General features: G+C 40.5%; 4 protein-coding genes and 1 pseudogene across 5 annotated transcripts; all 5 read left to right on the plus strand.

Moving 5' to 3' along the window:
• LOC139461724 (fibropellin-1-like) overlaps positions 1 to 5543 on the plus strand; it is an 11821-nt pseudogene extending 6278 nt beyond the window's left edge.
• Positions 5544 to 25291: 19748 nt separating this feature from the next.
• On the plus strand, positions 25292 to 42837 carry LOC139461725 (adhesive plaque matrix protein 2-like). The gene is made up of 15 exons (XM_071243180.1): positions 25292 to 25346; positions 28897 to 29046; positions 29982 to 30098; positions 30629 to 30745; positions 31817 to 31933; positions 32679 to 32795; positions 33381 to 33497; positions 34779 to 34895; positions 35710 to 35826; positions 36332 to 36448; positions 36730 to 36846; positions 37713 to 37829; positions 39076 to 39192; positions 41121 to 41231; positions 42462 to 42837. Exons 1-15 carry the CDS (start codon positions 25316 to 25318, stop codon positions 42539 to 42541), a joined length of 1659 nt encoding a protein of 552 aa, XP_071099281.1. The 5' UTR covers positions 25292 to 25315; the 3' UTR covers positions 42542 to 42837.
• A 7222-nt stretch (positions 42838 to 50059) lies between these two features.
• Positions 50060 to 67185, plus strand: LOC139462178 (uncharacterized). Of its 2 annotated transcripts, none has more exons than XM_071243724.1 (4): positions 50060 to 50556; positions 60537 to 60653; positions 62042 to 62183; positions 63908 to 67185. In XM_071243724.1, the coding sequence occupies exons 1-4, from the start codon at positions 50489 to 50491 to the stop codon at positions 64130 to 64132; spliced, it is 552 nt and encodes a 183-aa protein (XP_071099825.1). In that variant the 5' UTR covers positions 50060 to 50488; the 3' UTR covers positions 64133 to 67185. The 2 variants fall into 2 exon arrangements, with proteins under 2 accessions (XP_071099825.1, XP_071099826.1); XM_071243725.1 differs by lacking the exon at positions 50060 to 50556 and adding an exon at positions 51594 to 51863.
• On the plus strand, positions 54638 to 60416 carry LOC139462583 (uncharacterized; the record flags this gene model as incomplete). The annotated part of the gene is made up of 3 exons (XM_071244422.1): positions 54638 to 54689; positions 55119 to 55180; positions 60402 to 60416. Coding segments are annotated over 3 exons (129 nt in total), but the record flags the coding sequence as incomplete, so codon positions are not given.
• Positions 67186 to 83320: 16135 nt separating the features above from the next.
• On the plus strand, positions 83321 to 107153 carry LOC139461726 (excitatory amino acid transporter-like). The gene is made up of 11 exons (XM_071243181.1): positions 83321 to 83537; positions 91982 to 92056; positions 93776 to 93898; positions 94394 to 94487; positions 96721 to 96763; positions 97243 to 97366; positions 98346 to 98472; positions 101243 to 101476; positions 101831 to 102022; positions 102551 to 102685; positions 106506 to 107153. Exons 1-11 carry the CDS (start codon positions 83330 to 83332, stop codon positions 106624 to 106626), a joined length of 1476 nt encoding a protein of 491 aa, XP_071099282.1. The 5' UTR covers positions 83321 to 83329; the 3' UTR covers positions 106627 to 107153.
• Positions 107154 to 116200: the final 9047 nt, after the last annotated feature.

Here is a 116200-nt window from a genome sequence, read left to right on the forward strand (position 1 = left end):
CTTTTTTAATTCACACAGCATCGTTAAAGCCAACATTGCCCTTAATAATATCATTGCAGCACCCATTTGCACAGCTGCGGGAACTCAGTGCGGCACCAACGGCGATTGCACAACAACAGCATCTCCCTATGTCTGCACCTGCAAGAACGGATACACTGGCACACTGTGCACCGTAGGTTAGTGAAATACTTCACTTCTATAAACCGTCTCTAGATTCAGTCGTTACTTCCACGGCAAACCCGATAAGCATAACTGTGTTGCTGATACTGGCGTTTGTTCAGGAGAAATTGCGCCCTGGGTTACTAAAGACTAAAACTAAAGTGTACACATCTGAGATCAGGGTCACTTTGGGCATCTCTCCTACATATACCTGGTATTTCCCCAAATGTTTCAAACAACTTAGTCATTGAACATGGTTAAAGCCAAAATGACCCATAATAACAATATCATTGCAGCTCCCATCTGCACAGCTACAGGAAGCCAGTGTGGCACCAACGGCGACTGCACAACAACGGCTACTCCTTACACCTGCACCTGCAAGAACGGATACTCTGGCACATTGTGCACCGTCGGTTAGTTCAATGTAAAACTTGTATGACACTCATCTAGTTGTTTTATCCAACACTCTTATGAATGTTTCTTCCACGGCAAACATTAACAGTGCAACTGTTTTTCTCATACTGGTATATTTGTTTCACAAACAAATACAATTAGGTTACTGCACAACAGCCACCCCTGTGTCTGCACCTACAAACACAGACACTCTGGAACAAAGTGCAACATACGTTAGTTCAGTTAGTCGCGAAATTCAGTTTCACAATCCGAGGCTGTCGGGAACGGCTGAAATGGAGAGCATTGCTGTGCTTGTTCTTCTGGTCAGGGTTAGGGTTAGTGTTAGGGTTAGTGTTAGGGTTAGGGTTAGGGTTAGGGTCAAGGTGAGGTTGAGGTTGAGGTTGAGGGTTAGGGTTAGGGTCAGGGTCAGGGTGAGGGTGAGGGTGAAGGTGAGGGTTAGGATTAGGGTTAGGGTCAGGGTTAGGGTTAGGGTTAGGGTTAGGGTTCATGTTCTGTTGCAATATGCTTTTACAATACGCGGCTTGCTTGGGACACAGAACACCAACAGTGGTTTCAGTGACGAAATTGAATACATGACGCTTGTTTATAGACAGCAACTTCTTTTATTCTTTGTACGAAATTTCAGAGCTACTACTTACTCCTTCATCTGGTGAATGACAACCTGATGACCTCATTCACAAAACATTGTAAACACCATGTCACCCTTAATGATAATAATATCATTGCAGCCCCCATCTGCACAGCTGCAGGAACTGAGTGTGGCACCAACGGCGATTGCACAACAACAGCATCTCCCTATGTCTGCACCTGCAAGAACGGATACTCTGGAACAATGTGCACCACCCGTTAGTTATTTTATATGCTTCTATGGACGGTCTCATAATTCGGTTTCGTAATCCGGTACTTGACCGCGTTTCGCCACCGTGTCATACATATTGACATTTATATTGACCTTTGATATTTATTCCGATAGCAGGAATATGTCGTTATTTAAGTCAATTATGACTTGCGAAGGCATGCCAGAATCCTTTGCTTGTTTGTTTTAATCTCAGATTCGCAAGGGTTAGGATTCTGGGTTGGTAAGCTCCCTGTCCCCACCATTATAAAACCTGCATCAGTTTCGCTGAACTGACAATGTATAAAGCAGCGATTAAGAGAACTATCACAACATGATTAAAATTAAAATTATCCTTAATAACATCATTGCAGCCCCCATCTGCACAGCTGCAGGAAGAGAGTTCGGCACCAATGGCGGCTGCACAACAACCGGCACTCCTTATGTCTGCACCTGCAATAACAGATACACATTATACGACTTGATTCAAACAGTACACTTAAACGCAAAACTCACACAGCATCGTTAAACCCGTTTATAACCCTTGATACTCATATCATTGCAGCCCCCATCTGCACAGCTGCAGGAACAGAGTGTGGCACCAACGGCGATTGCACAACAACAGCATCTCCCTATGTCTGCACCTGCAAGAACGGATACTCTGGAACAATGTGCACCACCCGTTAGTTATTTTTTAAGCTCAATATCCCCACCAATATAAAACCTGCATCAGTTTCACTGAACGGACAATGTATAAAGCAATCGATTAAGACAACTATCACAACATAATTCAAACTAAAATGACCCTTAATAACATCACTGCAGCCTCCATCTGCACAAAGTGAGTGCGGCACCAATGGCGACTGCACAACAACCGGCACTCCTTACGTCTGCACCTACAAGAACGGATACTCATTATACGACTTGATTCAAACAGAACACTTAAAGCCAAAACTCACACAGCATAGTTCAAACCGTTAATTACCCTTGATACTCATTCATTGCAGCCCCCATCTGCACAGCTGCAGGAACTGAGTGTGGCACCAACGGCGATTGCACAACAACAGCATCTCCCTATGTCTGCACCTGCAAGAACGGATACACTGGCACAACATGCACCACAGGTAAGTGACGTTGACAGCACATTTACACGCTGTGAAGTAAAACACACGCACTTCTTTCATAAACAATAGACTTGCCTGGAACACATATGAGCTCTGAAATAAAACACATGAACGTTATACTACTTGATTCAAACAGCACACTTAAAGCAAAATTTCACACAGCATTGTTCAAACCATTAATTACCCTTGATACTTATATCATTGCAGCCCCCATCTGCACAGCAGCAGGAACTCAATGCGGCACCAACGGCGATTGCACAACAACAGCATCTCCATATGTCTGCACCTGCAAGAACGGATACAGTGGGACACTGTGCACCACCCGTTAGTTCAACTTTATGCTTTTATGGAAGTCTCCAAATTCAGATTCATAATCCAACACCATGCCGAGTATCATCTCCGCGGCAAAATGAACAGTTAGATTAATTTGTTATATACCAACAATTCCTCCAGAGACAAGCGCTATTACTAAGGGTGTGGCAGTATATCACTCCACCTTGTCCTAACCCTGGTTTGCTCTGTGGGTATAGCTCAAACAGGGATATCAGTGTGTTTTAGATTTGGATACGATTATAATTTGTTTGAAAATAGCACCTTCTATATTGCAATGTCGATAAATCTTATGGGTTTAAGATTTGTTTTTGACTATTCCAGAGATAGATAGGAGATAGGAAAACCAATAATGTTTATCTCCCAATTGAAAATAACTGGAAGTGTAGTGAACGCCATACATGATAGGTTGTGGCTCCGTGATGACTTCTGACACATAAAACATGACATTAACAATATTATGGATAGTCTGTCAAGAAAGCTGTCCTTACTAATTCAACGATGACGCTGGTCGTGTCAAATAAGTTACTTTCTTAATTATGTAAGGAATTGTTTTAAGAGTAATCTCCCCTTGCTGCCAGAGGGCGTATATGGTCATGCTCACGTGAGCATGACCCTCATGTCAAGTTAAGCAAACATAGGTATGTATGTATTCACATTACTTGTGCCACTATATGTGCATATGAGTGCATATATAACCGGTTCAACGAGTAAACAAGTATGCTTCCCTTGCCTTGAACTATATTGATAAATTACATGATAACCGAGGTCAACTTTAAGTGAGTGAGTGAGTATGGTTTTACGCCGCTTTTAGCTTCGGCGTGACGAGCGAACGCTTTAACCACAAGGCTACCCGACCGCCCTCAACTTTAAGTGAATATATTAGAAGGCGAAGGCAAATCATTAAAATGTCTCGAATGACCAGCACTTGCAATTGAAGCACATCCATGAAGCTCGTGACGCACGCATTGTTTTTCATAATTATAATCTGCACTCTATGAATAATTTGTTATATTTTATTTTAGCACCCACATGCACCGCAGCCGGAACTCAATGTGGGAACAATGGTGGTTGTAACACCTGCGGCACCGTCCCCTTCTGTCAGTGCAACGGCGGCTACGGCGACAATACCTGCTCTTCAGGTAATGCAAAACTCAAACGATAACTGACTCTCTGTTTGAATGGTGCTCTCTATTATTTCAAGAGCGCTTGTTTGGGGAGAAAGGATATGCAGTTTATATTCACAGTTTATATAAAAATCCATAACTGTTTTACAGATCATATCCAAGTCATCCCGCAGCGCTTCAATAAACTTATGAAAGGGATTTAAATATCACTGCATTGCATACCAAATAAGGCAGCATCAGCTGGTCGATATAAAAACATATGACCCACATGAATACTGACCCCTTTCTTTATCATTGACCAATGATACTCCTAGTACGAAGGCCCTTGGTTATGTATCACACGCTAGGTGTAAACTCAATTTGCTGGTCAAATGTATGGAATAATGTTGGGACACTGTCAAGATCGCGAGAATGCTACAAACGTCGATGCTGCCAATGTCCCTTACAGTATTCCATACGTGTGTATGAGCTTCAACAAATTCGTGATTTGTTAAAACGTCTTCCTCCTTTTTCTCTAAGCCCCGGCCTGCAGTTATACTGGGAATGAGTGCCAGAACAAAGGTTCCTGCAACACCACAGTGTCTCCCTACACATGCGACTGTGCAGCCCTCTTCACCGGTAACACCTGCAGTGAGTACTTCAGGAAGTCTGTTTCCAATCCGCTCCGATGTCAGGGACTATTTCTGAAGTAGCTATCAAAGCAGTATTGTCCTATCTCCTTCATCTTGAAGCATTAGATAAAAAGTGGATTAAAACATTTATTTAGATCTATACTACATTACTGTATACTTACAATGATGACACCAGAAACCGTCCATGTTGAAGGTCGAGGGTGAAGGTCAAGGGCACCTCTGTGACCCATTTGACGTTAATATGTCATACATCAAGTGGAAAGTTTCCTCAATAAATGTGTTCCTGTCCTTTGACCTTAGGTGATATAACCGTCTTCCTAATGTTTCATATCTGACATGGCCATCAGTGAAGTAGCTTCACAATTGACCCTTAAAACATTACCTGGTCTTGTTAAACTCCTAATTGTTGGCTCCGGTATTAAAATAACAAATATTGTCCGTCTCCAGTAAGAAAATCAAAAGTAAATAAGTGAAATGTTTGATGTTGCTCTTGTAATGACATCCTAAAAATGAAATGAACATGATATATTACGGGAATAAGTGGATACTTTTCCTAAGGATGAACAGTGTCTTTTTCACATTAAGATGGAACTGAAGAGCTGACTTATATTGTTTTTCAGGTGTCTACAACTCAGGTCATCACGTGACGTACTTCTTGGCGTCCATCATCTTCTGTGTGTTTGGAAGTGTTCTGTTTATGTAACAGTCGAGTTGTATCCTTCCCAGGATCTCTCACCCACTAGAACACCATACATGAATTTACACCACAGAAGTTGTAAAAATATCGACTCGGGAAGAAACTACTTCTTTAGACCATTTTTTAAAGTAAAACCTAGAGCTTGGTCTTTAGGTGTTATAACTGTTTTGATTTGTGTGTATCTCTGAGAACAACATAAAAAGTTCCTGTGAAACATGAAACAGTTTGTTCTGTACCCTGATGACGTGTCGAGTCACAGACTACTGTCAGTTGTTCCACTGATATAAAGGGTATCGTTCAACAATGAATGTGTTTGTGTTGTATTTCTTTGCCAAATCGTGGTTAAACTCCCTGTCAGGGATATGAGCGAGTGAATTAGGATTTAAAGTCACAATATTTCAGCCATATCGTGACTAAGTCAGGGATATGAAGGTATGATAGCTTCTAACAAATCCCATAAACCTGACGCACCAGAGTCTACGCCTTTCTCAACATTCCCACTATATCAAAGCGGGTGGTCACCAGCAATTGCGACGTTACGATTCAGCGTTAACATACGGCGTTAAATACGACTTCCTTGCAGTACACGTCAACATTAGAGGTGGGGATACGCGAACACAGACACACACACACACACACGTGTACAGATTCACAATAACACAATCAACCACGAACGATATCTGTTAGTGATTTATAAACACATGCTTATGCTGTAGTCGGATTTAGCAGATATGTGTTATGGTTATGGAAATGTCTTTGGTTGTTGGATTCTCTGGGACTTATTCTAACCCGATGCCCTTCTACGTGTGAGTGAGTGAGTGTGGAGTATGGTTTTACGCAGCTTTTAGCAATACTAGTATTCCAGTAATATCACGGCGGGGGACACCAGAAATGGGCTTCACACATTGTACCCATGTCGGGAATCGAACACGGGTCTCCGGCGTGACGAGCGAACGCTTTAACCACTAGGCTACCCGACCGCCCTTTTCTACGTGTGGGGTTAGGGTGTGACGATGAGGCTTTAGGGAAAGACTAACTTCCAGAGTAGTTTGTGTATAGACCTCGAACTTTACCTGGTGGAGAAGAGTAACGGGTGTGACAGTTTCTACCATAATAGAGTAATAGTCGTTGTACTGTTGATTGTAATGTTCGCTGGATACCTTGTGGAAAGACAAAACACATCTGCTCATAGCATAGGCAACTTTCCCTGTCTGTATGCAATATTTACGTCTATCAAATAGTAGAAAAGTATTACTGTAGTTGTGTTTTATAGGTGTAATGTAACCCCTAACACAAATACAATTTTTTTACGATTTTCACTAGACAGTGTAAGTAAACGGAATTTTGTAACGTTTTGGTACCGTTTTGAAGCATCCTGTTCACAGATATACTTTAGGCGTGATCTGAATTCTGATGAAAAATGGCAAGTACGCAGTCTCAAACAATACATTAAATAGAACTGTAAGGTTTGGGACAAGGATATCACTGGTATAGTTAAAGAAATAAGCAATAACTAAATCTTTGCCAGGTGATTTACCACGTTTCGAGGTATTAATATCACTGATTACTTCGTCTCGTGATATTAAGGAGTCCAAAATAATATGAGACAGTTATATTGTATCCTATTCTAAAGCGGAACCCTCAGGGTAAGACAAACATAGGCTGCTGGGGACCTATTCTTATCCGGAACATCCACGGTAAGACAAACATAGGCTGCTGGGGACCTATTCTTACCCGGAACCCCCACGGTAAGACAAACATAGGTTGCTAGAGACCTATTCCTACCCGTAACCCCCACGGTAAGACAAACATAGGCTGCTTGGGACCTATTCTTACCCGTAACCCCCACGGTAAGACAAACATAGGTTGCTAGAGACCTATTCTTACCCGTAACCCCCACGGTAAGACAAACATAGGTTGCTAGAGACCTATTCCTACCCGTAACCCCCACGGTAAGACAAACATAGGCTGCTTGGGACCTATTCTTACCCGGAACCCCCACGGTAAGACAAACATAGGTTGCTGGGGACCTACTCTTACTCGGAATCTCAGAGGTAAATGTGAGGGAGCTGCCAAGTTCCATAAACCATCCAATATAAGGAATGTCATGTATAATTTCAATGCAAGCGAGTCAGAACATTTGCGTAACGGAGCTAAGTGTTTGTGATGAAACTTTAGACTTCAACAAGCCATTATCACACGTTCCCCTGGCCATAAAAGCTATCTCAATAGAAAACCAGGGAGTGATATATCCTGTGGAGGTGAAAGTAGGTCAATTGTTGGCGGCTGCATCAAAGTGAGATCTGTTTGTGCTGAAACATAATCAGCCCTTGGCCACCTTAAACATGCTGGGTTGCCATGGCATTTAGCCACCGGCATAATGACAATATACTTAACAGCACGATATAGGATAGGATTGCACAACAATAACATCAATAAACAAGGGCATGGTTTTACCTCGTGTTAACTTAAATATCACAGGTGAAATACGTGGTTATGAAGCGCGGTACAAGATTTGTTATGTGTTGTGTGGCCTAATAATATACTCTTCCAAAAAAGAAACGCAGAGGTGATATGTGGTTCATTGAACCTGACTACACAACAAATCAGGTTTATAAATTGGATTTATGTTATTGGAAAATGTTGGTGGCCTGATTTTCGACAAACGGTGCGTCAAAATGTCGATTAACAATGGCTTAAACGGCATTGTTTTCACACTTGTCGTGGAGGAAAACAATAACGCAAAATGCACGTGCACGTTATGGCATTAGTAACTCGTGGTAGTGGCTATAAAAAGGCAAGCATAAACCAAATATTTGTCATTCAATTGTCAACATTTTTCAAGTTCGAAAATGCCGAGCCTCAGCGCTGTCGATCCTAACATCGCCATAGGACGTATCCAAAGAGGGGAATCGCAGTCTTCTGTTGCACGCCACTTCAACATCAACCACAGCGCCATTTGCCGCCGTTGGGACTGATACACACAGTTCAATTCCACTGCAGACCGTCCGAGAACTGACCGACCAAGAGTTACCACTCCTGCACAGGATCGCTACATTCGACTGTTCCACCTACGTCATCGCAATGCCACAGCTACGGAGACTGCAGGGCGCATCCCTGGGTTGAGGAGGATATCGGACCAGATTGTCAGGAACAGTCTTCATACCTTGGTGCCATACCTTACAGCCTTGGAATTTGAGAAATTGGAGACGAGTTTGGTTTAGCGATGAATCACGGTGAGATGGAAGACAATGTGTCGTCGTCGAAATGAGCGTTTTGCCCCATATTGTGTATGTGAATTCGACAATTTCGGTGATGGTAGTGTGATGGTGTGGGTGGTCATATCCTACACCACGAGATCTGACTTGGTTGTGGTTCAGGGACATTTGACAGCAAATCGCTACATGAATCAAATTCTTCAACCTCACCTTCTTCAAATCATTGACTGCCTCAGGGAGCTGTTTCAACAGGACAACGCTCCACCGCACACAGCTCGTGTCACGGTAGACTACCTTTAAAATGCCAACATCAACGTCCTGCCCTGGACGTCGAGATCTCCTGGGCCCGGGATCATGAAACTAACTTAAGATAATATTTTGTCTTAACTCTTAAGATTTAGACTTAAGACCAAATTTTGTCTTAAATTGGGGATCACGAAGCTCAATCACTGAGAATATCTTAAGTCTAAGACAAAATTTGATCTTAAATCCTAAGACTGCCCCTGAGTAGACTTAAGACAAAATTTGTAGCAAGAAAGATGGCGGAGGTTGTTCGCCTCAAGCGTTGCCTAGGGGCTAAAAAGGACAAAATAGCAAATCATCGGACATTTCGAGACCGATTCAACCCTCTTGATCTGTACAACGACGAAGAGCTCTTTGAGAGATATAGATTTCGTCGTCCTACCATTTTTTTCATCGTTGGACTAACCGGTGATGAACTGGCATAGATTGTACCCAACTCAGCGTTCCCACAGTCTCCCACCTATTATTCAAGTTTTGATATTCCTTCAGTTTTTTGCTACTGTGGCTTTTCACCTTCAGTTGCTCAGTCGCTTTGTGTCAGCCATATTGTATAGAATTGTGTCATTTTCTTAGTAATTAATTACATTTGATGATACTGCTAGTGATCCATTTAGATAGGTGCAACATTAGTCAAATTACACTTGCACAATCAGGAGAATGTTGGAATTTAAGGACTAATTTATGGTTTACATAGGGCCATCCATTTCGCTATCACTCATTTTTTATGAAGTATAATTTCATAATTTCTGATGGGTTTTTTATGCCTAAACGTATACAGTTTCAATATCAATATTTGTGTTGGAATATTTTGGTTCCTCGTGAACAAAACACCACGAAAATACACTGTCCTTACCCACAGCTAATTCTCACCAAGTGACCCTAGTTACAATAAACTAGTGCTAAGCATAGCGGAGTAATGCCCCCTTTCCTTTGAACGCGTGTAACCTCTCTGTCGCCTTTTGACGTCATAGCGGTAAATCAGTTTTCGTCATTTACGGCTGGCTATTTTTTGCATTGAATTTATGTCGTTATACATACTCATATAACTCTATTTGATATATATTTATGTCGTTCAAATATTAGGCAGTATTTTGTTCGCTCACAGTTTCGATAAAGCTGCTAAATATTTTTTTTTGTCGCACAGTACGTTTATTGGTGTACGCTAAAAAGCAGAGAAATTTCCTGTTTTTCGACGCAGAATAAATTCTCGGACAAAACTTAGCAGCGTCTTTTTTTCAAACCGGTTTAATATTTACAGTTAAATTTACACCATCAGATAGGAAATTTAATATTCTACCTCACTGCGTAATTTTATAGCCAGAGGTAGATCCAGTGCCGAGTGAGCGCAATTCTCGCACAACTTTCTCTTTTCCGATCTTAGGAAAATGTGCGTCAGAAAAATAACCTCGGCATCCAATGATTACAGTAGTGCGATATAACGTGCGCGTGTCCCTATGACGACGGTCTTAGACTTAGACTTAGCTAAGATTTTGCTGAGACCGTTTCAAGATCCAGTCTTAGAGCGAATCTTAGCTAAGCAAAATCTTAAAAACTTAAGACAAAATTCGTGCTTAGCAAAATTTGAGCTAAGACCACTTTCATGATCCCGGGCCCTGATCCCAACCCAATCGAACACCTCTGGGATTAACTCGATCGACGTGTACGTCAACGTCAAAACACGGCGCAGACACAACTGGCCAACGCGTTACAAGCAGAATGGCGCAGAATTCCGGCGCAGATATTAAATACACCGACTTTATTAGGTAAAATAAATTTACTAAACTCTACCTGTGCGTTTCTTTTTTTGAAGAGTATATGTGAATACATTGAAGGTTTCAGGAAGCTCTATGTTTTATGTAGCAGGATTTCACAGGGTTTATAATTCCGTAAGGAATTGGGAATAGGTATCCGGCAACGTTGTATGCTTGTTGTACTGATGTGCGATTTAATGGGTCGGGTAGTCGGGTTCATTGTGTGTCATTGAACCCGGAAAATGTGGATCGTTGCGTATCATTGTGTCCGTAGCCGGTTTGCCTGGGCCAGGCTCTGCACTTTTACAAAGCAAATGTAGGCCAAAATGAACACTTAGTTCCAACAAAATCTATAAATGGGTTATCGATTCACTGGATTATCTGGCCCATCCATGTGAACGATTGTTTAATTGTTTACAGGCCGAAGTCGTGTAGCCGGCAACAAACAAACAGTTAATGTAAACCTATACCTAAATCTAAGCCTGAACATTAATCAAAATCTAGACCTCAATCTAAACCAAAGTCTAAATCTAAACCTATTCTGAACCAAAATCTAGACCTTAATCTGAACCTGAACTTATTGTAAACCTATACTTAAATCTAAGCCTGAACATAAATAAAAATCTAGTCCTCAGTCTAAACCGAAGTCCTAAACCTATTCTGAACCAAAATCTAGACCTTAATCTGGACCTAAACTTAATGTAAACTTAATCTAAACCTAAAACTAACATTAACTTAATCTCGATCTGAACCTATATCCCGACCTAAAGATCTTTGCGATGTGACGAGATTAAGGTCCCCTTAGTGAAGCTGATTCTCCTAAAGTCTGAGCAGTGTCAAGAATACAGACGCTTTCCTTCAAGTTTTTGTGCGACTGGAAATGATATTACCTTGCGTTGGATCACATGTCTTTAGGAATGTCATTGTGTTGTCATCGTGACATGTTCCACGTTGACATGCCACTATCACGTCAGTGCCGCCTCCGTGGTCTAGTGGTAGAGCGTCCGCCCGGAGAGCGGAAGGTCCGGGGTTCGATTCCCGGCCGCGTCATACCAAAAGACGTTAAAAGATGGTACTTGTTGTTACCCTGTCTGGCGCTCGACATTAAGGGGCTAAAACAAGGACTGGTCGGCTCGGAGTCAGTATACTTTGTCTGAGTGGGGTATTCATGTTAAACTGCGGCATGGTATCTCAGTGAGCTAGCACTATAAATCGGCATCAAATCTAGTACAAGCAGACACACACACGTGCATGCACGTCGCAATATAAGTGCAATAATCTTGGACGCGACGTTAAACCCAATTTCACCTCACCTATCACGTCAGCCCTGCAATGACGACATATTTGTATTGAGTAAGTACGGTTTAACCAGGTGTCTCAGCAATATCCCTGTAGCATCACGACGGAAGACACCATAAATGTGTGGGAGCCAAACGGTATTTTCGGACCCTCACTCAATACATTGATTTCTGGGTATCCAGTGACAATATATTTCCACTCTCCTCCCTTTGGTGTTAATCTGTAGATATAACTCTCTACCGTGATTCGTAAATATGAACCGTGTCATTGGGAACGTATGTTGTATGGTCGTGGCTAAGCTGTTATGAATGTGATCACGTCGGGCACTGTTTTCAGAATAACACCGTGTCACCCTATATGTTTTAATTGTCCTTAAGTAGGGTATTATGGGACGGTGGTAGAGTTTTATGACATGTTAGGTATGTGTGCAATGCACTGAAAGTTTGTTTATCCTCAAAATCGTAAATTTCATTGGCACAAGATATGTTTAATTTAACATCTAGAAAATCATTTTGCTTTTGAATCCATTCAGAACTAATGTTATGTGTGCTATGAAACAAATGTGTATGCATCCTTTTCATCAAGTAACACAATTTATTGATAACACAATATCTAAAAAATAGATTATATGTTTATCCTTTCACTTCGATCCCCACTTTACTCACCGGCCCGTTTGGCACCAGGTCAACATTCACTAATCTGTGTTAAGCAGAGAAAGATTAACACGATAAAATCTATTCATACACTATTTGTGAAATAGCAGTGGACTTTACGATAATGTTGGGAGTGGCAACCCCATACCCTTTTACTGTTAGGATGTTTACACAGTGGCTGAGGGGTCTGTGTGGGTCAGACGTGGACGTGTGGTGTTCTCGTGGCCAGACATTGTGTTATCTGTTCCCATAGAACCACGCGGAGAAGTATTGTCCATAACAATGACCCTGGTCACATTTCTAATTCATGTTGTAAAATGATGTTAAAACTCGCCTTGCATTGAACATGTACGCGCTTTTGCTATTGTGTTTACTCGGATTTTCTGCCAGCGTCAAAAACAGTTTTGTTAAAGATTTGTTCATATGTCAGAAACGTATGTTCACGTAGCATACAGTTCATAACATTGCAACAAGCTTGACATCGAAAGGACAGATGGTTATGTTTTCGCTTCCGCGCCTGAATTAGTTTTGAATGGTGAATAAGGAATAATTTTCTAGGGACATACTTTCTCATCAGCTGGGCGAACTCTGAAGACGAAACTGAAATGGCATCGTTGTCTTACACTGGCGTCTCTGTTAATTGATCTGTTATGATTTTACCGATTATTACAGAAGCTAGAAAGGTGTGCGACAAGGAGAAACCCTTTCATTCTTTCTCATTTCTTGTTAATGATCAAAACATATTTTCCGTTTATACACTAACGATCTAGAAACATTTGTACATTATCTGTGCTCTGAATTCGACTTTCGACACATCTAAAATGCTTCTAGCGGTCCTTTTTCTTTGTTAATGGTCAGCGACATGACTTGAATACATACGTGAATAATTGTGTATATACTGTAACACGTGAAAACCTAAAATATCTTTGGCAAAATACTACTTATGTTCGGCGTACCATAGTGATGTTAGTGTGTATTATATCAATGACAAAGTCCGTGACAATGTTGATAAGTACAAACACGTAGGTATCATATTTTCGACACGCGCAGCAACTTCACGAAAAAAGGAATCCTTCTGTGATAATTCACCTAAAGCATTGACGTCTTTGATAGGCATTTAGAAGAATACCTGACACTTTTTATTGATTGCAACATCTTTTATTTTTTGTCAAATACATGTGACCTCTGAGGCGAAAAGGCTGGTGCAATAATATCCCACTTATTCAAAGGGTTTGTTCACATCCCCGAGGGTGAGTATTCATTATATAGAAGATATTATATAGAGAATGTCTTCTGATATCAAATATATCACCACGAGTTGATAAAAGTGGAAAAGTTTTTCCACTTTTATCAGCGAGTGTCATCTGATTGTGACGTCATGGAAACCAAAGACGTCACAATGGTTTGCAAAGCATTGTGCTGCATTTCCATGCAGCGATATCTACAGTGTCGAATAACGAATTTCTGTACCAAAATTATTATTTAACAAATGTTATACTTTGGATAACACTTTCTTAGTAAAGTACAGATTGTCTTCCTTTTTTGGGGTTGAGTCCTATCCTATCCTAACCCACGCAACCACCGAGGCTTCCACACAAATGAAAGTCCGACAACTGGTAGTCCACATCACGTACTCTGTGTACCCCTCTGACAAGTGTAAATTGGCACGGCTCCCATTTCTGATGTCCCCCGCCGTGATATTGCTAGAATATTGCTAAAAGCGGCGTAAAACCATACTCACTCACTCACTCACTCGTAGGAACAGAACAGAACAGAACACAATTTATTTCGTATAGTCTGGCCATAAAGCTAGCTGAAATAAAATGCTGTCGTCATTTGTTGTGAGTAACACTACAAACTTGTGCAGGGTAGGATATTGATATTTATCATATAATGGGTAGGTTTCTCTGCAGGATAAAGCCAACGGATAAAATTGATATCTGTTGTGGTCATATGCGGATAGAGATGCAAATATCAAAGGTCAAGTAGGGACTACTTTCACTGTTTACAAACAAACATGGTGTCGCTCTTGTCCTTCGGCGATCGAGTCAGAATTAACCATCGGGAATCTGGATAAACTACAGGGATAATTGCTATCATTATCAAAAGAACAGTCTAATATACTGAAAATCAGTGTCTAACTGTGTCGTAGCTAAGGCATTTTACAAGTTCGGGCAATTTTGGAGACATAAATTGCGAAAATATTTTGCGAGGGCACTAGTCCTAGCCAAGCGGGATCAGAAGCCATATCTGTGCTCGTAGACCTCTGCGGCTTGGAACCTTTTCCACATATTAAAAAAGTTGGATTTGGTGGAAATATGTTTGAATTGTTACCTTGTTTCGTTTTGTCACTGTGTGTACATCTGACAGCACTTTGTATCGTTATGACAGGACAGACTGTCAACAACGTCTGACCGAGCCGTAAAAACAATTCGTGTAGGCAATTGTTGTTTTCCATATATGTTGTTTCGCCACTTTATAAGAAGCATGTTTCAGATGGAACTATATTGGCTACTGTCATTGTCCGACTGACACATCACTTACTCTGTGACGTAATATCTATTAATCCGCACATTCCAGGAAAACTTGCAATGTTTCGGTAATGTTTGTGAGAGAGGGAAAGCGATTTTCAAGCACAGAATTGAAGAATGACATTATGTGATAAAGAGGTTATCACGCTTGTGTGTTTGGGGAAGGTAAATATCCTGTATTAGGAATAAACATTGTATTTAGCGAGCCTTGGCGACCTAAATACATATTGTTTATTCCTAATACAGGATATTTACCATCCCCAAACACTCTCGCATGATAACCTCTATTAATACGATGGCAAATACCTTAACCTTAAGTTAGTATAAGCTGGACATATAAATAGTGCATGGTATTTATCATCTAAGTTTTCTTTACAGAAATTGCATAGACTGTCAGCAAAGTCATGGTCACTAGACATTCTCTATTTATGTAATTTAAAATCATTTGAACAACATCTAAATTTTGTTAAAAGATCTTCTTAAATTTACAGTCTTAATCGATGATAGATGTTTTTCAGGTTGTAGTAAGGATTTGTAAGTGAAATAGAAATCTAGCCTTGGTGAATTAGATATACATTCTGACCATTCTTGCATAAATATTCCCCGGTTCTTTCCTTAAATGGATAAATAAAAACATCACTTAATTATTCTCACAACACCATGTTCGTTCTTCCAAGTTCACCTGATACAGCAGTGTTTGAAGATTTGTATCCTATTTTTAAAGTATATTTACAATATTTAGTACGTATAATTTCAATGCTCCCTGTTACTTCTGTACACCATATTTCCGCACCATAAAGCAAAATGGGTAAAATTTCACAATCAAAGATTTTAAAGTATGTATCAACGTTTACGTCGTGATATTTGACCATCATTATTTAAATAGGTACTAGAGCCTTGTTTGTCTGTTAAGCTACAGTAACACATGTTTGAGTGAAGATATTTCTGCATGACATTAGAATACCAAGATATTAATGGTATGACACCACCTCAAACTATTCAAGATTGTTACACCATTTGTCATGTTGTGATAGAGGCCCTCCATTTTTAAATACCATAACTTTACTCTTATGAATATTTACTGTTAGTCTCCATTTATAGCAGTATGTTTCTAAACTAGTTATTTTGTTTTGCAGATTTATGATAGAATCAGAAAGTATGGACACATCATCTGCAAATAAGAGAATAAGAGCAAAATTATTTCATCAATATCACAATCAATGAAGATACCACGAGTGTCATCACTCTTCATAACATTTACTAGTTCGTCTATGTACATCAAAAACAGTAGCGGTGAGAGCATACATCCTTGTCTAACACAGCATGAAGTGTCAAATAAATCTGTAAAATGCGAAGAACTAAGCTTGACAGAAGCTTTAACGTTTCTATACATACATTTAAGTAAATTAAAACAATTTTCCATGGATGCATTGTGAGAAGGCTCGTAGGAAAAGATATTTATCATCCAAAACTGACTCCCACAGGAGATAACGCTTAGGTGATTTGTGTAAAAATATATTTGATATAAAAAAACACTTGGGTGAGATTCTCCATATATCATATATTACGCTTTTCAAATATGCGATACATTCCACAGGCAAATGTTTAATGTTTAAACTGGTACAATTATTTTGTATGCAGATTGTGTGAGTGGCCGATGTTAACGGTAGAACGGGAAATGTTTACCCTTTTCTCGAACACCTGGTGTCATGGCCTAATTTCAGTGTTCCAGTCATTCCAGTGTCTCCACTTTCGAGACTGTTTATACTACGGTTGCCGTTATAATAGCCTTGAGTGTAAATAAAAGCGACAAAACCCTTTCCATATTCATAAGAAATCGCTGCCAAAAACAGTCGATTGTACGATTACGACTATATCATGAGCATAGTAATGATGCCAGGTGTTCGTGAAAGCTTTGCTTGGGCCTTGAATGTTGCAACCTTGATAAAACAACTTCTTCACGGCTTTCAACCAAACTCACTCATTATGAATTGCGGCCCGTGAAGATCCGGGGTAGAACAAGTCTTCAGCAACCCATGCCTGCCGTAAAAGACGACTTTGCTTGTCGTAAAAGGCGACTTACGGGATCGGGATATCAGGCTCGCTGACTTGGCTGATGCATGTCATCGATCCCAATTGCGTGGATCGATGCTCATGATATCAGTCACTGGAACGTCTGGTCCAGACTCGATTATTTACAGACCGCCATCATATAGCTGAAATATTGCTGAGTGCGGCGTAAAACAACCAACCAACCAACATTATGAATTGAAGTCATGCTTTTGCAGTTTTCCTGGTTGTTTCCAGTGCTAATATGTGCCTAATCTGCACAGCATGGATTTCCTTTCCATGTGTTATCGCAATATAATCAACACCGTTGAAACCCAAACTACACATTATTACAATATCATTGCAGCCCCTCTTTGCAGACCCGAATGTGGCGCCAAGGGCGTCTGTACAACGACAGCCTCCCCTTACGTCTGCAGCAGTATGAACGGATATACAAGGTGCACCACAGGTTAGGGACTTCAACAGAACAAAGACAAGCACTGACAATATATATATACGTATTCTTACTTGACAAGTTCTTCTTCCACACATTCCAAAGATGCATTCAATCACGTCAGTAATTGCTTCTGATAAATCTACAGTTGATATTTATGCAGAAAACCTTACTGAGGGGTAGTTTGGTACCTCGGGGCATTGGGCGCTGTACTGCGTCGCATGATTGGCGTGCCAGAATACTGTGTTTATGTGCCTGAATATCAGGATCGTAGATTTCACCAAAGTGGTAAATGTGACCTGCATAATTTCGGGTTTTCCTCCCACATTAAACTGACATGCTGTGATATTACTGCGACTGTCGCTCCTTGATTCAGTAAATAGTTAACATACTCAGATAACGGCCGTTTAAATCTTTTTGGTTGTATGTTACGCTCTGCAGCCCCCATCTGTACAGCACCAGGATCTCTCTCTCTCTCTCTCTCTCTCTCTCTCTCTCTCTCTCTCTCTCTCTCTCTCTCTCTCTCTGCTGAACAGATATGCATTTCAGACAGTTGGACTAACATGTACTTCAGACAGTTGAACACACGTTAGCCTGGTCAATAAATATTTCTCCATATATGTTTCCCCATAGGATATTGCCCCTTCGACGAAGTTGTGACTTAAACTGCATGAAGTGTCATATAATCTCCCAAATTTACAGGGAGGGTGTAGAACAAGATGGGGGACTTCGATAAAGGTACCAACTGCGCACCTTTAACGCTTGTGCTGCAGAAAGGTCAGTTCACACTTATCCACCACAGTTTAACACTCAAATTGTGCCGACCGTTTAACTCACATACTTTTCAACAAATAAACACACATGTACTCCCCTACGCGCTCACATCGACAATGCACAGCAGAAAAGGATATTAAACTTAATGTATTCCCTTTCTTTAAAATGAGTACTGTTAATGCCATGCAACGAAAAGCTAAAGAAAACGTTTTCATTCAAAAGCTTCGTCCATCTGTTTATGATACTGATTTACAGAAAATATTCAAATCTATGATATGAAAAGACAGGTATGATTGTTAATATTAAGGTGATATAGTGTGTACTTATGATCATGCCGTAAACATTGAATGGCAAAGCCCGAAGTGATCGATAAGGCACGTTCGCATCATAGCTGTGCCGTGATTTCTTGTCTACCAGTTGTCCTACATACTTCGACAAATAACTGCTGCTTTTTTCAAATGAAATTACTCAAGAGTCATGTGTAATTGCTCAAACTACCTGACCGTGTGAATGACTTTCCCTAACCGTGTCACATTTTGTCGCAAAGGGAGATTTCACTGACGTGAGTCAATGCCATATTGTAAACATATTGTGTCAAGGTCGGTTTCACATGTGGTAGCTCGGCCCCCGTTTCTGTCGATGGTACACGCGATACAAACATAATACAACTATTAAAAACATCAACATAACTTCTGAAATGATGACATCAATACCTTTTTGCATTTGGGTTAACCGCTTATGGATACGATGTGCTGTAAAGTTCGATTTCGATTTGTTTTTCCTTTCATTGAAACTGTGATAATGGCGATATGATTGGTTTGTTGAAATAATATTTTCCGTGAGGCTAATGTACATTGCAAATGCTGTGATTGTTCAAGATAATTGATAACCAATTGTGTATGTATATATATCATGAAATACACATTATAAATCAACTCAGAAAATATACGAAAATATCGTAACACGACAGCTCGTGTTTCCAACATTCTGCCATGGATATTAGATCTATTTAATATTAGATTTACATTTTTTTTATGTAGACTGTACTCTCGGTTAACGTATGCTAATCTATTGCAAGTCTTCAACTATTTGATATGTTATGTGAAATGTCAGCAATGAGTAAACGCTTTATTTTTTTTCGTTCAATAACGTTACAATTTTAGTATTCAGCAACCCATGCTTGCCGTGAAAGGCGACTGTGCTTGTCGTAAGAGGCGACTAACGGGATCGGGTGGTCAGGCTCGCTGACTTGGTTGATGCATGTCATCGTATCCCAATTGCATGGGTCGATGCTCATTATATCAGTCCCTGGATTGTCTGGTCCAGAATCGATTACTTACAGACCGCCGTCATATAGCTGGAATATTGCTGAGTGCGGCGTTAAACAACGGACAAATAAACCAACAAAAAATACAACCTGTGTACGTTAATAGACGGTCGGTGATTTCCCGCCGCTGTGAATTTGTCGTCTGGACAGATGCGCGTGATTTGACCTCGCGTGTTGTGAATTGGATGACGTCACGTCAAACAGCTGATCAAATGTTGTGGTAGTATAATGGGATACACGTGGTTTCAGTTTCGAAATATCAATATTCTCTTTGGCTGAACTAGAAAGTAGATCTCGTACATCACGATTGGGAAGATTTCCACGGAAGCCGACGAGTGAATTATCGAGACCGTTTATCACTTGACTGACTGTTAGAATAATTGGCGCAGTTTTCTAATTTTGGTATGTTGATATATGTGCTTTTCATATCTGTTTGAAATATCAGAACGTAAAAGTAACATATTCCCTTCTCAAACAACAACTTACATGTCATTATTATTATGTACATAAATATAGCTGTTATTTTAATTGTTGTTTTGATAACTTTTTTCCCAGGCTAATTTGCATAATGCCTATAGCCTGTTTCTGCCAAGTCAATTTGGACTTAGTTTTATTTTTGAATGTTGAAAGTGCCTACAAATTACCTCCTGTAAAGTACATTTTGTATTGAGCACTGAGATAAAACTAGCAAATCCAGACTAGTACTTTTCCAGTTGTTTTGTTATTTCGTATTTACATCTACGTAATGCTTTGTGTCGATTATTAAATCCAGCAAAACAGGTTTTTTTCATTTCCATGAGTACTTTAACCCTTTACATATTCACAAAACAGTATCTGCTGCAGGCAGCACGATTCTGACCATATCATGAGCATGTGTCCACGAATCACCATCAAACATTGATGACACCAGGTGATCACGAAAAGGTGAGCGTATCCTGCCCCACCGGTGACACTCGTCACAAACACGTGCAAAGGCAAGCCAGCTGCCAAACCGAAAAACCCTGGAATATATGATACAAATGAAATAAGAGAATTTTATCGGACATATTTTTGTCATTGACGCGTTAAATTTGGAAATGTCCTCCACATGTCTACCATAAAACGTTTTGAAAGCTTTACCGATTCATTAACTGTTGTAACCTTGATCAAACAACTTTCGACCACGGCAATTTGTGTATCACCTACTTGCATTCACCAACCCTTGTTTATTATGGAAAGGTTGATGATGTTTGAAAATTCACTCGGCTTCATACCTTCCACGAGCGATTTTATATTGTTTACCGAACCAGAGTTTCAGCTGACAGTTGCATGAGGTTTGATAGCCGACAAATAATAAGCTTTAGTTTTTTCAGTGCTTTATGTGCTGTCAATATCGTGTTCAACTTCCTTGTACAGAAGATTAACTTGGATTAGGAAATTATATCCGTCTACCCACTCATCCTGCCCAAGGTTTAGCTTGGTTGAACCGTGCACTGTTTGCACAGTATTGTCGACCAACTGAAATTCCGAACTGAATTCGAAAGCATCTTAGCTGATATTCCTATAAACTATTGACGTTAGTAGCACACGATGTTTAACTTGCTGTCAACTGGTCATGTCCAATAATTGTGGGATTTTATCTTGAAACAGATTTCGAAACACATTATTTGTGAAGGTTGATCTGTAAAGATAATGTAGAACGTTTAAACTACGTGAAGCGCATGTCAGATAAAGTTACATGAATCTATTGAAAAGAATACTTATCACATGTAGATTTAATCAGCTGTGTGTATGTTATAGGTGAACAAAGGTTTCGTGTAAGGCCGTATTCAGCAATATTTCACCTTTATCACGGCGGCCTGTAAATTATCGAGTATCCGACAAACCAGTGATTTATGGCCTTATGTGTAAATAACAGCGACAAAACCCTTTCAATATATAATAATATAAGTGACAAAACCCTTTCCATAGCCTCAAGAGATCTCTGCTGAAAGTCGATTGAACGATTCCGACTTTATCAAGAGCACGTGTTAATGAGTCGCTGTCAGCGTGATGATAACAGGTGTTCGCGAAAAGGTGAGCGTATCCTGCCTCTCCGGTGGCACCCGTCATAAATACGCAAAGGCAAATCATTTGTCAATTGTTAAAAAAATGTCGGTTTACGACTCCGACTATATCATGAGCATGTGTTTATGAATCGCTATCAAATAGTGATGAATACCTGCTGGATCCCACCCGGTGGCATCCGTCACAAACACATTCAAAGGCAAGTCAATTGTTCGCCTGAAAAAACACGGGGACCTATGGTACAAGTCAAAATAGGATATTGCATAGGACATCAAATATGTACATGTCCTCCTCCACCATAAAACATTTTGAAAGCTTTTCTGAGGCCTTGAATGGTGTAACTTTGATCAAACAACTTTTGAGCAAGTGTCGTATGACAGTTAAAATAGTTGTAACTATCACTGACAGCCGGTTATTGGCTTGACAGGAATATCAAGTGCTGTCGTGGACACATTTGAACAGCAGTCAACTGCAGCGAATGAGGCTTTTCAATATAGTTTAGTACCAGAATTAGAGTTATTTCCCCTCTTTGTGCACCTGAACGTGGAAGGTTTGATCGTTCGAAAAATGTAAGGGTTGTATCTTGCGTGATTACTTACTGATTTCACAAGTTTGTCTGATTTCTTTGTTAACCTCTGAGTTTCAGTTTCGAAGTCATAACAATATCATGAGAAGCGATCCATGCTGGGGGTATGATGACACACGGATGACCAACTCAGCGAGGCTAACCACCCGATGGTCGGTCTTCTTACGACCAGCATGTGCTACTGGGGACCTCTCCCAACACGGTGTTTCCACGGTACATGTGAACAAACATTCATAATTTCTTTTTAACAGTGAGCAAGTCAAAACATGTGTGTATTTGCGGAAGAGTGAATGGGATAGACTCAGTGTTTGTGATGATACTTGAGACTGTCCCAAGAAGCCATCAACACGTTCCCCACTCTATAATCCATAGGGGACACGGGTGGCCCAGTTGTCTAAGGCGCTGCGTTTCGCTGTGCAGAGTCGCGTCCCTTGGGCACGCCAGAAACCTATGACTGTGGGTTCGAATCCCGGTTCGCCCCGATTATGTTTAATGTGCTCGTGGGTTTCACCGAAGTGGTAAACGTCTGAGACCTGCATCACTTGGGGCTTTACATTAAGCTGACACGCCGCGATATAACTGTAATGCTGTTAAAAGAAGCGTTTAAACCCAACTCACTCACTATAATCCATATCTACAGAAAGCCCGGTATTTGGTGCAGGCTGAAGGTAAGTTAATTGATGGCGTTTACTTGAAAGTGAGATGTATTTGCACATGATACATTACTAGCAGCAGCGGCCAATGTAAACAAGCTGGGAAACCATGGCATTTGGTCACACTCATAACCCCACTACACCAAACAGTACGCAATTACACATAATCGAATACTGATATCAGGAAACAGGAGTTAAAGACCATCTTCTCAAAGGACGCGGTGATGAACGCGCTAACAGATTTATATATATTGTGTGGAAGATATTTATTCCAATGTTATTTCGCATAATAGTTGAATATTTTAAAGTAGACCACTTCTTCAATAACTGTGATAGTAACGTTTCGGTATAGATCCTTATACAGTTGTACAATTTCTAAATAATGCCTATCAAACAATTCAATAATATAGTCTACAGAGAAGGTCTCAAGGTCTTTGCAATATTTAACAGGATTTCAAACCCTAAAGTTATTTTCAAATTACTATTTTTTACATGATTTGTGAACATGGTAACGCCCAAAACATGAAATATTATGTGTTATCTGTCATGTCGACATATCCTGTTTACACTGTAATCAATTCCGGCTATGTGTAATGCCCAGCTTTGGACTCGACAACGATTGGTTAAAGATTCACAATCATCTTGACCTTTTGTTTCATTGGAAGAACAAGCTTCACCAGCATTATCAGTATTGATGTTGCTAAGGCTGTCCTCTATCACCTGTCCATGTCTCCACACATTAATATGTTGTGTTGCTACAGCATTCAAAGGTTGTGTTGTGGATACAGGGGGTATTAAATCAGGCAAATTGAACTGAAGAAAACAAATCGAGCAAGGAGCGTCCTGTAGCCCTACATCATGGCTAACGTTCTGCCTCTACTGGTGGCCGGTAGGTTATATTTTATTACATAAGTACTTATTCCTTTCTGTGTCCTGACATCACAAACGTTTGTCACAGTAACGCTGGATTTGCCTGTATGAACGCTGTTAGTACTGATGACACTGTTTTGAGAAATTAGTTATGTGGACGAAAATCAAAAGATTTCAATTATGAATCTGCCCTAATAATTGTGATGGTTTTGTTCCCATTGTGAAAGAAAACTGTCGCGATGAAGAGTTCTACTTGACCCTTTTCGCGGAAGCCTGGTGATCCATACTTATACTTTTGGCACTATGGAATCTATTTCTGCACATATTCGAGACTGGTTATTCTCTGGCGTTGGCGATTTGTTCTGTATCTACATAGAGTGAGTGAGTGAGTTGGGTTGAACGCCGCTTTCAACGGAATTCCAGTTATATCACGGCGTGTCAGGCTTGATGTGGGAGAAAACAATAAGCGATGAAGGTCTTAGACGTATACTACTAATTAGGTGAAACGAGCACGTGTATGGTGCTGACAAACCTAGCCTAGGATTAATGGGCCACTCGTGCCCCTGTGACATAGTTACTATGTAACTTTGATATCTCTACATTCTCTACCTTAAACCTAAGCAAGGTGAACCGGGATTCGAACCCACGATCATAGGTTTCTGACACATCTAAGGGATGCAACTCTGCACAACAAATTGCTGCACCTTCTCCGACTGCTATTATTGCCTTTGCAACTCACAATAGCTAGTCATGTAAATGTTACGTGTCGATTCCCAAATTGAAACAATATGTTAACCCAGAAATCTGGACCAAAAAGAGTTTAGTGTGAAACCAACAAACAACCAACAAATGGTATATAATCAACAATTGTACTACAAAATTAACTAGGTTTACAAATCAATACAAATTACTGCACAGCAATTACAATGGCAACAGAGTGGTAGTACAATATTCAATGGCAGTATCAAATACTGAATATAATGGAGTGGTGATGTCAAACAGTTCAGTGATAAAAATATTCAACTATCAGCAACAGAGGTCAAGCTTCCGAGATAAACCTAGGCTTGATCTTGATGGAATGTCAGTTGAAATGTGAGATCTGACAGGGGCGCGCCCGCTCCAGCACTTTCCACACAGTGCTTGACCAGTCCAGTGTCACTAGAACATCACATAATATTCCTAAGATTTCTCTAACGCTTGTCATCCATCCATGCTATTTCGGAAATTTACAGATATTTCGAGCATCTAAATATAATAACATCCTCACCACTACAACTAATCATTGTCCAAATACAATGCAATGAATTTCTACTGAATCGCAACAGAAACAATATAATAAAGTGAAAATCATTGTCTGCCATATAAAAGTAAACTACCGTGCCTACTACTACTACTACTAGTAGTAGTAGTAGTAGTAGTAGTAGTAGGTGTAGTTGTTGTTGTTGTACAATTACTTTCCAGAAGCGCCCTGTAGCCCTACATCATGGCTAACGTTCTGCCTCTACTGGTGGCCGGTAGGTTATATTTTATTACATAAGTACTTATTCCTTTCTGTGTCCTGACATCACAAACGTTTGTCACACTAACGCTGGATTTGCCTGTATGAACGCTGTTAGTACTGATGACACTGTTTTGAGAAATTAGTTATGTGGAGGGAAAATCAAAAGATTTCAATTATGAACCTGACCTAATAATTGTGATGGTTTTGTTCCCATTGTGAAAGAAAACTGTCGCGATGAAGAGTTCTACTTGACCCTTTTCGCGGAAGCCTGGTGATCCATACTTATACTTTTGGCACTATGGAATCTATTTCTGCACATATTCGAGACTGGTTATTCTCTGGCGTTGGCGATTTGTTCTGTATCTACATAGAGTGAGTGAGTGAGTTGGGTTGAACGCCGCTTTCAACGGAATTCCAGTTATATCACGGCGTGTCAGGCTTGATGTGGGAGAAAACAATAAGCGATGAAGGTCTTAGACGTATACTACTAATTAGGTGAAACGAGCACGTGTATGGTGCTGATAAACCTAGCCTAGGATTAATGGGCCACTCGTGCCCCTGTGACATAGTTACTATGTAACTTTGATATCTCTACATTCTCTACCTTAAACCTAAGCAAGGTGAACCGGGATTCGAACCCACGATCATAGGTTTCTGACACATCTAAGGGATGCAACTCTGCACAACAAATTGCTGCACCTTCTCCGACTGCTATTATTGCCTTTGCAACTCACAATAGCTAGTCATGTAAATGTTACGTGTCGATTCCCAAATTGAAACAATATGTTAACCCAGAAATCTGGACCTGAAAGAGTTTAGTGTGAAACCAACAAACAACCAACAAATGGTATATAATCAACAATTGTACTACAAAATTAACTAGGTTTACAAATCAATACAAATTACTGCACAGCAATTACAATGGCAACAGAGTGGTAGTACAATATTCAATGGCAGTATCAAATACTGAATATAATGGAGTGGTGATGTCAAACAGTTCAGTGATAAAAATATTCAACTATCAGCAACAAAGGTCAAGCTTCCGAGATAAACCTAGGCTTGATCTTGATGGAATGTCAGTTGAAATGTGAGATCTGACAGGGGCGCGCCCGCTCCAGCACTTTCCACACAGTGCTTGACCAGTCCAGTGTCACTAGAACATCACATAATATTCCTAAGATTTCTCTAACGCTTGTCATCCATCCATGCTATTTCGGAAATTTACAGATAATTCGAGCATCTAAATATAATAACATCCTCACCACTAATCATTGTCCAAATACAATGCAATGAATTTCTACTGAATCTCAACAGAAACAATATAATAAAGTGACAATCATTGTCTGCCATATAAAAGTAAACTACCGTGCCTACTACTAGTAGTAGTAGTAGAAGTAGTAGTAGTAGTAGTAGTAGTAGTAGTAGTAGTAGTAGTAGTAGTAGTAGTTGTTGTTGTTGTTGTTGTTGTTGTTGTTGTTGTTGTACAATTACTTTCCAGAAGTTATGTAAATACAAAAATATGTTATATAGATTTTCTGAGTAAGCCCTGTCCCAAGCTTGTCTTCGTATATAGGCAAATGTGTGCATTCGGTGTCCTTGGCCCAAAACTAATAACACTGATCATACATAAATTTTCAAACAAATACAAGCATATCGACGTGTTCAAGCAAGCACAATGACATGTTCAGGCGAGAAGTGGTGTCTGGTAGCACTCCGAACAACGACGCAAACATTAACAGGTATCGCCGGCCACTTGATTCGCGCTCCACGTGGATTTTCCCACAGTACATAGATCACCTCCCCCCTGCTGAGGGTGGGGATCAGTCTCCATGAGGAAGCCAATGTACACAGCATCAATTACCACGGGCCAAGGTACTTCGATTACTATTTGGATTTGTGTAAAGACGGTGGGTAAATGACGCATTCGTTGGACAAATTAGTCTCCCCGGCGTTGTATTTGTTCTCGTCTGATTCACTCCATTTCGAAGGTTTTGTAGAATTTTAATCAAATGATTGCACAGATATATGCTAATTGAACAACAACGTTCGTTTACAATGATAACGTTGGTAGTGACGGTGTCCCCGGAGGAGTTGGAGGATACCTTTACGCGAATACCTGGCATCATCACTATTTGATAGTCATTCATAAACAAATGCTTATGATATATTAGGGGTCGGAATGGATTCTACTTTCACCAAACATGTCTTATGAATCTAGAAAGGGTTTGTCTTTTTTACGTAAGATCCTTGGTTGAGGGTTTTCGCTTTTCGTAGCATACACAATCTTTGTTTCGAGGTAATGTTTCAACCTTATTGAATAACTCTTATCAAGTATTGGTGTCTGTGAATGTTTTTATAGTTTGATATGATCTAAACATATATTTATCGGCATTCTGTTCTTACTTTATGTCAATTCTACTACACTGCTAGATTATAGCGTGATGGTTAAAGTGTTACCTCTCCAAGCCGATTACCCGAGTTCAACCCCTCACATGGCAACAATATTTGAATGCCTTTCTTGGTGCCCTCAAATGAGAGTTAGTGCTGAAATCTGATTGGTTATTAAATGAGTTCCGAAGACCGGAATTTGTAGGTTCACAATCTACACAAATAATACAATGGGTCAACTACGTGGGCAACACCAATTACTAACAGGCCCTCTAACATATTAGTGCACTTATGACCAGATTTTGTCCCTGCCACTGCTGAATCCGGGAGGGTGTTGGAAACTGGTAAGAATTTGCTAGTTTTAAGAGCATACCGTCCGTACTTGTCAACTAGATACGACGCAATGACCCCAAAACGGCCTCGTGTTGCTCCTATGTTGTTACAGCCTTCTAGTACCTGTCACATCACGAAACTTCTCGAACGATCAAGTTGTTTGTCAACAACCAAGGGAAGCAACTCTGAATCACACTTCCTGTTAGATTCTGGCCATTTTAGCACTCGACATGTTACGAGCGTTTCACAAATTTGCTGCCACTAACAATCTCTACTGCCACAGGACAATACTTATCAGAAATCAGAATGTTGTTGACTTTTCTCAGCATTTGTATGTAACAAATCTGTTCGAGTAAACGTAGAAAATAATCAGCGAAAAAGTTAACCCATATTTTTTTAAAATAACAATGTTGAGAAAAATTATTTGTTTTCATATTTTCGGATTTTACTGAGTACTAGTACCAGTTTTCAATGCCTGGAAATGTCATTTGGAACCTAAAGGGAAAAGGTACATTAGCTTCTCACAATTACTTGCCACATCCTCTTTTTGTGGCCTCACAGTTATCCTATGATTGACAAGACTTATCAGTTTCTCCCCGTAAATGAGTGAGTTTGGCTTAACGTCGTTGTGAACAGCATTTCAGCTATGTCTAGGCGTATCAGCGTCATGTGGGAGGAAAGCCCGACGTGATGCAGATCTTAGACGATTATCACTTTGGTGAAACCTACGAGCACGGGTATAGTGCTGACAAACCTAAAAAGCCTTTGACTAATGAGCCACTCGTGCCCCTGTCTTTTTGTTACTATGTTAATTTAATATCTCTATATTTCCATTTAAATAGCACTGGTTCTTGGAGCCACTCCCATTCAAGATGTTGCTGCTGGTGTTTGCCTGAGCAACGACAGCTGTAACGGCCATGGAACATGTGGCACTGCCTGCAGCACAACATGCACGTGTACAGACGGCTACAGCGGTGACGACTGCACCATACGTATGTTCATATTTAGTACAAACGCATCGCTATTAACCACAATAAATATATCATTATTGGTGTGGGAGGCCTTACATGTGATGTGCTTCATTCTGTATAAAAACAGTTTAGCGTTTCCTTACAATCTAAAATCCCTAATCTTAAAACCAATGTTATGTTCTTTTAATGAAATATATCTGATTGACTGTGAGATTTACAGCGCTTAGTCTACTCTTATCTCAACAACAATAGATATAATTTACTAAAGAGAGCTATGGGGTACATTAATTTGTGTGAATACTTGTGAATGAACACAACATCAAAGGGAACAATATATAATTTCTAGATCAAATCTCCATATTATGAAGAAAACCATTTGAGGAACAGTAAACTACGGTTACAACAAATGAACCACTACTTTTAGTTCGGTATAAGCATATATACAACATACAGTTAATGGCCGTGACCAAAAAGCAGTTCGTTGTATCCGTTAGTTCGTTATAAGCGTGTTCGTTATAAACGTAGTTATTTCAACTGCGTGCTGATGTTCCATTGTGATGTTCTAGTAATATAACCGTGTAATGTCGCAAATGTGAAAATGTCCCATATTTGAATAAATTACCTTTATGTATATGACCTGAAGTGAATTGTTCGTCAAAACAGGTATAATATCAGCAACAAATTGCTTTCATACAGTGAACTATATAATTATTTTGGTAATCTTTGAGTTTTGTAGCATTCGTATTTGTGTCTTGGATGAATAAATAACATTTTCTTTATGGAATGTCGGTAACGACCCACGTCAAAAAAGTTGTTTTTACTTTCGCTTTTATTACAATATATGTGTATGTTTGTAATTGATTGCCAGAAAATCTGCTTTCTGGATTAACTAGCTGCTACCATCCCTGCGTCGATAGAAGTTCATTCATCAGAAGAATATTGCATTTATCGTTTAGCTCCAATCTGCACTGGCGGTGGAAGTGAGTGTGGCACCCACGGTTCCTGTGATAACTCCACATCAACCTATGTCTGCAGCTGCACTGGTGGTTATTCTGGCGACCTGTGTAAAACTGGTAAATGAAAAGCACACTTGTTATTTGTAAACTATCAATGGATGACAACTGTACATTTAAGCTAGTGAATTATACATTACTACAAACTACCCATTGTATAACGTGAACTATAATTCGAATAAAGAACCACATGGAAATTATATTCGCAAATGTTAATGTTGATATAGACTTAAGATGCTATTGTTTGACTGGCGTATGTATATCTCATTATAGTTACACAAAATGAATTATATGTTCATTATATCATTAAGCTCAACAAAACATCATCTTGAGAAAAACTTTGTCAAGATTAAGAATAGGAGGTATTTCAAAATATAAGATTGTCCAGTCTTTTTATCCATTGCAAATTTGAAAGCCAATATATTTGAAGTGCCGAACAAAATTTATTTCAATTATATCATTTTGTCGATACTATCCGTGTGCCTCACTATGACATACCGTAATCGTCGAATATGGGACATATGAAATATTATTAGTTCTCGACAACGATCACTTTTTCATACAGTTAATTCATTTGTGAATACCTACAGCTCCCATCTGTACTGGAAGTGGCAATGAGTGTGGCTCGCATGGTTCCTGTGATGATTCCAAAAGCACATATTTCTGTAGCTGCACTGATGGGTACATGGGAAGCACTTGCAAAACAGGTTTGTTTGTTTGTTTGTTTGTTTGTTTGTTGTTAAACGCCGCTCTCAGCAATATTCCAGCTATATGACGGCGGTCTGTAAAAAATCGAGTCTGGACTAGACAATCCAGTGAATGACATTATGAGAATTGATCCACGCAATTTGGATACGATGGTTGGTTGGTTGGTTTGTTGTTTAACGCCGCACTCAGCAATATTCCAGCTATATGACGGCGCTCTGTAAATAATCGAGTCTGGACCAGACAATCCAGTGATTGATATCATGAGCATCGATCCACGCATTTGGGATCGATGACATGCATCAACAAAGTCAGCGAGCCTGACCACCCGATCCCGTTAGTCGCCTTTTACGACAAGCATAGTCACCTTTTACGGCAAGCATGGGTTGCTGAAGACCTATTCTACCCCGGAATCTTCACGGGTCTTGGATACGATGACATGCATCAACCATGTCAGCGAGCTTGACCACCCGATCCTGCTAGTCGCGTCTTACGACAAGGGTTTGTAACTAATAACAAACAGTAGACTTGTTTAAAGCGGGGTTTTATATAGAAATAAACACGTATGACGTTTTACATGGGCACTATAAAACCATAATAGTGTAGCTGGTGGTAGCTGTTGAGCACCTGTGACCCAATGGTGTTGAATACAGCGGTAAATGAGCTATGCGTATATTGACACCATCTCAGCATCTTGTAATCATTCACAGCGACTCATATTAAAAAAAGAAACTAAATAGAAAACAAAATACCAAAAGGAATTGTTAGAAATGTCCAAGATCTGACAATCATGAAGTTCTCCGAAGGTATTCAAGTCGAGACCATATGTTTATTCATGCAAAGTGTGTGTTAAATTCTGTGTCGTTTTGAACACTTACTTGAACTTGAACTTCAATCTTTAACATACAAAAAACAACAGGGGTCTATACTATTCTCCGCCTGTATACTTCGACACATTTGTCCGGAGCAGGATCCGCATGCTTCTGCAGATATACATTAGCTTGCTAGGATATTATGTGTACTTGTTTATAGACTCTTTGAAGAAGTGTTTATTTATTGTGTATATTTTTCAGCCCCCATCTGCACTGGCGGTGGAAATGAGTGTGGCACCCACGGTTCCTGTGATAACTCCACTTCAACCTATGTCTGCAACTGCACTGGTGGTTATTCTGGCGACCTGTGTAACACTGGTAAATGAAATTTAGCCTTTGACTATTATGAACTATCAATACATAGCAACTGTTAATTGATAACTAGCCCATTATCCATTACGTATAATGTCATTTGAATTATGTTCCATCTTGAAATTATATTCACAAATGTGAACTTGATATAGATTTAAAATGTTATTACAGTGTGTGTATATCTCATTCGTTACAGTACATTTAATTATATCTACAAACTCATCAAACGTAAATTAATGTCATTTTACAACAAAACATTTCAACGAGAGAATCCACATGGCACAATGTAGGACTCTTCATCACTGTATAATTTGTCAAGGTACAATGCTCCAGACATTTGCATTCGAGAATTGCCAATTGCCGAGTTTTAATTATGAACGCAATTCTTTCTCAACGAAAAGAGTATCAAAGTCTGTTCCAGCTATGTTTATCCTATTTGGTTTAAATCCGATGTTGGGATCTGGATATCCGTGGTCCCATTTTGAGCTTTAACGACAAACAAACTGCATCAGATATTTTTCAAATTATGATGCTAAAGAAAACCTGGGCAAAAGTCAGTTTGTTGCCGTAGATGATTATGAAAACAGAACGGTTTTTGAATTGACCTCCGTGTGGCTTGTTAATGTCAAACCTGACAACATTTTGAAGTACTCATTCAAACAAACAGTATCCTAAATCAATCTTCAAACATTCTAGTATATTCTAAGGCGAGATTACCTTTACAAACGCCAAGGCAATATTTCCGCTTCAGCCCCAATCTGTACTGGAGGTGGCAATGAGTGTGGCTCGCATGGTTCCTGTGATAACTCCACAAACACATATGATTGCAGCTGCACTGATGGCTACAGGGGCGACACGTGCACAACAGGTGAGCGACCGGCAATTAATGGCACATTACAAGCTCATTCCTGACGCAAAAAAACTTGCTTCCTATGTATCAACTCTTTGTATGAAGTTGGTTGGTTGGTTTGTTGTTTTACGCCGTGCTCAGCAATATTCCAGCTATATGACGGCGCTCTGTAAATAATCGAGTCTGGACCAGACAATCCAGTGATTGATATCATGAGCATCAATCCACGCAATTTGGATCGATGACATGCATCAACCAAATCAGCGAGCCTGACCATCTGATCCCGTTAGTCACCTTTTACGACAAGCATAGTCGCCTTTTACGGCAAGCATGGGTTGTTGAAGACCTATTCTACCCCGGATCTTCACGGGTCCTTTGTGTCAAGAAGTATATTAGTCAAAATGCCTTTAAATTTCTCCACATGACGTTTGTCATGGGAAAAGTTTCACAACACTGAGGTTCAACAAAATTCAACATTCAAACAAAAAAAACAGGTGGTTAAATTTTACATGTGTTCAATACGTTAATATTTTTCAGAAAGTAAACGTAAAGTTATATATATATATATCAATGGCAAGTTAATGTACTAGAATTAAACTTCAGCCCCCATCTGTACTGGAGGTGGCAATGAGTGTGGCTCGCATGGTTCCTGTGATAACTCCACCAACACATATGTCTGTAGCTGCACTGATGGCTACAGGGGCGACACATGCACAACAGGTTGGTTGTATGAATACCAAACATGCTTTTCAACTAAAAATATTTTATGCGAAATCCTTTTCTCTTCATACCCCATCCAAACAAACAAACAAACAAACAAACAAACAAACAAACATGTGTTAACTAATTAATCCAATTGTTTGATTATTTTTTTTTTTGTTTAACGCCGCACTCAGCAATATTCCAGCTATATGACGGCAGTCTGAAAATAAGTCTGGACCAGACAATCCAGTGATTGACATCATGAGTATCGATCCACGCAATTTGGATACGATGACATGCATCAACCGATCCCGTTAGTCGCCTCTTACTACAAGCATGGACGCCTTTTATAGCAAGCATGGTATTCTAACCCGGATCTTCACGGGTCAATCCGCTTAAGAAGCCATTCAGATCAGCATATCTCATAACGCATTTTCCTTCCTGTTCTGTTTCCATGGGTCAAAACATGACACAACAGTTACCCTGGGGTTTGTATGATATAGTTGATCTTAATTCATGCCGAAAAAATATTATTTCCCAATTCATTTATAGTCAAAAGCATGAGTGGTTGGGTTTTAGGGCTGGGGACACGACGAAGTAATCTTGATCTCATTAGAACCCATGTTTCATCTTCACGTTGTTACATGACTTGGGTTTAAACACTGGATTCTGAAATTGCCCGTATTTGAATTGGTTACTTTTATGGAATACGATTCTAGAGTTCAAGGTAAATAAAAGCTTTTTCAGCCACGTGTTTACGTGCAGTGGGAAATAAACGCTCTCGTTAAAAAAACGATAATACAGCTTGACCTAATTTTTCATGAATTGGTGGCGCATATGACTATATGAATTACCAGTGTTTCACATGTACTTCACCTTCATTTATTATTGTTCAGCCCAGTATGCCATACCTGAACATATATGGCCTTGAATGATGTTAGTTTCAAGGCCTCAGTAAAGCTTTCAAAAAAGTGTTATAGTTGGGACATTTTCAAATTTCACGTATCAGTGACAAAAACGATGCCCTAGTTTGACTTGTACCATATGTTCCCGTGTTTTTTTCTGTCTTTGCATGTGTTTGTGACGGGTGCCATCGGAGGAGCAGGATACGCTCACCTTTTCGTGAACACCTGGTATCATTTCTATTTAATAGTGATTCATAAACACGTGTTCATGATATAGTCGGAATCGTACAATCGACTCTGCTTTATGCAGAGACTTCTATTGGATATGGAACGGGTTTTGTCCCTTTATTTATCATTATTATTTTTTCTGATTATGTATGTATGTGTGTTTCAGCACCCATCTGCACTAGCGCTGGCAGTGAGTGTGGCTCGCATGGAGTTTGTGACACCGCCACAGGCACCTATTTCTGTAGCTGCACTGGTGGCTACAAGGGCAATACCTGCACAACAGGTGAGTGACCGAATCACAACAGCGTGAGTGAGTGAGTGAGTTGGGTTAACACGGCTTTGAACAACCTAGCTCAACATTGAAAATACAGTATCTTTATCGCAATTACTCCCAGGCGAAAGTAAATGTCAACCATTTGGTGTCAACGAACATATTGAAGTGGTATGGTTCAGTCAATGTTTTGAATGAGTTGAACAAATGAAACAGACTTTTCACAAAACATGGAGCTTTATATGCTCGAACATTATATCTTATAAGTCATTATATTAGACATATAACAGGCATTGGATGTGTGTAGCTCATCAACTTCGTAAGTGAGATGGAATTGGGCATCCCCAAAGAAACATTCGGCGAGCCTGATAGGGTTTAGTTCTTTACCGGGCGTCGCAGCGTAGGTCACATTCGCCTTCAGAAACGCGCCAAATTTCATTTTCTCTGTAGTCCCTAAAACGTGAAAATCTCTAAGTTGATATGTCGTGTTTTCTCCACAGAATGTATTGCCCAATATATGTTTTGAATATTATAGAAACCGCAACTCTGCCTTTTGTCATCATATCATTATTTTATACCTACGGACAGATTTTGAGACAAAATGCTTTCTATAAATATAAACTTCCGGGATGAAGGGGCCTTTAGAATCGTTAAAAGTCCAAAGCCATGGTAGAATTAGAAGATAAACCTACATTGGTTTGACCTTAGATTCGAAACCTCTTTAATCTCTATATTTAAACTCTGTATTAAAGTCTGTTTCGAGGTATTTTAAGGTAATTACTTCATGAACTGTGTGTAAATGTTCCCATCAATGTGATCACTACAGCCCCCATCTGTACTGTCGGTGGGAGTGAGTGTGGCAGCAACGGTTCCTGTGATAACGCCACATCTACCTACGTCTGCAGCTGCACTGATGGCTATTCTGGAAATTTGTGTAACACTGGTAAATAACATGTGTTTTGCTCATCAAGAACTGTCAATAAATAACTAGTTTAAGAATGACTACACTTTTAACATGTAAGCCTGTTGAGACAATTCCAATTTTTTTAAAGAAGAAAACATGCCCTCAAACACTGTTAAATTTAAGTAAATACATATGTTTCGCTTTTAAACTGTATCCTACACTTTATCAATAATTGCTTGTTGTTATGTATATAATTTGTTTTAATCCTCTCGTGTATATTGTAACTATCTATTTTGTTTTAATATTGACAATGTATGTCCTGTGGGCCAGTGGCCTTTTTGACTTGAATAAACACACACACACCAAGAAGAATACATTACAGGGTCAATTCGTAGACTGAAAATAACAGCGGAACGTGTATAACTCCGCTGCGATGTTATTTTCCAATTGTTTGATAACTGATGACGTCAGGAAGGTCAGAGGTATGCCTGTTTGTTGTCAGCCCCCTTTTTCATACAGTTTATTCATTTGTGAATATCTACAGCCCCCATCTGCACTGTCGGTGGAAATGAGTGTGGCAGCCACGGTTCCTGTGATAACTCCACATCTGCCTATAGCTGTAGCTGCACTGATGGCTACTCTGGCGACCTATGTAACACTGGTAAATAACATGTACCTTGGCTTAATGAAAAATATCAACAAATGCCAAAAATATATTCGCAAAGATGAATTTTGTATTAGAAAACAGAAATCTTCCATAGCACATGTAGTGGCACATGAATAAGAAAAAAATAGCTTCATTACTTTGTCAAATTAACCACGTTCTTGCACAGTTGCACAGTGAACAAGTCAAGTGAACAAACCCCGACTGTTCGCCAGCCCTGATGTCAGGGCGAATGCTATATTTTCATAATCATTCATGTAACAATATGTGTCTTCCAGCCCCAGTGTGCACGTCCGATGGAAGCCAGTGTGGAAGTAATGGAGAATGCAATACTTGTGGGACAAAATATTCCTGTCAATGTTACGGCGGCTATGGTGGCGAAACCTGCCAAACCAGTAAGTCTTGGTTCCATGGTCGTGTGTGAGGGGTTTTGTGTGTGTGTGTGTGTGTGTGTGTGTGTGTGTGTGTGTGTGTGTGTGTGTGTGTGTGTGTGTGTGTGTGTGTGTGTGTGTGTGTGTGTGTGTGTGCGCGCGCGTTTTAATGCCACAACATTAAGGAGAGTTGTTGACCAGTGATCCATTCATATATATTTCACCATTATTTTGCCGTTTACGCACAAAGGAATCTGTTTCGGCGGAAAATCGATACTGGGCATCCTCTGGCGTTGACGTTTTGTGTTGTATTCAACACGTTGGTTACATTCACATTTCACACAAAAACATTCAGGCAAATCCATCCTTGCTTGGCGTAAGAGGCGACTTCAGGCTGATCGGGTGGTCAGGCTAGATGACATGATTGATGCATGTTATCGTATCATGAATGCTCGCATCGATGCTCATGACGTCAATCACTGGATTGTCGGTCCAGACGCGATTATTTACAGACCGCTGTTTAAATACTGCTGTGTCCGGCGTTAAACAACAAACAAACAAACATCATCTGTTTATTATCTCCTGGGATGTTTAGGCAAAACTACGTATCCACTCACCTGCAATACACATGTCACCACCAACCCGAACCTCACAGAGAGTCAGTACAGCCTTACATATAGACAAACGTTGGATTTTGATGAATCGGGCAACTACTGGTTCATCACAGGGCAGTGTGGCCATGAACCCCCGGCTTCCACAGGTAATGGGGGCGCCGTTGGATTCTGCCGGGGGTCTGGTCTGAACGCCAGAATCGCTTGATCTCTCAGACGATAATCTAAAACGCAAATGAAGGGTATCGACAAATATCTGTTTTTGTTTCTTATTTTCAGGTCCAAAATGCAGTGTCAGGGGGTCTGAATGTGGCTCGCACGGCACTTGCAACACGACAGCCTCCCCCTACATCTGTGGTTGCAGCGACGACTACACCGGAGATACCTGTACAGTAGGTAGGTCGACTAAGTTCTTTCAGCCCAGCTGTTAACACTGTCTACATGTACGAGGGGTGGTCAAAAGGTTCTAAGCCTAACAAACAACACACATTTGTGAAAGTGTTTTTATTAATATTTTTTACATAATCTCATGGTTTTCAATACACTTCTCATATCGATAGTGAAGCTTTTCAATCCCAGTCAGGAAGCAGTTTCGTGAAGCCTTCCTGAAAAAACCATCCACGACAGCTTTGTCGTATTAGCGCTTTCTACGAAGGTGTTCTTTCAGTTTAAGAAATAGGTGGAAATCGCTTGGTGGCAGGTCTGGCGAGTATGGAGAATGAGGAAGCTCTTCGAACCAATGATCTCGCACAGCAGCCTTTGCAAGGTGTGAGAAGAGGCATTGTCATGAAGTAGTGGAACTCCAGCACGCAGCATTCCCCGCCGCTTTTCTTTGATAGAATCTCTCAGGCGATGAAGCAAATCAGCAAAGTATGCACCGGTAATCGTCTTTTGATCACACCCTTTGCATCCCAGAATACAGTGGCTTGGGTCCCGGAAAAGTGGATGGTGCCATTCCATGGATTGACGTTTTGACTCGGGATTATAGTGGTAGATCCGTTACTAATCTATTTTTGAATTTGAAGAAATCCGCCACAATTGGCTCTGTATTTTCTCTGTCAATGTCAGTTCCTTTTTCCTTTAGATCAGAATTTAGAAATTTAGAATTTAGAATCTGTTAATGTTCATGAAAAATAGTTCCAATGGATCCTTGGCTTAGACCTGAGTCTTCCTCCAGTTCAGCAATGGTAATACGTCTATCTGATTGAATCTTCATTGATGGAAGTTGAGGGACGTCAAGACCTAGGGTCATCATCAAGGCTTATTCACCCAGCACTAAACATAGCTGCCCAAAGTTTAACAGTGGAATAGCTAGAACAGTTATTCCCATACACGGTCATGAATTTCTTAGGGAGTTCTTTTCTCTGAGGTAAAAAAAATTGTTCTTTTCCATTTCTGTGTCCATTTGGACCCCGATCACGTTCAACTGGCTGTCACAAACATACAAACGGCATCAACAGGCCAAATGAACTACTCACACAATGCACTACATTGGCGAGTTCACTTTGTTATGGCCCTTAGTTGAAAGCCAGACTTAGAACTTTTTGACCAGCCCTCTTATAGCCTCAATGTCTGTATGTGGAAGGTGATCTGTTTAAACAATCTCAAACAAGTAGGCATGTAGCATCCCTCTCTTCCCAAGCTCCTATCTGTACTTCCGGTGGTAACGAGTGCGGCAGTAACGGGACCTGTGACCGTACATCCTCCCCCAACAAGTGCTCCTGTACTGGTGGCTACACCGGAACACTGTGTGGAACAGGTGCGTTTTGTGTAGTTCTACTAAACGTACATGTATCTGACGTCTCTGTGGTAACCAGGGTTAGTGAAGCTTGTCTGAAAACTCAAGCGTCTGATAGTGTTGCCTTATGGGGATAACACTCAGAATCAAGAAGGTTGAGAACCTGCATCAACAGGTCATCTCGAGAGGCATTGGCACGAGACTATACTGGAACTGGATACACGAGTTTCACTCCTTCACCTGACTATTATATTACACAGCACAATCTATCGGGATTTATGTCCGTTATGTAACTGTTGTGTGATACCAAATTGTATAGTTTTGCAAAACCACACGTTTTCAAAATCGGCTGTAGAAGCGGCTGTGATGTGACTCACAGTGAAATCGCGTAATATCACATCCAAAAGAAAGTTTTTACCGACTTCACTTGACCAAACACCAAAAACAAAGGCATATGTGGGATTTATGATGATTAATTTATAAACAGAAATCATTTTCCATGAATTAGAATGTAAATGCATTGTAATGCCATATTGCATTCTCCACAATACACAAAGAAAGAGTCAAGGGGTCCAAATTAAAAATTACACAAATCAGAGTTCATTGAAAAAGTGCATGAAGAGTCCATTAATGACACAGTAGTCAGGTAACACGTCATCGATAGCGAGTGTGACCACCCTAGGGCATCCATGCACGCCAACACACGCCTCCTCATTGACATCGTCAGTCGGCGGATAACGTCAACAGGAATCCTGTTCCATAAGTTCAATAGAGTCTGTTCAAGTTCCTGTCGGTTTGCTGGAGGCGGTACATGTTGTCTCAGCTGACGATCAAGATGATCCCAGAGATGTTCAATGGGGTTCATGTCTGAAGAACAAGGTGGCCAGGGCAATACGTTGACGTTAACGTTGTTCAGGTAGTCTTGAACAATTCGGGCGGTGTGAAGCCTTGCGTTGTCTTGTTGCAAAATTAATCCTCTTGGCTGATGTTGAATAAAGGGCACCACAACAGGTCTCAACACTTCATCCCTGTATCGCTGAGCATTCAGGTTTCCTCGGATGATAACCAGCCGTGTTGTAATCTGGCCACAAATGCCACCCCATACCATGACGCCTCCACCTACAAACGGGTGAACCCCTCTAATGCAGTTTGGAGCCAGTCGCTCTCCCCTTCGTCGAAAAACACGAACTCTGCCATCGTTCCTGAACAGACAGAACCGACTTTCATCTGTAAAGAGCACTCTCGCCCAGTCACGTTGCTGCCACCGACGTACAGTTCGTTCCCATTGCAGTCTGCGTTGACGGTGTAGACGGGACAAGGCCATTCCACGGAAGGGTCGGTAGGCTCGTATACCAGCCGTACACATGCCAGTCACACATCTGTTTCGGAGGTGAATCTGTCGGATGTAGCGGTCTTCGGCCGGTGTTGTCACTCTCGGTCTTCCCGATCTTGGGCGGTCTTGAGTCTGTCCTGTCTGTTGGTAGCGGATTATCAACTTGCTGATGGTGGTCTGGGAACAGGTGAAGGTCCTGGCTATCTGACGTTGAGTAGCCCCCATATTGGCCATACCGATCGCTCTGTCTCGCTTGTGTAAGTCTGAGCATATTCTTGGTGTTTTTTTGCTTACTGAATGCCTGCTCTGTCCAACGTCGGTATTTATGCCACAATCACGCACGTGCATTTGGACCAATGTCTCAAAATCACATTTTGCACGCTTTCAACAATGCATGATTTGGAAAGCTGCGTTCGAAAATCTGCGTTGTGGTTGTGGTCATGTTGCATTTGGGCGAATGTTTTCTGCGGGGGTTCAAACCTGAACCAGCTTTTTTGCTTTTTATACAACTATTTTTAAAGTGAAAACTTTCTTTTGCCCGGTAGTTTACTTGTATTGCTAAAGCCATTTGACAACATTGGTCTCCAACCGTTGACATGTATGTTTTCCTTTACAGCTCCGACTTGCACTAACACTGGTGGGGAGTGTCAGAACGGGGGGAAATGCAACACAAAAGTCACCCCGTACACGTGCGCATGTGCAGTCGGTTTCAGCGATACAACGTGTGGTATGTTCCTTGGCGGATCCTCATATTTGTTACCAACTTATTTCCTAATCAATGTCAATAATTAAGCCACGCCCACTGCTTTTATTGCTACGGAATGTCGGGGAATCCTAATAATACAGCAGAGGGAATTCCCTTTTTGCTCACGTGTATCGTCATGCACATGACATTTAGCGGATGTCATGCATATTCATTGTCCAAACTACCCTTTGAGACTGAAGGCCGAGAATAAATGAAACAGCAAACGTGCAGGCTCGCTCGCCTGGTTTTTTCGGGCTTCATTTCTCACCCGCATATTTCCATCTGTGTCTTCCCGTTATCAGGGAACTAATGTTTGAATCTGTTATTTGAAACAGCTACACTCCCGGAAATATTTGTTCCGGTTCGTTAAACTCTGACTGTTGCAGTTCTTCTCGCCTGTTTCCTTGATTGACAGGTCCTTTGAACTTTGTTTTGATCCTACTCTCCGTTGATTGGCTTCGGGTTTTGTGGGCGTGTCAAGTTTTGTGCATTAATTAAACAAGCACCTGATTCATGTCACGCCACAGCATGTATTCCTATACCTGGAAAGTGACACGACAATCGTGTCATTTTTTTTCTGCTTTGATATATACATCACGCTTTGGTTAAACTATTGTAGATAACACATGTTTTCGTTGTCGAATTTAATTATAATGAATGTCTGTGTGTTTTTTCGGTTCATTGAGGTCCGCGGATTCATACAGTTTGCAAATTGGTTTTTCGATTCATACCTTAATGAACCGAAAAAAATCCACAGTCAATCCTGAAATGACATCACCCCGAAAATGACGTCATAGCAGGAATGACGTCAGTAACACATGACGTCACATATGTATTACGTTATTTTAATCAGATGATGCGATTGTACATTTTGCAGTATGTAAAATAATCTTCCACAGATTAGCTTCCAATCGTGGATCAAGGTGGATCATGGTCCCATGTGGATCCCATGTGGATATCTATTACCTAAATGGAGACGAAATAAGTCCACTGATGACAATCATTGCTTAGACTGCCATTGACAAAGAACAGACATTGCGATTATCAGGTTCAAGTAAAAAGCTGAAGGTCTAAGCCCACCAGACTGAACTAGCTACATTGTATTCTGATTTCCAAAGCTGTTTTTTTCGGCAATTTGTCCAGGAGAATATTTCGGTTTGTCGTTCGAAGCGTATATCAGTGGGCACTTTACGTATCTATGATATTTTACAGGTACTCGTTCTGGAGCAAACCACGTGATCTTTTGCATGACGTCACTGTTGCTATTGGTTGTGGGATTCCTCACCCTATAAGCCTGACAGAACAGATGCTGAAAGGATGATGACTGATGCATCCCCCCAGACGTCGGCAGCTCGGTAATACCTGCCATCCTACCCCCATGAGTGCATGGACGGCTACGACATTAATATCACATGCCGATTATGTCAATAATTCTCATTCTATTGCAATCATCCCAAATCTCTGATTTTTTTGTAATTTTCATGACACGTGTTTGATAGATATATTCCAATACTTACCTCTGCCCTGAAAAGTGTTGATGCCCAATGAACCCCTTTGAAACATGTTCGATGCCATGATGACGTGTAGAATTACTGACCAACGGTTTTTCCACTGAAATAAACGGCATAGTTCATGAAGTGTTCGTTTGGCTTTTAGTTTGTTTCTGTTGCACCTCGGGAACACACTATCATTTAAATCCTACACACATATCACCTGCCCCTAGGACAAATATGTACACAATAGAGAGTACACACAAATAGCAGATTAAACTAATTATATTCCTTGAAGATCCGGTGTAGAATAGGTCTTCAGCAACCCATGCTTGCCGTAAAAGGCGACAATGCTTGTCATAAGAAGCGACTAACGGGATCGGGTGGTCAGGCTTACTGACTTGGATGATGCATGCCATCGTATCCCAGTTGTGTGGATCGGTGCTTATGATGTCAATCACTTGATTGCCTGGTCCTGGTCCAGACTCGATTAACTACAGACCGCCGTCATACAGCTGGATTATTGCTGAGTGCGGCGTTAAAAAACAAACAAATCAAATCAATGTTCCTAGACCTATATTGAAAATGTTCTTGTTTTTCCGTCATCTACCAAAGCTGATACAGTGTTTAACAAACGTGATTCTTTAGGAAAATGTACGTTTTCAAAAGACTGTTCCACTTGTTTTCGGGGATCCCGGGCATTGTGTTTAACAAAGCAAATAATCCCTCCCTGTGAGATATAGTTGGACCAGGCAAACAAATGACTGACAGAATGAGCAAACCAAATGGGCTCGACAACACAGAGCCAGGTTACCGAGTATATAATCGATATAATATCGCCTATCTTCTATGATAGATACCCTGTACCCATTTGTTTTGAGGTTTTCGGTCCAGTTCAAATGACATGTTGTTCAAAACAAACAAATTAGTGGCAAGAGATTGAGATGGTGACGTGACTTCAGTAACGAAGACTTGGTGGCGAAGAGGATAACCGACTATACCAGCCTCCTCATACGATGCTCTCACGACAAGAATGGGTATGCATGTTAAACTATCGTATTTTATCTGAGCAAGACAGCACTGCACACGCACACGCACAAGCACACGCACACGCACACGCACACGCACACGCACACGCACACGCACACTCACGTCACTTTATGAGTGCAATCATCTTGAATGCCATTTCCACTCACGTCACCATGGACCGGGAATCCCAGGACCGGACAATGACACGGAGGCCGGATCGCAGCGTCAGTTGAAGTGAGCATATGTATTTTACGACCGCATCAATTCTGAATATCAATAGTTGTGTGTGTGTTTGTGTGTGTTTGTGTGTGTGTTTGTGTGTGTGTGTGTGTGTGTGTGTGTGTGTGTGTGTGTGTGTGTGTGTGTGTGTGTGTGTGTGTGTGTGTGTGTGTGTGTGGTTTAACGCTGCACTTGACATCTACATGACAGCGTAAATAATCGAGTCTGGACCAGACAATCTAGTGAATGATATTTTGATCAATGATCAACGCCGTCGCGGTACGCTGACACGCCATCAACCAGGTCATCGAGACTGACCTTTGGCGACCAAGATAGGTCCTAACCCGGAATCCCGCGTTCCCATTTTCGTCACCTCTTACGACAAGTAGTTGGGTGCTGGGGACACTGTATCACCCGGGTCCCAGCTGGTCCTTTGGGTCCATGGGCATTTGTTTGTTTGTTTATTTGTTTGTTGTTTAACGCCGCACTCAGTAATATTCCAGCTATCCAGCTATAGGACGGCGGAATGTAAATGATCGAGTCTTGGCCAGACAACCCAGTGATTGACATCACGAGCATCAGGCTTTTCCTCTCTGTAAATGCTGATATCCTAACAGAAAGAAAAGGCACTTTCAAATGTAAATTTTCACGTTTCCGTATAACAAGTGTGTAACGAATCGGACGTGAGTTGGGAAAAGTGCGAAAGGGGACCCATTATAATCGGCGGTTATCTCAAATGGACAAAATGGATTCAGAAAAAGACGATCTGTTCGCAGTGACAAATCTCAGTTAATCACAGAAGAGGAAACTGTCATGTACAGCTGCCATTGCTAGGCAGAGGCTAGGAAAATAAGTTAACTAGATGATCTATATAATTAGTGTTAACTCAGGCATAAACCAAGGTTCTGTGCTATCACCACTGATATTCAATGTGTTCACCAACTGTTACTCAAGTCAATCTTTAAAAGGTCATGCTGAAATAATCTTTTTTTCATTTTTAGCAATCGTGAGATATTGTCGTCAGCGTGCATATACAACGCGGTTTTCATAAAACATAAAACTACCTCAATAACACAACATCCGTCATAGCCTTTCTAGACCGTATGGTTGTGTGGTCAATTGCATTTGAGCTATGATTAGAAAAGGGACTTAACTCTTCATAGCCTCGCTCAAACGTAAATGTTACAAGCAGAAACTGTGGACTGTTTACAGGAAATGTTTGATGTCCAACTTGTGTGAGGTGAATGACATATGCATCAATGATATTAAATCTCAAGTGACCCACTTCAGAAATCCAGAAACAGTTGTGACAGAATAAGAAACTTCTTGTGGAGAGGAGATATATTCAAAAGTAAATCGATAAAAGTTCCCGATAGACACCGTTCGTCTGAGATCCAGTTTCAGTTATAGTTAAGTTTGTTTATGTTTATTTATGTGAGACAACGCCTCCCAAACTTATAACAGCTTTTGTGTCCCACGAGGAGATAACTCCAGTATGACTTAATTGTTCATGTTATAGGGGACAAGGGAGATCGCCCCTATTATCCATGTTGTATGCGGCGTAGTGTATCAAACATATAACTCACCCAGCCACATCACAACAACTCTCATTAACTTACATTAGGATGTCGTACTCACGACTGAGATACGTGCAGAATTTCTGCAAGAATGGCGCAGTCATGTGCAAGTGTCCCAATTAAGTGAGTGAGTGAGTATGGTTTTACGCCGCTTTTAGCAATATCCCAGCAATATCACGGCGGGGGACACCAGAAATGCGCTTCATTGTACCCATGTCGGGAATCGAACTCCGGTCTTCGAGCGACCACTTTAACCACTAGACTTCCCGACCACCCCTTCAATTCAGCTTATGTGAGTAAGGTACACGTGACACATCCCTTCATTAAAGCCCATGTGTGTAAGGCACACATGACATATCCCTTCAATAAAGCACATGTGTGTAAGGTAGACATGACATATCCCTTCAATTAAGCCCGTGTGTGTAAGGTACCCATGACATATCCCTTCTATAACGCTCATGTTTTTAAGGCACACATGACATATCCCTTCAATTAAGCCCATGTATGTAAGGTACACATGACATATCCCTTCAATAAAGCCCAAGTGTGTAAGGTACACATGACATATCCCTTCAATAAAGCCTATGTGTGTAAGGTACATATGACATATCCCTTCAATAAAGCCCATGTGTGTAAGGTACAAATGACATATCCCTTCAATAAAGCCCATGTGTGTAAGGTAGACATGACATATCCCTTCAATAAAGCCCATGTGTGTAAGGTACACATGACATATCCCTTCAATAAAGTCCGTGTGTAAGGTACATATGACATATCCCTTCAATAAAGCCCATGTGTGTAAGGTACACATGACATATCCCTTCAATAAAGTCCGTGTGTGTAAGGTACACATGATATATCCCTTCAATAAAGCCTATGTGTGTAAGGTACATATGACATATCCCTTCAATAAAGCCCATGTGTGTAAGGTAGACATGACATATCCCTTCAATAAAGCCCATGTGTGTAAGGTAGACATGACATATCCCTTCAATAAAGCCCGTGTGTGTAAGGTACCCTGGACATATCCCTTCTATAACGCCCATGTATGTGAGGTACATATGACATATCTCTTCAATAAAGCGCATGTGTGTAAGGTACACATGTCATATTCCTTCAATAAAGCCCAATCAGGCATGTGTGTAAGGTACACGATTATTTACAAACATTTACATATAGCTGGAATATTGCTGAGTGGGAACATTTACTACGCAAGGAATTACAAACCTCAAAGATAGGACTGTCTTTGGAATACTAACAAAGAATTTATCATTTCCGCCAATTATGTGAAAGTTATGTTTTCGACTTATATTTCCTTATGTATATAATGAAATTCATTTCACAGGTGTATAAACAAATAACATTCTCCAGGTCGGTAAAGTAACGGTATAGTCACATCAGGAACAGCATAACTCTCTGACAGTGTTGTGTGACAAGTCTGTGGACACAACAGTTAGACGGTCAATGCCGGGCTCCTGACAGTGTTGTGTGAAAACTGTTTTGGCACAACAGTCAGATAATCACAAGCCGAACTCCCCACAGGGCTATATAACAATTGTGTCGGAACAGACAGGTAGATGGTAACTACCGGGGCTCCTGACAGGGATGAAGTGGGTCTAGCATACGGATTATCTCTGTTTATAGAATAAACATATCGTGAGAAATGTAAACATATTGCGTGAATATACACACCTTGTTAGTTTATCAAACCCTTGTGTAATCTAAAAATCAAAATTCATAGGGCAGGTATATCATAATGTATGCTTCTAAATCGCAAGACGTGCAAAACATATTTTAGATAAAGCCGTATATAACAGTAAAATGTCAAGGTCACAGAACACGTGTACCAAGCAGAAACAAAAATGTCCCGTCGACACAGTAATCTCCATGATAAAAGAAAGGAATAAAATTAACAGGACAAGGAAATAAAGACTTGTAATTCCCAATAAACATTTCCTTTTTCTCTTTTATTTCTCGTTGTTTCTGTATCTATAAAATAACTGAACAGATAATTGATCTTGTAACTTTAGATGACTATTATATCTTAAGTCCAGAAGGATTTGATCTTCTCGACTGGCATTTTTCAAAGTTGTTTCTCTTGTCGCCATTCCAGCGGTCATCTGTGAAGCAGGACGTGTCCAGGCTTACCTGTGACCGTTTCCTCTGGACACACCTGTTGGCGCGAGAAGGATCAAGCTTACCTGGCAAGCTCAGGTGAGAGTCTGCCAGACCGCACCCCCGAGCGTAGATCTAGGTGAAGGCGGATCTCTCCAGAGGATGTCGCGGCTTACACACACGAGACACGCACGCCTTGCTTGTGCGACCATTAGCTTAACGGGGTTCCAAGAAAAATAATTTCTCCAATATATGCTAAATAACCCTGAAGCGTATATTTGTCAAATTAATTCCAGTTTAATGATAATGTTCCTCATTGATGTCGACTTTAACAGCATGCTATTGTAAGAATGAGCCTGGAATTGGGTGAGTGTTGATTTACGCCGCTTTCATCAAATGTTGCAGCTATTTCACGTCGGGAGACACCAGACACGGGATACACACAGTGATTTGAGCATGTCGAGTCAACGATTTAGCCACCGACAATGCTTGTCTAAATTTACATTCCTGTAGCGGGAGCACGGTTGGCTCAGTCGTCTAAGGCGCCGCGATTCGCTGTGCAGAGTTGCGTCCCTTGGGCACGCCAGGAACCTCTGATCGTGGGTTCGAATCCCGGTTCGCCCCGATTATGTTTCTATACCCGTGCTCGTGGGTTTCACCGAAGTGGTAAACGTCTGAGACCTGCATCACTTCGGGCTTTCCTCCCACATTAAGCTGACAAGCCGCGATATAACTGGAATATTGTTAAAAGCGGCGTTCAAACCAAACTCTCTCACTCACTCATAGCAGTGACAATGAGCGTGAGTGCTATGTTCCTAATGAGAATCTACAAAGTCCCTCTCACAATGACGACTTTTTGAAAATCGTTGTGAATTAATGTTTTTTTCGTGAAGGACGATTCATTCTTATATAAAAAAAATATTTGAAGTTTACACGATATACTGCTTTCCCATTGGACGAGAGGTCGGTCACATGACCGCGAAAATGACGTTCATAAGTGTATGAACGACACAATTTAACATTCATACGTTTGACGTAAACACTGATGGACTACTTTCACATTCCCAAGGAACCCCTGGGAATTCCCCAGCACGAACACCTACAGAAGCGTTCTTTCTGATCTATTAAACCCTTAATCTTGAACACATCGTTTCAGTTTACATTGAGAAACGTCAGAGAGTTTGACTGCACGGTCGTTCACGGCCCGTCCTAATGAACAAACGAAGAAATGCACAACTATCGTAGTATCGACTCGATCCGTATCAAGGCTGACAGTGACAGTCTCCAGCAATCTATGAATTTACCTTAGTGTCTGTTTGACGCATCTTTAATCACCTTTCAATGATCGCCAATTGATCAATGATGACTAAAACATGTAAGGTTCATTAACAACTTCCGAAATCTCTCCCGTCACGTTCATCGTGTGGCCATTTTGACGTCTTGTACTTGATGTAAATGTATTAAATTACGACGCGCTGTCATGGTGACTGGCTTACTGAGGTAGTTCTTAACAAACCATTCTTATCTAATGAGAATATTATTTCAGTACATTTGTTTACAGAATCCACAAAAGTTGTCCTTGTTGAGCATACATAAGCTTATGTCACCCAGTTATTTTGGGGAGTAAAAACATCAAAATAATTATGTCTTTTCATATAAGAACATGTGCAGATGAGGGATTTTTTCTCAAATCATTTTGATGATAATATCACCCAATCCCTCTTGGCTGCATCATGGTGGGAGAAGTCCCATCCGCTGTCTGGGCTGCGTGTAGAGGGGCAAGGGCCCTGAGCTGATGATCAGCTAAACCAGCCTGACTGTGCCAGGATCACCCAAATCCTCTTTGCTACACTTGTTTATCTTAATCTGTAAATAATAATAATGATAATTCATTAGAAATATCTCTTAAAGCAGAGTCAATTGTACGAGTCCAACTATATCATAAGCATGCCTTTATGAATCACCATGAAACAGTGATGACACCGTGAAATAGTGATGACACCATGAAATAGTGATGACACCAGGTGTCCTCGAAAAGGTAAATAATACACTGCACTCTAGAAACATCACTTGCGAAAATCTCATGTATATTTAATTATCTCGGTAGGATCTATTTATAATTTTAATGGTGACGCGAAGACTTTGAAGTAAAAATACCAAATACTTAGCGAAAATTTAACCAACGTAAAACGTATACTCTCGCTGCAGACCTATTGTTTACGAAATCCCCGCCGTAATCCAAAGCGCAGCTCATGATGGCGGTATCGCATGCCAAGTCCCTATATACAACGCACACACGCCGTCTAGCCTCGCCTCGGACTAGCCAGCATACAGTATCGATCACTCCACGATCCTGTGCGCTTTCCAGCTGGTCCGCTCGCCTGCCATCACCCTGACGGCTGACCAGGAAATAGTCCCTGCCAGATCACACAATACACCTGGATCGTCACATAGCAGTGCTGGGGATATCTTAAGGGAAGTGATTCTGCCATGTGTGTCGTTTTCAGTAGGACCAGCCTGGGATCCGTTACGGTCTATTGATTGTATGTTGTGTGGTGTATGCTAGACAGGTATTGACAACACTGATTAAAGGTGTGTTCATCATACGTGCAGCATGACGTCACTGCTTTGTTATTCACATAGGGTAGAAGAAAAGGAGACATGATTTCATCCGACTTGGCGTTTTCCGGAGTCTGTGTATAGGTACCAAGGTCGCCTGTTGTCAAGAAAACGGGACGTGTTATTACGAGACAGAGAAACTGTCGTCAAATACCACCGGAGCTCTGAGTGGCTACAATGATCAACTCTGATGGGTGGATGCGTCGCTAGATCCTCCTTCACGGTCACCGATAAAACTGCGGCAGCTCAAGCAATCAGGTAAGCAACACCCTATGTTTATTACCGTTATGGTGTGTGTCTTTTATGAGCCTTATTCCCCTCAATAGGTTCTTTCCCTTCGTGATATATCCCTCGCTACTTCTCCATATCACCATTTTCTCATTCCCATTGACCTTCCTCTCTCTTTGTCTGAGCGTTATTCCGCAGTTGGGTTTATCCTGAGTTTTTTTTCTACTCGTAAATGTTTTGAACAACGAGGTGTTGATCAGGTGTTGAAACAGAACTGCAGTTTATGGACATTGTAAATACAGCGCTAATTGGTTCTTCCCACTGATATCTCGCTTCTTCTATAGTGAGTGAGTGAGTATGGTTTTACGCCGCTATTCCTAGCAATATCACGGCGGGGGACACCAGAAATGGTCTTCACACATTGTACCCATGTCGGGAATCGAACCCGGGTCTTCGGCGTCTCCTTCTATACATGACATTTACAAGTTCAGTTTGATTACATAACTCCGTAGCTTAGTAGGATATGATGTGAAGGTGGTACTTAGTTAGGTACAATCCATTGTATTGAATGTGCTTTTACATGCAATTGAATGTAACTAAACCGTTCAAAGCCGATGAGAAAATATGTAACCGAAGAGGATAAAAAACACTGGATTAAATGTCTATTGTATATACCATGGGATAAGTAATTGTGAAGGATTCATATGCCAGGGTTTGAGTGTACATAACCGGACCGTGATGGACTAAACGTGCCATATCCGTTATGTCTGATTCAGACGGGCAATAGATTAAATAGCCTCTATTGTTGACAGAACATTAAAATCCAATCTCAGCCAACAGATTGCAGGTAACACGCTTCCAACCAGTCCGTGCACGTGGTGAGATCGATATATATAGGGAGTGACAGAAGCTGTTTCAGCTGTACATCTTCTGCCGATCAGCTGGGTGTGTAGCCCCAACAGCTGTCAGTCACGACAACAGCAACGCACATATACTTTGTCATAATAGCAGTTCAATATAACTATAGAGGGCAGGTATATTGGCAGTTAGACAGTCCAGGTAATTAGAGCCGCCGCACAAGGTCGTTAGCGGTGTGTGTTGTTAGTTGGCTGCTCGACACTATTGTTGTGTGGACAAGGTGAAATATTACTTATCGATGTGGGCATGGTGAAGTACAATTTCCCAAGAGAAAGGAGTAAGAGTTGTTGTAAACAATGCTTAAAGTGTGGCGTAACTGTGGTGGAACTGTGAGCCATACCGGGACTGACTAGCAGGGCAGCAACTGTTTAATGTAACGTGGGAAGCCAGTTGTTGACGCTGCCTGTGAGGAACCTAACGTAAATACCATCATTAATTCCTTGTTTGACCATATGCCTTATGTACTCTGCATTAAGCCCCTCGGCCAGCCTAAATTAATTCCTAAAACATAGCAGTTATCATTGTACTTCCGTTGCAAGATATAATCTTTAAGAAATGTATAGACTAAGAAAGAAGAATGTAAGTGAAAAATCAATAAGAGCGACAAAATATATTCCCAAAATTCAAAATCGCTGATAAAAACAGAATCCGTTGTATCTTTGAATCACTATGAAATAGATACCAGGTTTTCGAGAAAAGGTGAGCGTATCCTGTCCCACCGGTGACACCCATCACAAACACATGCAAAGACAAATCAAGTGTTCACCTAAACAAATGCTTGAACATATAGAGGATTACATCAAACACATCTTTTTGTCACCGATGCGTCAAATTTGGAAATGTAAAAAAAAAAAAGATTTGAAAGAAAGGGAGCCCAATTGGTGCCAAGGATGATGGCTATCTTTTTTCCAAAATGTCCTATCCTCAAACAGGCAAACCTGATAAAAAAAAAAGATAAACATACTGAACCAACAATTCTTATGAAAGCGATGTCGCATTTACTTCTCCAATTCCGCCATTCTAGTCTTTACAGGCAAACAGAATCTAGAAAACCTATCTGTGTGACGCAGAATCTGTGTGACGCAGAATCTATGTGACGCAGAATCTATGTGACGCAGAATCTATGTGACAGATGGTGTGATAACAAAAACGTCACAATATGAACACTATCATATACGCCTTTATATACTAATGGGTTTCTGTTGATAGTACCCAGATCACCTGATATTCCAAACTCTCTATACAGCTGAACAACTGCCTATCCCATACCCAGATCACCTGATATTCCAAACTCTCTATACAACTGAACACCTGCCTATCCCATACCTAGATCACCTGACATTCCAAACTCTCTATACAGCTGAACACCTGCCTATCCAAAACCTAGATCACCTGATATTCCAAACTCTCTATACAACTGAACACCTGCCTATCCCATACCCAGATCACCTGATATTCCAAACTCTCTATACAGCTGAACATCTGCCTATTGCATACCCAGGTCACCTGATATTCCAAACTCTCTATACAACTGAACACCTGCCTATCCCATACCCAGATCACCTGATATTCCAAACTCTCTATACAGCTGAACACCTGCCTATTGCATACCTAGATCACCTGATATTCCAAACTCTCTATACAGCCGAACACCTGCCTATCCCATACCTAGATCACCTGATATTCCAAACTCTCTATACAACTGAACACCTGCCTATCCCATACCCAGATCACCTGATATTCCAAACTCTCTATACAGCTGAACATCTGCCTATTGCATACCCAGATCACCTGACATTCCAAACTCTCTATACAACTGAACACCTGCCTATCCCATACCTAGATCACCTGATATTCCAAACTCCCTATACAGCTGAACAACTGCCTATTGCATACCCAGATCACCTGATATTCCAAACTCTCTATACAGCTGAACACCTGCCTATCCCATACCTAGATCACCTGATATTCCAAACTCCCTATACAGCTGAACAACTGCCTATTGCATACCCAGATCACCTGATATTCCAAACTCTCTATACAACTGAACAGCTGGCTATTCCATGCACAGATCACCTGATATTCCAAACTCTCTATACAACTGAACACCTGCCTATTGCATACCCAGATCACCTGATATTCCAAACTCTCTATAGAGCTGAACAGCTGGCTATTCCATGCACAGATCACGTGATATTCCAAACTCTCTATACAACTGAACAACTGCCTATTGCATACCCAGATTAACTAATTCTATGAACCCAACCAAGCATAACAAAGCCACATTACCACCTATTACAACCAGCTAACTGATTAGTAAATACTGGGAGTGGACGCCAACATTCCGTGGGTGTAGTTCTAACCTGTATGCTACACATTGTAAACGCCTTTCTTGAAAACGCTAAAACAACACACGGTCGATGGATACATTATTATGTTATATAGTTTTGGTTGCTGTTTATCCAATGTAGGGAGGCTCGCCAGGTCGTGTTGTATTTATAGCCTTGATCTTACGTTAACCCTTCAATTTGCCAGAAAGATAATCAGATGTTAGTGAATTATTTCCTGATGTAAAGGCACATCTGTGTTGGCGTTGACACCGCCCCATAGCATTAGCATTGGTACATGATCTTGTCGACCTATGCTTGTCTTAAGAAGCGATTAACGGGATCGGGTGGTCAGGCTCGCTGACTTTGTTGATGCATGGTATCGTATCCCAATTACGTGGATCGATGTTCATGATGCCAATCACTGGATTGTCTGGTCCAGACTTGATTATTTACAGACTGCCGTAATACAGCTGGAATATTGCCGAATGCGGCGTTAAACAACAAACAAACAAAAGCATGACCTTGTCATGGCTTCATGTCACCTTGTCATTTCTACGTGTCACCTTGTCATTTCTACATGTCACCTTGTCATTTCTACATGTCACCTTGTCATTTCTACATGTCACCTTGTCATTTCTACATGTCACCTTGTCATTTCTACATGTCACCTTGTCATTTCTACATGTCACCTTGTCATTTCTACATGTCACCTTGTCATTTCTACATGTCACCTTGTCATTGTTACATGTCACCTTGTCATTTCTACATGTCACCTTGTCATTGCTACATGTCACCTTGTCAATGTTACATGTCACCTTGTCATTGTTACATGTCACCTTGTCATTGTTACATGTCACCTTGTCATTGTTACATGTCACCTTGTCATTTCTACATGTCACCTTGTCATTTCTACATGTCACCTTGTCATTGCTACATGTCACCTTGTCATTGTTACATGTCACCTTGTCATTGTTACATGTCACCTTGTCATTGTTACATGTCACCTTGTCATTTCTACATGTCACCTCGTCATTTCTACATGTCACCTTGTCATTTCTACATGTCACCTTGTCATTTCTACATGTCACCTTATCATTTCTACATGTCACATTGTCATTTCTACATGTCACCTTGTCATGGCTACATGTCACCTTGTCATTTCTACATGTCACCTTGTCATGGCTACATGTCACCTTGTCGTTTCTACACGTCACCTTGTCATTGTTACATGTCACCTTATCATTTCTGCATGTCACCTTGTCATTTCTACATGATACCTTGTCATTTCTACATGTCACCTTGTCATTTCTACATGTCACCTTGTCCTGGCCACATGTCACCTTGTCATTGCTACATGTCACCTTGTCATGGTTACATGTCACCTTGTCATTTCTACATGTCACCTAGTCATTGCACCATATCACCTTGTCATTGTTACATGTCACCTTGTCACGGCTACATGTCACCTTGTCATTTCTACATGTCACCTTGTCAGTGCCACATGTCACCTTATCATGGCTTCATGTCACCTTGTCATGGCTACATGTCACCTTGTCATTTCACCATATCACCTTGTCATTGTTACATGTCACCTTGTCACGGCTACATGTCACCTTGTCATGGCTACATGTCACCTTGTCATTGCTACATGTCACCTTGTCAGTGTTACATGTCACCTTGTCATTGCTACATGTCACCTTGTCATTGTTACATGTCACCTTGTCAATGTTACATGTCACCTTGTCATGGCCACATGTCACCTTGTCATTTCTACATGTCACCTTGTCATTGTTACATGTCACCTTGTCACCGCTTTTTGACATCACCATACATGTATATCGGAACACGCCTGAATGGGGTAATACAAGGTCGTGTTAAACTGATAAGTAATATATTTATGATATACCAGAACAGTTAATATATTTCATATCTTCCGACGTTTTTTCTTTCACTGATGACCTCTCACTGGCTGTGGGCGAGAAACCGAAAAGGAAACAGGAAAGACATATTAATTATATGAATATTGATTCCCGTGCAATGAACGTACTTTATACCAAGCTGTGCATCGTCTAAATGAATAATGATATGAAAACGGAGAATCAATTCATAAACAACACAAGAACAAAATAATGAGTATAGACAGAAAAAGTGTTTTTAATTTCCGGGGCGATGGGGTAGCCTAATGGTTAAAGCGTTCGGGTTCGATTCCCCACATGGTTAAAATGGGTGAAGCCCATTTTTGGTGTCCCCCGCCGTGATATTGCTGGAATTTTGCTAAAATTATACTCACTCACTCATTACATATTCCATCCGTTTACAAACACCTGTCATCATTGATTTTCACCGCTATTTTGTTTATTACGGCCAATAAAATTTTATATTTAGATTATTCTAATTTCACAATGACCTATAGGCATAGCGCGATAGTCATATATCCACACAATATCCGCAACGTTAGCTGTAAATAAAAACAACACTGCATGAATATTTTAATGCTGTCGTCCTTCCATGCTTGACAAACGAATCAGTTGTTTACGACATTAGTACGTAGAGTTACTAAAATATCATTAATACCAGATTTCCATCATATCTCTCTTTAAATCGATCACGATTGCTATGTTTCATTTCAATGTACATTTTTTTATTCTATTATGAATAAAAAAATGGTATGTTTCACAGAGAAGGTTTTTCTACAGAGATTCTTTTCATTGAAGTAATTGGACCCGTGAAGATTCCGGGATGGAATAGGTCTTCAGCAACCCATGCTTGCCGTAAAAGGTGACAATGCTTGTCGTAAAAGGCGACTAACGGGATCGGGTGGTCAGGCTCGCTGACTTGATTGATGCATGTCATCGTATCCCAATTGCATGGATCGATGCTCATGATATTGATCACTGGATTGTCTGGTCCAGACCCGATTATTTACAGACCGCCGTCATATAGCTGGAATAATGCTGAGGGTGGCGTTAAACAACAAACCAACCAACCAACCAACCGAGAAGTCATTGGAACATCCTGCCCACACATACAGCTGCGCCAGATGCTGGTACTGAGAAAAACATACTGTGACATCTGTTGATGAACAGCCTAGTTTATATAATATATTATCATATACACATGTGGGTGACTCTCACTCGTGTACAAACACAATAACTGTGTTGTTTGTGAGTAACGCCGCATACTCCTTTTCATTGAGTCACGGTGCCCCAGCCGTTACGGTCGCCGCGATTCAGTGTCCAGAGTTGCGCCCCAGCATTGTACCAGGATCTTGTGTTCAGTGCTTCCAACCTAAATTTGTCCTGATTTGATCATTAGTTTCTAGCACATACCCGTGTACGCGTTCACCCAAATATATAAAACGTCGACGCCAGAGAATACTCGATTATCTGCTCAAACAGATCCCACTTGGCGTGAAAGGCTAAATCAAGGTGAAAATTATATGAATGGATCATTGAAAATCAGTGATGAACCATGTGTTAGCAAACAGGGTAAACATGTCCTTCCCTACCAGCAGAACCCGCCACTCACACAATCTGCAGGAACAAGTCAGTGTGTGCTTGTTGCCTGACCCCAGGCTTGTCTCCGACATTAAGTTAAACGTTGTTATAATTCTGTACTAAGTAGCCCTTAAACACAACGTAATCATTTAAATAAATACAACACTTAGGTTACTGATGACATAAACATTCATGCTGTGTTTTCTATAGATAATAAAGTAATGCCTCGCTGTGGTGTAGCATAGTTGTTGAAGCGTTTAATCGTTAATCCGAAACAACGGGCTCGACTCCTCGGATATAGTGCACTGGTTGTTGAGCATTCTTGATGTCCCATGCATAAACATGGCTGGAATACTCCCCCCCCCCCCCTTTCCCTCGACACACACACACACCCCTCCCTAGCTCCGTCAAAACGACATAATGTAATGTAGCAGATGTGTGTTACTGTCGAAGGCAACTAATATATTCAATATGCATCATCTATTTTATTACCACATTGCGAATACAATCAATTGCTTGTTTTAACAATACAACCTTTATCGCTCTATAATCCGGGTTTGTTTTGTCAATATTGTTACATATCTCAGTCAGAGGCCGAGTCTTTCTTGTGTCTCATACTTCTGTCTGTCTTCCACTGCACCGTAAACACTGTGTAATATCCCCGGAAGTAAGAGAGCACGCACTTCACGTCACTGCCATCCCAACTGTATTGGTATACAGATACGTGAGTGGAACAACCGGTACATTATTCGTAAAATTCCCAATTGAATTGTTGTACTTGATTAAAGAAAGGTCATGTGTTCTTGCCTTCAATTATAGATATGGGAGGTCAGGCAATCATTAGACAACGATACAAAGTATGGTAACATATTTATGTATTTATTTTTACAAAAAGATATGTAAAGGGATATCGTGGGAGAAAATTAAACGTATTGGTTTGAATTCTACCAAAGACATAAAAAGTCATATTTTTTAGAAGAATTAACATGACAAGTAATACTTTTCAAACAACACGATGTCGAGGCTAATCTTGTCATGCCTGACGCCACATAACTGCTATTTATACGCTGGATGCAACATTGACGAGAGTTATTCATTATTTCGCGTCTATTCGTATCGATGACAAAATGAGAGACTACGCATTGAAATCCTTGATGCAGCTGTTGTATCCAATAGTCAACACACTTCAGAGTCAGGTCACCATGACAACAAAGCAGAGGCAATGTAGTATCACATTTGGAACTGACTAAACCGGTTTTGAGATTTAGTCCGGTTTATACAGTGTCCCAGATTAGTGAGATAGTTGCTGAGTCGCTTTCAGAGAACAGACAAGATCTAACTGAATATTTGTTATAAATAGTAGTTCCCTGCAGCTGCTATGTCAAGATATTTATTTAATGATGTGTCCCTACAAGCCTTTGTTTTAACTCGCTCGTTCGGACAGGTTTGTCTTGGTGGAAAGCTCTCGTAGTAAAATCGGAACCGACAATTTGGTTAGGTATTGCAAGAGATCCAGATTAGTAAGAGTCCGGTGTTATAGATTCCAGTGTGATACAATTGCTCGTTTTGTCAATACAATACAGACTCCCAACATCTGGTACGTCAATCACGTCTTATCTGTATATGGCAATAACCACGGATGTATTACCCGCTGCCCATCGCCTAGATAGCCTTGGGGGACACTTGAGTAAATGTTAGTCCATCGATAAATAGGGCCTTTGCCAATATATTGTTGACGAATATCATGTGGTCAGTTGACTGTCCACACAATCTATTTGTCCACCATTACAAAGATTACCCGCTTATCTGACCTTTTGATCTTCTCTGAACTTCAGATAACCTTCGCGACAGGTGGACAATGGTCAGCGAGCAAACATAGACACATGCATAGCTTAGCTCCGCTCAGAAAACGAGAGTTATAAAAACTGAATAATAACTGTTCATTGTATGTTCATTGAATATGTATTCTATATGCGTGTGACCTACTACTGTAAATTTTCTGTCAAAACACGACAGTATGAAAATAAAACTGACAACCGCCTTTCAACAAACATGCCTTGTGTTTAGGAAAATGAAATATACAAACACAATATTAATTCTCGTCAACGAGGTCTCAAGTACGTGTAGGTGTCGTGTCTTGACACCTGGTGTCGTCACCGAATTTCAGTGATCCATTCATATCATATCCATCGCTATTTGACTTTTAAGCCCTGTGGAATCTGTTCCGGCGGAACATCGCATTTGGTTATTCTCTGGCGTTGACGTACTATATATAAGCTATAACATATTCCCAGCTGTAATAAACATGATATTATTTATGCCTTTATGACAATGATACTGGGCCGTAATTTTCACTGTAACATAATGTTACTGGGTTTGTTTTTTGTTTTGTTTTTTGTTTTGGTTTTGTTGTTGTTTTTTGTCTAGTTGCCCCTTTTCATTAAGCTCTCATGAGCCTTTTGTCTCCTAACTGTCCCCTCAGCATTCTCACTCAGCTTCATGAACCTCTTGCTTCGGAAACCGCCTCCGTGGTCTGGTGGTAGAGCGTCCGCCCGGAGAGCGGAGGGTCCGGGGTTCGATCCCCGGCCGCGTCATACCAAAAGACTTTAAAAGATGGTACTTGTTGTAACCCTGTCTGGCGCTCGGCATTAAGGGGATAAAACAAGGACTGGTCGGCTCGGAGTATACTGTATCTGAGTGGGATATTCATGTTAAACAGGCATGGTATTTCAGTGTGCTAGCACTATAAATCGGCATCAGTTCGGACTAGTACAAGCAGCCACACAAACACACACACGTACATGCACGTCGCTATATAAGTGCAAACCCTATTTCACCTCACCTCTTGCATAGAAAACGATTCCAAAATATGGTAGCCTTTACCTCTCCACACTCTCGTAAGTCACAGATGACGGCATTTGTTCCTTCACAACATGAAACACAGAGCAGAAGTTGAAGACAACGCGTGTTTAGCTATCGCTACAGGTTGCTTCGCTAAGGGTGTGATGAAGGACGTGGAAGGACTCGTTGATATCAAATTAAGGCTTACGAGACTTAAATATACGAGTGTTCCACCTGCCCTTTGTTGCTATCTTTGTTGCCGTTCATTAACTGTTTTGCATGTTGGCAGTTTGCTAAAGTCTAATGAATCCTGTTCTATTTCCTATACTACAAGAGTACAAGCACAGAACGCCCTCATGACATCAATACTGACAACTATTTAGAAATACAGACAACACATGTTATTGATGTTTTTTATTTCCAGGACGTACCCTGTCCTGTTCAGCATGGAGGACGCTGAGGACGTGATGAGAGAGGCGTCCCCGGGGACGTACCTGTTGTACAAGGACTTCCAGTCCGACCGCATCTACCTGTCCGTCAGGTGAGTCACGTGATCCGTGGGCGTGTCAGGCGGCATGGCTGTCATGTGCATCGAATAGTGTGTTTCAGTGTGTAAACATGATTTTCACGATGGTGCGTTTTTGTTTCAAATTATTGCATTTATCAGTGTGTAAAAGAACTTTGTTCGTGGATGAACTTCAATTCATCTTGCAGAGTTGCGTCCCTTATGCGTACCAGAAGTCTATGATTGTGGGTTCGAATCCCAGGTTCGCCCTGATTATGTTTCCATGTTTGTCACCTCTAAATATTTATTGGCTGGTTTCACCAAAGAGGTAAAGGAATGAGACCAGCATCATGGTCCTCTCACATCCAACTGACACGTCGTGGTAGAACTGAAATATTGTTAAGAGCGGGGTTAATCCCAACAGGCCTTACGTACAATTAACCTGATTAGAACACTCACTTCATAATCTGCGTTTTAAAGAGCGTATAAAATTAGTTTCACGAAAGTGCACCACAAAGTGCGTGCGCGTCTTCAGCTTCTACCCGGTCAGGGGGCGGTCGGGTAGCCTTGTGGTTAAATCGTTCGTTCGTTACGCCGAAAACCCGGGTTCGATTCCCGACATGGGTACAATGTGTGAAGCCCATATCCCGTGTCCCCCGCCGTGATATTGCTGGAATATTGCTAAAAGCGGCGTTAAATCAAACTCACTCACTCACTCACTCTAACCGGTTATTGCATTTACAGTTATTTACATTTTACTCCCCGACCCGTGAAGATCCGGGTCAGAACTGGTCTCAGTAACCCATGCTTGTCGTAAGAGGCGACGAACGGGATCGGGTGGTCAGACTAGCTGACTTTGTTGATGCATGTCATCGTACCCAAATTGAGAAGATTGATGTTCATGATGTGAGTAACTGGATTGCCTGGTCCGCCGTCATATTGCTGGAATATTGATGGATGCGACGTTAACCAACCAACAAACTGACTGGGTACCCGAGAATCTGGACACCTTGGTAGATGTGTGGTGACCCGTGAAGATCCGGGGTAGAGTAGGTCTTCAGCAACCCATGCTTGCCGTAAAGGGGCGACTATGCTTGACGTCAGAGGCGACTAACGGAATCAGGTGGTCAGGCTCGCTGTCTTGGTTGATGCATGTCATCGTATTCCAATTGCGTGTATCGATGCTCATGATGTCAATGACTGGATTGTCTGGTCCAGACTCGATTATTTACAGACCGCCGTCATATAGCTGGAATATTGCTGAGTACGGCGTTAAACAACAAACAATTCAATCTTAGCGTCGCCATCCGGGATGTTAAAGAAATAGTGTCTAAAACGAGGCAAAGCCCACGCCAAAACACCCCCTCACCCACGCCCCACCAGACGCCCAGCCGTCACTCACTCCCGTGTTGCATGTATTGTAGACGGCACAACCAGGTGGTACATCACCGCATCCTTGAGATAGAGCGCCTCTTCTACCTGGGACGACAACCATACCCCTACCTCGACTCTATCATCTTCTACCACATGAAGCACAAGCTGAAGGGGGTCAAGCTGAAGAAGCAGGTGAGCATAGCGCTGCTACTGGAGGGGACACAGCTGTATTAAAGAGACTATACTGCCATCAAGACATGAAATGGTCTTCCAACTTCTAACTGCCTATCACAGAAATAATACTGCGTGTGTGTGTGTGTGGGGGGGGGGGGGGGGGGGGCAGTTGTCTAAGCCGCCGCGATTCGCTGTGCAGAGTTGCGTCCCTTGGGCATGCCAGAAACCTATGATTGTGGGTTCGAATCCCGGTTCGCCCCGATTATGTTTCTAGGTTTGTCAGCACCATACCCGTGCTCGTGGGTCTCACCGAAGTGGTTATCATCTGAGACCTGCATCACTTCGGGTTTTCCTCCCACATTGAGCTGACACGTCGTGATATAACTGGAATAATGTTAAAAGCGGCGTTAAACCCAACTCACTCACTCACTCAATACTGCCATCATCTCCATGTGGTCTGTAACCATTAGCCAGCACCATCAGATAGCTGTAGTTAGTAGTTGCTTGGAAAATGCAGGGTTATACACTTTAAAGCTTTTACATGAAACAAGGGAACAGTTTCCTCGTGTGAGAGTTATGGCCATTGGCCACTCACTTTGTTGCGCCTGGACTGTTACACATTGACAATATATGTATAATCTTAATGTGTCACGGGATCCCATTTTGCCTATAAACTATGTGGATAAATGCAAAACGTTCACGGTTTAGTAACACCTTCAATATTAAACGTTTGAAAACGATTTTTCAGGAAAAGAAAAGAAAACATGCATTTTGAAACTTTACAAATAATGGGACGACTGCGGCTCTCAGTTGTATACTAGGTTGTGTGTACTATAATGGATTTTTGACTGGAGATATGGATATTTCTCTTACACTATGATGTATCTAATAGTACTCATACTTTGGATGATACTAACTTCAATAGCTCAGTGCGTTTCAAAGATTGAATGAAATTATTTGAACGCCCTGCATAGCATCGTTGTATCACTGAGCATAAGCCAACCTGATGTCATATATCTGCTACAAAAAATAGCTGATAGTTCCATTTATTATATGATGATGGCGGGGTAGCCTAGTGGTTAAAGCGTTCGCCCGTCACGCTGAAGTCCCAGGTTCGATTCCCCACATAGGTACAATGTGTGAAGCACATTTCTGGTGTCACCCGCCGTGATATTGCGGCCTAAAAGCGGCGTAAAACCATACTCACTCATTCCATCTATAATACCTATTACTCTTGTTTACTTCATACAACACACGTCATGATAGGCCACTTGTCCGTAAATATCTGTTATAATTGGTCTTCAGCAACCAATGCTTGTCGTATGAGGCGACTAAATGAATCCGGTCTTCAGGTTCGCTGACTTGGTTGATTCATGTCATCGTATCCCATTTACCTGGATCGATGCTCATGATGTCAATCTCTGGATTGTCTGGTTCAGGCTCGATGTTTAACAGACCAACAAAATATATTTGAAATACTGCTAAGTGCTGCGTTACACAACAAACAAAGACATGCTATCATTACCCGTGAAGATATCACAACACGGGTGGGGTGGTCGGGTAGCCTAGTGGTTAAAGCGTTCGCTCGTCACGCAGAAGACCCGGGTTCGATTCAAGCCATGGGTACAAAGGGTGAAGCCCATTTCTGGTGTCCCCCGCCCTGATATTGCTGGAATGTTGATAAGAGCTGCGTTGAACCATACTCACTCACTCACTCACTTCACGAGTGTTCTCTGTTTCAGGCGTACCTCAGCGCACGTGTTGTCAAAGCATTCACCAGCAAGGTCATGTCAAACAACGGCCAAATGTTGGATTATAGAGACAATTCCAACAACAATAACATCAATCCTGGTTTCCATGGCAACAACGGAAATTGCTTCCATTCCATGCAAAGAATGAATGGACGAATTTGGAAGTGTGGTTCAATGGATTCGTTGATGACGTCATCCTCGGGTGCCTCATGGTGACAGGTTGCTTTGGCAACTGAAACTTTCGTAAATTTCGCTTGAGGCAGCTTTAAGAAATGATCATGATGTTCAGGAATTACAATACCGATTGTGGAAGTGACAGTTCCAAGACGATCTCATTCTTCATTACTTCACGTACCATCCTTCTCCTAATGGAAGATGGTTAAACAATATGGCTGCCTTCCGGTTTCGAGCCCCTTATTGGACGCATTAAATGTGAATTGTGATCATATTGTTTGATCGCCCTCCCTGTGTGGAAACCAAACTGGTTCTTTTCGTAAAACATTACCAAATGATGGGTGAGGTGTTACATCCTGTATGATTTTATATCCGTACTGATAATGGCCAGCAGCAGGTTGCCATGACGAAAAGTGTCATGTTACCGCAGCAGGTGTCTCATGTATGTCGCTACCATGACAAAAATCGATGATATCTTTTATTAAAATGATTTGTTCCCTGTATAAAGCAGGAACATCGTGTTAGTAGCTAATGGCAGCGTCAAGGATTTCATTGGACTAGAACTTCGTTGCTGCTACGCCAATATAAATGATGCTTCCAAAATGACGAATGCCTTCCTTGAGGCACAGGAAAGTCATGCTGTGATTCAGTCCTTTACCAGTTATTACAGGGCATGTCAGGTTTTAGGAAATAAGAATAGTTTATAATTGCCATGATTGCAGGGGTGACACAATCACTAAAGGCGCCTCAATTCAGAGATGTGTCCCTTAGCGTGACAGAACCAGTTATTGTAGTTTGAATCCAAGTCTTGCCCTGGTTATGTTTTTAGGTTTGTCAGTGCCATACCCGTGGTCGTGGGTTTCATCAAAGTAACTGCATCGAGTCGGGATTAAGCTTACACGCCGTGATATACCTGAAATACTACTAAATACAACGTTAAACCCAACTCACTCACTCACTCCAAGTCACTTAGACACCCAGTACGTAGCACTATGGAGTGTCCACTATAAGAATTATGTATGCATTATATATGGCATCTTCCCGAGGCAAAAGTCCAGTTTCCACCCTTGCCGAACTAGGCTGGAATTCCTGAGCTCGACCCTAGCGCCACCAGTGGTCATTACATGTTATGTCCCCTCTAAGCCTCTCCTATGGGCCAGTCAGATTCCACCTCTCGTATCATTTGCATTTTTTTCAAACAAAATGGCGGCGCCCTGTCAAGACGATCTGATCGATAATCAACATCTATGTTGTGATAAAACGTGTCTTACATCGCGAAGTGCATCAAATCACGTGAGCACCTTGATAAAAAAAACATGAAACGATTTGGAAAATATATGTTTACAACAAGTTGGCGGTGCACATGCAATGCAAATACTGCAATCGACCGAAATCCGCACGACAGTTTACGAACCGGATTTCGATTTCGTTGCGGGATTTTGATTGGACTAGGCATAGACTCGTTAGTCCAGCCAAAATGTAACTCCATGATACCAACCTAGTTCGGCAAGGGTGGAGACTGGACTTTTATAGTCAGTTAATTATCTTGCCTCGGATGTATATATGGGGCACCATACCAACATTTATTACGTTCAACGTTGGATGTTGTAAGTTTGAGTCCGACTATAGTGTATGTAATATTTTTTTATAACTGTTATACATCCATGCTTGCCTTGCCTTCGTAAAGTGCACAACTGTCTTATAATGTAAGAATGCCGATGATGTTTAGATGTTTCAAGTAGATCGTTTAGCTACAGCGGAACCCCGTTTATCCGGAAGCTTCTTTTTTGGCAAAGCATTTACAATGTCCTCCCATTTGATTATGTCTGGAGTCCCTAAACAGTTCATGACTGCCACTGACACTGATTTATTTTTTAGGTTCACTAACTGCGTTGTTGTAGCAGTAGATAAAGCGTTAACTCGACACATGGACACACACATAGGTTAAGATCCGGGTTAGTATTGGTCTTCGGGAACCCCATGAAGATCTGGGTTAGAATTGTTCCTCATCAAACCATGCCCAAACAACAGCATAAGAAAAAGTATTGTATCACGAAGTATAACCGTTCGCCTGGATATCCGAACATCGCTGGTGTGGTTAAGGATTATCTAATGATAATCGCCCAGAATGAGAGGATTCCGAATACCTCACGTCCTGTTGATAATAGTTTTACTGTATTCATCCTAAATCTACATGATAATCCATGAAACCTCATCTACATGCAGTTGACATTATTAGTTAGTTAGTTACTTTTCTTCACTGTGTCTGCTCAAGTACATAGTACTGGCCGGATAGGTTAGCCACACAGACATCATCATGATCACTCCAACTGCCAAAATGCCTAGGAAAGCGTGACTCCAAAATGACAATGTATATTTATAGATGTGATTATTGTCTTCACAAAATTGCACTCCTTCAAGGAGATCCCGGGAGTACAAGCATCTGCCTTTAGTTTGTAGCGGTTCCGAAAGCAAATGTGACTACACTGTTAGCCTTACCAATAGTTCCTTCAACCTGTCTGCTTTTGTATCTCATCTAGTAACAGTAGATTGAGGTTACAAGCATGGTCATGCAGACACTTTCACAAACATCAGTGTTCCAATATATTCAGACAGGCAGAAAACTCAAGAAGTAAAAGTGATGAATCAAGTGTGATGATGTAAAATTATATGATGTCTTTTCATTATATGCCTCTGTTAGACCTAGTCGAAGGGGGTAGGTAGGGTAGTGGTTAAAGCGTTCGTTCGTCACGCTGAAGACCTGGGTTCGATTCCCCACTTGGGCACAATGTGTCAAGTCCATTTCTGGTGACCCCCGTGTTGATATTTCTGGAATTTTGCTTAAAGCGGCTTAAAACTATATTCACTCATACTTAGTCGAAGAAATGAACATAATGGAAGATGGATTGGGGGGAAATGATAGTGAACTTAAAGCTGATATCACTTTAAACACTGTAAGTTTTCATTTCTATTATAAGCACTTGCATTAGTGGAGAGGGAATTGATATATATTTTTACAACTCTATGGTAGAGAAGAATGAGTTTTGCCTCTGTGTGTATTTACGTGTAAATATGAACTGATTTATACATGAATAAAATTGACAACAACTAACATATATATGTTCGTTTTTCCTTGTGACACTGTGTCGTAGTTGAACAGTTCGAAAGTAAACAATATACATTTATGAACATTGTTCGGGGATAAATACATCAATGTGATTATCATACAATAGCGTAAAACGAACGTTCATGGTACAGTTTCACGCACGTGGAGATAACAAGACTTCGTGGTGTATTGTACAGCATCTTCAGTACAGAGAGATAACAAGACTTCGTGGTGTATTGTACATCATCTACAGTACAGAGAGATAACAAGACTTCGTGGTGTATTGTACAGCATCTTCAGTACAGAGAGATAACAACTGTACCCTACAACAACTTCACGCACAGGAGATAACGGGACTTATTGCACTGTACAGCGGCATGTGTAGAGAGATACCAAGTGTAGTGTACCCCACGTATAGGGAGATAATTCTCTTGTACAAGCCCACGTGTAGCGAGCTTACATATTTACTGTAAAATCCCACGTGTAGCGAGATAGCACAAGTACTGTACACCCTCACATATAGCGAGATAACAGGTGTACTGTACACTCTCACATATAGCGAGATAACAGGTGTACTGTACACTCTGACATATAGCGAGATAACATGTGTACTGTACAACCTCACATATAGCGAGATAACATGTATACTGTACACCCTCACATATAGCGAGATAACATGTTTACTTACACCCTCACATATAGCGAGATAACATGTGTACTGTACACCTCACATATAGCGAGATAACATGTGTACTGTACACCCTCACATATAGCGAGATAAAACGTTTACTGTACACCCTCACATATAGCGAGATAACACGTTTACTGTACACCCTCACATATAGCGAGATAACATGTATACTGTACACCCTCACATATAGCGAGATAACATGTTTACTTACACCCTCACATATAGCGAGATAACATGTATACTGTACACCTCACATATAGCGAGATAACATGTGTACTGTACACCCTCACATATAGCGAGATAACATGTTTACTTACACCCTCACATATAGCGAGATAACATGTATACTGTACACCCTCACATATAGCGAGATAACATGTTTACTTACACCCTCACATATAGCGAGATAACATGTGTACTGTATACCCTCACACATAGCGAGATAACATGTGTACTGTACACCCTCACATATAGCGAGATAACATGTGTACTGTACACCCTCACATATAGCGAGATAACATGTGTATTGTACACCCTCACATATAGCGAGATATCACGTGTATTGTATACCCTCACATATAGCGAGATAACATGTGTATTGTACACCCTCACATATAGCGAGATATCACGTGTACTGTACACCCTCACATATAGCGAGATAACATGTGTATTGTACACCCTCACATATAGCGAGATAACATGTTTACTGTACACCCTCACATATAGGGAGATAACATGTGTTGAGTACACTCTCACATATAGCGAGATAACACGTGTTGAGTACACCGTCACATATAGCGAGATAACACGTGTACTGTACACCCTCACATATAGCGAGATAACATGTGTTGAGTACACCCTCACATAAAGCGAGATAATATGTGTTGAGTACAACTCTGTTATTTGCATGGTCGTTATCATTGCATTTACCATCAGAGATCAATTCATCAAGCTGTTGTCGCATCGTACGATACAACTTATTTTAATTATCTTATTTTCCAGCAAGGTTTTAAAAGTTTTGAATTTTGAAGATGGTATACTTAGTTTTGCTGCAGCATGTGACGAATGTAGGGTACAGCCGTGATAGTGTTCAATGTATTCATGAGATGTATTAATGAGATGTATTCATGAGATGTGAGTCTCGTCATTCTGAGCACATCTGAATTATGTTTCAGTTTCATATCGGCATAAAATAAAGTCTACGCCATTAGCCTTACGCCAGTTAGGATTTTCACCGCCATAGTGGCTGGGACTCAGTACTCAAACATGGGAATATTGGACAATGGTCAGACACTGAGTATTGAACTCCAGTATCTAAAGTATAACCATCAACGTTATTAACATGTTGGAGATTAATGAACACATAATCTATCATACTTCTTATAGTTTTACATTTGCATTTGAAGGAAAAAATAGCATTATCATCAAAGGGTAGGACAGACATTAGAATCCGTTCAGTAAGCACTCTTTACAGATATTTCGCACTTCGTTTCAATATAATTCCATGACGCAAATATGCATTGAAATCACTTAGTAGAATTGTTTCCCTTGGCGAGAACGTCATAAATCTCCAGGGGCCCGTTCCATAAAGCGATCTTAGTGCTATGATTGTTGTAAGCCTGTGTTAAAGTATGGGGTTTCGATTATCTTAACGCTAAGATCGCTTTGTGGAACGGGGCATAGTACGACCATTATTAAGTTCTTCAATGTACACACTATCTAAAACCTCCGATGAAGGGAGGCGAGTACCAATGATATACGTAGGTAGGATTGCGTCGCCCTTCCCAGTGTTTCAGTGTCTTACAATTGTGTTAATTACATCACGATTCTTAGCATAGTCACATATAGCATCATTAACAACTTCAAAGGGTTCGTAGACCTAAGCAATCTTCTATGAAATCTACTACTGAGGTAGCTATTGACAAGGGCAAAGACATATTGTCAAGTGTATTGGCGAAACTAATGTTCTTGGATGATGATGTGAACAAGATGTTTGACATTTGGAAGTGAATAACATGGACGTAATATGAATGTAACACACAAAAATGGACCCGTCTCTGGAAAACATAATGTATGGCACCAGTTGTCCAACTCCGTCATGATAAGTATCTAAGCATTAAAGCTTGCAAAATTTCATTCATGTAACATGTAGGAAGAATTGTCTCCATCCTAGACACTACGCTCTAAGTCATATAACATGGATAAAGGGCCGCAACTGTGAAAAAAACAAAAAAACAATTTACGGCACAAATTTTCGAACTCTTGATCACTGTTCTTGTGACAATGTACATCTTAGATAAACAAGCAGCTTTCATTCATGTAACTTCAGTAATTTCTGATATAAAGTTCCATTTCACGCAGTATGCAAAAAGTTGAAAAGCAGGGAACAAGGGCCATAACTCTGTAAAAATAAATTTAAGACACCAAACTTAGAACTCACTTGAGGACGTGACCATTAACATCAGTGTGTAAAATTTCATTTCTCTAACAACATTCATTTCCCCTTTGAGAAGCGGGCGGGCGGACGTGGCGGGGGATAATACTGTATGGTATACAGTTGTCAAGTCAGAAAGCCCTTGTCATTGTTTCAAGGGAAACGTCAGGAGCGAGTGAGTAAGTTGGGTTTAACGCCGCGTTTAACAGTATTCCAGTTATATCGCGGCGTGTCAGCTTTATGTGGGAGGAAAGCCAGTGATACAGGTCTCAGACGTTTACCATTTCGGTGAAACCCACGAGCACTGGTATGATGCTGACAAACCTAGAAACATAATAGGGGCGAACTGGGATTCGAACCCACAATTATAGGTTTCTGGTGTGCCCAAGGGACGCAACTCTGCACAGCGAATCGCGGCGCCTCAGACGACTGGGTCACCCGTGCCCCCCAGAAACATCAGGAAAATGCTAAGCTTTTTAAATGAATACCATATGCACCATAGTAAAGGGGGAAATGAAACTTTTTTGGGGGAAATTAGGCGACAAACATACTGTGTTTTCAATGTAGAGCTAGGTTACCTGCAGATTTAACCGCGCTTAATTGAAATAGGAACCGAACGCGCCATGACTAAATAAAACAGATTCTCAAATCTAAAGGAATAGTAATGCATAAATATGTTTCCACATGGAAATGTGTCTTATATAACACATAGTTAGCACATTTATGAGAAGAGTGTAATGTAGAATACCAGTTTTGTTTAAGATTATCAAGAAGTCTTATTTTAAATAAACTGATAAAAGTGTTAATATTCCCAACATCCTGGCTAATCCATACAAAATATGTATTTGATATGTGTAGCCCATGTGACTCTGCCAGCATCATCAAGACACTTTAACATTAAATAACATTAATGAAGTAGCCTATTTCACCATATTCTCCCATCATGCTAATCAGTTGATTGATGAAAATGATAAACATCTGGGGACTCAAGAGGCACCCTTGACGAGTACCAACATTACAATGGAAGTAACTAGACAATCCATTTGAAGTTCTGACACAAGCTGAATATTGAAAGAATATTGAAGATTTTCCCATTTATTCACACAGTGTTAAGGCTTGACAGTAATGCAACGCAGATTCTTACAGTTTGCACATCGGTTTCACGATTCATACCTCAATGAACCGAAACAAATACACAGTCAATCCTTATGTACCAGATGTAAGGCTGGGGCGTTGTACATTTGTCCCGCTCTACAAGTACATCCAATTGCATGTGATTACTACAGACTGTTCTGACGTGACCATGTCATTATGTCAGTCTACACACAACAACCTTGAACAAACACGTTGACCTTCACGCCTAGTGTAAAATTAGCTTCGTATTTAATCCCCGTACACTATAACATTACATTAAGAATGACGGCTTATAACCTGGCATCACCAACCCATTCATTATTTAAGCTTGTGTATAAGCTTCGAGTGATAAGAAGTTGCTCCAAACAATACCTCACACACCATCCAGCCCAATACACAAACCTTACACAATATACCCGTGTCCTACCTGGGACTCCAGTAATATTAATACGTCAGTCAGAAGCTACAGGTGTGACTGTTGTAACAAGACATCTGTACTACTTTAAGTATTGTATTTCATGTTAACAAACATTCTACCATGAATTTGGAATTTACTCGATTCTGATTGGTCAATCAGGGGCTATTAAATCACGTTAAACCCCATGATTGAAACAGCTGGTTTGACGGCCGGATCACCCGGACGCTAATATTCATAGAATAGTACTAATTTCATTCAGCTGTGACGTCATATTTTTTGCGTCACAATGAGTGATATGACGTCATAATGGTGACGCGCGATGTAGAGCGAAAGCCTTGCAAATCTTGCTTTGTTTTCTTTAGGGGTGCCCACCTCATGTTAGCTTACCAAGTTGCCGTGCTTATAAGCTTTCAATGCCTGTCATATGTTCGAGTGAAGTATTACGGTGTAAATAAACTGCTTGAGTATATACAGCGCCAAATTTTGTTCGGTGATTCCGTAATTCAGATCGAAAACCCACTCAAAACACTAGAATCAACCGATGCCGCTTCACTCAGTATATTTGCTAACACCAAAGAGTTCGCGTTTTATTCAGTCATGGTAGAATGGAGATAAACATACTGTGCTTATCTCCTAAACATATTCATGAAAAAAGTAAAATACTACTACTCCTACCACTACCACTGCTACTGCTACTACTACTACTACTACTGCTACTGCTACTGCTACTGCTACTGCTGCTGCTCCTCCTCCTACTAATACTAATACTACTGCTCCTACTACTGTAGATCAATATATATCAGGTTATATATCGATATTATAGGGTTTGATTTAATCGCACCTCGCGTATGTAGCCGGGCATGGTATGTTGTGTCCAGCCACTGGGCTGCTAGTTATAACATGAGGCAGTTCTTGGATTATGATGTTTATTCACGTTATCAGATGATAGGAGGGAAGCTGGAAGTCCTCCCTCCATAAAGAGTTCATGCAGAATGCATGAGGAGGGCAGGTGAGAAAGGACGTTTAAAGAAGTGGACCAAAGGGACAATCAGAAGAAAGGTAGCATCTGACAGGTATTAAAGGAAGTCAAGATGCTTCAAAGTGACCTGAACTGGTGGACATATATAAAAATAGATAGGGGAAGTCCAGGTGAAGCTGGAGAAATCACAGAGGCTGCAAAAGGGTATCAAGGTTGATGTTAGTTGGCTGACATTCAACTGCAGACAAGGACAATATATAATGAACACAACATGAAGTGATGGTGTTAATGGATGAAAACTTTCCATATATATATAATGAATACGAGGGGTTTATAAGAGGGTGGTACTTATGTGGTTAACTCATTCAGACTTAGCACCACCACCCGGCTACACATACATCGATGTGCACACTTTGAACTGATGAAGGAGTAAGTATATACTCCGACACGTTGTGTTCCTTATAATAAAGAAGTTGACATCCATACATTCTCTGCCTTATGTGGCCCCTTCGTCAATATGAGTCTGAATCGTGGTCACTTCCGCTCGTATGATGATTGGGTGTTCGCTGAGAGCTTGCGTGACTCTCCCCAGCCACTGACGATTGTAGGAAAAGATTTTTAACTCATAAATCATTAAGAAGTATTACAGTATGAATAATGTCTCTACACATAGTCTCATGGCAGGTTCAGTCAGTGTTTAAGTGTGTATATTTTGTCATCACCTACAGTATCATCCGTTTATCCTATTTTCCATGGGACGATGGAGCGGATGCCCAAAGGCCACCATGACGCAGTTTAACATGGAGACCGCTCAGAGACAGTCAACTGACCCCGAACCGACCAGTCCTTGTTTTATCCTATTAATGCGGAGCACGAGGCAGGGTAACAACAAGCATCACTGGCTGAGTGGGTTAGAATGATGACTTTGTGTGATGGCGGTTAGGTGCCTCACTCTGGCAGAGTGGGTTCAAATCCCAGGACGGGACTCAACCCACAAAAAAAGTACGAGCATCTGTATTTTACTCAGGAAGTGTTATCCCAAATATTACATTTGTTACATTTGACCACTTTCTAAATGGCATTGTGTGTTCAGGGTAACAACAAGTACGAACTTTTAACGTTTTTGGGATTACGCGAGGAGATTGTGTTATGAAGATAAGCTGATGACCGGCCCAAACACCGGAGACCTCAATCAGAAAAATCTCATGCATCTCCTATCAACCATCTGGCGAAAGCGTGACAGCGTTGATCATGACGATATAAAACATTGTTTATCACATATTAGCGATATCCGTGACGATGTGTACGTTAATCTGCTTGTAAACAGGTGAAGTGATTGATGTAACTCTTTGCCTCCTACTGGGTGGCTTCCCATGAAACATGTTGACGAAACTGTTGCATTGTTCAGCGTTCATGGAGAGATTATATGACCACTTTTGCCTGTACAATGGGCGATAACTCTCACGTCATGAACGTGTTCCTAACCACATTGAGGTGAGGTGAGGTGAAATGGGGTTTAACGTCGTGTCCAAGATTATTGCACTTATATAGCGACGTGCATGCACGTGTATGTGTGTGTGGCTGCTTGTACTAGGCCGGACTGATGCCAATTTATAGTGCTAGCTCACTGAGATACCATGCCGCAGTTTTAACATGGATACCCCACTCAGACACAGTATACTGACTCCGAGCCGACCAGTCCTTGTTTTATACCCTTAATGCCGAGCGTCAGACAGGGTAACAACAAGTACCATCTTTAAACGTCTTTTGGCATGACGCGGTCGGGGATCGAACCCCGGACCTTCCGCTCTCCGAGCGGACGCTCTACCACTAGACCACGGAGGCGGTCTAACCACATTGAGAACTGCGTGAACTGAGGTGTAATGGGGTTTAACGTACGTCAAGTCCAAGATTATTGCACTTCTATAGAGACGTACAAATGTGTGCGTGTGTGCTTGCGTGCGTGCGTGCGTGCGTGCGTGCGTGCGTGTGAACACCCATTAGACGAATAACGCCGCTTTCAGCAACCGTCCGGCCATGACACAGTTGCTCACACCCCTCTACACTTTTGGCTTTCCACACTTTTGACTTTCAGCAGTTTTGGCTTTCCACATGTTTGGATTTACATACTTTTTGCTGTCTACGCAATTGGCTTTCCGAGTCGCATTAGTATTATCTCAAGGCACGATAAAACATTTACACTATCTCACCAAGTGCATTCATGTAAGAACACTCATTAAAAACAGTTTACGCTGCTGTTTGTTCATCAGATTTCTATATGGAACATCACGAAAATTAAAACATAATTAAGCCAGTGTTTACCATGACATGCACGGGTATATATTCAAATCCCACGTCCACGTAACTTACATAGTGAACATGTGATGTGAATTCGACTGCCCGAATAACGTGCATAAAATAGAAAACACTTAGGTCATACCAAGTGTGTTCATCAATGTCCCATTGACGAGTTGGAAGCACAACGGAGAGACTGTTGCCAAACTGTGGTGACCCTATGACACAACTTGCTGATCAAGGCTACACCACGCACATGGACATGACCCAACATGCTGACCAAGGCACTACACACGTGGACATGACCCAAGCTGAAGGGCACTTGTTGGCAGAGCAGAGTACCAATGATGAGAGTACCAATGATGAGAGTACCAAATTGTCCTGCTTGAAGGCCAACCTTAAGGCTCATCGGTTAATGGTCATTATCGTGGTTGGGGTAATAGCTGGATTCGGCCTTGGAAGTGGAATACGATCTCTGGAGCCTTCTAATGATGTGCTGATGTGGATCGGTATGTTGCAATAAGTGTTGGATTAAATGTTGATAAATGGAACAAATACAAGTATGAAAACTATAATTAAATATAACAGATGTTATGTTTGGGATGACACTTTCTGAGTAAAGAACAGATTCTCGTACTTTTGTGGGTTGAGTCCCGTCCGGGAATCGAACCCACACTGACAGAGTGAGGTACCTAATCGCCAGAACACAAAGTCATCGATCTAACCCACTCAGCCACCGAGGCTTCCACAAAATGAAAGTCCGACAACTGGTAGTCTGGATCACGAACTTTTGACATGTGTAAATTGTCAGACTTTCATTTTGTGGAACACATTGACAGACAGACAGACAGACAGAGAGAGAGAGGGATGGCGAGAGAGGTAGAGAGTGAGGGAGAGAGACGGAGAGAGTGAGGGGGGAGAGAGACGGAGAGAGTGAGGGGGGAGAGAGGGGAACAGAGAGAGAGAGGGGGGGGGGGGGGAGAAAGACACCATTTACAACATGCACTTATGTACTCTGTACATGTGATTCGCTCGTCACAAATTACATGAAACCTACATTTCTCCTTTCAACACAAAGCATGCGAACACACACAGACACGAACACACACAGACACGAACACAGACACGAACACACACAGACAAACACACACAGACAAACACACACACACACACACAAACACACAGACACACAGTGGTGTTTTTTTTCTGATTTTGATAGTCTCAAAACCATTGATTTCTGTTTCAACTCACACACAGTAATGTCGACACTTCTCGTGAAAGTAAACACACATCAATGACATACATAACTGCACATTTGTTCAAAATATGAGAAAGCATAAACATAAAAACATTACATATACCAAACACTATACATGTACTCGACAGAGAAAGTTATCATTCATGCTGGCTGCATCGCTTTGTTCTCAGTGATGGTCATGGGTGCATTGTGTGAAGCCAAAATGCGGGTATCCACTCTGTGATATTGAAGGACTATTGCTAAAAGCGACGTAAAACCCAACGCATTCACTACTTTATCACTGCATTATTCACACTGACAATGCATTGTCAAACGTCTCAGTGCATTGTTCATGTGACTGAAATGACCCAACCGCATCCTACCGTGTTACTGAAACTGTTAACTGTCAACACCTTAATGAAAAGATGACTCTAGAGCGGGCTTGTTAAGGTTAAAAGTTAAAGGGAGATGGTCGGGGATTGATTTAAATTTACGTTTATGTCCTCTTTGTAATCTGGGGATGGCAAATCAGACTATGATCTTGTAGCTTGTTTGTTGTCCTGTAAGCCACCTTTGGATACTGATCCAGATACCTGTCGCTCTTACTCACGAAGTGTAATTCGAGGACTCTAACGTTTTCAATATATGGACGGAACTTACTAAGAAAATCCGTTACCACAGTGGTATATGGTGGTATTCTTTGACAAGGTAATTATTGTCATGTAATTATCTTTAATATTATACCTTGTAACTCTCCTATGGAGGAATAAAAGTATATATATATATTGCCGTAATCCGAAAAACTATAAATTTAGAACGGTTCTGTCTTCGAACGCTGTAAGGTTATTTAGTAACTTATGTAAATATCTGTGTCAAAGATATGAAGATATGCAAACACTGTAATATATATCATAATATAAGTTACTTGTGAATTCATTTACCATTGTAACATTGTCTATATGCACTCTATCTGTGTATGGGACAGCGGCCTTCATACAAATAAAGACCTGACTTGACAACTCTTGACAGTTTTACAAAAGTAAACAGTCTAAATAATACTTATAAACCTCAAGTGACGTCAATGCATTGTTGTCAGTGGTACCTTATCCTTACTGTAAGACCCTTGGTTAGTCCATCATTTTGAAAGCCGGGGCGGCTTTGAATTGACTCAGGGAAATGTGGGGTTAAACGGGCTAACATACAGACCTACACCGGGTCTGTTTAACCATAAAGACCCCGACTGGGTCTGTTTTCAATATAGACCTACAAGTTTTCTTAAAGGCAAACAAAATGCCACTGATCATGCAAAAAGAACAAAAACGGTGCTTAGCTTTTTATTTGTCACAATTTTACAGCATGTTTAAACACTGATATTGAAAACGAGAGAGATTGTTTTCCGCGCGTCTCTGCAGCTTCCTTATTCCTGATTGCTGGATTTGAAACCACTTTAGCGCCATCGGTACCGGTCTGGTCGGCTTTTTCCGCCGTTCCTTGACCATCCTTGTTGGGAGCAATGGAGACTGTCGCAGCACTGTTCGTACCGGTCTCGGTTTTCCCCGCCTTCGCCAATGGTTCTTCATTTGAACTCCCGTAAATAATATCAGAAAATAATATCAGAAACAGCAGCCTGCATTGCCGTGTTAGTCCTCTTGTACAGACGCACAGCTGCACTGCCGTGTTAGTCCTCTTGTACAGACGCACAGCTGCACTGCCGTGTTAGTCCTCTTGTGCAGACGCACAGCTGCATTGCCGTGTTAGTCCTCTTGTACAGACGCACAGCTGCACTGCCGTGTTAGTCCTCTTGTACAGACGCACAGCTGCATTGCCGTGTTAGTCCTCTTGTACAGACGCACAGCTGCACTGCCGTGTTAGTCCTCTTGTACAGACGCACAGCTGCATTGCCGTGTTAGTCCTCTTGTACAGACGCACAGCTGCATTGCCGTGTTAGTCCTCTTGTACAGACGCACAGCTGCACTGCCGTGTTAGTCCTCTTGTACAGACGCACAGCTGCATTGCCGTGTTAGTCCTCTTGTACAGACGCACAGCTGCACTGCCGTGTTAGTCCTCTTGTACAGACGCACAGCTGCATTGCCGTGTTAGTCCTCTTGTACAGACGCACAGCTGCACTGCCGTGTTAGTCCTCTTGTGCAGACGTACAGCTGCATTGCCGTGTTAGTCCTCTTGTACAGACGCACAGCTGCACTGCCGTGTTAGTCCTCTTGTACAGACGCACAGCTGCATTGCCGTGTTAGTCCTCTTGTACAGACGCACAGCTGCACTGCCGTGTTAGTCCTCTTGTGCAGACGCACAGCTGCATTGCCGTGTTAGTCCTCTTGTACAGACGCACAGCTGCATTGCCGTGTTAGTCCTCTTGTGAAGACGCACAGCTGCATTGCCGTGTTAGTCCTCTTGTGCAGACGCACAGCTGCATTGCCGTGTTAGTCCTCTTGTGCAGACGCACAGCTGCATCGCCGTGTTAGTCCTCTTGTGCAGACGCACAGCTGCATCGCCGTGTTAGTCCTCTTGTACAGACGCACAGCTGACCTGCGGTGACCTGCAAAATGCATTAAAACTGCAGCATGAAATATTTTCGGCAACAGTTAAATTAATAACACACTTTTCAATTTTTATTCTAAAAGAGAAGTATATTTCTCCAACTCAGAAAAAAACGGATAAATTGCTATCTAGAGACGGGGTGATGGAAGTCTGTTTCAACTCCGTTTCACCAGTCCTTCAATCACTTCACAACGGACCGTTTCCGGCTTCTGCATCACTGATGTTGGTATGTGATGCAGCGAATCCTGCAGGCAACAGTTTGAACTGGCAATCCAGTGTTTGAATTGCAGGGAACACGCTACCTCAATGAACTAGTTAGATATTCTGTACACAGTCCCAAACATGTTATGACTATTCATTACAGATTAACGCTACATCTGTATACATTGCTTGCTTAACTTATATGGGCTTGTTAGTTTTTTTCGAATACTTACCAGTCTGTTCACAAATAATCCGTTCATCTACTCCTGCGTTTTAAAGCCTCGTGGCTGTGGATAACCTCAGCGAGTGGTTCGTTCTCTTGCTGGAAAAACCTGCTTCTTCGTACATCCTCTTCACGGTGGTTTACAGCGTGTTGTGCCCGACGGGTGTGGTAGTAAACCAACAGTCTGGAGTGGGAGCTTTGGACGGGGTCAGGTAGAAAGCGTCCGTCTTCGGGTTCTTGGGACTGAAATGGAAATGAAACAAGGTTTCAGAAAAAAAGTCAAGTTTACCTCCAAACATTTCAACGAACTCGTTTTTGGTATATCGTTACATAGAAGGTATCCTATGTACTTTAAAAGTTTAGTCACCACAGTGACGTGTATTTCTCCCTTAGCTTGATGTAGCAGCGGGCGGGGTCGACATTTTCAAACACTTTGACAGTCTTCGGTTCAACTTTTTGATGTTTCAACCCTCCTGTGTTAGTTTTTGAAACATCCTCGCAGTACCGCATGTAGCGTTTCTTGGTAACTGGATCGATGAATGGTCCAGTTAGTTGGGGCTTCTCGCGCAAACGTAGACTTCTATGTCCAGCACCTCCACGGGGAGCAAAATGTAGGCCATTCAGGAACACCACAGTGTTTTGCAAGTGAGCCGGATTCGTATCCCCGAGAATCCCCCGTTCCCACAAAATATTTTTATTGGTTCTGCTGGTTTTCGGTTGCTGGACCCATAGCCTGCGGCGGATAACTTTTTCATTACTGCGTCTAGTGCGGCTGTGGCCTGAGAAAAAGCCTCACTCGTATACAAACCAACTAGTCGCGCATTCATTCTCAAGTAACCCTGAATCCCACAAAAAGCTGCATAAACACGCAGGGACTGATAATTTTCACCATTTTCTTTGCGAATTTCAAAAACAAACCTTTGGAGCGCCTGGTTTAGGTAAAAGTCTGACATGTCAAGCAGCGCACATTTTTTATTTTTTATTTTTTATTTTGTTTATTCAGTCATGTACCACCGGATACAGATACAGTCGAATAACAGTACAAATTCCATGTATAACGGTAATTCGCAAAAGGATGTGGTACAGCGGAGGCATAAGGCATAATCCACAGCATGGTACAGATGAAGGCATATTTATGTAGACACTTAAAAAGGTGCGGTATTTATGGTACATCAAATTATGTTGCAAGCATCAAGTGAATAAGTTATTTTACAATTTGAGCAAACAAAGCCCATTTTCTCTTAAAGGCTGAGAAGTAATTATTTCTACGTGCAATATGATATTCAACGTCATAGATACTTCTTATTGTGTTCTTAAAAGCAACAAAGTCAACATTTTCATTCTTAATCCACTGGACAAAGATAAATCTTTTAGCAGCTACAGTCAAATGGTTAATTAATACATCAGAGGTACCAAAAAGGAGCTCGTTGTCAGTTATATGAATTTTTCTATGCAAAATATAAGTCAAGTAAATACAGAAATCTGACCAAAAATTCTTAACAACATGACATTCAATATAAACATGAAAAACATTTTCTTTGTGAGTATGACACATAGAAAATGCATCGTTATCAATAAGTTTCATTCTTAATAACTCACGTTTAGTAAATATTACTTTATGAATAAATCTAAACTGGAAATCCCTGTGTTTTGTGTCCCTTAACCCCTGGCAATATACACTGAATATTTGATTCCATGGAAAAGAACATCATAGCTGATTTTCCCATTTCAAACAAGATTTAGGGAGAGGGAGGGAATTCCCTCTCAGTTTATTATAAAAAACCCTTTTGTTCCTTTAATAGAACGTGTAAGATCATAAATTCAAGGAGATACTGTGAGGTTAGAGGAGGAATGTAGATTTTTATCAATATTTTGTCTCCAACTTCTTGGAATGTTAAAAAACATACGGTTATAGTCGAGAAAAGTTCCTTTAAGATCATAAAGTTGTTGTTAACGTGGGAAAGGGATCCATCCGTTTTCATCATACAAATCTTTTATCGTAACTATATCTTTTTTAAACCAGTCATTAAAAATTAATACTGGATCTCTAAGCAATTTCTGCATTTTTTAAGTCTTCAATGTCATATGAATGCATAAAGTCACTCCAGGTCATAAGGGTGTCTTTCAAGAAAGAATTTACAATTTCCCGATTCTTGTGCAAATTGGCACCTAAAGTGTGGGTATGAGCTAGCTGAAAACTAGCAAGGTCATAATTAATGTTTTTTTCGCAATATCTTTTTAAAATGAAATTTTCAAAGATGATATAAATTTGGGTATATCAGTCATTTTCAATCCACCTTGACTATAATTCCTTTTCAAATAATCCCTCTTAATCTTATCTCTTTTGTCACTCCAAATAAAGTTTAAAAGAATTCTATTCAATTGATCAATAAAAGCTTTTGATGGATTTGGGAGAGCAGAAAAAATATGTACAAGGGTAGAGAGAATTAAAGTCTTAACAACTGTTATTTTACCCACCAAAGTCAAATTACGTTTTTTCCTGGCGTTTTTTAGTGTTGATTGCCCAAAGGTCTTTTAAGTCAACATTAAAACATATGCCAAAAAACTTCAAAGTTGCCATCATGTCAATCTAGCTTTAAGTTAGGACAAAATCGGACTTTACTACCAGCCATACTGCCTATCCATATGTCTTTGGTTTTTTCAAAGTTCATTTTTAATCCTGAGATTTTGTAAAAGGTTTCAGGTGTATCAATGGCTGAGTTTAATGATGTTTCCGAGCCATCTAAAAAGAGTTGGGTGTCGTTAAACAGCGCACTTGTAAAACCCTGTTTTGGAAGATCCACATTTTCAACAATTGGACGTTGCAATCGTTCTCTTTGCCCTTTAGCAAACAGTGATGCGGCCCACTCATTCCTGTACTTAGTATTAAGGGGTATAGCGGTCTTTCAACTCGCCTTGCAGCTCCTCAAAGCTATTTCTTGGTAGAAAACGACCATTATTGTCTTTCGCGTCAAGATGATGGGAAAACTTACTTTGCGTAAGAAAAATGCCATCATCCGAGTCCATTTTCACGAGTCTGAGAGGCAACCGCACACTGCAAACAACAGCGACCATGTGCCACTCAGTCAGCATTCAAAGCGCGTGCATTTCGAGGCAAGGACAAGCACGTGACGAAATGGTTAGCTCTGATTGGCTCTGATTCATACGATCAATATGAGTGATGGGCTAAAAAGGTAGAGAACAGAAACAGAATTTCATAGAACATTACAAATTCTTGTAAACCTTTCGGTTAATATGTCGGATAAGGGACACGGTTCTGTCTTTGTGTCTGGATGCAGACCTGAGGGGGTTCTGGTTGGAAAGAAAGACCCAGTAACTATTCCCGACATACCCTAATACTTGATAACTCTTGACAGTTTTATGAAAGTACACAATGTAAACAATACAAACAGTAACTGTTCCCGACATACCCGCTTCGTGCAACTGTTTATACATTCTCGTGACGATGACTCCCTTCATGCCCCTGTACACGCCTTCCCTGCAACTGCTGATACATTCCTAACACGTCGACCTACCCATGCATATCAGATAGACACTCAAGCGTCAAAGTCTGTGTTATCCCACAGTCCGTGTTATTGGTATATTTTCCTCAAGAAAAGAAACTAATCCTTGAGTTAAACGATGGAAACGTATATTCCCGCAACCAACATAGCTGAATATATCGTGAACAGATTTTAATCAGCTCCTTGTAGTATTTCATGATGGCAATACAGTTTATCGGTTTAAATCACATGTGTTATTCTTAGATGCTCGCTATCATATTGATCAAACACGCACAGGGCCCTGTCAGTCTCATGCATGTTTGCATGGTATCTGTATGGGGTAAGTAAACAGTTTCTTGTTCCAGGGGTCAGGGGGTGATGATAAGAATATACAATAAAACAGTGAGACATGCCCGAACAAGGGCAGTGTGAGCATCCTCCGCGACAGAAAGACAGACCACGATGGCGACAACTTCAGACAAAGAGGGGGATGGTATGGAGGGCACTGTGGAGAACACCAAGGATGGGAGTACCAAAGTGTCCTGCTTTAAGGCCAACCTCAAGGCTCAGTTGTTGATGATCCTCATCGTTGTGGGTGTGATAGCTGGATTTTCTCTTGGAATTGGAATAAGAGAGCTGGAACCTTCTGATAACGCTCTGATGTGGATCGGTATGTTGAATTAAGACAATCCTGCTTAAAACATTTTAGTCATCAAATGAAATCTTCATCATTTCGTGCTAACACCGCATATAATAACACTTACCAATATGGTGTGTGTTGGGGTTAACGTGGCTTCCTTCAAATAGTGTTTCGATTATACCACGCGTTATATGTTTAATGTGCGAGACAAGAAAAAATGTGTGTGTGTGGGGGGGGGGGGGGGGTTGTGACGTTAAATAAAGGCGACAAGCCCAATTAATGTGGTCTAATGGACTTAGTGAAACATGGGTGAAATGCTGTTATCAGTGTCAATATTTGTATGACTTTATCCAGTATTATTTAAAGGCGGAGAGAACTGGTTTGCATGGGAGGCTTTCTGGTGGGATTTTTGTGACGATAAAACGCCCTGTCGCTTATATGTATGTGAAAAGAACGTTGATGTCCGAAAATGCTATATTCAAGGTTTAACAAGTCAAAAAAATATTTATCGATGTGTCTATCTCCATCCTTATGATTCTCCGTGATATCACACAAACTAAGGAACGTCAATGTTACACCACTCACTTCTTGATATTCTACAGGAAATTGATATGTATTTGTTCCTTGGTGACGTCAGTAATGCCAGAACGGGTAGTGAACCCGACTTTATAGATGGTGACATAGCAGGACGAATGGATTTGGACGACTTTAGTTATCTATCTGATAAATGTAATCTAAAGCGTTGTTCGTGTGATAAGATATCAAAACTCAGTTACTTAATTTTGGTTCAGCTTGTCATTTGTCTTTTTTATAATGGCCCATGTGGTACTGATTCAGGAATTGATGACTTTACATTTATCAGTGCTCCGGATCAAGTGTCATTGACTATGTGATATCATCGCCAGCGCTATTTCCACTCTGTCGACGCTTTGACATCGTAACAAGGTCAGACTCTGGCCACCTTCCGCATGGGTCTTCATTATGTTACGTAACACACCTGCCGAGTTTGATTCTCATAATGCATGTTAACCCCGTGACTACCGTTATGTGTAGATGTAGCCAAACGGGCTTATTCAAAGATAACTTACTTTCTGATTATATGTTGGACATGTTTGACTCCTTTTTAGAATTGATACTTTCAGATATTGGCAAAGTAGTCACAGTATTTACTGATGCTATTTATAATGATGTACAAAATATGAAACGATCTAGTAATACATTTAAGAATATGACACGGGTCTAGATTGAAAATGAACGTGAATATTACAGTTGTGAAAGACTGTGTGATTATGCTTTTACGCCGCTTTTAGCAATATTCCAGCAATATCAGGGCGGGTTGTGAAAGAAATAGGTTGTTGTAGGTCTCAGAAGGATCCAGTTTCGTTACAGAGATATATAGATACAAGCAAAAGTATACATAAGTGTTGAGAGATAAGAAACGTAACCTATTAGTTCTTGTAACACTTTGTGGGTAATATACACAACAGCAAAACGTTTTGGTCTGTTTGCTAAAGGGTTTCACACAGTTCACCACTTTGACCCAATATATCCACAGCACAACGTTGTAATCATTTTATGAATATATATAACACAGATGATTTTGTTGCTGAAGAAGTTACGGATTTGGATGACATTGACGAAGGTTTTGATGATATGACAGTTTATGCCCGATTCGCCGATAACTGGTGAAGAAGCATTAGAGGGTTTGAAATGTAACAAAACTGTAGGTACTGACAAGTTAATTGCGGAGTTCATCCACAGTTCCTTTGGTGTGACAATGCCACATGTCATTCTTCACACTTTCCCGAGGCATGGTCGTCGGAGATCCTTGTTCCCTTGCATAAACAGGGGAATATTCATTCATCTAAAACTTACAGAGGTTTATCAATTCTAAGCATCTTCAGTAAGATATATATACCTATTCTGAATAGACGGTTAATATTTGGGACTTTTGCCTATGATAAACTTGTGGAATCACAGGTCGGATTTCGTCAGGGGTACTCCATCATTGTGGTAATTCAACGGTATTTATAAAAAGGGGGGAAATTTATACTTCCTGTGTAAATTTTTTCAAAGCTTTGGATTTGATTAAAAGGCAATGGACGGTTTGAAAAAGAGGAATCTCTCCAAACGTGTTAAATTGAGTACAACCTTTATATAATCGAGTACGTTCATGTGTTAAGTTTAATCAGATGTATTTGCTAATATGTTTTACTGTGCTGTGTGTTCGTCAGGTTTGTGTCCTTAGTCCATATCTATTCTCAATGTACACTGATGTGATCAGCACAGGAAATTGAATCCACATGTGAACCTGGTATCCAGTTTCATCCAGAGAGGATTGAACTGCTTTTGGTATTGTTTGTCGACGATGTCATCTTGGAAAATGAAACAGCCTTTGGTCTGCAGAACACCACGCCCCCCCGCCACGCCCCCACGCAACGCCACGCCCACCACGCAGTGAGAAGAACAGCGTATTTGATAATACCATAATATCCATATAATATCAGGCTAATCATATGGAACCAATAGTATACAACAAATCACTAATGACATGCCACTCATTAAATCAATGGCGTTAACAGTTGGGGCTGTAATACTTGTATTAATCATTTTCCACGCTGTGCGACCTGGTAGACGGTGGATATTATTATGTAATGAACTCTTATGATGCACTGAGCTTATGCACACTTTTTTCCTTAATCAGATCCTTGGCATATACACATACTTGGGGGGGGCCATTGCTAATACATGAAAACATGACTCTCTGTGGTATTATACAACTGTAACGCTTGGTGTTGTTCTGGACTCCAAGTCTTTGGTTTATATATTTGTCAACCACTGCCCTGTCACGTAGAGAGTGTGTTGGTGAACAGGTTGGTGATTCTGTGAGTCAGTGAGTCAGTGAGTGAGTTGATGGATGGGAAAGGAGTTTATGGGGCAATGTGTGGGGGGCATATGAATGAGATGGAAGGTTAGTGAATGTGATATTGAATGAAGTGGTTGCTAGTTGGTTTGTTGGTTTGTTGGTTTGGTGCGTTAGTGAGTGAGTAGGTGACTGAGTAGAATTACATCAGCAGATACAATATACAATGATAATCAATCAAGGGATACTCAGTATGAGGATATACAGATATGGTTTAATGAACCGTCATCAAATTAGCCTAAATTGAAAACTATATTTATCCCTATTCAGCGTATTGAAGGTCTTTCTGGTTCAAATACCGTCCTTCCATCACATAGTCAGATAACTACCGGAAGCTTCCAAAACTAGTTATAATTATATATTTTTAATATTTAAAGACTATCCGAGTGAATTACTGAAATAAATATAATTCAAATAAAGTGTTTTCTATTATTAGGTTTACAGATGTTCATACATTTTATATTACCTTGCATCAGTGCATATCATCTGTGACGTGTAGCCTACTATTGCGCTTTCCCAACCTGTTGTTTGTTTGTTTGTTTAACACTACATTTAGCAATATTCCAGCTGTCTGACGGCGTCTATTAGTAATAATCCAGTGAGTAATATTATGAGCAACGATCGAAACCGTAGAATTACGATGACAAGCTACTACCCATGTCAGCGAGTCTGACTACCGGATGTATTATAATTAAGTCGCCTTCATTCACCTATTCTAACCCGAACTTCCCATGGGGGCCTCGTGTCTAGTAATCACTTTCATATGCCATCAGCCTGACTGGCGACTTTGCCAAATAATTGTTCCAAAAAACATGCGTACAGCAAAGTAACGCTGAGCGCCAGGCTTGTCGCGGACATGTATTGCACTATCTGGGAACGTACTGCACCATGACCTGTTGCACAGAGAGGATTTTACCAACAATATGGATGTTTATAACAAGCCAGTCGTTGATGGTGTTAACTGCTCTGGGAGTGACCATTGGTTTCCTTGTGGGCATCTTAATCCGGCCAGCGGACCCTTCGCCGGACGTTCTGATGTGGTTAGGTAGGTCATCGGAACGGACTGAGTTTGGGAAGCTGGGTAAGAGTGTGAATGTTTTTTAATGCTTTAGTCGGTAAAACTCAAGATTACTCACGTCGGTGACTAAATAATCGAGTCTGGACATGTAAACCGATGACTGATAGTATGAGCAACGTGATCAGATGACGGATTCTGGCCAGTTCACTCAAGCACAGGTTACCCGTGACCATTTCTAACCCGAAGTCGTCACAAGGATATGAGCCCGGGTTAGGATAGGTCTTCGGCTACCCAGTTTGCCGAAAGAGGCTACTATGCTTCTCGTAAGAGGCGTCTAAAGGGATCGGATGGCCAGGCTCGCTGACTTGGTAGATGAATGTCATCGTATCCCAAGTGCATGGATCAATGCTCGTGATGTCAATCACTGGATTGCCTGGTCCAGACTCGAATATTTACAGACCGCCGTCATAAAGCTGAAATATAGCTGAGTGCGGCATTAAACAACATACAAATAAACAAAGAGTGATATAAATATAACGCCACTTAGAAGAACTGCAACACGCCGCGTCATGAAAGTGAGCATAACATTAGTGCGATGGCTGACTTCATTGATAATCTGCTGAATCAGCTAGTCACATACTGGTGCATAAGCTGTGTTTAGATTTAGAACCAGATCGGTTTTCTAATCATGCATATGTTTGTAGATACCCTGTATGTGGTCTGAAAGGGAGCATGTTGTGTTAAACGCCACACAAAAAATCATTTTATCACAGAAAAATGTCTTTATTCCAGGTAAAATATTATGTTATAAATAATCAATTGAACAAAACAATGGTGATCGACCTGTTGGTTGAGTGGTGAACTTTTAGCAGTATATGAAGGAGTTATGGAAGAGTTGGCACGAGTGTCTGAAGGGTATCTTTTTTATAACAATTACGAAAAGCGACAAAGCTCTTTCAATAGCCACAAGAAATCTCTGCCAAAAGTAGAGTCGATTGTACGATTCCGGCTATTTTTAATCACTATCAAATAGGCGCGTCTAGAAAAGTTGAGCGTATCTTGCCCACCAGTGGCACCATACAGAAACAAACGCATGCAAAGGCAAGTCAATCTGAAATAATAAGAAGTTTATTAATATTTATGTTATATTAGGCTGTAATATGTCTGAAACAGATGTGTTTTCAGTTCCTGCAGATGCCATTTCGGGATACAATGCGGGCTACTGTACTTTAACTGTTCACTGAGGTAATGTTTTGAAGTGTTGATGAGAAGGTTATTACAGTAGTCAGGTCTTGAGGATTAGTAAAGGAGATGAGTTGCTTCTGTGAAGATGTCTCATACTAGCAATGTTGTGCAGGTTGTACCTGCAAATCTCGCAGTTGATGTGTTACTCCATGGTAAGTCCCGGCTCGAGATGGACGCCAAGAGGCTTAGCTAAGTCTCCAAGATGGATGGTTGTCTCCTTGTGCATGTTGACAGTGAATCCAACCTGTTGACAGAGTGATGAACTCAAAACCATATATGCGAGAATTATGATATAGTTTGGTTGGTGACCAGGTCAGGTGTGTGTTGTGTGACCTCATGTTCCATGAGGACGTGCTGTTTGCTATTGGTTTGTTTTCTATTCAAGTCGTGTGCGGGACTAGTAACCCAGTGATACTGGATTATGAAATATAACCCCAAACACAAACAACTTTTGAGGGCAGAAATTGTGGTACATGCACGAGTACGACAAATGCCTTCTGAGTGCGGAGTTGTGGAACAAGTAGAGAGTTAGTACAACAGCATAGGGTCTCTCAGACAACAAGGAATGAATCGGAAGCCTAAATTGAGGGGGACTTGTGACGGAGACTGAGAAATGTGTACAAACACAGAACTGAATTAACTAGCGATGACGAGTAACTGGCTTTCTCAGAACACTGCAACAAAATGACCGCAGACACTTGGAAGTGTGGGTTTAACTTGTCTTGCTGTACTAACTTAGGTACTAATCAGTCATAGTGAGTGAGTTGTGTTTTAACGCCGCTTTTAACAGTATTCCAGTTATATCACGGCGTGTAACCTTAATGTGGGAGGAAAGCCCAAAGTGATGCAGGTCTCAGACGTTTACCACTTCGGTGAAACCCACGAGCACGGGTATGGTGCTGACAAACCTAGAAACATAATCGGGGTGAACAGAGATTCGAACCCACAATCATAGATTTCTGGCGTGCCCAAGGGACGCAACTCAGCGAATTGACCCGTGAGCCCTGATCAGTCAGACTCACCTTTACCAAATAAATAGTACACGTGTATATGCAATTCTACAACCAGACGAAGGTACTGATTGTCATTTCGTCAAAAGCGTGAATACTGTCCAGATATGATATGTATAATGTGATATCAATAATATGATTTGTGTAATTCAGTGTCGACTGTCATAGTGTTTAAGTAATAATTTTCTATCTTGTTGAGATATGATAAATTGGGACGGTTCACTCTTAAAATTGGTTTCATACGCGCGTTTTAATTACGTATTAAATATCGAGTAATTTAAGAAGAACATTATTTGATAAGAAGATTATTACACCATTATATCGTAAATATGGTCAATAAGTTCATAGAACATGGTATCTAAATTAACCCAGCAGAGGATTTGATGATTTCTGGCATCTTTCATACCAGTGTCTACAAGAGTATAGGTGGTTACACCCATTAGTAATGTAACAGTACTAATTGAGTACTTGATTGAGGTACCCTTGTACCAAAGAAGGAGTAAATGCTCGCACAATTCATGAGCGCATGGTTAATGTTTACAGTGAGGATGCTCCTCAATATTTCACCGTAGCAAAATGGGATGCTGAGTTTAAGCGCGGACGTACATCAGTTGAAGATGACCCACGGTCTGGCAGACCAGCAGATGTCATCACAGATGAAATTGTGGCAAAAGTTCAAAATATAATTATGACTGATCGCCGCATCAAGGTGGATGAAATTGCCTCAGAGTGTGGTATTTCTCATGGAAGTGTTTGCAATATCATCCATGAACGTTTGCATATGTCTGAAGTGTCTGCCCGATGAGTACCCCGAAATCTGAATGCGCAAGATCGTCACCAACGAGTGGAATCAAGTCGAGAGCTCTTGGACATTTATAGGGCAGATACAGAGAATTTTCATGTTCGCCTTGTGACTGGAGATGAAACCTGGATTCATCACTGGGATCCAGAAACCAAAAAGGATTCTAAGCAGTGGAAGACATCTCCACCGCCAAAGAAGTTTAAGACTCAGCCATCTGCTGGAAAGATCATGGCCACCGTTTTCTGAGATTCCAAGGGCGTCTTAATGATAGGTTATAAGCCACCAAAGAAGACAATCACTTGCTTACTATGCAGATCTCTCAGAGAGAAACGGCGCGGGATGTGGGTGTTTTGCTACTTCACGACAATGCACCTGTCCACAAGAGTAGAGTTGCACAAGCCGCCATTCGTGAATGCAAGTTTGAACAATTGAATCATCCCCCATATAGTCCAGACCTGGCACCAAGTGACTATTATCTGTTTCGAAATCTAAAGTCACGCCTGCGTGGAACGAGATTCGCCAATGATGACGACCTCATTGCTGCTCCAGAAGCTTGGTTTGGGGGGCAAGCAGAAGACTTCTATTTTCAGGGAATTGAGAGTCTACAGCATAAATGGGAAAAGTGTATTCATGTGCAGGGAGATTATATTGAAAAACAAAAACATGAAACTCCACATATAACTTGTTTTTATATTGAGTTCTATGAACTTTTTTACCATCCCTCGTAGCATATATCAGGAGTGAAACAGCGAAAAGCTGACCCATCGCAGAGCAATCTTGGAGCTTTTAACATTGATGGTAAAGAAGTTTGAGGTATGGTTTTCTGTTATTGATTAGTGGCGTATATAAAAGTCACTAATAATATTGATTATATAATTTATATTTATGAAGAGGGACTGTTGAGATTATGAATTACAAAAGAACAGGGCTTTGGGATGAATAGAACATATCAAATAACCAATATTAATGCGGAGAAAGGGTGTCTACACAAAACGACGTCATGTGGATCTCTATGCTGAAGATGACATTATCAATAATTTATCCTGATTCTTTGTAGTGTTTTTTTTTTATACCAGATGAACGAGGAAGTGGCAATTGTCAGAGGGTTGCCTTGTAGGGTGCTACTTGTATCGACGAGTGTTGACATACTTGATACTAAATGAAATTAACTGGATCCAAACAAGCCTAACACTTTATAATCCAACATTCCGTTCTCTGGTCTTCCTGAAGGTAATGGCAATATTGTATTATATATGGCTACAACCAATGATCTGTGCATATTGGTGTACATATACCCCTGTGTGTCTAGGGATGAAAGCGTGGGATTCGACTCCCTACAACAGTACAATGCGCAAAGACAATTTCTGGTGTCCCCCGCCGTTATGTTACTGGCAGAGCAAAATAAGTGTAGGTTTCCGTTTTTCTAAAACCTGCGGCGTAAAACACAAATCACTCATTCACTCTTTCATGTTTCAGGCCTCCCTGGTGAAATGTACATGCGGATGCTACAGATGATGATCTTACCCCTCATCATATGCAGCGTCATCACAGGTAAGCAGAGCCGGTTGTTTGCCTGTAACACCAAACTTTGATCTTGGTTTACGGATGTTTCGTGAAAACGCCCGATCCGTACGCGGACGCATTTACCAACAGCATCTCAGATTTTTTGGTGTTCTTCAAGAAATCATTTGGATCTGTTGCCATGTGTTTAGTGTTTAGGAAACCGGTCTTGACATTTTGAAGAGGTATTAGCATTTTTGTGTGTGCTGAATATATAAAGTTTAAGTCAGCTGCATAACAAAAAAAATCAAATTTCTTTTTCCATATTTTATTTTAGGATCTGCCAATCTGTAAGCATATTTTTAAAAGTCTGCTTATAATAATACGATTATATATAACGTTTTCATTTTAGCACAATTAATAGGCAAAGTGAAAAGTTATTTGAAGACGCTTAACAATTTGAAATAATTGTATTCGGAAAGACATTTGTGTTTCGTGATTTCATATGAAAACAAACATATAGTTATTTTCAACAGGTAAATGTCTTCAGCTACAACAGTAGGAAGGTCGGTGTATCTGTATATGGCTTCACAGATGGATCAAACTGTTTTGTTAGTGTGTCAAGTGATGACTTCTGCACCACGTGATGCAAAGGTCTACAGTCCAGGATGAGAAACGAAATAGATCACACTGGCAAGTGACGTAACTCTGTCTAGCTGCATTAACGAACGCGTGAATGTTTACAGAAGACGTTTGGGTTTATGTTCATAGTTATGACAATCATTAAGATGAAATGATTGTTGTTGCCTCTTGCAATGTCTTGTCATTCTATGAAATGAAAAAGATATCCGAAACCAGGACAGGCAACTGCGAATAGAAAAGGATGCTTTGTATAAAGTGAGCTTAAACCACTTGCAATTGTTTATAGAATATTATTTCTTGGGAGACATAACAAAAATACAAACGTTAAACTGCATCTGATTTTGAGAAGTCGGCTGAAAACTTGGACAAGGGTGAGAAAAACTGCGTAAATGGAATAAGAGAGCTGAGAAACGACTGTCAATTGCCAATATTTTGTCAGAGAACAACGTCAGTTGTGGAAGTTATAAAAACGTTGATGAAAGGTTAAGTCAGGTGTTCTGCTCTTTCAGTACAATATGTTCCTCGCTCTTCTTGGGGCCGTGGAGAAGCCTAGTGGTTAAAGTGTTCGCTCGTCACGACGAAGACCCGGGTTCGATTCCCCACATGGGTACAATGTGCGAAGCCCATTTCTGGTGTCCCCCGCCGTGATATTGCTGGAATATTGCTTGAAATTGAAGCGGCGTGAAACCATTCTCACTCACAATCTGACTTTCACCGTTTCCCTAAACTCAAGCCACAAAATTATTCCCCTTATCATGAGAACGACAAAGCAATTCCGACACCTGCTTTGTGGAGGTTTTACCAGAAGCGATACGCGTTGGCTGCCGTCGAGGCCACGACCTTTTCGGTTTGGCCATCGTGTGTAGCAGTATTTTAATTATGTATTGAGCAACACTGGAATAGGCTCTCCTGCAAGCAATACTTCATCATTCGTGTGATTCTGTATATTCTGATGGTTTTTTTCTACAAAAATGAATCAAATGTAAGACCACACTGATGTACGTTTAAATCATTTTATGCTGAAGAAACCCAACTGTTCACATGGGATAATTTGACAAACTTCTTACTTTGCTGACGTTAATGCTATTCGTGTATGCACTTTGATGATGTCTGTGTTTGCTGCTGCAGGCACGGCCTCGGTTGACCCCAAATGTAACGGACGCGTCAGTGTTGCAGCCTTAACCTACATCATCGTCACAAACACCTTCCCATGCCTCCTCTCTATAGCGCTTGCCTTCGCTATAAAACCAGGTAAGTTTAACAAAGGTGATGGATCCATCATTCTATATTCGGGGAGGTGTGTGTGTGTGTGTGTGGGGGGGGGGGGGGGGGGGGGGATACTATCTGTCGCCGCGTTAAAATTGAGTTTTTAGTGTAAAACCTGGGAACAAATGATATTTTTTTAATAATATTTGTCTACAAAAGATCCCTGCTAAAGAATATCCAATGGTCGGTCTCTTAAACATAGATAGTATGTGTGTCAGTTTTAGTGTGCTTATTCACATTCTTCTTAAAAAGCAAACATCAGCTATTGATACAGAATAATCAATTTTAACGAGAAACCTGTGATCATGGCTCCACACCCAAATTGTGATCTTGGTTCATCAGCGCAATACCCGTAGTCGTGGGTTTCAACAAACTGAATCACTGAGGACTTTTATCCCAGATCAATCTTACACGCCTGTTTATACTAGTTACTCACTCACTCATTCAGTCACTCACTCACTTGTTGACTCTCTGCTGCAGGCGTTGGGATGAGCGATGTGAAGGGGGATGCTGTCGCACAGACGGACCCCGAAAACATCATCTCAACACAAGACATCTTTGCCGACCTGATCAGGTGAGGGTATTGGTCAAATTGTGACATCTTACCTTAAACCTCAATTGAACCCAGTTATAAGACAGATTTAGCATGTTCCTTGATATCACATATATTTTTTGTGACATTGAATGTTGCAAAAGTTTTGTTCTCTTAAAAAAACTCATGTTTTATAGACGTGTATAAAACCATATGAGAAAACTGAATATTTATCTGAATTCATCGATACATAATTATATTCAAGCTGGTCACAATCGATGTGGTTGCTCCAATATTACATATTTAGAGTGAGTGAGTTTGGTTTAACGACGTTTTCATTAGTATTAGAGTTACATCACGACGTGTCAGCTTGATGTGGGAGAAAAGCCCGAAGTAATGCAGGTCTCAGACGCTTACTACTTTGGTGAAACCCACGATCACCGGTGTGGTGCTGACAAACCTAGAAATATCGGTTGGAGTCGGGATTCGTACCAACGATCACGGGTTCCTAGCGTGCCCAAGGGAAGCAACTATGTGCAGCGAATTGCGGCGCCTCAGACGACCAGGCCAGCCGTGCCCGTTTCTGTACAGAAGATTCATTACCAGCGCTTTTTTAAGAATGTGAAATATCAACGAATTAAGGCACGAAGTGCGGGGCGAAACTACCATTGTAGCAAAAAAGCAATTGCTTATGCCTAAAAAAGCACGATTTTTGTTTACACCTTAAAGGGGAAGTGTACACGCAAAAATCACTTTCTTTCTTTTTCTAAACAAAACGCAATTTTAGAATTAGTTAATATCTGTGTTTGAAAATGTAAACTCATTTTTTTTCACAGTGAAAGTAGGAAGCTCACAATAGTGTGAAAATGCTATGCCGTTATGAGGCCTTCGTTTTTCGAGCTAAACAGGCCTGAGTTATCCCCCTTAGATTATGACGTAATTGGTGCCAATTCAACTGGATCCCTGTCTATTCTCAACGCAAAAGATATCAAGTACCAGTTTGCGGTAAAACAACATGGCCTACGGCACACTCCGGCGCAGTGGTGACCCAGCATAACACTATGCTGGCTGGCATCTGAGACGCTAGAATCACACACCTGTACCTACACCACGTGAAGCGGCTCTAACATAGCATGATGACGTCATAATGTTTATCAATTGGCACTAATGACGTCATATTGCAAGGGGCATAAGCCATGGTGTTTTTGTTATGAAAATAGAACACTTGGTAAATGTGAAAAATATAAATCGTTTTAATGCAAAAAATATTTTAATTAATTGTGATATTTTTATATTTTTGTCTATGACACTACTAGGTTAATACTTTTAATGTGGAAAAAGTACAAGAAAAATAGGTTTATTTCCGTGTGAACTTGCCCTTTAAGAAAGCACATTTTTTATAAGTAAACCTCAATTTACCATCTGTGCACTAAATTATTAATTCAAACTCTACACGGACGAACGTAATATATTTAATTTGATCCAAACTTGGTATATGTATTAATCAAGGGCTAAAGTGGTACCTTTTGCCATTTAGGATTTTTTTTTCTTCATTTTTCCTGTTTTTCATGGATGGTTATTAACTGTTTGCTCTAGAAAAAGACCCTTAATCATTCATTACTCTAATACTTTGTTTGAGACAATCTATATATTCAGCCTATTCAGTCAATATCTTAGAATTTAGATTTGGAATATTTCACCCTACCGTTTTATACACAAGCCCAAAATATTTATGAAAACAGTAATGGTATAAGTATTATGACATCGAGCATATGTGTGTGTGCATAACGTCGAATGGAATATATTTCTCACGTGAAAAATGTAAAGAGAGTTAAGCTTGGTAAGAAATATCACCAGTGTGACTTTTTTGTGACGTCACGACTGCAAAAAGCGTGAGACGTCATGTTATTGTGTTGAACATACCATATGCTTACAGGAACATGTGAGACAACTGATCAACGGGGGCACGGGTGGCCCAGTCGTCTAAGGCGCCACGATTCGCTGTACAGACTTGCGCTCCTTGGGCACACCAGAAACCCGGTTCGCCCCGATTATGTTTCTAGGTTTGTCAGCACCATACCGTGGGTTTTACCGAAGTGGTAAACGTCTGAGACCTGCATCACTTCGGGCTTTCCTACCACATTAAGCTGACACGCCGCGATATAACTGTAATACTGTTAAAAGCGGCGTTAAACCCAACTCACTCACTCAACTGATAAACTGACAAGATAGATTGTTTGTTCTTATTCTAAGTTTTTTCTTACAAACATTTCAGGAACATCGCACCGAGCAATCTCATCACAGCCTGCTTTCAACAGGTATGCATTTTACGATCTCTCTAAAAGTCATGTAATCGCCCGTAGTGTAATGTAAGGCGCCGAAACATTGTACGGAAAAATATTTATTTTGATAAAAGTGAAATGAAAATAAACGAACAATATATGAATTCATAATGCTCTGTGATGCAAACCATTCTGAAGCATTGAAAGAACGCAATAGCGTCATGATATTTATGATGTTATGATGGTTGCGGTACAGGGTAAAATACTGAAAAGAATAAACACATATGAATTGGCCCTGCGACGATTTGAGCATATTAACGAACCCTATATACTATAAATCAGAGTGTTCTCAAAACCTCATCTGTATGTATTTCCCATAACACAAAAATAAAATATGTATTGCAATAAAGAGATGCTCTCAATATTCAGCTCTCAATCCTAATCACTCCCTCGTGTCAAACAGAAGTAGTTGTAAATGGTTGTATATTAATCGCATAACTCTATCAATTCTTCAGGCTCAAACAAAGTATGCTTTAAAAGAAGAAATCACGATTCGAAACGTGTCTGGCAACCTTGAGAACATCACGACCATCACGAAGACACGTGTCCCTGGCGCAAGTAACTCCCCGAATGCTCTCGGTAAGGTATCACGTGATGTGTACAGCAATCTATGTCGGTCTCTTCAGCAATAATTTCATAGTACCAATTATTCAACATATTCTTAGCCAAACAAGGAATCTGTTAAAATAGATGTGGAAGGAAAGCCCGAAATGATGCGGGTCTTAGATCCCATCACTTCACTGAATGAGTGAGTGAGTTGGGTTTAACGGCGCTTTTAACAGTATTACAGTTATATCACGACGTGTCAGCTTAATGTGGGAGGAAAGCCCGAAGTGATGCAGGTCTCAGACGTTTACCACTTCGATGAAACCCACGACCACGGGTATGGTGCTGACAAACCCAGAAACATAATCGGGGCGAACCGGGATTCGAACCCACAATGATGGTTTCTGGCGTGCACAAGGGACGCAACTCTTCACAGCAAATTGCGGTGCCTTAGACGACTAAGCTCTCCGCGCCCCCTCTTCGGTGAAACCCGTGATACTAGTACGGGTACGTTGCTCAAATCAGTTTTCTTTATCATGGCGAATCTGACATTCGAACCCATGCCTAAGGATGGTCAGACGTAGATCGTTGCTCACAATATCGATCACTAGATTGTCCGGTCCAGGCTCGACAGTTTACAGACAATCGTCAAATAGCTGGTGTTGTGCTTTGATGTTCGTTACACCCGAAGCTTCATGGTTGACGTTTTCAGGACTACTGTTGTGCTGTTTGATGTTCGTTATATCCCTAGTTTAATGTTTGACGTTTCTATGGCTACTGTAGTGGTGTATGATGTTCCTTATACCTAAAGTTTAATGTTTGACGTGTCCAGGACTGGTGCTGTGCTGTTTGATGTTCGTTATATCCTAAGGTTAATTTTTGATGTTTCTATGGCTACTGTAGACTTGTATGACGTTCGTTATATCCGAAAGTTAATGTTTGACGAGTCCAGGGCTGGTGTTGTGCTGTTTGACGTTCGCTACATCCGAAGGTTAATGTTTGACGTTTCCAGGACTGGTGTTGTGCTGTATGATGTTCGGCATCGCTATATCCACCTTAGGGAAGGCAGCCAAACCTTTCTTCGTCTTCTTTGAAGCAGCTACCATTATCATCTTTAAGATCTTGAACTGGCTTATATGGTGAGAGTTTGTTGTAAATGTGTGTTGTAAAACGCCTGCTGCAAACGCCTGTTGTAAACGTCTGATGTAAACGTCTGCTTTAAACGTCTGATGTAAACATTTGCTGTAAAACGCCTGCTGTAAACGTCTGTTGTAAACAGAATATGGGATCATGTATATCATTATTAAATCCGATCAAGAAGGTATCACCTTCATCATAACTTGTTAAGAAAATTGTGGTATGTGAATACCCCCTTCGTCTATGCCCTAGGCGCATGGGGGAGGGGTAGGTGGGTGGGAGAAGGGGGAGTTGTGAGCAGGGATGGTGTGGGGAGGTTGTTAACAATATGTGTGGTTTCTGATAGAAAACGAATCATACAAATGGCTTAACTCTCTTCCTTATCCGTTTATGAGTTACGAGCCGTTATCCAATGGACTCTTGAATTAAGTGGCGATATATACCCGTATTTGCGTCGCAAGACGAGGGCTAAGAAAGATCCGTAAAAATAGATCTGAATCTAATAGGAAAACTTATTGTCAGTTACGCAAAAAGTATAAAACAGAATGTAAAAGCTATTTGAAATCCCTTAAACTTACCAAATTAAATCGTCTAAATGCCTCATTATCAAACCCAAAACGGTTCTGGGGAGAAATTAATTCTCTATGCAGTCCATCATCTCTTCCGAATAATATCACAGGCACAGAGTGGCTGACTCATTTTAAGCATGTGTTTGGCAATGATCTTATATTCCATGATGTTATTGAAAATGAGCATGACGATATTGCTGTTTATAGAAATTCTCGATGCTATTGAGTCTTGACTCACTTAAACCTGGAAAATCTCCAGGCCCTGACAATATCTTAGCGGATATGCTGAAGAGTACCAAACACATAACTGTTCCATTTTTTCATTCTCTCTTTAACGACATATTCAACAAAGGTATATTTCCGTCAACTTGGTCAAAATCTATCATTGTTCCTCTATTTAAGAAGGGTGATACAAGCGATCCTGATAATTATAGAGCAATTTCATTGACAAGTATTTCAGGTAAAGTTTGTGCTATAGTTTTAAACAAGCGTTTAACGCTCTGGTCTAATGTCTTGGATGCCGGAAACGAAAACTGTATGTTGCATTTGTGGACTTCAAAACAGCTTTTGATAGTGTTAATCGTTGTAAACTTTGGGATTGTTTGAGAAAAACGGGCGTTGGGGGTAAAATGTATAAAATGTTAAAATCTATATATGCAAATGTCAAATCATGTGTTCGTCACAAAAATGGTGCCACTTATTACTTTGATCGTCCTATCGGTGTGAAACAAGGCTGCATTTCTCCTCTCCTTTTCTCTTTCTTTGTCAATGAATTGTCCCTTGAAATCCAACAAAACGGAAAACACGGTGTCCAACTTTATCCACATATGTATGAATTGCTAATATTACTTTTCGCAGACGATGTCATACTAATTTCTGATACTGTTAATGGGCTTCAAACACAAATAGACATATTGTTTCAGTATACCATCTACTGGAAACTGACTGTTAATACAGATAAAACGAAAAATGTTTTTTTTAGAAAGGGGGGTCCTCTTGCATCCAGGGAAAAATGGTATATGAATGGGCAACAAATTAATGTTGAAAAAACTTATGAATACCTTAGTGTCATTTTTCCTTTTAATCTGAAACTAAATCACAATCAACGATCTTGCGCTACGAGCTAAGAGAGCCCTCATTACTTTATTTGTTGTTCTTGATAAACTCGGTGTGTCTTCCCCGTCTGTTTTCTTCAAACGTTTTGATTCTCAAGTTAAACCAATTCTGTTATATGGTTCAGAGATCTGGGGTCTCGAAAAATATCACATCTTGGAAAAAATTCACTTCATGTGCATGTAAACGATTCTTAAATGTTGGCAAATCTACCCCAAATTGTATGGTGTATGATGAATGTGGAAGACATCCCTTATATATCTGTTCTTATGTACGCGGTATAAATTATTGGTTAAAGATTACAGAAATGTCACCTGATCGTATTCCACGTAAATGTTATGAAATGCTGAAATACCGCGACAATGTTGGTTATATAACATGGGTCACTATAATCAGACACCTTTTATTTCTTCATGGATTTGGATATGTTTGGATTTACCAAGGTGTTGGAGATAAGACAGCGTTTTTTAGTAAATTTAAACAAGTTGCATCTGATATGTTTATCCAAGAATGGAGAGCTACATTGGAAAATAGTTCAAGATACGATCTTTATAAAACATTTAAATCCTGCTTATCTCCAGAGCAGTGCTTTACAGAAATAACAGACAGAAAACTTAGAGTGTGTTTTACACGTTTTAGATTAGGTTTGAACAATTTAGTATGTAATACGGGTCGTTTTTCCTCAGTTATGAATCGCTCAGAACAAAATATTTCCAAGGTTTACCCCAAAACATCAATACACTAATCAAGCTCCTCCGTTTTGATGAAATATCTAACGAGCAACAAATGAATACTATCCTATACATTAATTATTGTTTACGACTTCGCAACCGTCTTTGTACAAATGATGTTTAATTATAGGTTATTTGCCTTTGTCAATCAAATGCTTTAATCTCCTCTTGTTGTGTTGTGATGCGATTTATTGTTCACAAAATTGTACACGTGCACATCTCTGTGCATATAGTCTGCATGTTCATACTTGTACATGTACAAAATTGTATAAATATAATATTATTGTATGTATATGGGCCTATGGCCAGAATACAATAAATGATAATGATGATGATGATGATGCTGATGATGATGATAGGTACACGCCGATTGGAGTTCTAAGTCTGATAGCTGTTGCCATAGCGCGGGCGGATAACATCCTGGAGACGTTCCGATCCCTTGGGCTGTTCGCATGCACTGTGGTGGTCGGCCTGCTCCTCTACCAGTTCATCATCCTGCCCCTGGGAGTGTTCGCCGCCACCAGACGGAACCCGTACAAGATACAGACGGAGTACAGTCGAGCCTGGATGGTTACGTTTGCATCGGCGTCATCGTAGGTCAACCCGGCTTATTCCATTACCTTTACCTCACGCCTCGGAAAGCATAGATATTACATTATTTACATTTATTTAACCGCATACCGATAAATCAGTCGACATATAGTTCGTACAACATGACCGCCGAGTTTGAGAATATCTTTCTTAATGGATATTAAAACTGAGGTAAATAATTTGATACCGAGAAAATTGTACATATGGATCATAACTACCTGCAGATTAAGATGAGTAATGGTCACGTGAACGAGTGAAACTAGTCAGTACTGTTACTATTAAGTTTCCTCCACATGCTGACCTGTTGACAAGGAGTATCTAAGTATGATACCGGCGTTCCTCTATATTTGTTACAGAGCAGTAGCTATGCCTGAAGGCCTTCTCGCCCTTGAGAGGCTCCACATCGACAAGAGGGTGGCACAGTTCGTCGTTCCCCTCGCTACCGCCACCAACAGGGACGGCAGTACGATGTTCATGGCAGCTGCGTGCATCTTTATCAGTCAGATAGAAGGCATGGAAGTAGATGGCAGTAAAGTAATAACGATATGGTATGAAGTATTGCGTTTGTTCAAGGAGACATTTACACACACGCCAAGATCATTCACGTTTGTCTCTGTGCACAAAAGTACATGTGAAGTACACCCACCAGCGTGCAGATGCACTCAGATATTCAAAAACATGTAGACACGTGCGTATATTCACCCATATACAGATACATGATTCATCCACCCACATACAGATACGTGCATACATCCACCCACACACAGATACGTGCATACATCCACCAACACACAGATACATCCATATATCATCCCACATACAGATACATGCATACATCACTCACAAACCCGTGCACCCGTTCAACCACGTGCAGACTTGTTCTGTATAAATAGCATTTATTCAGCAATGTAAATATGACATTTTCCTTTTAGCATATTTATTCTGCGAACCACAAGCTCCACATGATAATGTTGAGTACAAACAAGCACTTGATGCACATACAGAGACGTATATGATGAGAAATTATAAGCCACCCACCTTGTAGATTATATAACACGTTACCAATTGGATTGCAGGATTCTGACAGCGGCCCTTTCTCTGGCCATTCCCGCCCTTCCCAGTGCAAGCATCGTGTGTGTCATCATCATCCTGACCGCCCTCGGTATACCCATACAGCAAACTGGTCTCCTCTTTGCTCTGGACTGGTTCCTGTAAGTAAATAATCATTAAAAATCCATTCATTAATAGTTAATAATTAAAATAAATAAACTCAGCAAAGAAGGTTTAGGTGATCCCGGCACAGTCCGGCTGATAGGCTCATCATCAGCTCAGGGCCCTTGCCTCCTTTCCACGCATCCCAGACAGCGAATGGAACTTCTTCCAGGAAGCGCTGCACAGTCAAACCCACCCAGATATTTTTGGAGAATGTGAAGACTCCCCAACACTGCAGCCTTCTATATTACCCAGATTGTCAGAAGGGCTGTATTCCTTGTAGCAAACCCGGGTACTCTCCCAATTTCAGTCAACAGATTGGGAGGTACCAAATCTGAGGCACCGAGAACATTTGGGAGTTGGACAACTTGGTACTTGGGATGCAAGCGTGAAATTTCGAAAGCTAGGTCCGCATATTTGTCATGTTTTTCCTGGATATTGTCATTCACATTGGATTCAAAAGTGACAGAAAATTCAATGATATATATGATTTCACTGGATTTATAAAAGGACACGACCAGGTTTTTTGTCCTGGATAGGTTTGAGGCCGAATTTTTGTATTTATCATTTTCCAAGACGCCCTTGTCTTATTCTGGGTCATACCATGGATGGACCTGTGTCAGAACCACAAGCATGGCGAAGACGGTAATTAAAGGATCGTGCCACTCAATCACGTAACTTAAGATACTATGTTTGTGCCAAAGCTGGACATCCAATGCCAATGTGTTGGACTCTGTTGGCGGTCTGTAAATAATAGAATCTGGACCAGACAATCTAGTGATTAATATCATGAACATCGATCCACGCAATTGGGATCGATGACATGTATCAACCAAGTCAGCGAGCCTGACCATCCGATCCCGTTAGTCCCCTTTTACGACAAGCAGAGTCGCCTTTTACGGCAAGTATGGCTTGCTGAAGACCTATTCTACCCCGGGTCGAATGGGAAGTGATTCGTCCTGAGCTGCAAACAGGAAGCCTTTGATATGGCACTTAGCTTGGTTGACACACATTTCTGTGCCGTCCAGCAGTACAGAACCATCAACAAATTGAATATTGACATTGAGATTATGTCCGACATTCGTGGCTTGTTAAAGAAACTTTGGAATGCTTTGTTTTCATCATCACAAGGGGATCATCAGACAAATATATGTGTGCAAAAGTGCACATTACAATTCTATCATGAAAGCTTCCATGTTAATCAATCCACGACCTCGCATAATAATTGATAAATATAAGCGATTGAGGGAAGAGAAGGTGGTGGGATCTATTGTCTGATATGATTCTTTTTGTGAGAGTGTCCATACCCTTAATTTCTTGTTTCGTCCAATCAGCAATACCAAAAGAATATGAGAGGACGGGTGCAGCGTACGTATGCGTGACTTTGCCTTTAATGCGAGCGTCCTGATCTGAACTCCAGATTTTCTTAAGACTGCCCAAGTCTTTCCTTGATATGGGCGTTCTACAGTTTGTCCCTGACCTGCACCCCAAAGTACGCACAGGCCTGACCTTCCACAAGATGGTCAATAACTCCTCCTCCAAGTAAACTGACTGATCCTTCCTCTTCTACCTTCCCACATTTCACATTAAGAATGTTGCATTTGTCGAACCCAAAGGACATGCCAATATCATTAGAAAAGGACTCGACAAAGATAATCTGTTTTTAGTTTGGATTTTCCTTTGGCAAGAAATTCAAGGTCATCCATGTTAAGGAGGTGAGTATTGGCAAGCAGAGACATGACCGAAATTTATCATGCGCTTGAACAGTGTTTTAGACCAGGCAGAACCCGTTATACACTGAAATTGTGCCTTGGCTCGGCATTTATAGGGAAAGCAGGCCTCGAAAAGGTACATGAAATCGGAGACTGTGAAAAAGACTTACAGCAAAATCGGCTTTATTCACAAAGCTTTGTAGGCCAGCAGTCCACATCACTTAGCGTTACAAAAGAGCGAGAGTGTTATTTTGTTCGATTGCAGCTCTTTTAAGTTTTGTAGACTTATATACATACATTGCATGATTCCTCAAATCATCTTTTTTTAATAGACATAAGCGTATTAAATTTATGTATAGAAGGATTGACACAGCATTTTACTGGTATATAACAGTTCCTGGTTGATTGTTGTACATCACAAACAAGAAAAAATTGTCCTCATCTTCTATATACAATTTGTTACACAGTAAACACTCTCTCACATCTTGGTTGTTTGCAGTGTCGTCCGGTTTCAACTCTAAACTGATGGGAACTAAATCTTAGTTTTGCAAGACAGTTTCTAAACTTAGAGATACTGATCACATTAAGATACTTTTCCAGACCAAATGACGTTTTATACAAAGAATAACGATTTGTAACTGTTTTGGAGGGCGTCATGCTAGTTTTGTTCGTAGGAAGACTTTAATCAAAATTTAAATTCTAAAATAAATGTAAGAATGTTCCCGAGAGATTGATGTTCAAAAATATAGCCAAAAGCATTGGTGTAGAGCAAGTGCTTATTCAAACAATGGAACATCTACTTTCATACCATGTCAGAAAAACTTCAGGCTGAAGGAAGACTGTCACGACAGCAGAATTGTTTCCGACTGAGACAACACAGAAGGAGAACTCAGATAGCATATTCTTCATGACAAAGGTCGATGATAAATCCAGACTGTCAATTGAGGATCGCGGCGAAGTACGATGCCTGCCACTTTTCGGAGTGTACCATCCGCAAAAAACGGATCAGATACGTGGTGTTTCGAACTCAAGTGCCTTGTCTGATGGCATATCCTTGAACAATGTCCTCTTACAGAGCCAAGACTTAACGAACAGCCTTCTAGGGGTCTTCCTTCACTTCAGGAAGGCACCTATTGCTGTGATGGGAGACATCGAGCAGATGTTTTATTGTTTCCATGTGCGTGAGAACCAGCGAGATTATTTTAGATTTCTTTGGTAAGAGACCATGGTGCAAGTAAGGAACTGCTTCAATAGAGAATGTGGGTGCATGTGTTTCGGAACCGACCTACCTGCAGTAGCAAACTAGTCTCCGGAACAAAATAAATCTTCTTTTATGCAGTTTTAGTGCAGACAGACATGTGTTATTACTTCCGTGAGCAAAGAGTACACGTGTGCGTTTTCATTGTTTTCATAGTATTTGGTAATTTACAATAATTAATCATTACATCCGTGTACAATCGCTTACAACATATTCTCTTCTAAATGTTTCCATCGAGATATACAATTTAAGGCACATGGTGTAAACGTTACTTATGAAATATCCTTCATCAATTCAGCATCATATCGCTGTTAAGACAATTTTGAAAAAATAAATGATTGTTCTTTATACAAACATGGTGTCATAAATGTCCTACCCCCAACACAGTTTTGCCAACTATTTAAACTGTCAAACACACATCTACAACGTTCCTTGGTGAAACATTTGATAAGGTCATCAACAACGAGGTGATGTACACACTTCTTCACAATTCTGTTTCAAACACTTTGCTCTTCATTTCAATCCATATTTACATATTACTTCTTCTTTCAGGAATACAGGTTGCCCATGGCCAGTCGCCTAAGGCTCACCAATTCGCACTTCAGAGTGGCGTCCCTTGGTCCATCTAGAAACCTATGCCCGTGGGTTAAAATCCCATATTCACCCTGATTATGTTTTTAGATTGTTTAGCATCAAACACCTGTTCGTCGTATCACCAAAGTGGTAAACGTCCTAGGTCTGCATCACTTCGGGCTTTCTTTCCGCCGACATCAAGCTGACAAGCCGCGTTATGTCCTAAATAACCCTCATATAACATTGAACAAACTCACTCATTCACTCTAATTTCAGAGATCGCGTGCGTGGTGGTGTGAACCAGATCAGTATCGGCTACTGTGCAGTTGTCGCCTACCACTTCTCCAAATCTGTACTGCCGAAAGAAGACAGCGACGAGGACAGCATTGAGGCTTAGTTGATGGCAACCGCAGTGACGAGTTTGTTAAGCAGTGCTTTACGAGCACAGGACTTTAACAACGCATGTGTTCATGTACTTTACCAGGGAAACTTCATGTCATCTGACCAGAATTGACGGTGGTGTCAGTAATGACACAGGGAGGACAGTACATATAAAATTTTAACGCAAGAAAATAACCAGTCTCTATTATACGCCAAAACAGATTCCACGGGGCGCAAAAAGCAAAATCACAATTATAATAGTAGATATGATATGTATCTCCAGGTTCTGTTTATCTGAATCACCCCTGGAACAAAACGGTTTGTCAAAAGTTATGAATGTTCGACCCGAATATTTTACGACATACGTTTTCTTTTGCATGATTCCACTTAAAATTGATATACAAATAGTTTGAAGTAGAATCCAGCACCGTAGTTCTCTTGACTCTTTGGTGGTAGTGTTTCATCATAACTTGAATACATATATTTTAAGTACTCAGTGAGATGGTTTTGTATATTTCTTGTCACCCACAAATATATATTTGAAATAAAAGCAGAGTCAGTTGCATGATTCCGACTATATCATGAGCATGTGTTTATGAATGACAATCAAATAGTGCTGACACAAGGTGTTTACGAAAATGTGAGCGTATTCTTCACAGGTGGAACCCGTCAGAAACACATGCAAAGGTAAGTCAAGTGTTCATCTAAAAAAACACAGGGACATATGGTACAAGTGAAAATAGGGAATTGCAGCGGTATTTGTTATTGTCACTGATGCGTTAAATTTGGAAATGTCCTCCACATGTCTACCATAAATGTTTTGAAATCTTCACTAAGGCTTTCAATGTTGTAAACCCCATCACACGCCTTTAGAGCAAACGTCGTATGACGCTCTTTGAAAGTTGAAATGCAGACGCTAAAGGCTGTAGCTGCTGGGAAACACACTTAATCACACTTGCGTCGTGAATGTATTATTTAGATTATTCTCTCAGACAGTGTGACAGCTGAGAATATCAGATGTTTTATGGCTCCATTTTTGTAACTCCAATTATCCACTACCGGGCTACAATTTAAGTACAAAAATAGTCCTAAAATACATATCAAATATAAGTAAACGACATGGCTGTTTGAGCATTACAAAGTCCCACGTTGAGGTGTGTGTCTGTAATACTAAAACATACGTGAAAACATAGTAATAGTCCTAAAACAAACCGCTCTTGTCCATAACAGTGGATGTTATCCACGTAGGATTTGTTATCATGTAGCTACGATTAGGGCTTTATGTATAGGATAAAACACGTCCGAGGGTTGTTATGATATTTAAAACCCGCATCCCGAGGGATTTTCCGAGGGAAAGGGTTTTAAATATCATAACAACCTGATGGGAAGTGTTTTATCTTACTTATAAGCCGATTTTGAACCTAAAACTTATCCCCAAACTATATTTCAACCCATTATAAGTGTTCAATAAAGCACGTCCAAGGGTTCTTATAACATTTAAAACACGCATCCCAAGGATAACGGTTTTAAATATCATAAAAACCCGAGGGGAAGTGTTTTATCTAACTTTTATGAACCGAAACAAGAAACATCATTTATCAACATTTTTATGTTTCGAACATACTTTCCATGAACATTAGGAAACGGGCGTAAAATATCTGTTGGCGTACGGATCTTGAAAAGGACATTCTAAAAGGCAATGGGGCTTATCAACACCTCTGTAGCCTTGTGGTACACTCACTGGGCTACAGATATGATGGTTGCGAATTCGATCCTTGGGAATATAAAGAAAACATTTGTCATTTGAGTTTACATTTTATTACATGTTACAATCTGAACGGAAGTTATATTAATAAAATACCCAGGACATTATTTAAAATCCCTGGCATATTATAACACATTATATAGCAAATTTGACTTAAATAACCTATAAAATCCCAGGGATATTGTATAAAATCCCCGGGACATTACAACGTCCCTGTTTATGAGATTTAACCCGACTGGAGAACAATAGGATGACGTCACCGGAGGTTTATATATTTTGGAGAATAATACCAAAAGCTGTTTGGGCCATAGTAATTTGGTATGTTGTGCCTAACAATAATGTAAATGTTGGTGACTAAAAGCGTCTAAAAGTTACAAAAATCCTTCGATTTGTGCTTAGTAATAGTTGTATTTAAGTACGTGAGTGTGAGTGAGTTGGGTTTAACGCCGCATTTAACAATATTCCAGTTATATCACGACGTGTCAGCTTAATGTGGGAGGAAAGCCCGAAGTGATGCAGGTCTAAGACGTTTACCAATTCGGTGAAACCCACGAGCACGGGTATGGCGCCGACAAACCTAGAAACATAATTGGGGCGAACCGGGATTCCAATCCACAATCATAGGTTTCTGGCGTGCCCAAGGGATGCAACCCTGCACAGCGAATCGCGGCGCCTTAGACGACTGGGCCACCCGTGCCCCTAGTTGTATTTAAGGATAGGATATGAAAGAAGTACCCAAGTCATAAGCATCTCCTTCAAATGCCTCTGTTAAGAACCAAACAGATGTTCACAATGGCATCAGCGATTAAGGGAAAATAGAAAAAAGGTTGTGTACAGAATGAAGATTAAAGTTAGCTTATATCAATTTATAACTAAACACGTATTAAGCTTGCTGACAACAGCCAGCGTGACCTAGAGTAAAATATGGTACCTATATTTGTGTATGTACTTATGTCCTGGTAATGCCTATGTGTATTCTGACATAAATTCGTATTTTGAAATTAAGGGATTTCCAGTGATGTGATTGGTTTATTTGCTACTTGCATGACCCATTTGATATATCGGATAATTAGTCGGGGAATTGCATTTTAGATATGGCACTTTAGTGATCAGTGTACTGATCACAGGTATCTGAATTTTTGTTATCAAATCACCAATGATCATTTTGAAACGTCGCCGATAAGTCTAGAATCTATTTCACGTATGCCGGTTATGAGACGCCTATTACACATATTTCAAACTCAGCTGCGATACGTATATCCATGATTTCATCATTCAAATTAGAATACATTTATAAATGGACTTGTCACCAGTAGGCCTATAAACTGTCCAGATGAACTCAAGCGAAATAAATTAGGTGTGAAAACGAACGATGTGATCGAAAAACTGCACCTGTTTGAAATGTAAACAAAGCAAAATTCAGATTTTATACTTTGTAGCTTTTTCTCCTACCTTGATAGATCCATTCATCTAGTCGTTGCATACAATGGCTCGAAAATGTTCAGAATATGCATAGGGAGAGTATCGCAGCAAGAAGTAGGGAATTGAAAATAGATACATTACAATGCTGTGGTAAATTCAACAGAAATTGTCAAAGTTTCAGTCCTGCTTGACGCCACGTCTGTCGCAATATAATGCAAAACGTCAACGGTATTTATCGGCATTTCTGACTATTTCTCTTGGTTACAATGACAAACATAAAAACAATTAACAATACGTAGATTGTCAGAATGGTTCTGATTACTTACCTGACACATTTATAAACGACCCTTAAATCAACGAAAGAACCATCGTACAATCCTGCATACTGATGTCCGTTTTGTAAAAGTCGATCACCGGGTGTGATGTCATACGTCAACATATATTGTACGTAATTGGTAGTTTTTTGGGGGTGAAGGTCCAGTGAAAAGAGTTAAGTACTTTCTGGTGTAAAACTAATAAAAATAACTCACGTTGATTAACAATGCTTTGTAATTTTTTTATTGATGGAACTGGAACTACTTTGTTTTGCGTAGGTGTGAAGAACATACCCGTAATTTGGTCACTGCATTCTAATGAATCCGGTAAGGTAAATCACCTGAAATGTGCGTTACATTAAAATTTGCGTCACTTAAACTTCAAAATATGAATTTATATGACGTGAATTTCATATTGTGTTGGTTTACGCAAGCTCTCGCTTATACACGAGATTTGAACTTCAAAGCGTTCATACTTCAGTAAACCAACACAATAGGAAATTAATTTCTTCAAAAGCTTAATATTAAGTCATGTGGTGAAAAGAAGCAGATTAATTTATTAAGCCATTCTTTTCTGGCCGACTCTTCATATATGCAGGAAGATATGTTAGTGTACAATACGCTTTCCTCTTCACCCAAGACACTCTATCAATAAATGTCTGAATGCTCGTGGTAGTTGTGAACAGGACAAATACAAACTCGCTACACACCTTCTTCACACTTCTATTTAACCACTCTCCATAAATTAACTGCATAAAAAATAGAACAGTGTGGTGATAGGAGTATTTTTTCTGCCCTGAATTTCTAGAACTGTATATATGAGTATGATTTCTGACAATGTAATTGATTTTCAAAGATGTACCTGCACAACAGTTTTGTCACAAATGAGGATTGAGTATTAATTTTGAGAAGACTGAAATTTTAATGTTACAAGTAGAAAACTTCGGAAAAGTGATGTTTGAATAAAGCCAGCAAAGGACTGTCCTCTGTAAAAAGTCTTGTTAACAGGTTGAAAATTATAAAGACAAGTTAGGACGCAAAACGTGGGTATATAATATTCGAAAGATATTGTTTAGATATGGCTATGGTTTTGTTTGGGAATCACAGGAGGTGGCAATAAAGATAACGTTTTGTTTGAATTTAAAACAAAGATACAAAATTGCTACGTGCAATCTGTATTCTCGGATATTTCGAACGGTTTATCATTGGATATCTATGCTGAAATAAAACTATCCATCTGTATAGAAACCTTCCTGTTAAAGATAAAATCAAAAGACGCACGGCGTAGAATTACTTTGTTAAGGATTAGCGAAGTGCCAATTTACAAAAATATTGGAAGACGTGATGGTATTTCACGTCAGAGTCGTTTTTGTAAAATATGAAATTTAAAAAACGTAGAAGATGAAACTGTCTTTCTCCATAAATGTCAAGTATATCATGATCTTTGTCAAAAACATTTAAGAAATCTTCCTTCACACATCAACAATAACTTCCTAATTCATTTCTTACAGTATAAAAACTGTTTTGTTTATTGTCTTACACAGACTATATTCGGGATGCCTTACTTATATGCAGTTCCTTTCTATAGTAACATTGTTATTTTGCTGCAACTCTTGTTTTTGTATTTTCAAAGTGGACATTTTAAGTACGTGGGCCTAAGGCCTTTCCACTGAATGAAATAATTGATTGACTCTTGTTATTACATTGTTTTTTAATTGCAGTGACATACACTGCATTCCTTCCTGTATGAGACCTCCAAGACAAATATGAAGAATTACATCTACATTTAGTTCAAAATAGAGGCGTCAGTATGTTGTGTTTGCACCTTGTGCTCTGATGCATGCTTTGCAACACAAGAATCGGGTGCGCTCTAATGGTATAGCTGCCTAGTGGTGTTGCAAGGCTTGTCTTCAGCGTCATCGCATGGTGGTTGTTGTTGACGTCGAACACGTCGTCCAAGTTCGTCCTATGTTCCGTGGGGTTTTAGAAGCTGACTTGCACAGTACTGTTCTGCAGAACATCTGTGTGAATCTGGCTGTGTTTGGACTATCATGCTGGACCACGAGCCTGTTGTGACCATGTTCCTGGAGAAGCGGAATGAAACATGGATAAATAATGGCGCTGACTTAAAGTGGGGAATTGAGTTTCTATGAACAAGCAAAACCTAGGATCGAAAGCGAACGTCGACGGCCAGCCATATGACGACACAAACATAGAACTATTCTTTTACCGATGACTAAGCGCGAGTACAGTTATATGTTTGGGATGTAATATCGCGAACTGAAGATACATTCATTTAAAAATCAAACATATTACAGAATCAACTAAGAGTGATAGTTTCCTTTACCCCTGGTTTATGTAGATTCATAACATCACAAAATGTATAGTGTGCGAGCAACCCTCGGGTTTGAAACTATACATGGTATATTTGGTAGATGTGCATGTATAGGCATTTATTTATACTGTAAACGTTTCGCTGATCCATTTGGTAATATGTTTAATTTCTTCACATATAACTACCATTCTTCTTTAGCACTTCTACCTTGTTATCTCAAAAAGACCAATTTCTAAACAGCTGTACCCACGCTCAGATCATTCCAAGACTTATTGTTTCATGCCATCTCTGATGTTGATCTTGTTTTGGATTATCCTCTTTCTTTACAAGTAGGAAACATCAGGCGTTATCACATTTTTTGTCAAAACTATCCAGGATTTAGTTTCACATTTCTTCCCGCAATTTCATTTTCCCCTTCCGTGCGCGACTTCAAAAAGCAGCATCGGTCACCAAGTGATATATGCTTGGCAAACGAGGCATTATAACCTCAAAGAAACAATTAATAATGATATGTTATGCTTACAAAGCTGTAACACTAATGTTGAAAATAAAAACAATCTTTGATCATTTACAATTACATTGGTCAGACGTTATATTATCTGTATGGATTTTAGTTTGATTCCAGATACTAATGTTCTTGGATGAGGATGTGAACAAGACGTTTGACATTTAGAAGTGAATGACATGAACGTAATGTGAATGTAACACACAAATGGACCCGTCTCTGGAAAACATAATGTATGGCACCAGTTGCCCAACTCCGTCGTGATAAGTATCTAAGTATTAGATAAGCTTGCAAAATTTCATTCATGTAACATGTAAGAAAACTTGTCCCCATTCAAGAGACTACGCTCTAAGTAAAATAACATGGACCAAGGGCCGCTCCTGTGAAAAAACAAAAACATAATTTATGGCACAAATTTTCGAACTCTTGATCGGTGTTCAAGTGACAATGTACATCTTAGATAAACAAGCAGCTTTCATTCATGTAACTTCAGTAATTTCTGATATAAACGCCCATTTCACGCAGTATGCACAAAGTTAAAAAAGCATGGAAAAGGCCAATAACTCTGTAAAAATGAATTTAAGACACCAAACTTAGAACTCACTTGAGGACGTGACCATTAACATCAGTGTGTAAAATTTCATTTCTCTGAGAAATCGGGCGGACGGACGTGGCGGGGGATAATACTGTATGGTATACAGTTGTCAAGGTAGAGAGCCCCTGTCATTATTTCAAGGGAAACGTCAGGAAAATGCTAAGCCTTCTAAATGAATACGATATGCACCATAGGAAAGGGGAAAATGAAACTTTTCTTGGGGAAATTAGGCGACAAACATACTGTGTTTTCAATGTGGAGCTAGGTTACCTGCAGATTTAACCGCGCTTAATTGAATTAGGAACCGAACGCGCCATGACTAAATAAAACAGATTCTCAAATCTAAAGGAATAGTAATGCATAAATATGTTTCCACATGGAAAAGTGTCTTATATAACACATAGTTAGCACATTTATGAGAAGAGTGTAATGTAGAATACCAGTTTTGTTTAAGATTACCAAGTAGTCATATTTTACATAAACGGATAAAAATGTTAATATTCCCAACATCCTGGCATCCATACAAAATATGTATTTGATATGTGTAGCCCATGTGACTCTGCCAGCATCATCAAGACACTTTAACATTGAATAACATTGATGAAGTAGCCTATTTCTATCTAAAGTGATTAGTCTACACCAGTACTAAACTGCCCGTGACATGTATGTTAGCTGAAGTGGAGCTCTACCACATTCACCCAGTACCATACTGTTGCATTAATTTTACCAACTTTCAGGAAATATTTGCACGTTCTTATCTAAACATTTTCAGCCGATTTAAAATATGTTGTTCCCCAGATTTCTGACCCACAGCACAATATTGGTGTAACCATTGCATCAAAAATCCTGAAAAGATTAGTACAATTAATATTACCTACTCTCTTTTGACACCGGACAGGACTCAACCAAAAAAAGTAAGAGCATCTGTACTTTATTGAGGAAGTGTTACCCCAAATATAACATTTGTTACATTTGACCACTTTCTAAATGGCATTGTGTGTTCAGGGTAACAACAAGTACGAACTTTTAACGTTTTGGGGATTACGCGAGGAGATTGTGTTATGAAGATAAGCAGATGACCGACCCAAACACCGGAGACCTCAATCAGCAAAATCTCATGCATCTCCTATCAACTATCTGGCGAAGGCGTGACAGCGTTGATCATGATGATGTAAAACATTGTTTATCACATGTGCAACGTAGCATTTAGCGAGAGATGAACCTATTAGCAATATCCATGACGTTGTGTAAGTTAATCTGCTTGTAAACTCTGGTGGGGTGATTGATGTAACTCTTTGCCTCCTACTGGGAGGCTTCCCATGAAACTCTGTGGACGAAACTGTTGCATTGTTCAGCGTTCATGGAGAGATTATATGACCGCCTTTGCCTGTACAATGGGCGATAACTCACGTCATGAGCGTGTTCCTAACCACATTGAGAACTGTATGAGCTGAGGTGTAACGGAGTTGAACGTCAAGTCCAAGATTATTGCACTTCTTTAGCGACGTTCAAATGTGTGTGCGTGTGCGTGCGTGCGTGCTTGTGAACACCCATTAGATGAATAACTCCGCTTTGGGCAACAGTCTGGCCATGACACGGTTGCTCACACCCCTGCACCAGTGATTGAAACAGGGTTCCCAGCGTGACAACAACATTCGTTTACCATATTGTTGTCTTCAAGGACGTGATACAGAGATACATCAACACATAGAAGTATTATCATTTACAAATGGTGCCCCGACAGGATCCACTGAATTAGAAACTCAGACATTCAATTTTTCACCAGAACTGGAGAACACCAAAGCTACTTTAGGCTTTCCACACTTTAAACTTTCCACACTTTTGAAGTTCCAGACTTTTGGCTTTCCACACATTTGGATTTTGCACACTCCTTAATTTCCACACTTTGGGCTTTCCACACTTTTGACTTTCCGCACTTCTGGCTTTCCTCACTTTTGGCTTTCTGCACTTTTTACTTTCCGCACATTTGGCTTTCCACACTATTGACTTTCCACACTTTTCACTGTCCACACATTTGAATTTCCGTAGTTTTGACTTTCCACATTTTTTCTTTCCGCACTTTTGGTTTTCTGCACTTTTGTCTTTCCACACTTTTGACTTTCCGCACTTTTGACTTTCCGCACTTTTGACTTTCTGCAGTTTTGGCTTACCATACTTTTGACTACCAACACTTTTGGCTTTCCACACTTTTGGCTCTTCCAACATGTTTGGATTTACATACTTTTCGCTGTCCACGCAACTGGCTTTCCGAGTCGCATTAGTATAATCTCAAGGCACGATAAAACATTTACACTATCTCACCAAGTGCATTCATTTAAACACACCCATTAAAATCAGTTTACGTTGCTGTTTGTCATCAGATTTATATATGGAACATCACGAAAATCAAAACATAATTACACCAGTGGTTACCATGACATGCACGGGCATATACTCATCTCCCAAGTCCACGTAACGGACATAGTGAACACGTGATGTGAATTCGACTGGCCGAATAACGTGCATACAAATAGAAAACACTTAGGCCATATCAAGTGTGTTCATCAATGTTATTGTCACAGAAGAGCAGTACCATTTGTCTGACTTCACTCACATTGGTGATATTCAAGAGGAGGATATGCTTACAAGTGAAC

This window comes from Haliotis cracherodii, unplaced genomic scaffold (genome assembly GCF_022045235.1).
Source record: "Haliotis cracherodii isolate W230 unplaced genomic scaffold, xgHalCrac1.p SCAF_15, whole genome shotgun sequence".
NCBI lineage: Eukaryota > Metazoa > Mollusca > Gastropoda > Lepetellida > Haliotidae > Haliotis > Haliotis cracherodii.

Excerpts from the sequence above, each read along its gene's own strand:
- LOC139461726 (XM_071243181.1), top strand. The coding sequence starts at position 83,330 with ATGGCGACAACTTCAGACAAAGAGGGGGATGGTATGGAGGGCACTGTG. Across the intron at positions 92,057-93,775 it reads CATATGCAGCGTCATCACAG|GCACGGCCTCGGTTGACCCC; the intron begins GTAAGCAGAGCC and ends TTGCTGCTGCAG. Across the intron at positions 96,764-97,242 it reads TCACAGCCTGCTTTCAACAG|GCTCAAACAAAGTATGCTTT; the intron begins GTATGCATTTTA and ends TCAATTCTTCAG.
- LOC139462178 (XM_071243724.1), top strand. The coding sequence starts at position 50,489 with ATGGGTGGATGCGTCGCTAGATCCTCCTTCACGGTCACCGATAAAACT. Across the intron at positions 50,557-60,536 it reads GCGGCAGCTCAAGCAATCAG|GACGTACCCTGTCCTGTTCA; the intron begins GTAAGCAACACC and ends TTTTATTTCCAG. Across the intron at positions 62,184-63,907 it reads GGGTCAAGCTGAAGAAGCAG|GCGTACCTCAGCGCACGTGT; the intron begins GTGAGCATAGCG and ends TCTCTGTTTCAG.
- LOC139461725 (XM_071243180.1), top strand. The coding sequence starts at position 25,316 with ATGGCTAACGTTCTGCCTCTACTGGTGGCCG. Across the intron at positions 35,827-36,331 it reads TGGAAATTTGTGTAACACTG|CCCCCATCTGCACTGTCGGT; the intron begins GTAAATAACATG and ends GAATATCTACAG. Across the intron at positions 37,830-39,075 it reads CGGAGATACCTGTACAGTAG|CTCCTATCTGTACTTCCGGT; the intron begins GTAGGTCGACTA and ends TCTCTTCCCAAG.